Here is a 143,566-nt window from a genome sequence, read left to right on the forward strand (position 1 = left end):
CATTGTCAACACTCTGCACAAACACACACACTTTCACACAAACACCTTCTGTCCCACTGTCATCTCTGATGAAACAGGTTTTTAAGGTTTCAGAAACAGTCAAAATGTGTTTACCAAAGGCAATAGTGATATGAAGATGATGCCTGCTGTATTATGTCTGGTTTTGTAATGATATATCAAATCATAATAAGCCTAATAAGATGTTTACTTGTACTGAACACAGTTTTAGAGACTGTACTTTCAGATAGCAATAGCAATAGCATGTACATTTCTATACCACTTATCAGTGAACACAGCACTCTCTAAGCATTTACAATCTGTAAGCTAATTGCCCCCAACAAGCTTGGTATTTATTTTACCGACCTACAAAAAGATGGAAGGCTGAGTCAACCTTGGAGCCCCTGGGATTGAACTCACAACCTTGTGGCTGCAGTACTGGCATTTAACCACTGCACCACCAGGGCAATATTAGAAGAAAGAACCAGGGATGTAGCCAGGATTTTAGGAAGGGGGGGGGGGGTCCAGACTAAGTGCCACCATTATATTGGCGGGATACATACCGCCATATAGTACGTCTTCTATACGTACTAGGGTTAGGAAGGGGCGGTGCTTCCGCACCCCCCTAACCCTAGTACGTATAGAATACGTACAAGATGGCAGCGCCCCTTCCACATGGGCGCCGCCATCTTTACGTACTGGACGCATAGCGCCAGGCGCCTCGCGACGTCATAAAGGCGCCGCAAGAAGAAGCTCCATTTTGGAGCTTCTTTTTTGCTCCGCGCGGGAGCCGCGCGGTTTGACTGCTGCGGCTCCCTCGCGGAGCAAATGGCGCCGGCGGGAGACCGCCGCAAAGCGGCGGTCTGTATCCCGCCATTGGGGCTTGGGTGCGGTGACGCAGCCGCACGCACCATTCATTTTTCTAATGGAAGGGGGGGTCCGGACCCCAAGAACCCCCCCCCCCTTGGCTACATCCCTGAAAGAACAAAAAATAAAACTGACAATATCTTACTACCACACTTGGAATACTGTGTATTTCAACTGGTCATAACACCTGAAACTGGATGTTGTGGAGCTAGAAAACATGCAGAGAAGCAGATTTAAAAAATGATCAAGAATGAGCTGGAAGCTGAGCTTGATGTGTGTGCATATATGTCTATGATGATGATGATGCCACATGATGGTAGCCAATGTAAATGGAGATTTTTTTTTCTCTAGTTCATACACAGGAAAAATTGTTTTCAACAGGCCCCAGTAAAGGATTGTACTTGATTCACAATCCATACCTTAACAGATGTGTGATTAAGAGCCAAGCTAAAGCTTATGTTAATTTTGTATTTTGAAGTAAAAGCAGCTATGAAGCGCTACTGCAGAACATGTTCCCAGTCCAGATCAGAGTTCTTATCAGTTTCCTGCTGAAAATGACTCTGTTCTTTCAACACACATGATACCTATTCCAGCTTCTGTTTATAGAAGCCATACTTATTCTCCTTCAGCAATACCTGTTCTTCGGTATGCTTATTTATTGTTATCTTTAATCATATTTTCCCCCAGTTTACTCATACTAAGCTAACTGGCCTATAATTTTTTTCACTCAATTCTACTTTACAAATCAGTGTTATATTAGCTGCTTCCCAATTCTCTGGCAAAAAACACCAATGTTAGTGACATCTTTATGTTTTTCTTAGGGAATCTTTAATCCCTATGAGTATTTGCTTTTTCAAAGCAAAATTCCAGTTGTTTGTTTTTGAACTGAATTTTTGGCTGTCTGTGCAGTTCCCAGAGAGTCCCAGGACCTGCTGCAATTGCTCACATTTGTGCATTATTTACTTGGGGTAAATGATAAGGTACAAGAAGCACCCATTAGTGTTTTGCATTAGTGATTTATAATCTGAATTTTTTTGCTTTGGGATAGCTAGCCCCACCCATAATGTTTTACCTTTAAATGATTGTGGGGGTTTTCCCCTTGGCAAATTAAACATAAAACATACCTCGTACATACGTATGTATGTATGTATTTGATCCTCTGAACTTTGTGAAACATTAAGCAGTAAGATTTTGATAATTCTTATTAGTTAATCAGTGCAGGGCTCACAGAGATGTGTGTCATTATATAGGAGGCTCAAAGGTTGTGAGGTACAGACCTTTTCACATATTTTAAGTGTGGAGAAAGAACATGCTCAGCCAGAGAGTAATATTACTACATCAAGCTCCATTCACACCACTAGGCAAACCTGTGGGTTTGCATTTTCAAGGTCTTTGAAATGGACACATGTAGGTCATGTGCAGAGCCTACTCCTGTGCTAGTGCCCTGGCCTAAGCATTCTTTCCCATTCTTCAGAGTGTGAAAAAGTCACATATGATTGTTTGCAAAAGCTGCAGGATTGAATTCAACTAGCTAGGCTACCAATTGATCCAATTGATCCAAAATTAATTGTGTTTGCATACGAAGAGAACTTTGGAGTCTATTTGCATTATACATAATGAAAGAGCTTTCTGAATCTGATAGAAGCTTCAAAGAAATGCTTTGATGTGACAAGAAACATTGTGTAAAAATAATTTTCCTTTCTGTTGAGCAAATGTTTTTGTTATCATCTCGTGCTATTTAAATTTTAAAAGGCTTACAGAGAAGAAAAGGACAGATTTCACAACACTTCTGAAAATGGTTGCAAAGAAACTGTAAGTACAGTAGACCCTCCTTATCCATGGAATTTTTAATCCACGGATTCAAGTATCCACAGCTTAAAAATATTCCAAAAGGGTATTAGTTCCAAATAGCAAACCTTGATTTTCAATTTTATATAAGGGACACCATTTTGCTGTGCCATTATATTTAATGGGACTTCAGCATCCACGGATTTTGTTATCCATGGGAGGTCCCGCAACCAACCCCCAGCAGATAACAAGGGTCCACTGTAGTTTGCAATTAGAGCTGACTTAATACAAAATCTCACCCTTCCAGGTCTACATATAGAAATTGACTGGGACGGTAGTACATTTTTATCTGAATGCATGTGATAGAGTCCTCCACCATACATGAGACAGCAGGATAGTTTTTGGAAGCTCAGCACAGACTGAGTGGCATATGGCTCTGTCTCCCCGAGTGGGAAATGTCTGGGAAGCCTAGGACCCTGGGACTGTTTGCAAGATCAAGACTATGGATTTTGCATCCTTGGCAAAACATTAAACACAGAATAAAGTGCCTAACTATAATAATAATATCACAACTGAACAGTGTGGCATGAAGACAATGACAAGCCAATTAATGAAATATTGTAAAAAAAATTATAGCATAAAATTAATATACCAAAGATCCTGTAGTACTTTTGAGACAAAAGGGTGAAGCAAAAGGACAGGAAGGAGCAGCCAGAAGCAGGATTGCCCTTGGGCTGCAGCAAACACCTCTTCTTTTGACCTGTCTGTTTCCGGCCATATATAACATTTTGGATTCACATTTACAGTCATCAAGGACCAAATATGACTCCCCAAAACCTGACTTTTAGCTAGGCAACCTCCCAATGAAAAGGTTTCTGAGGAGCTGCAGATTGGAGCACTGGGAAATGAAGTCTAGGATGCATTAAGAGAAACAGTAGGGGTTTTTTTGGGGGGGGGGTAGTTATGGGAACATACTTATGAGAACAGAGCTCCATCATCATACTTGTGACTGATGATGCTGGATTTCGGCCATAGTTTGCAAGTATCACAGCCAAAGAAGACCTGCCAGTCTGGAAGCAGTTTAATATCCCATGTTAAAATCTGTTTTATCTGACTAGAATCCCAGCTGAGGTGACAAAGCCCTGCAAGGGCATTGGTTTCAGCAGGTACCCAATGATGCCAACTCTTGCCATCAGCCTTGCTGTCTCCAGTTCAGATCAGTATGACATTCTTTTATTACTCCAAACACAGATTATAATAGTGTTCTGGTCGACCATATGAGAGTTGTGGCTATGCCACACCAACCCAAATTGTATTTAAACAGGCTTCAGTATATGCCATTTGTCTCCAGTTCGAGTAGATAAAACTGAAATAGTACCAGCCATAAAAGCAACTGATCATATCAGCCCTTTTAAATACCACAGTGCTCTGCTTGATTCTGACATAATCCTTCAAATGTCACACTGATGAAAGACAGCCAGTGGCCTTTTTTCTGACAAAGCAGCTAGATTTTGTCTTGAATAAATATTACACTGATTAATACCTCTCGTTGTTCTACGGGGTGGCAAAATGTTTGCTTCATCAATTGAGTTTATGCAGTTAGAAATATTCTTCTTTTTCCTTAGTGACGTTGCTTGCAAAAAGTGACGTTCCTTGCAATGATCAAGCTTCATTATTATATCTCTGTCCCCCAATGCAACCACTCCACAATCCACCTTGGAAGCCAGGTAGTGCCACCAACTTAGGGGATTCTGAGGCACTGGGATGTGGGCAGTGAGTGCAGAAGTGTCCACTTCTTTCCTAGCATTGAAGCACTTTAGACCAGGCAGCCCCAGGGACCCTTGGAAGGTCCTTCTGTAACTGCGTATAAGGTGGGTTGAGAGAGCGCCAGTTTGTGAAATTTTAATACTGAACAGGATGTCAGCCAATATCTTTATTATTTCATTAAATCAAGCATCCTTTTGTTCTTTTGCCCCCCCCCCGACAGACAGACAGACACACACACACACACACACACACACAACAAACATACATGAAATTGAATTGACAATATCTGATATGAAGCCTCATTGGTAAATTCACAAAGTTGATTTTCTATCCACTTTTGAAACAATCTATGGCGGGTTATAAACTGCCATGAAAGTACGGAGTCAGTCCATACTAGGGTTAGGAAGGTTCGGTGCTTCCGCACCCCCCTAACCCTAGTACGGACTAAGTCCGTACAAAATGGCGGCTCCCCTTCCACATGGGGGCCACCATGATGATGTCACAACTGTGCCGACTCTATACGGGGCGGCGCGGATGTGATGTTGTCGGTCCGTGCCAGGGCGCTTAGTGCGCCCTTTGCGTGGACCAGGAAGGAGCTCCGTTTCGGAGCTCCTTCCTGGTTTGCGTCGCCGCTTTGCGTCGCTGGGCACAGCCTTCAGATGGCTGCGCCCAGCGAAGCAAGGGAGAACGGTGCCAAGCGGGCCCTTTCTCCTCCTCCCCGCCGCCGTGGGGTGTCCTTGGGGCTTGAAGCCCCAAGGGCACCCCTTTTCAGGCTGTGGGGAAGGGGCCTTTTGCCGCTTCCCCGCAGCCTGGAAAGCGGCAGATCGGGGCCTCGGAGGCTGCCGGTCTGGCAGCTGAGGCCCCAATACACTGGGGAAAGGGGCGGGTGCAGCCCGCCCCAAACGGGCGGTCTGTAACCCGCCATTAGAATACATTAAACAGAAACATTTAACTACAAGATATCCATAAGCTAAATTTAGCCTTCCATCTGGTTCCAAAAGATGTCAGCCACATGATTAGAGACCTCTCACAAATGGGGGCAACAAGGACACTGCTTGTGAATCTGAAAAATCTTGAATCTTGTCTCTTTGAAGTATTGCAGAGTTTGGGAAGTTACATTTAAAGTAAAGGAACATTGTTACTTGTTGAAGCAATCCATATCTGCACAGATTAGCATCTTCTTACCATTGCTTGGTTATGAGTGGCTTCAGTTTGATATTTTATTCATCTTAGTAAAAGGTGAAAGATTTATTCGTTCTGAATTAAAAACAGAATATTAAATGTCCAGGCTCAATAATATGAAGTAATCTCCTTCCTCACAATAAGAATCAATATTCTATTTTCTCCAGGAGAAAGTGATGGAGGTGGCTTGGGGGAACACAGTAATCTATCATGGCTTTATGCATTCTAGCAGCCTGAGAATATTATTGTTTTATTATTAATATGTTTAACGAATATCAACATGGCACAATCATTTTAAAAAACACATAACATTGCATTATGAGAACACAAATTTACAAGAACATTTCCTATATAATAAAACAAACACATAACATATGTACTTGCTATATACTTCAAATACCTCAAGGGCTGTCATAGAGAGGAGGGGAGGCAGGACTATTCTCTGCTGCCCCAGAAGGTGGGACCAAATGGTGTGAAGCTGAAGGAGAATAGATTTTGATTAAACATCAGAAGGAACCACTTGACACTAAAAGCAATTCGACAGTGGAACCAACAGCCTAGAAAAGCCTGTTACAGACAGCCAAAATAAAGCTGCTTCGAGTCACAGTGGAGGTATGGTGTTTCAATGATACATGCGTCCTAAGAGTCCAGAAGCCACACCAAAGCCACGCTCCAGTCCTTAGTGCGACTTCTGGACTCTTTAGTGCGACTTCTGGACTCTTAGGACGCATGCATCATTGAAACACCATACCTCTACTGTGACTCGAAGCAGCTTTATTTTGGCTGTCTGTAACAGGCCTCCTTCTCTGGATGTCTTCAAAAAGGGGTTGTACAGCTATCAGCTGGAGGCTTCTTTCAACTCCATCACTCTTTGACTCAGGATAACGTCAGCACTCATCACTGAAGTATGTCAATGGACAGCAGTTAGTTTCCATGGCAAGTGAGTCACTTTGCTGTAATCTCATTTAGAAAATACAGTTTTCATCCAGTTTAGAAAGTTTCTTTTATAAAGAAATAAGTGACAGTTACAGTGTACTGACAAGACTGCCGCATTTGTTTGTTACAATATAGCCCATCATTGTTGAACAGTAACATTTGCACAGGGTGACCAGATGTCATAACCTCGAAGGAGGACAAAGCACCATAAAACGTAAGACATTCAAAAAATGTAGGACATTACAAAATAAAAGCATGAATTTACATATAAATGTAAATTCATGCTTTTCAGACATGCTCAAAATGAAGGACATTTTGGAATTCCTTCTGGACAGAGGTTTGAAATGTAGGACATGTCCTGCAAAAGGAGGGTGTCTGGTCACCCTGATTTTACAATTTCTCAAAAATAACTAAAAGTGTTGTTTTTGTTATTTTAAAAATATGGGTGCAACAACATGAGCCTCCATCGTTTATTCACTACTGCTTTTGATTTTGCCTGTCTTTTTCACTTTCAAAAGAGTTGCAGATTGTGGGAGGAATTGGGCCAAACTGCCATCTTTGGGCAACAATTGTGGTGATTTTCATTTTAAAGAAAAGCATTTAGCATTCTCACCCAAAGACCTCTAACGCCTCACTACGCTTTTTCTTTTTCTTTCATGGGTGCATTTTCAAAAAATATGTGTATGTAGAGATATATACCATGGCCTACATCCAGCATCCCCTCACATGTGGATCCATGCTATGCTGAGCCATATATCCCCACCGCTTTACTTTAAAACCATTAAAGCAGCCCCGCACAACCATTTCATGCGTCACAGCAAGCAAGCAAGATCAGAGAAGTATATGGCTATGTCTCATAAACCAGGAACACCATGACTACAGCAGTGCGGAGGCCCCTAGCAGATCTCAACGTTAATGTTGTCCTTCTGCATCTGCCTATGGAAATGTAGTCAAGTGCTCTCCAATCCTGCCTGCTCAATACAAAACACTAAATGCCCACACAAGTCAGTTTCATGGGCTTTCAAGTAAGTCAAGGGGGAGCTTTGGGTGCTAGGAAGGGAATACCAACCCACACAGCATCCCAAAAAAGACATCATTTACATGCCTAAGGGACACTTAAACATGTGTATCTCTCTAACAGAATTCCAGCCTAGAAATTTTCCTGCATAAACAGATCCTTCAGGAGAGATTATCTGTCCATTTTAGGAGGTACAGAGCATTTTGTCACATCATATTTGCCATGCAGGACCTCCTGGATGCCATTAACCTCATATTTCATATTCCAAGTACATGAGCAGGTGTTGGTTTTGAAGTTCTCTAGGGTATCCCCTAACCAAGCTAGCCGCAGCAGAAAAATCTGTGTCCCTCTGATAGGTGAATGACAATTCTCCATCAATCAGTGATGGGACTGGAATAAACAATGGTGCTTAACAGCACTCCTGTGCCTAATGATAAGCAATTATAGGGAGCCAAATTAAGGCATCTTTTTGTGGGCCTTGTGAAACTGCTTAAGCAAAAAGAATGAGCACACCATTTTTTCTATTCATTCTGCTGTTCATTTTCAGTTTGAGCATTATCACAGTTAACTGATGCAATTAATATGAAAATGAGGAAATCATTGTATAAAAGATGAGGGGGTAGAGAAGTGGCATTAATGCAGCAGTGGCAAAGAATGAGAGACACCATGATGGAAATTTGCATAGGTCAATGGTAATGTAATGCGTACCGCACATGTTCAAAGCTTTCCTTGCAGAATAATATATGTCCATTAAATTATCATTACACTGACCCATGTCTGACACAATTCAATTTTTTCAAATTCTTAATGATAAAAAGTTAATTAGGCTAAGGTGAAACCCATTTCTACATAGCCCAAAGAGGGCATGCCAAAAGGGCACACTGCCTACCTTTCTGATAAGACAAGGCAACTTCACTTCAGCTTAATTCAGTCTCTCATTAAGCATGGCAGGGTTTTGTAGTTTGCCTTCTGTGTGAATTGTGATTTATAACACTGTCACTAGCAATAAATACTCTTTTGACTCTGCAGTTACCATTTAATGCTAGCAATAGTCAATCTGGAAAGTTTAGGACCAATTTGCATTGCTAATGTGAAGGCTGTTTTTACTCCCAATTTTTTATAGCCAGAAGCTTGAACCACTGAAGATATCTGCATTCCTAATGTTGCTGTGACTATCCACCTTAAATAGCTAATTACCTTCAACCAGGTATACAATGAATCTCCTTGCTTTTGAGTGTTCTCACCCAAAGCCTTTGTTTTCTGCAAATAGTAAGAGATGGAAAATAAGTTGCACTGTACATTACTTTTGCCCATTTGTGGTTTTATTTGTATACAGCTACCTATTTTTTGTTGACTGTGACTTATGGCAACTCTGTCCTAGGGTCTTTTTAGCAAGACTTATTCAGAGGAGCTTTGCCAGAGCCTTCCTCTTAGAATGAATGAGTGGGACTTGCCCTAGGTCACCCAGTAGGTTTCTATAATTGAATGGGGATTTGAACCCTGGTCTCCCACTCAAACCACTATACAACTGCCTCCCCTCTTTTACCAGGCAGAATATCCCATGCTTCAATCACTGTGCCTTGTCCAACTGCCTGTTCTTGGTGCTGAGTTGACAACAAAGTGGATGAAAAAAGAGTTGTTTTGTGCTATGATCCAGGAGCTTATAGCACTCAGACCTTTGTAAAAGCAAAAGAAACTAACTTATTTTAATCATTTCTAAGAAACAAGATAGCAAAAAGTTATCATTGGAGACTCCTTCAGAAGTGTAACTGTAAGTAATTATGTTTTGAAGTAATTTCCCAAGCTCTGAGCATACTTCTACCTGATCCACTAGTAAGTGTCAGAGGGTGCATCTGCCCTGCAGAAATAAACTGGCTTGACACCACTTTAACTGCCATGGCTCAGTGCTGTGAAATTCTGGAAATTGTAGTTTGTTGTGGCACCAGAGCTTTCCCAGAATTCCATAGCACTGAGCCATGGCTATTAAAGTGTTGTAAAACCTGATTATTTCTGCAGTGCGGATGCAGCCACATTAGGCAACCAGAGATATTCAGAGTGGAAGGTCTTATCCAGCACTGCTACTCTTGCGATATATAGCAACTTGGCATGAAAGAATCACCATTATCTCTTTGTTCTTGTCCTGAGAAGCATGCCCTTCCTTGCATGCTAAAGCAAACTTTCTTAAGAAACATATAGGCCTGTTACAGACAGCCAAAATAAAGCTGCTTCAAGTCACAGTGGAGGTATGGTGTTTCAATGATGCATGACTCCTAAGAGTCCAGAAGCCATACCAAAGCCAGGTTCCAGTCCTTAGGGCTGGAGCGTGGCTTTGGTGCGACTTCTGGACTCTTAGGATGCATGCATCATTGAAACACCATACCTCCACTGTGACTCGAAGCAGCTTTATTTTGGCTGTCTGTAACAGGCCATAGTGTACTTTTCTACCTCATCTTCTTTGCAACATGAAGTTAGATCTGTGTGTATCTTCATGCACATTATTTTGTAAGTACACTTTATTTTCACTCTAACTAAAAGACTCTGTTTTAATTGGGAGACATGTGGGGCTGGGAGATAAAACTGGACCTAGTTTTCCTGCTCACCTATATTCTGCTGAGTTTGCTTTGCTGGTGAGATTAAACAATCTCTCCTATTTCCTGAATTCATTTTTAATGAATCTCAAGAAAGAAAATTCCAACAGGTTATGGGCCCAGTAGGAGTGGCCCTTCCCTGGCCTTGCCTCCTAGCAGAGAAATTTGACTCATTCCATCTCTCATTCTGGAAGAAAGAACTTCCTATTCGCTCTGTACATTCCTCTTTAAGTATACTCAAGACTTGATTAAAAGGCATGTCTGGAAGAACATTGATCACAGTTTAAAATGCATCAAATGGTTTTCCTAATGTTCCCATGAGATATGCACCCTTAGGATTATCACATGGTTTAAAATCACAAAGCAACATTCTTTCAAACAACTCATTTACTTTTGCAATATGTTTTTGACAGTGCTGCTTGGAATTCAGCTTCAAATTCATCAATTACTTCATTATACAACAAAGAGTCTTATTTGTCTTCTTTCCAAAATTCTCCTCAAGTCTCAAAAGCATGTCTTTCACAGTATCACAGTCCTGAACTAAGTTAATCAATTCACTTGAAAGGGATTCCTGAATGATGTGCCTAGCTGTGGCATCTTCTTTAATCCATTTATATTTATTTTCTCCTTCAGCTGGCATCTTTGTTTCTAAGCACTGATAAACTCCAGGTGCCAGCAAAAATACATTCAGTCTCTGCCTCCATTCTGAATAATTATGAGAAGTTAATTTTAATTTTTTTTAATTTTAATTTTAATTTTGAGGACTGCAAGGACATGGTTAGCAGCTCAAAAATAATCAATCAAAATTTTAAAATCAAACAAATCAAAATGAAAACTTAGCATCAAAACATCAGCAGCTCAAAAGCAAAACTAAAACTCTCGGGTAGACATGGGTTAATTACAGAAGGTAAAGTGGAGAAAAAACCACAACAAACAATAATAACAATAACAAAAGCCTGAACAATCTAGTTTTAAATTGTTCTCCTCTGCTCACAGCATCTGGGCACATAACCTGTTGGAATTTTCTCTGAGGCCAAAGGCTGCACCACACAAGGCACGCACTCTAATACGGATTGAGGGACTCTCCCTGACAGTTGAGGTATAGGACTGATCTTGCTGGTTTCCCCCATCCAATCACCACTTCTAATAGAAACAAGGACAAAAATGGGTTGGGAGAGAACCACAGTAAGTCCTACTCATGAAAAGTGTTCACATATGCAATTGCTCATACTGTATATACACACGTTGAGATGTGAAAATCCAGCCGTAGAATTTGCCTGAACATATGCAGGGCTAAACCGAGGGTGAAGGTACGAATGCATATACTTACAAGCCCTGTCTCCTATCCTTTACCTGGAGTAAGTTATAGTACAAATCTCTGAAGGGAGTTGTATAATCTATTGATTGCAGTTACAAAACTCTCATCAGTGGAAACCCTATTTTAACAGTGTATTTAAGTGAATGTCTGAACAGAGAATGCCTTCTCTGCAGAGTCATGTGGGTCATGCAGAAGGGCAGGAAAAACTGGTAGGAGACTATTCTCCAAAGGCACAGTGAAGAAGCCATCCAGCCTAGATTGTCTAGGGCATGGCTTCACTTGCCATGCCGGCTGTGGTATTGTCAACAGTAATGCCTGGGCACTCCCCCTTCTTGTCCCTGGATCTGTCTTTCTACCTCCTTGTATGGATGCTTGTGCCCCATTTGCTTCTTTCTGGGACAACCCCACACTCTTCCAGAGGACTTCAGTCAACCATCAGATGGATGGTAACATGTTCTAGAATCACCACCAGATTCCCACTATCTGCAATATCTCTAAGGAGATCGTTGTTTTCCTTCCATCCCTCTGCAGGCCATTGAATCCTGATGGATTACCACTTTGTGTCACATCTCGGGCATTTTTTGCATCCTGACAGCAAAAGATAAAGAGTCTAAACACAACAATAAATACTGAACAATATTTGAAATGTCTTTGTTTTTTAAATCTAATTTTGGATTGCTTGAAGACATGGTAATTTATCATTTAAGGAAGCTATACTGAACAGTGAGCAATCACATTCATCCTCATCTTTCAGACTTCAAATTGATGTAACCTCTCCAAAAAAAAACCCAGAAATTGATGCATCTCTACTGGGTGTTTCCATGTTATAAAGCTTGAAAGAAAGGCTAGGTAGCTCCATTGACTTAACTAAATGCATCTACTGGTAGAAATTTGTAGGTGTTTCAAATGTTAAAGGCTGATATCTGCTTCTTCCATGGCAGTGAAAAAGGTTCTAATTAGTGTAACTGACATGCAAGTAGAGGAGACAAAATCCTGGAGTTGCTGTACAGCTGCTGGAGAACGTAAATGCAGTGATGACATTAGACTGATTAATTCATTTAGGAGGCAGAATTTACAATGGTAATGAGGATTGTCTGGAGACTATTATCATATCATTCATCAATTCTTTCAGAATCAAGGCAAGTGATTGTGCTGTTATTCTGTTAACCATTTTAGTATCATTTCTCTAACTGAGATCCCATTTCTACCATTTACTGTGGCCAACTTTACACATTCAAGTTGTGTTCTGTGGAACATTTTACTGGTCCAGCCAATAAAACAGGTTTGTTGGGGAAGCAAAACTGACAATAACAGCCAAATTCCTTCACAGTATTAGTTACTCTGCTAACCCCAATTTTCTAAGCAGTGTGATATTCCAGAGGGAACACTACAATTATCACTAAATGAGAGAAAAAAGAAAACTTGTAGCTTTGTTTTTATTTATAAATCAGCAGAAGATCCCAGCTTTTCTGGGCACAGAAATCTCTTAAATTCCATCCCCACCTTTTCCCCCTCTTTCCCCCTTTTCTTCTTCCTTTTTCATCCTCCTCTAGTTTTTCCTGTCTTTCTCTCTCTCTAATCCATGGTGGTAATTTTTCTCTTTTCTCTTGTCTTCCCCCCTCCTCATCTTTCTCTTTCTCACTGGTTATTCTTTGCCTCCATCCCACTGCTTGTTCAGCTTTTCTCTCTGCTCACTCTCCTTACCTCTCTGTTACCTCCTTTTCCTCTCATAGAGTTTCAGTGCCTTTAACAACTGCAGAGATGCAGATATTCACCAGCTATAGCTTCCTCAAGAAGGTTTCCACAAAGCTTGAGATCCTGATTGGAGCAATGAAAATTGCCTAACTGCAGCTATGATGAATCTTATGCCTGCATCTCAGGCACAAAATACATCAGCCTAATTCCTAGTTAAGATTGCTATAAGGATTACTGAGGGTCATTCCACTGGCAGAATAACCCACGTGTTAGATTTAGGCTCTGCCCTTCTATATTAATCGATTCCAAAAGGCTCCTCATTCCCACTATGAAAAGGGGGCCTGTTTGGAATCGATTTCTTTGGAGGGGCACGCTTTTCGTTCCCATTGGAGCTGGGGAAGACAAGCAGCCCTTCACCCCTTCAACCAGTCACACACATCCTGGAACCCTTGGTAAGGTCTTTCTCTCTTTTCTCTGCCTTTCTCTCTTGCTTCCCTCCCCACTCCTCCCTCCCTTCTCTCTCTTCCCCTTCTTTTCCTTCCTTCCTGCTTTCCTTTCCCTCTTTCCTTCTGTGCCTCCGCAACTTCTCCTGGGGCTGGCGGGGCTTCTAGTGCTTTTTTTTACATGTCACATTTTATTGTTAATAATGGTAAAATATAATAGTTTGTCATCACTGCATGCCTTCAAATAGTTTCTTACTTATGATGACCCTAAGACTTTCCTGGCAAGTTTTTTCAGAGGGGAATTTCCATTTCCATCCTCTGAGGCTGAGAGAGTATGACGTACACTGCAGAATTAATGCTGCTTGACACCACTTTAAATGCCACAGCTCATTGCCATGGAATTCTGGGATTTGTTGTTTTATGAGATATTTAGCCTTCTTTGTCAGAGAGCTGTGATGCTGGAACAAACTTCAAATCCCAGGATTCCATAGGATGCAGCCATGACAGTTAAAGCAGTATCAAATTGCATTAATTCTGAAGTGAGTTAGGATCAAGTAGTTTTCACCAGGAAGGAGGGGGGGTTGTATCTACACATAGAAACTTCCAAGAGAGACTATTCCATATTTAAATAGGTTGCAGGTTGACCTGTATTGTTTAACATTAAAAAATGGCAGTTTTTCAAACTAAGAAGTGGAACTCTTCTTGATAGAGTTAGGAGTGGATTGGGGGGCCTTTTTCGGCCATCTGTGCAAACCTCAGAGGACATCCGGGCAGAATATTATTATCTGGTGCTCACTGCAATTGCCCACCAATGTTATAGATATTTGGCAACAAATAGACATTTTTATACAAGTCTAACTGCTTCATCACACTAGCAGGCAAACAGGATTTAAACGAGAGTTAAACTAGAGAAAAGTAGGAAACGTTGTGTGATAAACTTCAGGCATTTCCTGGTTTTCTCTAGTTTAACTCCTGTTTAAATCCTGTTTGCCCGCTAGTGTAATAAAGAAGATACAGCTGTTAAACTGATTCCATATTCTCAGAGAACAACTCATGAATCTCTCGCCACCAGCATGTCTGTACCACAATTTCAGCTAACTCCAGCAAGAAACTTCAATAGCATTCTCTGTTTCAAAGTTAAAGCTGACTGCAAATTTTTTCTCTTCCCCTTACCATTAGCTGGAGGTATTGCATTCTCATACTGTCACAATTATTCCATTACAAAGACTGGAAAGATGCCGAAGCATGTCTCCTGTCATTAGCATCAGCTAATACACAATATTACAAGTCTACAGCTGAGCAATACCATTAATAAGGTATTGCTCAGCTGTAGACCTGTAATATTGTGAGAAAGAATCTCCGGAAACAGAATCCTACCATGTGTGTAAAAGAAAGGCCAAAAAATAAACTCCTCTGCTACTTGAACTAGCAGTAGAAAGCTATTCAACCTGACAAATCTGTACAGAGTAGGGTGATTTACAGTACCAGCAAACTATCCAAGTCTAAAGAAACTTACAGACTAGTTAGACTCAGGAAGAGAACAGAAGCAGAAGAGGAGTGAGAGAAGGAACATTTTCAAAGGCTGAATGGGAGCAATTGTATGTTGTTAATTGCTATCAAGTTGATTCCAACTTATGGCGGCCCTATAAATAAGAAATCTCCTAGTCATTCTATCCTCAACCGCTCTGCTCAGGTCTTGCAGACTTGGGGCCATGGTTTCCTTGACTGAGCTTCTCCATCAGGAATGCAGTCTTCCTCTTTTCCTACTGTCTTAGCAAGCATTCTAGTTTTTCTAGTGAGTGTTCTCATGATATGTCCAAAGTACAACAGTCTCAGTTTAGTCATCTTGGGTTTAGCGAGAGTTCAGGCATGAGTTGATCTAGAATCCATTTATTTATCCTTTTGACAGTCCAGGATATCTGCAGAACTGTCCTCCATCACCATATCTTAAATGGGCTGATGTTCTTCCTAACCACTTTCTTCACTGTCCATCTTTCACAACCGTACATAGAAATTGGAAGTACCATGGTATGGACAACCCTAACTTCACTATTCAATTATATAATTCCTTCATAGCTGCCTTCTTCTTCTGATTTTTTGACTGCACTCTTCACTCTGATTAACAACTGAGCCAACAAGCTTAGGCTTAGAAGGAGGAGTGAAGACAGGAAGAAGGAACATCAGCAATCTAACATATGCAGATGATACCGTGTTACTAGTAGATAACATCATAGACTGGGAGCAGTTATTATGGAAGGTCAAAGAATAAAGTGTAAAGGCAGGATTACTGCTGAATAATAATAATAATAATAATAATAATAATAATAATAATAATAATATATCCTGCCTCTCCCTATGGATCAAGGCGGGATTACAGTAAAAAATACAAATACAAATACAAAATCAGCAATATAACACAATCCTCCAAACTCTCCACCATGCATAAATTAAAAATCAATTACTGTTTAAAATAATAAATCCCAAAAGCAATTTAAAAACATGCAGAATGAGAATAGAGCATCTAGGGGTAGATGGGGTTATCCTTTATGGGAAGTCAGTCCAGGAAGGCCCACTAGAAGAGATCCGTCTTGACAGCCTTCTTAAAGGCGTCCAGGGTGGTAATATGACAGATCTCCTCCGGCAGGTCATTCCACACTTTGGAGTGGCAGAAGAAAACATCCTCTGGGAAACTGTAGCCAGCCTGGTCTTATGTGGCTGCAATAAGTGTGCAGGGTGGATTATATGAAAACAGAAATAATTATCATGGAAGATCCACAACATTCAATCTAGACAATGAGGAAATTGAAATAGTTAAAGATTTCCCATACCTTGGATCAAACATTGATCAGAGAGGAGACTGCAGTCAAGAAATCAGCAGACCATGACTGGGAAGGGCAGCAAAGAAAGAACTAGCAAGATCCTAAAGAGAAAAGATATACAACTGAGCACTAAAATGAGACTCATGCAAGCCATTGTATTCCCCATCATCATGAATGGATGTTTGAACTGGATAGTGAAGAAAGCTGAAAAGAAGAAAATTAACTCATTTGAGATGTGGTGCTAGAAAAGAGTGCTGAGGATACCATGCACAGCCAAAAAGATACACAAATGGGTCCTTGAAAAGATCAAGCCTGAACTCTCTCTGGAAGCCAAGATGGTCAACTGAGGCTGTCATACTTTGGCCACTTCATGAGAAGGCTCCTTAGATTCATTAGACTCATTAGAAAAGACAATAATGCTAGGAAAAGTAGAAGGAAGTAGAAAAAGAGGAAGACTGCACACCAGATGGATAGTTTCAATCAGAAAAGTCATGTTCCTGAATCTACAGAACATAAGCAGAACAGAATAGAATAGAACAGAATAGAATTTTTATTGCGATCATAGATCAGCACAGATAAAAAGAGATACAGAATAAAAGAAGGTAAAAACACAGTTAAAAACAGTATTTAAAGCATTATTTCAGATTCCAGTATAACAATACATGATTGGTACTAGTCTACTGAGAAGGTCATTGCCTGACAAATTTTTACCTCTGCTGCACAGTATCTGGCAACATTATATGTTCTATCAGCATTGATGTCTGAAAGCAGCAGAGAAGTGTAAAATTCACTGGTATGTCCTTGGTATTTATGCAATAGGGGTGAAATAAAGCTGAGGTGGATGTCCCTGTAGTATGAGCACTGGAGTAATACATGCTCTGTTGTGTCTATTTGGCCAGAGTCACAGGGGCACAGTCTGTCTGAGAAGAGGGTCTAAGTTCTTATATTGATCATCAAGGACCAAAGCCATGACATCATGCCAAAGTAAAGGCTCTCTAGTGTTTAGGTACTTCCATTTTTCCTAAGTATACCATAGGTTATGCCAAATTTCTCTTGGAATCACTAGCAATAAAAGTTGGGATGCTAGCTAGATCCAATTGTCACTCTATGTCGACTAGGACATAAGCAGAGCAGTGAATGACATCCACAGAGTCACCAAGAGTCAGGGCTGACATGATGGCAGTTAAGAACAACAACAACAACAACCAATTATTCCTTTCTATTGGTGATGCCCTATTGCTTCTGGTCTGCTGCTTCTGAGCAGTATTTGGGATATCCTGCTCTTCTGTCTCATTATCTCCCCAAAGCTGACCCTTATTTCTGTAAGTAGCATAAGCATAATAATGAGATAATTAAACCTCACTCATTGAATCACAAAGGTGTACAAATTCAGTGACTGTTTCATATTTATTTTCCAGTTGGGGGCATTTAATTATTTTGCTTTCACTTTAACCACACTTGACTGCCCAAAGCCATTCCTAGTGGCTGCCATTTATCTCTACCAGCATACTATTGTTTCACTTCACATATTCATATGCACTCTCTTTCTGGGGCCACTGCTAAGTTCAGTTAGATATGGGAGATGCTTTCTGCAAGCATTTCTTTTGTTGACTCTGAAAACCATCTCTGTCATTTATTAAACACCTACTGTTAGCCTGATCATTTAAAGGAAGGGAAGATATGGTGGTGGCACTCGGTTTGGGATGTAAATTTAAGGAATAAATATGTGTATTGTTGTGAGGAGCCCTGGTGGCACAGTGGTTAAATGCCTGTACTGCAGCCACTCACTCAAAACCATAAGGGTGCGAGTTCAACACCAGCAAAAGGGCTCAAGCTCAACTCAGGCTTGCATCCTTCCGAGGTTGCTAAAATGAGTAGCCAGATTGTTGGAGGCAATTAGCTTACAGTTGTAAACTGCTTAGACACTGTTAGTTCAGTATGAAGTGGTATATAAATGAAGCTGTTTTGTTTTTGTTTTTGTTTGAGTATCCAGAGAGCAAAACCACACCATTTCAGGCTCTCTGGTGCTCCAAAAGAGCCACACTGGGCCACTGCTTTTGCAGTGTTCCTTGCTCCAGCTGCAAGGCATAATGGCAGGTGGAGGGATGTTCTGCTCATAGCTCCATCCCCTGGTTGCTGCATGGATGTGCATTCTGCCTCACATACTCACAGGAGAAGCAGTAGCCTTGAGCCTGAGTCGAGTTTCCTCCATCTTCCCTGAGTATACAAGGGCAACCAGAATTCTCCCAGGTGTATCACTGTAGCCAAGCAATAGCTGTGGGATTGAACTGTGACCGGAAACCTCTGGCTGCTGTTGTGGGATCAGGGAGAAAGTGGGTACAAAACAACAGCTGTCCTCTCCCACCTGACAAAGGTATAAGTACTCTGGCAGAGATTGAACTCTGCCAGTGTGCTTATAGGGTCTCAGACAATGTTAGTGTGGTGCTCAGAAGACCAGGGAACATAGCACAGTCTGAAAGTGAGCACAACACAACAGTCTCTGGAAGGGGGGCAAGGAGCCAAATTCCAAAAGTAATATTTCTCATGGCCATTCTCCAGATTTTGGCCAGAAGGGGGATGCTCAAGACAGGCCTAAATAAATAATAAAAAACCCTTTTATTTGTATCTCGCTTTTCTGTGACGAGACAATCAAAGCGGCTCACAACACATTAAAATCCACATTTACAACATTGTGTCCCAAATTCCCCTCCAGGCCTCCACTGATGATACAAAGTATGCCCACAGAAATCCACTGTGTTCCTCATATTTTGGCTTTAAATAGCCATACACATCTTTATGAGATGAGAAGTCCCTTCCTTTTATAGGCCTGAATTTGTGGTAGTCTTCAAATACAGTCTCAAATACAATATGAATTAATGTATCAAAATGGGAGGGTATCAGAGCATGGACAACCGATACTAGTTTATCCACATCCAGACTGTGCTAAAATAACAGACTATGATGTAGCAATGAGGCTACTTGGGTCTTCTGTGATTACAGGGGATTCAAGATTAATGCCAAAACAAAGCTTGGAAGTAAAATATTACAGGCAGAATGTCATCTGTATTGTGTTACTTTGGGGGTAGGAACTTTACCAACACTGCAATTCCCTGAAACCATCTGCAAGGCAATAACAAAAAAGGAGCCCGTCTGCTTGCTTTGGTTGCTAGTAGCAGCTTTGAATCAGTATCTGCATCCAAAGTGCTTGGAATCTAAGGAAAATGTAAGACACCCAAAGGGAAACTATGGAATTTTTCACATGGGAGGCAAGCATCATTAAAACCAGATTAAATCGTGGTAATAGCGCAATCTTGGGGAAGATTATCACCCCCCCCCCCCCCATGCTTCTCTCATTTATGTCCCATGCGTAAACTGTAATGGACACATCTTTGGGTAATCGTTATTACCCAATGAAGCATCCATTACAGTTTATGCATGGGAAATGAATGGGAGAAGCGCACGGGATGTGATAATCTTCCCCCTGATTGCGCTATTATCACGATGTAATTACGTTCTAATCATGCTTGCCTCCTCTGTGTGAAAGAGACCTATGTGTTTCATATGTATTCAGTCATTTGGCCACAGCTTGAAATGCATTATTTTTTTTAATAACAGTTCCCAGAATCTGCTAGACAACAGAAGTCCTTGCTGTACTGTAAGTGTGTGTGTGTGTGTGTGTGAGAGAGAGAGAGAGAGAGAGAGAAAGAGAGAGAGAATTTTGGTTCCCAAAAGTAACATTCCAACTACTACGTTTGTCCCTATGTCAGAGTCTAGGTTGCTACTTCAAACTAGGGTCATGAAGTGTCAGCCAGCTATGAGAAGCTATAAAATTGCTATACAATGGACCCTTGTTATACGCTGGGGTTTGGTTCCAAGATCCCCCGTGTATAACAAAATCCATGGATGCTCAAGTCCCATTAAATATAATGACATAGCAAAATGGTGTCCCTTATAAAAAATGAATAATCAAGGTAAATTTAGACTTTTTTGGAACATTTTCAAACCGTGTATGCTTAAATCCGTGTATAAAAAATCCGTGTATAAGAAGGGCTGACTGTAAAACAAGCAACTGAAGGTCATTCAATATCAAAAGTGGTAGCTCAGTATAAGGGAATTCAGGAGAATTTTCAGATTGTATACAAGCATTCAGAAGATACCTGGAGAATACTTCCCACAGATGTAAAGAGATCTTGTAGCACCTTTGAGACTAACTGAAAGAAAGATGTTGACCAGTCTACTTCTTCAGATGCATTTGGATGCAATTGAGGAAGTAGACTGAAGTCCCTGAAAGCTCATGCTGTCAATTTCTTTCTTTCAGTTATTCTCAAAGGTGATACAAGATCTCATTACATACCGATTTTACAGACTGACATGGCTATATCTTTGAATTTCTCACCAAGCTTGCTAAGGAGAATTTTGAGGTGGTAGGAAGCAAATGGACTTCAGGTCTTGTAAAAATGCAATGGAGATTTGGGGAAAGGTACAGTGGCAAGGATGAAAAAGAGTGTGTGACAAAATGCATATGGGGACAAAGGCTTTTAAATGAGGAATTTGGAGAAGGAAACAGAGAAATGAGACAAAGAAAAGAGATGCTTGTAGAGCATTCTGTTCACTAAATGAAGATAGATAATTTTTGAGGGTCCAATAGACATTTTCCCCTCACATATCCCTCTCCCTCCACCCCACCCTAAGTTGTAGTCCTCTAAAAAGCAAATCATGTCCTCCGCAATGCCTCTGGGTTGTGCAATTTGCCAGTTACATGTAATTTTGCCCACCTACATCTGTTTTAGGCTGCAGGAAAGCATTTCTGAAAAAATGGCTTTTCTGCTTTCAGATCTCCAATGGGATCTTGCTTTAGGGGAGAGTAATTAGAATTCTAAGCCATTGTGGTGTAATAGTTTGTGCAGGGTATGAATCCTTGCTCCTTAGATGTCTTTGGCCAAATCACACTCTCTCAGCCTCAGAGAAAAGCAAACCCTCTCTGAACAAATCTTGCCAGGAAAATCCCATAATAGACTCACTTTAGGGTCACCATTAGTTGGAAATGGCTCGAAGAAATGCAACAACAAAAATGTAGAATTCTTATCCAGAGAGCTCTAGTGTCTCACCAAACTACAAGCTCCAGGGTTCCATAGGACAAAACCATGGCAGTTAAAGTGGCATCATAATTGTGTAGTGTGAATGGGCTCTAGAACTAGAGAGCTGAATGTCATGCACAGCCCACACCTTACCCAACTCTGCATTAGACACACTAGTGGGACCTTTAAGATAGATTTCCCTTTGCTGCATTGTTTTAAATGATTTGTGTTTAAATATACATATATATTAAAATAGTTCATTATCAAAGCATTATTTTCTATGAAATTTGAGCCATTCTCCATTACCTATTTAGGCAAATAGATGATTGTCAGAAAAAACTCACTGGCTGTCTCAAAGCAATATTAGCTCGCAGCCTGGTTTTTGTCACGATCTAAGAGGCCATCAAGATTAACTAGTCACCAGGGAACTAGAAAAGTCTAATGTCAGCTCAGCACTATCTTTTATCACAGCTGAAAAGGCAAGTGACATTAGCTAAAATATTGATTAGAATGTCTTGGGATGTCAAAATATCTTGGTGATTTCTGTACCAGAGAAGGAATGCAAAGACTGTAAGGGGAGATCCACAATAAAGGTCACATTTTATGTCAGAATAGAAAAAAAAAGTTCGAACATGGATCTGGGGATAGAGAAGAAACTATTTTCCCAGAATATCTCCTTAGCGGCCTTGGGTGCCACATGAATAGAAAGATGGGATATAAACAAATTATTTACTTTTTGTAATTTTTAAAATTAATTGTCTTTGTTTTAAATTTGTATGTAACCTTGACTCCTAATCTTGGAGAAAATGTAGGATATAAGTATGTGGAAGAGGAGGAGGAGGAGGAGACAGCACCAGCAGAAGGACATTTGGCCATGGCATCCTTCTGAACCACCTGATAAAACAAGAGAGGGAAGTAAGAATTTCTTTCAGTTCCAGTTCAGTTTGGATAAGAATGTGACTAAAGTTCTTTAACGTCTTCATAACTGGGTGGAAACAACTTGTGATTTTAAGCAATTACAGTTTAGGAGAAACCAAAGATGGCATATTTGCCTATAGCAATAGCAATAGCATTTATATTTCTATACCACTTAATAGTGAACTCAGCACACCTTAAGTGGTTTACAATCTGTAAGCCGATTGCCCCCAGCATTTTACCAACCTATGAAAGGATGGAAGGCTGAGTGGACCTTGGAGCCCTAGGACCGAACTCACAATCTTGTGGCTGCAGTACCAGCATGTAACCACTTCGCCACCAGGGCTTCTTGGTGGCCCTTGCACCATCAAGCCAAGAACTTTGAATGGTTCACACATCAAAGTCTGGTTTTGACTCTCCTTGTATTTCCGCCGTATTTGGTGCTTAATCTGCATTGGTCTTTTCTTATCTGTAACCCTTTTATTGCAGACAAGTGCAGCATGGTTCTTCCTTCTGCCAGGAACATTACTTGAATGTATCTTTTGGATTCTATAGGTGAACATTTGTTGTTGAATAATTTACTAAATTCTGAAAATCTCATTGTATTCCAGACAGAAGGAAATTAAAGTTTAAACTTGAGACAATGATGGTGATAGAGTTTCCCATCCATAGTTGGAAGTCAAAGGCACTATTCCTTATTTATAGGAGAGTTCTGGAAGGTGTGGCTCAGAGAGTGTTCTCTGCTTCATAGGGGCTCTCAGAAGGTGCTGCCCCCCCCTTTGGTTTCATAGCCACATGAAGCAGCTAGAAGAGGATCTGGGTCACCTCAACAAGTGAGTATTTGCACAAGAAATTTGCATCACCTAAGGAGAGTCACTCTTCATTCTTGCTTTGCTGCCAGAGTGGTTGCAGGAGAAAGTATGCTACCTTTAAAAGTTTTCTTCTGAAAAATATATGAAGTTTTGATACATCACTAATGTATCATATCCAAACAACTGCTTATTCATAAATAATGCATTGGTTACAATGTAAAGCTCTAAAAAGCTTCAGAAATAGGCATGGCAAAATGAATCACAAATATTAAACTTTATCCATATTTTTAAAAATTGTTTTGAATGACTTCTGGTGCAGTTTTTTTTACCCCCATGGGACTTCTAGTGTATTTTATAGGATTAAAATGTCCCCCGCTGGCTGGGAAATTCTGAAGTTTTAGTTTGAAAGAGTAACTCTGCCAGAAAGTGCATAGGTACAGCAAATATTAAATGTCAAATCAATATATCTTAATAGATGTAGCCAAGAGTCTGTAGCCTGGGATGCTAAAACTCCAGTTTTTGGTTCCGGCACACCAGATGAGAAAGTACGAATGTACTACAGGGATTCTTTGTAGTACTGTCATGGGGGAGGAAGGACTGAAGGCAAAAATTGCAATGAAGTATGCCACTAGAAGCTCTAATGAGTTACAGAATGTTGTTTTGGCCATCATCACCATCCTCATCAGCTTCATAATTTATCTGTACCACACCAATAATGTGTGTGTCATGCCTCTCCCCAATATCCTCACAAAGATGTGGTAAGGTACATTGGGCTGAAAGCCCAAGAAAATCCAGTACAAACTTTGTGACTGGGCAAGGATTTGAACTTTTGTCTCCCTGCTCCAAACTCTCTCAGAGCAATCTGCTATTCAAGTGGATTCCAACCTACACTGACCTTATCATACAGCTTTCTTGTCAAGATTTACTTAGAGAAACTTTGTCATTGTTTTCCTCTAAGGCTAAGAGATTATGGCTTGCTCAAGGTCACCCAGTGGGTTTTCATGGCTTAGTGAGGATTCAAATCCTGGTCTGCAGAAGTCCTGGTCTAACAGCCAAACCAATACATCAAACTGGCTCTTCTTAGATCAGGACTTACTGTAAAAATGGTGTAAAGGCTAAATGCACCATGTAGTGAAAGAAAACAATGCAGCTATTCATTTGCTTATTTTGCGTATTATGCGCATTTCTATTTTAAACATATTTATATGGTATACAAAACTGCATAATATTGGTATCCAAGTGCTTAGTTCTTCAGCAACAAATTCTGCCTCTGGAAAAAGAAATATATTTCTATGAGGAAAAACTAGAACATATTCTGAGCCATCTGTTATTTGGTCCTGTTGTTCACTTTGCTCTTTTATATCAAGGCATTATCAGTTTTCTGAAGCAGTCAAGAATAATTTAGCATGTACAAAATCAAGGACACACCCACTGTGATAACTATATTCTGCTTTAGTTAAGTTCTCCTATTGGTAACAATGGAAAACCATTAAAATAAAGTAATATGCCTATCTTTTGAATTGTTACCTTTCATTTTTTTTAATCACTGATATTTCAGAACTGGAAAAAGTAATGTAATAATATAGCTTATATCCCATTACGTAAGTCATAAAATAGTTAATACTAAGTTCATGCAAGAGAAGGAAGATACACACACATACACACTTCAGTCTTTTGCTCACAAGGGAACCTGTACTTTTAGGAACCTATAGCACTACAGTGGGGGTTGGATTTTAGGCTTTTACTAATTTAGCCAGAATCGAAATAAGGTTTTTATAGGTCACCACATACTTTGCTGAAATGACAAAGACCACAAACAGAGACTACATGTGCCAGCAGTGGAGAATCTGCCCCCCTAGCACATGTTAAACCAGTGGCATAACTGTGGGATGCAGGGGGCGCAGATTGTATCAGATGATGCCGCAAAGAAGGGGTGATGCCCAGTTGGGCCCTCCTTACCCTTCAGTGCAAGAGGGCCAAATGTGCATCCTTCCTGGCTGCTCCATTGTCAGACTGCCTTCCTGGGGAGGAAGTCCAGCAAAGCAGGAGCGGTGAATGTGTGGCTTTTCCAGGTGACACCCTCCGCACCAGGTGACACCCGCCTAGTTAGTGACACCACTATGTTAAAAATGCCACCACCCATGCCCATACACCATGATTCAAGCTAGCTTTCAATCAGATAACTTTCAAGCTATCTTTCAAACAAAGCGAAAAGTAATACATAATGTAATATAGAGAATGCTATGCCATTCAATGAAAAAGTCAATGAGTGTCTGGATTGAACGACACCAGATGAACTCCCCCAAAAGTTTGTGATCCAAGACTGCAAACCTGCTCTCTGCTTCTGCCTACAAAGCCTGGGGGAGCTCTTCATAGGATTCCACACTAACTCTCCCCTTCCCAACATTGCTTCCCATCTCATGGTCCTGAGATGGAATTTGCTTCTAAGTGGGGTTTGCTGCAAATATCCAGGACAGTCTAAGTAAGCTACATCCTCGCTGAATAATGCTATAACACATCTAGTCAGTTTTTCAGGGGCACTTGGTGCTCCATCAGAACTATTCCTGTAAACAGAACGCCTCTCATTGGGAATGCTTTGGGGATTTTCTCCAGTTTGGAACATTCCAGATTATCCAAGTAACACTAATGACTTGTCATTTTTCCAGTTTCATTTCAGGATCGCTGCATGGGTTTAGCTTTCTGCAGTTTTCTTATTTGTGTCCCAGTGCTCACCAGCACACAGGCACACTAGTGCCAGATTTCCTCACCCAGCCCATACAAAGTTAGTTTTTCTATTTGCCCACACAAGAAAAATATTACATTTTTGGAGAGACCTATCTCTGAACCAAGCCATAAGAATTTAGATGCTCCTGCTGGCTTGAGTACTTTTATACACTGAAAGGTGACAAAAGAAGGGGAAATAGTGTTCCATCTAACCATGAGAACAACCATATTTTGGGCTTAACAGCTCTTCTAGTAGAGAGCTGATATATTTTATAGAACTGCAAGACAGAGCTATAAAGGAATGTGCAGTGTCTTTTCCTGAAAAATGGTATATCAATGAATAAGATGAGTTGAGGAATCAGTATGTAGAGGCAGATATTATATATAAAACTTGTAAAAGGTTGGAAGAAGGCCAGAAAATAAAGTTCACTAGGAACAGGGAGAAGGAACATAATTTGGAATCCATCCACACAGAGATGAATCCAAAAGAGTTCTCCCTCAGGGTTTTACTGCTCTCCTTGAAAGTGAGTTTTCTCCTTGGTTGTAAAGTTTTCAAGCCATGTTAAAGTGCTCAAATGACTATTCCAAAGATAACTAATAGCCTTGGCACAATTCACTAGCAAGCCTCCTGGAATGAATGAGAGTCTCACAAGAACACATTAACACTGCCTCTGAGGTCTGCAGGAAGCACAGAAAGCCTCTTCTGCTCAGTCTTTGTGCTTCTTTCCTATTCTATGCATAAAGTAGACAAGGGTAGTATTTGTTTCCATCCAACCTATATCTACATATCAGCCTGTGAGCAGATTTTATATACAGTTGCCCCTCCAGGTCCGTGGACTTGAAATCTGAAGACTTGATGATCTGCAGAGGAGGGGCAACCTGCCATTGAAGTGAATGGGGCGCACTCCTGTGGTGTATGCCCTATGCTTGGGTGCCCCATTCATTTCAATGGGGTGTGATTATCTGCAAGTCTCCTAACTCACAGAGGGTCCAGAACGGACCCCCCCATGAGTTAGGAGGGGCGATTGTACATACAGGGCTCAGTTCGTGTAGGGTACTAGCAGCAAGGCAAGTGTGGATGCTGTCATTGCACAATATTCCTGCTGAGGCATGTTAAACACAGCCTGGAAAAATCCTTTTTCCATACTACAAAAAAAGACCAAGGTGACAGTTATAGTCCAAGAAAAGTGCCCTGTACAAATTCAAATACTGCCCCTACCCTTCTATGTAACCAAGGACAAGGGGAATTTTAATTAGCTCAATTATTTGGGCTGGGTTACTATAGTCCGAAATACTTCCCAACTTTTACAGAGGGTGCAGGGATAGAGAGTAGACAGAGGCAAAATTCTCACATTGAATGTATTTTATTAAAGGGTAAAATCACTCAGCAGTGCAAGCATAAACTAGGACAAGCATACATTCACACATGCACACAAGAGCTATGGAATAATGGGAAAGACTTCACTGATGGAATAATTACCAAAAATGTGGTTGCTCCTTTGAAGATGCAGTCTCATGGCTAGAACTGGGACTCAATAGCAACAGCAATAGCAAGTACATTTCTATACTGCTTATCAGTGCACTTAAGCACTCCCTAAGCGGTTTACAAAGTGTAAGCTAATTGCCCCCAACCATCTGGGTACTCATTTTAGCGACCCCAGAAGGATGAAAGCCTGAGTCAAACTTGAGCCCTTTTGCTGGTATTGAACTCGCAACCTTACGGTTCGTGAGTGAGTGGCTGCAGTACAGGCATTTAACCACTGCGCCACCGGGGCTCCTCTAACTGCAGGAAGCGCATGGGAGTGGGAACTAGTACAGTCAGAGAGACATGGGGTCCCCCTGCACTCCATACTAGCGCAATGAACAGGAATTTGGGGATCATTTATAAGGCAAAATCTAGCCTGCGGCAAAGAGTGTTTGACCATTATCACATGTGGGGGGGTTTGCAGCTCAGATCCGCAGTCACTCCTGTCCTAGCAATGCGAAACATCATGTTTTTTCACACCAGATCCAGAGTCACTCCTGTCTAGCAATGCGAATTCAGGTTAAAACCTGGTTGCCTTTCTGTTGTCCTTCCAAATTGAGGGGGAAGCAAAGTCAGTTCCATTCCAAGCAAGTCACGTGATGTGGATTCAAGCAAAGGGAAGTGAGTGCACATTGGATTACTACACCAGAGGGTTCAACGATTCGAATCGGCACCCTTGGGCATGCTCAGTGGGGCTCTGAATGCTGCCCTCCTTCTCTGCCCCCTCCTTAGTTGTCATCTTTCTTTTTTTTTTTTTTTTTTTTTATTTTTTTAAATTTTATTATTAAAATCAAATACAATTATTTACAACACAAAACACTTAGTTGTCATCTTTCATCGGGGTCTAGGAGAAGGCAGGGGATGATGGAATCAGTGGCAGGCTGAAGGAGGGGAGATCAGGGTCTAGGAGGATGCAGGGGATGATGGGACAGGCGGTAGGGTGAAGGAGGGGAGCAGATTGGGGTCTAGGAGGACGCAGGAGATGATGGGATGGGTGGCAGAGGGGGGTAGATGGGGTGAAGGAGGAGTAGGGGAATGACGGAGCAGGACACAGGGGCCCAAGGGGGGTGACATTGGAGTGGTTTTCCACACCAGACCAATTCAAAGTGAAATCAAAGTGAGCTTGAATGCGAATTCTGTGAATTCCTTTTTTTGTGGAATTCATCAAAATGAGGAGTCACTTTGGAATCACTGTGGAAGCCCCACGGAAGGAGCTCCCATAGAAAGGGGGAAACACATTCACATTATGACGTGAATTCGCATAGTTGCACTCATGTCGGAACTGAGCTGCAAAAGCTCTAAAAACCTCCGTGTGATAAACCTCTTTGTCATACATCGAAGGGCCCAATCTGCATGGGAAAAAGATCACTCAATATAAAAGTCTGGAAGTGGGAGTTTGGGCTGTAAATGGGCACTCTCTGGTTTGGAGTGCAAAACATCCTGGCTATAAATCACCTAGCCTTCCTGTCTTGGAAGTGTGAATTATTTCCTGGCAGTTCCCAAACTATTTGTTTGATATGTTTATTTGAGCACCCTGGGTACGTGATCTGTATCTTTTGGGCTCATGGCTGACAGAGTCTATTCGGGGCCATAGAAGGGAAACACACACCAAAATTGGAAGACATCCAGTATTTGAAACAACCTCTCCATCCAGTGATGTGGTCCCACCATTCTCCATTTGTTGGTGGATAAAGGACAGCAGCTGAAGTATATGTACTCTTCATTATAAGCCAAAACAAGAAAAGAAGACACATTATTATATTTTATTTTGTTTATTTGTGAAGCTCAGTGGCTTGTATAGGGCAACTTAGGGGTTTATCACACAGGATGAATCCTGTGCAGAACCTAAATTTAAACTTGAAAACAACCCACATTTGCGGGTTGTTTTTCAAATGACTTTCAGGGTTATCCCAAACAGAAAGTTTAAAAAAAACCCCGCATTTGCAGGATGTTTTTCAGGCAATGTTTGGGTGAAAGAGAAATAATACAAAAATAACCCAAATGCAAAGTTGTCAAAACCAGCTCCTTTTTACTTTCGCTAAATTCAGAAAGTACAAAGGAGCTTTTCATTTGGATTATTTTTACGTTATTTCTCTTTCACGCCAATGCATTTGACAAACAACACCTGGATTTTAAAATTCTGTTTCTGCATGGGATTTTACCAATTTGTCCTCCATGTGATAAACACCTTAGAAAAGCGAAGCTGTGATCCATAAAGCCCTGGATCTACAAGTGAGCAGTTGTAATCCAGAATTTCATTACCACAGCAGTGAGCAGACCATGGGCTTCGAGGATTTATTTTAGTTTTCCCTTGCCATGAAAACTAAATTTGTAGAAGTTATTTAAATAAATGTAAGAAAAGGTTTATTCCTTGTTCATGGCACATTTTCTGCTCCAGATATGGATTTACAAATGCCTATGAGGAAAGTAACTGTGCAAACAGAAAAAACACTGTTGGTGGGGTGAGATAGTTTGGTTCAAGCTGGTCTGAAAACTGCCTCCTCATCCCTTTTTCTTCTCTGCCTTCTATTCTTGAAATAGCTCTTTTATGACATTATATATGGTAACACATTTAACATGTAAGTTGCTTATAAGACACGGGCTTTCCCACATTTGATGGGGAAAAAGTCAAGGGTAAAAAAAATGTAGGTTATGTCTTCTGACTCCTCTGCTAACAAATGCTAAATGATCTTTCCCATGGGTAGACACTAGGAAAATGATACCATGCATGAGGTGGGTTGGAAAATAAACAAACTCTCCCAAAAACAGCCTAGCACATTCCTGCCTCTCACTGTATGATATAAGCTTGTGGTGTATGGATAAGATTATGGCAGATCTTATGCATAAACTCATGGCAGAGCAACCCAAAATCAAATGCCTTACTCTTGCCCACGAGGGGAATTTTACCTTTCAACTTTCCCTTTTTCTTCCATGTAGAAGGTGGTGCCCAGCCTGCATGGCCAAGCACCAAAGACCCTTCAGTTCCAGTCTGACCCTACCTGCTACTGACTGATTTACGTTGGCCTTAATTTTCACTGCCCACAGCTGTGCCCTGCAAAAAACAAAACAAAACACTCCTTGCTCTGTAGACTCTGGAGTCTGGGCAGTACATCTCCTGAATAACTATATGGTTCTATTAGAGCATCTATTAGTTCCTTGCACTCTGTGTCACTGCCTTTGTAATGACAGTCTAAAAATAAAAGGCAGCAGTTTCTAACTGGTTGCTGCAACCAGCACTGAACTGTATTTGTGCACTGTATAGCTTGAGATGCTTGTAATAATACAGATAAGTATTCCATGCATGCCCGTCCTTGAGCCATAAATGCAGAGTCGTTAAGTCTTGACAATAGATCCCAAGAGCTGTACAACATTACAACCTGCTCTTTGTTATTCCTGATGCAATATCTGCAGAGATACTGCAGAAACAATGGCAAACTCACATTAATCCACAAATTTAGCAAACTTAGTAGTTACGCTAATATGCTATTTAGCTCTAAGTTGAGGTAAAAAATAAGTGCCAAGACCTAAATATCCTAATGGCACCAGATCCCATCTGGACTTGGAAGATGAGCTGGGTCAGCCATGGTTAGTAGAACCAGAGAGTTGAAACAGATCACAAGGGTCATCCAGTCCAACCCCTTGCCATGCAAGAAGACACAATCAAAGTACTCCCAATAGATGGCCATCCAGCCTATGTTTAAAAGCCTTCAAAGAAGGAGGCTCCACCATTCACCAAGGATCCACTGTTGAAACTTCGTTTCTCTAGGCTAAACATACCCAGCACCCCAAGCCACTCCTCATAAGGTATAGTTTCCATACCTTTCATCATTTTGGTTGCTCTCCTCTGGACACACTCCAGCTTGTTAACATCCTTTTTGAATTATGGTGCCCAGAATTGGACACAGTATTCTATGTGAGGCCTGAACAAAGTGGAATAGAGTGGTTCTATTACTTCCCTCAATCTAGACACTACACTCCTATTGATGCAACCTAGAATTTCATTAGCTTTCTTAGCTGCTGCATCACTTTGCTGACTTGGATTCAGCCTGAAGTCCACTAAGACTCCTAGATCCCTTTTGCAAGTACTGCTGTCAGCCATCCTATAACCATACATTTCATTTTTACTGCCCAAGTGAAGATTTCTCATTTTAGTTATGGCCCAGTTTTCTAATCTGTTATAGTCATTTTGAATTCTGATCCTATCCTCTAGGGTATTAGCAACCCGTCCTAATTTAGTGTCATCTTCAAATTTGATAAGCATGCCCTCTATTCCTTCATCCAAGTCATTGATAAAGATGTTGAACAGCACAGGGGACAGCATCCTGGGGCACCCCAGTGACCACTTCGCTCCAAGATAAAAAGGAGCCATTCCTGAGTACCCTTTCTGTTTGGCTGGTCAACCAGTTACAAATACACCTAACATGCACACTGTGTAGCCCACATTTAATTAGCTTTTTTGCAAGGATGTCATGGTGACCTTGTCAAAGGCTTACTAAAATCAAGATATGCCACATCCACAGCATTCCCATTATCTACCAAGCTTACGACTCCATAAAAAAAGAGACAAGATTAGTTGGGCATGATTTGTTTTTGAGAAACCAATGCTGACTTTTAGTAATCACATCATTCCTTTCTACATGCTTACAGACAGTGACTGCACCAGGTAACACCACAGGAAGGGTGACACCTGGTGGGGTCCTCTTCCTACTGTGGTGGAGAGTCGAGTAGCTTTTGCTGCCAGGGAGGGTGCCAGGCCAGTGGCGAAGCCACAAGGAGTGAGCAGTGAGTGGGAAGGGCAGGCCTCTACTGGCATCTCCCCTTTGGCAGCCTCCCCCCACACCAGGTCTCACCAAGCTTGATGATGCCACTGTTTATAGACTGTTGGTATAATGTTCTGCTCCAGAATCTTTCCTGGTATTGATGTCAGGAAGACTGGGCAGTAATTATTTGGGTCCCCCTTTTCCCCTTTTTTGAAGATGGGTACAACATTTGTTCTCCTCCAGTCTGCTGGGATTCCTCCTGATCTCCAGGAAGTCTCAAAGATTATTGACAGTGGCTCTGAGGTTACATTCATCAGTTCTTTTAATACCCTAGAATGTAGTTCATCTGATCCCAGGGACATGAATTAATTTAGATTGACCAGATATTCCTGTACTACCTTTTTACCTATTCTGTGCTTCATTTCCTCTGCTGCATTATCTGCTCCCTTTTCCTCAAGTTCAGCATTGTTCTCCTTTTGGAAAAGACTGAGGGAAATAAGGTATTCTGCCTTTTCTCTGTTCCCTGTTAGCATTTCGCTATCTTCTCTGCACAGCGGCCCTATCATTTCCTTGTATTTCCTGAACCATTGGTCCTCTGTCTTCCTGTTCTCTCAACTTTCTTTGGAAAGCCAGTGAGATAAATATTTATTTTACCTGAACTATTCACTAGCTAAATTAGTATACAGCTTCTATGTAAATACACTCATCCCTCCATATTTGCGGCTTTGATATTTGCGGCTTTGATTATTCACGGATTTGATTAGTATGTTTTCTCTATGTCCTCCAGTGCAACTCTATGGTCAACTTTAACTAAAAGTCTCACTGAAAGACCTAGAGATTTCTAGAGAGAATACTCTACTAGGCATTCGTAGCTCATCCAGTGCAGCTCTATGGCCATCGTCTGTCAGATGTTGACTACAGAGTTGCACTGTAGGACCTAGAGATTCTTAGAGAGGTGTCCTCTCAGGTAAAAACATGGTGTTTTTGTTATTTGCAGTTTTTCCATATTCACAGGGGTCTTGTGCCCCTAACCCTAGCAAATATGGAGGGACAAATGTATAATTAAAGCCATTAGTAAACTTTTGTTTTAAACTATAAACTACATGTTTGTGGTTTTTTGGAATCATTCACAGTTCATAGGAAAGCATAGTTAGACAAAAGCACATTTCTGCTACTCTGCTAATTTAAAGCTTGGCTTTGACATTTTTGATATTTAATATTTTTGTTTCCTTAGCAAAGGCTGAAGCCTTAAGAAACTTAAATTACTTCCCACTTTCAAGATCCCAAGATCTCTTCCCCCCCCCAAAAAAAAAAAAACATGGTCAGTCATCAGCCAGTGAGAGTAGGAGGCTCCAGGCACCATCCCAATGGCAAACAGGAATTGCTGCTGACCTCTGGGAACTCTCATATACTCACTAGAAATCAAGAGGGGCAACAGCTCTTTTTTTCCCCCTAGTTGCAAAGCTGCAGCCAGATAGTGTCAAGGGGCCCTTGCTCCCTACCAGCCATTGGATGGCTATGGAGGTGGTCCCCAAACCTTCAAACTTATGTTGTCTCCCTAGACAGGGTGTTGTTTTGGTGGTATGGATCACACCATCCGTAAGGATCACAAAATGATGTTGGCTGGCATAATGGTAGCTGCATCACCAACAGGATGGCAACCAGAATCTAAGGTACAGCCATCCCTTCATATCTGGGGGAGTGGGGGGTGAAATCCATGCTGGACACACAAATCCTGTTGTTTCCTATGGCTGCACAACACAAAACTGTTAAATACAATGGGGATTGCTAACTGCAGAAGCTCAAATTCGTGGATGGTAAGCCCACAGATAAGAAGAGTCCACTGTACATACAACAAACCCAGAAATGATGCAAACCCAGAAATGGTCCATTCTGCTGACAAGCCTCAACCCCTCCTAGCATCAGTGTCACCCTGTATGAAGCCAAAAGATGCATAGTGGTCCATCTTGGCTAGACTGGGATCCAGGAGATGTTGTGAGTGATAAGGCCTAGTTTCTGCCCTGGCCTGTGTTTGTCTTTCACTTTCAGTGTGAACAGAGAAGAGAGAAGAACAAGGTGGCCAATAAAACTCACTAAGGCGGGTTACAGACCACCAAAAATACGTTTGGAATACGTATTAGGGTTAGGAAGGGGCGGTGCTTCCGCACCCCCCTAACCCTAGTACGTATTCCATACGTACAACATGGCGGCGCCCCTTCCACATGGGGTCCGCCATGTTTACGTATCGGACGCATAGCGTCCAGACGTGTCGCAGCGCCTATGACGTCGCAAATGCGCCAGCGGCGCCTCACGACGTCACAGAGGCGCCGCAAGAAGGAGCTCCATTTTGGAGCTCCTTTTTTGCTCCACGCGGGAGCCGCATGGTGTGGCTGCTGCGGCTCCCGCACGGAGCAAACGGCGGCGGCGGTCTATAACCCGCCTCACTGTCTGCTTGCCTGTGTGGTCTTGTTCCAACCATGCTGAGCAAGCCCAGCAATAGCCAAACTTTAAGGGACAGTAATTTAAAATCGTAGAGAGGAGGATAAATAGAAGCTTTTCTAGATACCCCTAGATGTTGCTCTCTTTCTCACCACCGAGTAACTAATGTAAGCTGAGCTAAGAGATGAAGAACTCTATCAGTTTTCCTTTTGAGAATGTTTATTTTCTTTCAAGGATCAGTTCACTCCATATCATTTCTAGAACAGGCTGGATTTTTTTTAAGTCTGCAAGAACATTTGTATGTATTTTCATTTATATGCATTTTCATACACACTTTCATTTTAATACAAATCAACCTGATTTGCACTTCCCAAACAAGTACTGGAATGGAATTACCCTTCCATTTTTACTCTTCTGCAAATGTGATACAGTTGTCTGACTGATCATTGAACTACAATGCAAAATTCAGAGAAGTGTTAACCACTAAAAAGATAATTTAGTTCCATATGCATATTAGCTTGAGAAGTTCAATTTAAGGAGGTTGATATTAAAATAGAAAGCAAATTAAAGTCCAAAGCACACTGCAGAAATAATCCATCATTTTAACTGCTCTGGCTCAATACTAGGGAATTCTGGGTACTGTAGTTTTGTGAGCTATTTAGTCTTCTCTATCAGAGAGCTCTGGTGCCACAATATACTACAGTTCCTAGGATTCCCTAGCATTGAGCCAGGGCAGTCTCAAACTGGATGATTTCTGCAGTTTGTTTTGGATCAAAAGCTTCCATCTACATGTAATTTGACCATCACATTGCATTTTCTGTGGATCAACATGAAGGGGACATATTTTAGCTTGTAAAATCCATTTGTTTTTACTAGATCCTTGAGACCCACCATCCAGAAACTGAAGAAAGCAACATACACTTAGAATTAAAGAATTTTGCAGCAGCAATTTAGTCTGAGTACCAGAACTAGCAGTGATTAGAGTCCTTCCACACAAAAAACATTTCTTGGTTAATGCTTGCCAACTTTCTTCCTTTCAGCAAGATTAATTAGAGTTAGGAGTTTATCAGACAAGGGGAATTGGAAGTATAATCCGATGGCAATCCGAACGCAATCATGGGGTTTAACGTTATTGCGTGATAACCCACTATATGCAAATTCAGGCAATGGGAAGTCAGTCCGAACGCAATCATGTGGTTTCACGTTATCGCGTGATAGACTGCCACATGCAAATCCAGGCAATGGCATGCTATTTTCGGGCAATGGGGAGCCAGTTCGAATGCAATGCACATTCACGTAATAGCGCTAAACTAGCGACTTTAAGTGAATGCGTTCTGGCCCCACTTTCTTTTCATTCGAATTTAAGAGAAATTCCTCCTGTTTGATAAACTCCTCTGTTATTGTTATTGTAGAACAGTCCAGTCATAAATGCTTGCCAATAGAGTGCTAATCACCAAGAGATTTACCAGTAGGAGTTGTTCTTCTTTCTGCCCATCCATGATTTAGTCTAACTACAGACCCACTAATAAAGAGAATACTGACTATATTGTATCTCCAGAAGTCTATGCCTCGGTGAGCCACAGCAAAGTGAGTCTAACACTAGTCTATCATCAGCTATCTATGGTTTGAATGTTCAAGGACTTGAAATATGCTGAGGATCCAGTGAAACCCAATACTAGTTGACACTGGAATTTCAGTGTTCCAGTAAATCAGAATCTACATGAGGTTGGATGTACTGTACAAGGGCCTGTGGATTCTATAGACAGAATTACCAGTCAGCAAAACTTAAAAAGAAACATTCATAAATGCTGTTGCAAAACATTAGGATGTTTCTGAAAATGTTTATGCCTGACAGCAAAGTCTCCCATTCGTCAGTGCTTTGCCACCAGTGTTGCCAACAAGTCTCGAAGATATTCTCTGGAATATTTTACCAAAATCCCAAATGCCTGGAATTCCCCAATATTTATTATTATTCAGTCAAAATCCCCAGAAAGAAATGAATTAAATTCCCCGGATTCCAGGGAATTCCCCGGAAATTGGCAACACTGTTTGCCACTGAACTAACACCTTGTCATAGAATCATCCTCTGTTCTCTTCTCCCTCTTCCTTTCCACTGAGGCATGCGCACACACAAACATACACACTGACACATAGAGAGAGAGAAGGATACCCCTCCAGAAACCTGTGCACAAGATATAGTTCTGGGGTAAATAGCAAGAGGGAATCATGGCTTAATCTCAATGATGGGGAGGTAAAATGAAAATTCAGGAGAACTATGCACCTTTTAGCATCAGAAGTATTGAGATGGCTTAATACTGGTATGTACAACAATTCAGGGAAGCAAATCCAGGGCCTGATACAGACAGCCAAAATAAAGCTGCTTTGAGTCACTTTGGAGGCATGGTGTTTCAATGATACATGCATCCTAAGAGTCCAGAAGCCACACCAAAGCCACGCTCCAGTCCAAAGGACTTGAATGCAGCTTTGGTGCAGCTTCCAGACTCTTAGGACACATACATCATTGAAACACCAAACCTCCAAAGTGACTCAAAGCGGCTTTATTTTGGCTGTCTGTATAGGGCCCAGGTAAAATATGCAGTTAGAAGAAAAAGGAAAGGAAAGAAGATAAGATCACCTGGCAGAAGGTGTAGTGGATGAGAGTATACATCATCTAGAAGACTCATCTAGAAGACAGCCTGAGGGTAATCCATGCATCTCTAGCTCTAACATACATAGTCTCATGGACCCTGGAACAAGGAGCACAGCATGCCCCAAGACATGTCTAGGCAGACCAAACCTCTTCCTAAAATGATCAGGCAAAATTGAACCACCAAAATACCTATGCAGTTGAGAACCTTCAAGGAACTATCAATCTGAAGTTCATTTAATTCATTATTTTGCCATTGCTTTCATTGTGTTTATTTATTCATTCATTTAATATCTCACTATTCACCTTGTACAGGATCTAGCTACCTTTTACAGGTATAAAGATTGTTACTGTCTTTAATTGCAAGAGGGGGACCAGTTTTGCTTTAATGCAATGTTCTGTGTTTTCATTGTTCTGTAAAGCTTTGCCTGCAAGAAGTCAAAATTAATAATGATTTGACTGCTATTGTTGATCCACCACCAAAATCGGGAGTGTTTCATGATCTACTTTTCAAATAAATTTCTCGAATGGCCAAATGTCCAGACTCTGAAGATGAAATCTAATGTAAGTTTGCAAGTTGTTTGCACTTACTAAACATTGAAGAAGTATCTTTTGATTTTAAAAGAGAGTTTGGGGAGATCTTCAGGCACCACACAATCCTTTCAAAAAGACTAAAAGGAAAAACATTGCCACCTGCTGGCAATACTAATAATAGCAGGTGAAAGGAAGCAAAAATTTACATAAGCAAATAAAGAACAAAGGCTTTATTTGTCTAGCCTAATCTATCCAAGCCAAAGGGTACTATTCAGTGGCTTCAGATGGGGGCTTAATCTTTTATAGAATGTAGCTGTCAGTGAGCAAACACGAAGCAGCTGACACTGGGTTTTGGAAAACAACAGTCTTCTTGACTCTGCAGGAGAGAGGCTCAATCTAATTGTTAGATCAGATGTGGTTTTCCCAAGACAACACTGATCCATACTACAGGGTGTGGGTCACAAAAGCAGCAAAACTGGCTGAAGGAAAATCCCCCAAAACACACAAACACACACACATGCTGATATATATTGCACAGTGAATATTGTGCATTTCAAACCCAGACACCCTAAAGATTAATTTATTGCAATTTAGACTTTTTTGGCCTAGAGCCCATTTCCACAAAACCTGTGCCATAATAAGCATATGGGAATAATAGATTTTGTTGCTTTTACTACACCAGGCTAATGTTCACTGGCGGCTAATGGTACATGTATATGTGTATGCATACACTTCTGACATTTCAGGGAGGTCCCCTACCCCAGTGATGGTGAACCTATGACACGTGTGCCAGAGGTGGCACTCAGAGCCCTCTCTGTGGGCACATGTGCTGTTGCCCCAGCACAGAGTTTGCCAGAGTTTGTTACTAGAAAGCCAGAGGGATATGGCACTTTGCAATAAATAAGTGGGTTTTGGGTTGCAGTTCGGGCACTCGGCCTCGAAAAGGTTCACGATCACTGCCCTACCCTGTTTGGACCCTGCAAAAGCCTTGGAGGTTTTTCTAAAGTTGGTAAATCTCTAACCAAAGGGCCAACAAGGAGGCCAGCCAACAGATGCTCCCTGCCGCCACTGCCCTGTCACCGACAAGTAGAGCAGCTGGAAGGTCAGAGAGGGCCGAAGGGCTGGCAAAGAGGCCAGCCGACATTACGCTCACCAGTGGGAAGAGAGGCTGGCCAGTGCAACATCACCAGCACCACCATTATTGCTGCGATCATTGCCGCAAGTGAGTAAAGGGAGGAAGGGCACAAGGGGAAGAACAATAAGAGAGAAGGGCAAAAGAATGGATGCACTAGTGACAAGGATAGGAGAAAAAAGAAGCCTTTGACTGCATGGATCACAAAAAGTTATGGATTACTCTTAAAGACATGGGAGGGCCAGTACTTTTGATAAGCCTCATAAGAAATCTGTACTTAGGACAAGAAGCTACTGTCAGAACAGAATATGGAGAAACAGAATGGTTCCCAATTGGTAAGAGGGTCAAGCAAGTCTGCATTTTATCACATTACTTGTTCAACTTATAGGCAGAAAATGTCATACGAGGAGCAGGTTTAGACTCAGACGAAGGAGGAGTGAAAATAGGAGGACGGAAGGTCAACAATCTAAGATATGCAGATGACATCTTACTACTAGCAGAAAACATCACAGACTTGGAACAGTTGCTAAGGAAATTAAAAGAAGAAAGTGCAAAGGCAAGATTACTGATTAACATAAAGTAAACAAAAATAATGACCATGAAGGATCTACATTTATTATTATTTATTAGAGTACTTATATTCTGCCCTTCAGCCGTACAGGCTTACAATTATTATTTTTAATTAGATGATTCCCTTCCCTCAAGCTTACAATCTAAAGAAATATATACATAAATTCAGCCTAGGAAATTGAATAGTTAAAAGATTTCCTGTTCCTTGGGTCAAACATCAATCAGAATGGAGACTGCAGTCAAGAAATAAGAAGACGACTAGGAATGGGAAGGGCAGCTATGAAAAAACTAGATAAGATCCTAAAGAGTAAAGATATACATCTGAGCACCTAAGTTAGAATTATCCAAACCATTGTATTCCCCATCACCATGTGAATGCTGGACAGTGAAAAAAGCATATAAAAAAATAACTCATTTGAAATGTGATGCTGGAGAAGAGTGCTGAGATTACCATGGGCAGACAAAAAGATAAACAAATGGGTCAAGCTTGAATACTCCTTGAAAGCCAAGATGATCAAACTGAGGCTGTTGTACTTTGGCCACATCATGAGAAGGCATGACTCATTAGCAAAGACAATAATGCTAGGAAAGGTAAAAGGAAAATCACACGCCAGATGGATAGATCAGGGATGGATAGATCCAGTGATGTCCTGGGGTTTGGTGTCACCCAATGTTTGTGGGGGGGGGGGCTAACAGGCAGGGCAGGGGGGCTTCTGACCCAGAAGGGGTGGGGATTCTGACAGGAAGGGGCAGGTTTCCACATGGAGGCATGCCCTGCCCCTCCTTGTCATGGCTTGTTGGGGTTTTTTTCAGCAAGGAGCCGGACCAGCTGCATGCACCTACCCACCCCTCTTTGCCATGGTCCAGTTCTCCCCTGAGGAAAACTGAGCCGTGGCAAGGAGGAGTGGAGACATGCATGTGCTTGGGCTGGCTCCTTGCTGTGGTGTGCCCCACCCACCCCTCCTTGCTACTACTCAGTTTTCCTCAGGGGAGAACCGAGCAGCAACAAGGAGGAGCAGGGCACGCGCACTCACTCAGCCTGGCTCTTTGCCATGGTCTGGTTCTCCCGAGGGAAACTGAGCCATGGCAAGGAGGGGCCGGAGGCCTGACCGGTTGTCACCCCCTCTGGGATGTCACCCAGTGTAGTGACGCTACTGGATAGATCAGGGATGGATCAATCAGAGAGGTCACAGGGAATCTACAGGACCTGAGCAAATCAGTGATGGATAGTGGGACTTGGAGAGTTCTCATCTACAGGCTTGCCATGAGTCGAGGGCAGTTAACAACAACAACTGACTACTGACAATCTGATACAAACTGATGAATGTCCACAAATTCAGAAACATTCTTGAGCTCTTCCCTCCAAAGTATGGATATAAATTTTGGCAAGCCCTCCCTCCTATTGCGTTAATGCTGGTTCACAAATTTAGGATGAAAACTTGGCTCAAGAGGGTTGGGGGGTTAGAACATGAGCAAGTATGAACTTGGCTAAATTTGCATTCAGCTGATTGGCAAAAACAGTTCCACTGCTATTGTTTCAGAACAGGGGGCAAATCACTCCCCAAATCACTGTAATCTTTGGCACAAAGTTGCCACCTGCAAATTTGGCAAGAGGAATGGAAAGAATATTTGAAAATATTTGAAAAATTGTTGCAAAAACATGTTTTTCACATGTCAAGAAAACACGATAGAAGAATCCTGAACTGACAAGTATCTTCAAAGTCAAATACTTCTTCTGTACAAAATTCACATGTTTTGCACAAAAACAGCATTTTCTATGCAAAGCTTTCTGCATATTCTATATTTTTTCTGTGCAGATAAGGCAGTTTTCTCTGCAGAAAAGGCTATTTTCTGCACAAAACAACCTCATGTGAATTTTATGTAGCATAAGACCCAAATAGCAAATAGGCTTTGAAAACTGTAATTTTTGTAGATTTCCTACAAAAGGAAGTAAAGTGCTAAAATTACTCATAGCTTCCTTTGAGAAGAAACTTAGTAAAGAATTATATCCCAATGTGGCAATAAAACAATATTAGTGAGGCAATTTATAGCTCATAATCCAAGAGGCCTGAAAGTACAACACCATTGGAAAGTCACTGGCTGCTATTTTTAAAATATCCTGAGTCACGCTCAATGTTCAGTAAGGCAATTTGTCACTGAGGTAACCTGTCTCTGTGGATTTCAGTCGTCTGGCCTGCCTCCAGGCCATTTATCTGCCCTCCTGTCTGACACCTGACACAGATTTCCTAATGCAAAAGCGAACATGGCTGAGAAATAGGACACAGCCTGATTAGGGTTTTTAAAGACTAAAAAGGAGCAGTAGTCAGACAGATTTAGTTAAGGAAGCAGCAGTAAATGGGCATAAAGGTTTAGTCCTTCCTCCTCCACCTTCTGAGTTAAATCCATGTTCTTTGCACCTGCGGTGAAGTGGTAAAGGTCATGTTTTGCCTGCACCAGATCTCAACTCCAGTCCCTGAGATCTGCTGGTAAGGCTGGGAATAATTCCTACCCGAAATGCTGAAGTCCAACTGTATGGCAGTGTAGACCATATGGCCCACCAATTGTTGCTGAATGGCATCAGCCCAAGACTGCATAACCAATTGCAAAGGAATGATGAGGCTTGTTGTCCAACAGTATTTGGAGGAACACATGATTCCCATGGTACTAGCCACACCAATGGTCTGATATGGCAGTTGTATGTGGACATTTCCCACTGCAGTTTATAGCAAGTCTGGGAAGTTAAGGAAGTTATTATTGTTGTTGTTGTTGTTGTTGTTGTTAACCTTTATTTATGAAGCGCTGTAAATTTACACAGTTAAATTAAGGAACGAGAGAAAAACCCCTCTTGTCATGATGCCTCATCTAGAATCCAATTTGGCATTATTCTTGCTGAGTAAAAATGAACATTGAACCATGGAGTCTTGGGTTGCCACTTGTACTTTGGCCCTAATTGTGGCTGCCTTCGGATAAAGGTTATGCAGGAGGCTTTATGACAACTCCCCTGCCTCCTTCTGTCGCTCATCCCTACCATATACTGTATTCAGCCCAATCAAAAGCTAAAATTACTGCAACACTACATGGGTTTTCCATGGCAACAGAATCCCTGAAACATGAAAATCTTGTTTGTATGCTAGTAATGTATTGTGTTGATTACAAATGCCTCAGAACAAGTAAGATTTTCTAAGCAGTTCTGCCTTTAATATATTCTCTTATCTAGACACCCCTGCCCTCGGTTAATCAAAATGATAATAATAAGCAGTGTGCATTTTTGTACTCTGTAGGAGAGAAACATCAATGTATTGAATACAATTTCATTATTTCTTCAAAAGCAGGAGGTTTTTTCCCTTACGGTCCATCTCCATGACTAGAAGAAGACTAACCATTTGGGATATAATTCAATTCAAATTAAGGATGGGTAAAGCAAATTCAAGCTTGCCTCAAATGTACACCTGTGCAACAACCTTGCCCATAATGTCCCCATGGGCAAAGGAAATTCTATAGCACTTGTGGGAGAATCTATTTCAACAACAGGAGAAATTTTTCTCATTCCTGCTTGTAAATTTCTTATTTGTTTTCTCTTTATGATATACAGCTAATTATCACAGCAGTTTAGATGACCACTTCAGCCAAGAGCACAGACAGGAAGACAGTTCATATAGACCATGTCCAAAGGAGGGCCACCAAAATGGTGAAAGGCCTGGAAACCATGCCGTGGATGAGGAAAGACTTAGGCAGGTGGGTATGTTTAGCGTAGAAAAGAGACGGTTAAGGGGTGACATGATAGCCTTGTTTAAATATTTAAAGGGATGCCATATTGAGCATGGAGCAAGCTTGTGTTCTGTTGCACCAGAGACTAGAACACCAAACAATAAATGCAAGCTACAGGAAAAGAGATCCCACCTCAACATTAGGAGGAACTTCCTAACAGTAAGAGCTGTTCAACAGTGGGACACACTCCCTCAGAGTGTGGTGGAGTCTCCTTCTTTGGAGGTCTTTAAGCAGAGGCTGGATGGCCATCTGTTGAGGATGCTTTGATTGTGAGTTCCTGCATGGCAGGGGGTTGGACTGGGTGGCCTTTATGGTCTCGTCTAACTCTATGATTTTATGTCTTGGCCTTTGTGTTCCCCACATACATCCAATTTACAATAGATCCAAGTCTAGAATCTTCTGAAGGAGAATCTACTCAAATTAAAATGGGTATAAAATTGTCAGAATTGTCATCCTCATTTTCATCCTCAATCATTTATTTACCTCTACTCTGCTTTTTAAGAGAAATCCTCACAAGACAGATTAAGATTAAAAGATATTAAAAACAATGAACATGTAGCCCAATAAAAACAGAAACAGATGATAAAAAGCAGTAAAAGGCTTAGAAGAAGTTTTAAAGCCTTTAGTATCCATCTAAAGGCCAGAAGATCAGGAGCCAAAAGGAATTATCAAGGGAGGGAAATGCAAGTCTGTCTCTGACCACCTCAGATCACTATTAAAGGATGGGTGGGTAAGGCAATCACTCTCAGCCAGCATTTTCAAGTGTTGTTCTAGCCCTCCATGGTGAAGAAGCAAAGTTTTGAATATCAACACAGGACTTCAGCCCCAAACCCAACATAATAATGTCACTTGGCCCACAAAGGGCTACAGGATATAAAATCTGCCCTCCTCTTGGTAGCCTCCCCTGGCTCCAAAGGGCTCTCGGGTAATCCAGCTGAAATGTCTATGGTCTGAACAGACACCTGAACTGGTATACGCAACAAGAAAGGGTGTGTTGTTGTTTCTAATCATGCAACATTTGGAAATGCAGCACCCAGAGGAGAGAGGACAGATGAGACAAATCCTAGTTCTTGTTTTCAGCTGTTTATTATGCTTTCTCGTTACTAGTTTTATACAAGTGAACTGGTTGTGTTACTGATTCAGTGGTAACACTGAACTCAAGAAAAAGGTTCCATCAATCTGATAGCTTTACAGTTCTTCAAACAAACAAACAAACAAACAAAAAAGGATAAGTGGTGATATGATGAATGTGAAAATCACCATGCAGATGTAGCTGCAGGACAGCCCTTACAACCCAAGCAGAGAGCTTTGGTTTCCCTTATTACTGCTGCTCTTGCCAAGAGGCTGTTCCAGGATTTGTGAATGAACAGAGCCACCATTCATGGAATCATGGTTTGTATTTCACTAAATAGCTGCTTCAGAACATTTCTTTTCCTTTTGCCAGCACCTCTGAAAGACATGTAGGTCCTACTCGGAGTCTGACTGCAACATGACATACAAATCTGATGCAGCTCTTGCTCTTGAAGACTGCAGCATCAAGAGAAGACATGCTTGTGTGAATGATCCATGACAGATATGATACATCAGACAGAATGTTCCCAACACCTCATATGCTATTCATCTAATCCGGGCAGACAAAGTAGCATCACTTGGGGATGAGGGCTGTGTGGACCGCACCAGGTGCCACCCTAAGAGGGAGTGACACCACTGTTCCACAAACATCTGCCTTTTGGCAGAAACAGGCTGTGGCATTCACCTGTGTCCCATTAAAATGTTGAAAAGATGGTTTTAATGAGGTGAGGCTCAGTAGGAGGAGAAAGGAGGCACACCAGATTTTAAAAAAGAAACAAATAAAATTTCAAATTTCAAAAAATTATTTAATTTTAAAAATCTAAATTTTTTTAAGAGATCACATTTTACCATATTTCCACATTAAGCACATTAAACATATGTAAATACATTTAGGCTGTGCATATGATATTGTAACTTAAAAGTATAATTTTAATTGTACCGTTGTTTATGTCACAGCTGTTACCATTGTTAGCTGCCTTCAAGTTGATCTCGACTCATGGCAACACTGTGAATGTGACATCTCCAAGTCCGCCTATTCTCTACCTCTTTGGTCAGGTCCTGCAGGCTCAGGCCCATGGTTTCCCTGGTTGAGTCTATCCAACTAGCATAAGGTCTTCCTCTGTTTCTACTTCCCTCCACCTTCCCCAGCATCATTGTCTTTTCTAATGAGTCGTGCCTTCTCATTATGTGGCCGAAGTATAACAGCCTCAATTTAGTCATCTTGGCTTCTAGGGAGAGTTCAGGCTTCATTTGTTCTAGGACCCATTTGTTTGTCTTTTTGGCCATCCACATCAGCATTTTCTCCAGCACCACATCTCAAATGAATTTATTTTCTTCCTATTTGCTTTCTTCACTGTCCAGCTCTCACAACCTTACACAGTAATAGGGAATACAGTGGCTTCAGTTATTCTAATTTTAAAGTCCAGCTGTATATCTTTACACTTTAGGAAAAAGCAGGATCAAGACGCTTTTTACTGGCCATCTGTTCCAGGCCTTTAAGAGAATTTTATTCAAAATGTATGTGTATGATACAAGAGAAGTTGTCTAGAATGTATTAAGGGTTTTTGAAAGTATGTCAAAAGCCTGAAGAACATGAAAGGACATTTTACCATAGATGGTGAACATGCGAAAGAAAGAACATGAAAGGACATTTTACCATATATGGTGAACATGTGAAAAGGCAAAAATGTTCTGTGTTCAAATACATACTCTGATGCAGAGGATCTTAAAGGTTAACATTCAATTAAAACCAGAACTTTTTCTTTTGGGACATGGATGAACAGTTGCAAAAGAGCCATGTAAGACTATTTTAGTGTATGATCACGGCAGCAAGATTGTTGTATGTGCAAAGATGGAAGGATTCAGTATTGCCTACTAAGGAGGAATGGTTATTAAAACTGAATGAAATAGCAAAAATGGGCAAATTAACTGGTTTGATTAGAAAAACATCGTTAGTGGCATTTCTAAAGAATTAGAAACCCCAATAGACTTTTTGCAAAAGAAAGAAAGAAAGAAAAGAAAACCAAATGGTAATTGCTGCTTTCAAGATGAAGTAAAATTTGGGTTCTTGGGAAAGGTTTACCATGTAGTTTTCATGAGAGAGGTATGACTATTATATACATATAAGCACCATAAATGACGTTACTATCTTCTTGCATTTCTTTTTTATATCTTACTCTTATCATTTATTTATTCTCTTTCTTCCTTCTTTTTTCTCTCTCTTTAAACATCTGTAACTTTTATTGTATAGGGACAGTGGGCCCTTGTTATCCGCTGGGGTTTGGTTCAAGGAACCCCCATGGATACCAAAATCCATAGATGCTCAAGTCCCATTATATACAATGGCATAGTAAAATTGTGTGCCTAATATAAAATGGCAAAATCAATTAATTTCATTATATTTATCTGTATCCCGCTCTTTTCTCAGGACTGGGACTCAGAGCGGCTTCACAGCATTAAAAACAATACAATTAAAAACATAAAATAAATAATAATAATAATAATAATAATAAGTACATTAAAAAGGAATTAAATTAATACAATATTAAAACAGATATGTACCACTGTGACCAGATCTGGTTTCTCAAGGAACAGGCGCAGCTGGTGCACAAGTTTTAAATGTGCGAAAGCACTCCTGGTCACAGCGAGGTTTGCTTTTATGTAACTTATATATATTTGTAATACTGTCAAGTTGTGGATGGTTGAATCTATGGTCTCTCATTCATAGGATCACCATAAGACAAAGCTGACTTGACAGCACTTAACAACAGTGAAGAAACCAGACAAGGAATGGTTTTATTCCCATCATAAGACAAGCCTCATGAATCTCCAAGAGAACTCCTTTTATGTGGTGGGTCTCAAACCTTTTACCATTGTGACCCCCTCTACATCTACATGTGGACATGGCACACATACACCTTGCTCAACCTAGTATATGAATTAAAAATATTGTTTGGTTTAGTGTGCGTATTTTTATAGGTTTTTGTGGGGTTTTGGCCATGTTATAGAAGAGTTTATTCGTGATGTTTCGCCGGCATCTGTGGCTGGCATCTTCAGAGGCCTTTGACTTCAGAATGTGCGCATTTGGTTCGCATAGTCGTGTATATTCACATTTTGACATTTTATAAGGAAACGACACAGTTGAAATTTGAACACTTTTATTTAAATAAATCCAATAATTCACACATGCATGAATTTTACACGCGCTCACACACAGCCACACTCTCATAATCCAATGCGCAGATATGTGCACGCACACGCTAACACACAGCCACACTCTCATAATCCAATGCTCACAGATATGTGCACACACATGCTAACACACAGCCACTCTCATAATCCAATGCACAGATATGTGCACGCACACGCTAACACACAGCCACACTCTCATAATCCAATGCGCAGATATGTGCACGCACACGCTAACACACAGCCACACTCTCATAATCCAATGCTCACAGATATGTGCACGCACACGCTAACACACAGCCACACTCTCATAATCCAATGCTCACAGATATGTGCACGCACACGCTAACACACAGCCACACTCTCATAATCCAATGCTCACAGATATGTGCACGCACACGCTAACACACAGCCACACTCTCATAATCCAATGCTCACAGATATGTGCACGCACACGCTAACACACAGCCACACTCTCATAATCCAATGCGCAGATATGTGCACGCACACGCTAACACACAGCCACACTCTCATAATCCAATGCTCACAGATATGTGCACGCACACGCTAACACACAGCCACACTCTCATAATCCAATGCTCACAGATATGTGCACGCACACGCTAACACACAGCCACACTCTCATAATCCAATGCTCACAGATATGTGCACGCACACGCTAACACACAGCCACACTCTCATAATCCAATGCTCACAGATATGTGCACGCACATGCTAACACACAGCCACACTCTCATAATCCAATGCGCAGATATGTGCACGCACACGCTAACACACAGCCACACTCTCATAATCCAATGCTCACAGATATGTGCACGCACACGCTAACACACAGCCACACACTCATAATCCAATGCGCAGATATGTGCACGCACACGCTAACAAACAGCCACACTCTCATAATCCAATGCTCACAGATATGTGCACGCACACGCTAACACACAGCCACACTCTCATAATCCAATGCTCACAGATATGTGCACGCACACGCTAACACAGCCACACACTCATAATCCAATGCGCAGATATGTGCACGCACACGCTAACAAACAGCCACACTCTCATAATCCAATGCTCACAGATATGTGCACGCACACGCTAACACACAGCCACACTCTCATAATCCAATGCTCACAGATATGTGCACGCACACGCTAACACACAGCCACACTCTCATAATCCAATGCTCACAGATATGTGCACGCACACGCTAACACACAGCCACACTCTCATAATCCAATGCTCACAGATATGTGCACGCACACGCTAACACACAGCCACACTCTCATAATCCAATGCTCACAGATATGTGCACGCACACGCTAACACACAGCCACACTCTCATAATCCAATGCGCAGATATGTGCACGCACACGCTAACACACAGCCACACTCTCATAATCCAATGCTCACAGATATGTGCACGCACACGCTAACACACAGCCACACTCTCATAATCCAATGCTCACAGATATGTGCACGCACACGCTAACACACAGCCACACTCTCATAATCCAATGCGCAGATATGTGCACGCACATGCTAACACACAGCCACACTCTCATAATCCAATGCGCAGATATGTGCACGCACACGCTAACACACAGCCACACTCTCATAATCCAATGCGCAGATATGTGCACGCACACGCTAACACACAGCCACACTCTCATAATCCAATGCGCAGATATGTGCAGCACACGCTAACACACAGCCACACTCTCATAATCCAATGCGCAGATATGTGCACGCACACGCTAACACACAGCCACACTCTCATAATCCAATGCGCAGATATGTGCAGCACACGCTAACACACAGCCACACTCTCATAACCCAATGCGCAGATATGTGCAGCACACGCTAACAAACAGCCACACTCTCATAATCCAATGCGCATGGTTCACCACTCAGTCGTGCTCTTTTACTCCTCCTTTCATTCTCACACACTCATTAACTTCCTCTCACTGTAAGTCACACGGAAACATTCATTCTCATGTTTATGCGCAAAGGGTACACACAAGTGAATATGAAGGGTGTGACTGTGTGTGAAAGAGTGGGAAAGGCCTCAGGGTCGCCATGGAAACCAACTCTAGGGGCGGGGCTTGGAAGAAGAAGTGGGCGGGGCTTCGGAAGCGTGTTGCGCGCATGCGCACTGAGCCAGGGCAAAGGTTCCGCACCAAGTGATGGAGGAGAACTCTCTTCCTGTGGCTTCATCGTCCGCCACTTCCGCCCGCCTTCACTTCCGCTTCCGGTGTCGCGTCCAGCGAGGGGAGGGCGGGGCGTCGCTGCTGCTGCTGCTGCTCAGTAACCAGTCGCCGCGGGAGGCGACGCCGACGCCGCCATCACTACCAGCACCGCCGCCACCGCCATGTCCGGCTGCGGGAGCGCCACCGCCGTCGCCGCCCCTCCGGCCCCCAGCGCCCCGCCGGCCCCCGCCGCCTCTCCGCCCGCGCAGCCCCCTCCTCCTCCGCCGCCTCCGCCGCCGCCTCCCCCGCCCCAGCCACAGCCTCCTCAGCCGCCGCTGCCGGAGCCTTCTTCCCCGGGAGCCACCGCCGCTGCCGCCGCGGAGCCGGAGCTGGTCTCGCTCATCCTCAACCGCCTCAAGAGCCAGGGCCTCTTCGACCAGTTCCGCAGAGACTGCCTCGCCGATGTCGACACCAAGGTGAGGAGAGTCATAGCATTAGGCTGCATCCGGACTGGAGGGATAACACGGTTTGGACCCGCTTTAACTGCTTCTCTGACTCTCTGCTGTGGAATTCTGGGAGTTGGAGGTTGTTGTGGGCCCAGAGCGGAGCAACAAACTCCAACTCCCAGAATTCCATAGCCTTCGGCCAGACAAAGAGTTAAAGCGCTCCCAAACCGGGTTATCCCTCCAGGCTGGATGCAGCCTACAGGAGCGCCCTTCCCGCCTTGTGTCCCTGAAGCTGGGCCCTCCAAAAAGGAAGGGAAGGAGCCTCCTCTGCCTGGAAGTGGAGGGGTTGGGTAACAATAACAACAACAAGAATAATACAGACCGCCTTCTGTACCCGCGGTTCAAGCATTCGGGGCTTGGAAAGGTTGAAGTGTGTGTTTGGGTATTCATGCATGAATGTGTGTGTGTGTGTGTGTGTATATGCGTCTATGTTTATGCATACAGATATGTATGTATGTATGTGTGTGTATATATTTATGTATATATATGTGCGTATATATATATATGTATGTATGTGTGTGTTTGTATTTGTCTAGTTGCATGTGTGTGTCTATATTTGTGTGTGTGTATGTGTGTGTGTATGTGTCTATATGTGTGTGTGTGTATATATATATGTATGTGTGTGTGTATGTGTCTATAAATACATGTGTGTGTGTGTGTCTATGTGTGTGTATATATATATGTGTGTGTGTCTATGTGTGTGTATATATATATGTGTGTGTGTGTGTGTGTCTATATTTGTGTGTGTATAAATATATGTGTGTGTGAGTGTATGTCTATTTGTGTGTGCATATGTGTGTATATATGTGTGTGTGTGTATATGTGTGTATGTGTCTATATGTGTGTGTGTATATATTTCTGTGTGTATATATATGTGTGTCTATATGTGTGTATATATATGTATGTGTGTATGTGTCTATATTTGTGTGTGTGTGTATAAATATATGTGTGTGAGTGAGTGTATGTCTGTTTGTGCGTATGTGTGTGTATATATATGTGTGTGTGTCTATGGGTGTGTGTGTATATATATATGTGTGTGTGTGTGTGTATATTTGTGTCTGTATAAATATATGTGTGTGTGTGAGTGTATGTCTATTTGTGTGTGCATATGTGTGTGTGTGTATGTATGTGTGTATTTGTCTATATTTGTGTGTGTATAAATGTGTGTGTGTGTGAGTGTATGTCTATTTCTGTGTGCGTATGTGTCTATATATATGTGTGTGTGTGTATGTATGTGTGTATGTGTCTATATTTGTGTGTGTATATATATTTGTGTCTATATGTGTGTATATATATGTATGTGTGTATGTGTCTATATTTGTGTGTGTGTATAAATATATGTGTGTGTGTGAGTGTATGTCTATTTGTGTGTGCGTATGTGTGTGTATATATATGTGTCTGTGTGTGTGTGTGTGTGTGTCTATGTGTGTGTGTGTGTGTGTGTGTGTGTGTGTATTTGTGTGTGTCTGTATGGGGATTGGTTCCAGAACACACACCACGGTTACCAACATCCATGGATGCTCAAGTCCCATTAAGTACAATGGATAGTAAGATGGCATCTTATATAAAATGGAAAAATCAAGGTTTGCTTTTTGACCTGCCTATACACTTACACACGTGTATATGTGTGTTTATGTATATGTGTGTGTGACTTGCCCAGGGTCACCCAGTGGTTTTCATGGCCAAGATTTGAACCCAGGTCCCCATAGTCCAGCACTCAAACCACTGTGCCATGCTGGCTCTCTATCATGTCTGGTAAAGATATTGTTATCCTTATAAGCCTATAACTCCTAAACCAGCTCCTAAGACTTGAGGCTGTAGAAGAGAAAGCCCTGCAGTTTTCAGGTACTCCACAAATTTGTGAGCATATAAAGTATATTCTGTCTTTAACTGTATTTATTAACTCTCTGGCTGCTTTTGCAAATTGGCTTCTATCTGTGGTGACCCTATGAGTGAGAGATCTCCAAGGCACCCTGTCATTAACAGACATCCTGTTGAGGGCCCAAGGAGACAGGCCAAAATAAAGCTGCTTCGGGTCACTTTGGAGGTATGCTGTTTAAATGCTGCATGCGTCCTAAGAGGCCGGAAGCCACGCCAAAGCCATGCTCCAGTCCTAAGCTTTGGCACAGCTTCTGGCCTCTTAAGATGCATGTGTCATTTAAACAGCATACCTCCAAAGTGACCTGAAGCAGCTTTATTTTGGCCTGTCTCCTTTGGGCCTTATTCACCTGTAAGGCTGTCTTCCTTTTTTCCTTTGTTGTTGTGTGTCTTTAATTCATTCCCAACTTAAGGTTTGCCATTAAGGCAAACCAATCACAGGGTCTTCTTGGCAATATTTGTTCAGACGTGGTTTGCCTTTGCCTTCCTCTGAGGCAGAGAGAATGGCACTTACCAAGGTCACACAGTGGATTTCTGTGGCTGAGCCATGATTTTCATAGAATCATAGAGTTGGAAGAGACCCTAAGGGCCATCCAGTCCAACCCCCTGCCATGCAGGAACTCTCAATCACAGCATCCGTGACAAATGGCCATCCAGCCTCTGTTTAAAGACCCCCAAAGAAGGAGACTCCATCACTTTCCAAGGCAGTATGTTCCACTGTCGAACAGCCCTTACTGTCAGGAAGTTCCTCCTAATGTTGACATGGAATCTCTTTTCATGCAGCTTGCATCCATTGCTCCAGGTCCTAGTCTCTGGAGCAGCATAAAGCAAGCTTGCTCCATTTTCAGTATGACATCCCTTCAAGTATTTAATCAGGGTTATCATATCACCTCTTAACCTTCTCTTCTCCAGGCTAAACATCCCCAGCTCCCTAAGTCTCTCCTCATAGGGCATTGTTTTCAGACCCTTCACCATTTTGGTCACCCCCGTCTTTACTCGTTCCGGTTTCTCAGTGTCCTTTTTGAATTGTGGTGCCAAACCTGGACACAGTATTTCAGGTGAGACCTGACCAAAGCAGTCTAGAATGGCACTATTATCTCCCTTGATCTAGACACTATACCTCTATTGATGCAGCCTAGAATCACATTGGCCTTTTTATCTGCCTCATCACACTGTTGACTCATATTCAACTTGTGGTCTACTTGGACTTCTAGATCCTTTTCACATGTAGTTGTGTTAAGCCAGGTGTCCCCCATCCTATATCTATGAATTTCATTTTTTCTGCCTAAGTGCAATACCTTACATTTCTCCCTGTTGAAGTTCATTTTGTTAGCCTTGGCCCAACTTTCTGATCTGTTCAGGTCATTCTGAATTTTGATCCTCTCCTCTGGGGTATTAACTGCTATTCCTAATTTGGTGTCATCTGCAAGTTTAATAAGCATGCCCTCTATTCTTTTGTCCAAATTGATAAAGATGTTGAATAGCGCTAGGCCCAGGACAAACCCTGTGGCACCCCACTAGTCACTTCTTTCCAGGATGTAGAGGAGCCATTGCTGAGCACCCTTTGGTTTTGAAGCCTGGTCTCCAGAGTCCTCATCAAGTGCTCAAGCCACTATACCCACTGCTTCCCATTAGTTTGGTCATTCAGGCAGGTAGGAAGCGTTCAGGTTTCATTTGCTCTCAGACTCATTGTCTTTTTGGCAGTCCCTGGTACCCGCAGAGCTCTCCTCTAACACCACATTAAAGGGACTTGATTCTCTTCATGTTAGCTTTCTTCACTGTCTAGCCTTACATAGAAGTCAGTAGTTGTCTGGCATGGATAATCCCGACTTTGGTATTCAGTTATGCATCTTCACACTACAGGATCTTACCTAGATCCTTCATAGTTGCCTTTCAAGATTTCTTGATAACAGTCTCCATTTTGATTTATAACTGAGCTAAGGTATAGAAAGCCCTTGGATTATTCCAATGTCTTCACCATCTACTTTACAATTATGTAACATTTGTACTCACCTGTGATCCTGCTTTCTTCCTTGACTTTCTTCAAATATTTATTCCAAGTCTTTGGTGCTAATTTTCTGCTAGTAGTATGATATAATACATGTCTCTTAAACTATTGGTGTTTCTTCCTCCAATTTTCATTCCTTATTCTACCAGGTCTTAATCCACTTTACCTTGCAATGTGTTCTGCCTACAAATTAAACATGATGATAAAGTGCAGCCCCTTGCTTACCTACGGGTAAAGTTACTTTGGTTTCTTAAACCTGAGTGCTCACAAATATTCTTTGCCACCTCTCTAGAGCAGAAGTTGGCAACTGTGGTCCAAAACACACTACAGAAATAATTCAGTTTGAGACCCCTTTAACTGCCCTGGCTCAGCACTAGGGAATCCTGGGAACCATAGTGTATTGTGGTACCAGAGCGCTCTAACAGAGAATTACAGTTCCCAGGATTCCCTAGCATTGAGCCAGGACAGTTAAAGTGGTCTCAAACTGGATTATTTCTGCAGTGTGTTTTGGGCCTGGCTCCCAACAGTCTCAGGCATCATAACTAATTGTAAGAATTTATAGGAGTTGCGGTCCTAAAACATATGGATAATCCCAGTAGCCCAGTCCTGTTTTAGAGCCTGAGGAGCTGAGGATAGTGAAACAGTTTGGAAGAAAACTACCGTATATACTCGACTATAAGTCGACCTCATGTATAAGTCGATGGCAGATTTAAGAGCCAAAATTATGGATTTTGATAGGACCCATGGATAAGTCAAGGGTAAAACCTAGGGGCACGTAACAAAGGATGTAAGGGATGATGCAAAGGAAAATGATGCTAAAGAACTTAGAACATTCTGGCAGGCATAACTGTTTGTGCTCATCCTAAAGGCTGGATGGATGAGAGAGTAGACGGGATCCATGCTTCCTTTTGGTGTTCCCAAGTTGAACTAAGCTCTTGCCTTTTACCACTCTATTTAGAGAAAGGGGATGGCCTATATATAGAGTTAAAATACACTATGTACATTGACCCATGAATAAGTCGACCCAGTTTTTTTGGGTCAACTTTTTGACTAAAATTTCTAGACTTATACATGAGTATATACAGTACAGTCGGCCCTTCTTATACACTAATTTTTTATACACGGATTCAAGCATACACGGTTTGAAAATGTTCCAAAACAGTATAAATTTACCTTGATTTTCCATTTTTATAAGGGACACCATTTTGCTATGTCATTATATTTAATGGGACTTGAGCATACACGGATTTTGTTATACACGGGGGATCTTGGAACCAAACCCCAGCGTATAACAAGGGTCCACTGTACTGTTCAAGTGCCAAACCTCCAGATTTTAGCCTGAAAACCCCACAAAAAACTCCAGATTTTAGTTAGAAATAAGTAAGTTCATTATTGACCTAATTCTGTGGCTGGGTGGACTTGATCCCCTTCCTCACTGCCATTCCCTTCTCCTTTTGTGGCATGTCTTTGTTAGATTGTAAGCCTGAGGGAAGGGAACTGTCTAATTAACTGTAAGACACAGTGAGTATATATGTTATGAATGAATGAAAAATGAATGATTTTTTAAATAAAAAAAATTAAATGAAGTTTTTCAAACAATACATTTTATTATTTTTCAGATTATATCATATTAACAGTCAAACTGGCCTTCTACAAAGTATGTTGATTTGAAGGAAGCCGTAATTAAGATTTTCAATTTCATTTAGTTTTTCACAGAGTGTTTATACTCTGTCTATGAAACATAATTATCTCACTTTCATCTGATGAAAATAAACAGATCTAGTATTCTTATCAAGTGTCAGATCCTGTTTAACTATCAGTTGTGAGTTTTTCTTTTCTCTTTGCTGTTTTGTTTTTGTGAGGGCTGAAAGCAAAATAAAATTGGAAGGAGTAATACTTATTCTAGACAGAGGGCAGTATTGTATACTGTGCTATTTTTCCATAGACTGAGAATTAATCTTAAAAGTTGCCATGGCTATTGGTCATAAATGAGACTTTGTATGGCAGTACAGGTTGAATCTCCCTTATTTGGAATTCCAAAATCCAAAATACTCTGATATCCCTGATATAGGAACACTTTTGCTTTCTGATCATTCAGTGTACACAAACTTTGTTTCATGCACAAAAATATTTTAAAATATGTATAAAATTACCGCCAGGCTATGTTTTGTTTTGTTTTTTGTTTTTGTTTTATTTATATACCGCTATTCCAAAGATCATAGCGGTGAACAGCAATTAAGCTAATTAGCAAGTAAGCTAATTTGCCCCCAACAGTCTGGGTACTCATTTTAGCTCCCTCCTCGGAAGGATGCAAGCCTGAGTCGAGCTTGGGCCCTTTTGCTGGTCTTGAACTCGCAACCTTGTGGTTTCGAGTGAATGGCTGCAGTACAGGCATTTAACCACTGCGCCACCAGTGCTTATATGTGTATAAGATGAATATGAATCATAAATTAATTTCATGTTTAGACATGGGTCCCATCTACAAGATGTATATGCAAATATTCCCAAGCCAAAAAAAAACCAAACCCAAAACACTTGTGGTCCCAAGCATTTTGGATAAGGGACTCAACATGTAATTAAAGAAATTCTTTCTGAAAGTTGTTTTTTAAAAAGGAAAGTGTGGAGAACATGCAGAGAAAGTGACAAATGCTGCAGTCTTTTTGTAAGATTGAAAATTAAATATTTCAGGTAATTATAAAGTAGCATGGTACAGTGTCAAGAGTTATACTGTTGTTTAGGAAACATGCGAAATCTCAATGGGAGCATAATTTAAATTCCTTTTCTGTTCGTTCTAATTTGAATTTATTTTCTCAATTCACCAGTAAGCAATATTTCTTGTCAGTGCTGCATTCTTGGAGAACTGTCCTACAGAGCTTTTTTAGATGGTTTAAGCCCACTTCAGCTGGACTTCACATGAGATATAAGGGAATTTGTTCATCGTTTTTTCACTGTGTTTATATCTCACCTTTCTCACCAAAAGGTGACTTGAGAAAGACTGAACATAGCTCATAGTGATATTGAATTAAAATTACAATCAAAATTAAATTATATCACATATTAAAATATAATTAAATTAAATGTACAATTAAATACAATTAAAAAGTTAACTTTAAAACATTAGTATGGAAAATACAGCACCCATCTGGTACCAAGCCCTTTGCTCAGCATCTGGTCAGTTGTCAAAAGTCTTCCTGCCTCCAACTAGTTTGCTAAGCACTTTGAGAACAATATTGCTTGCATTCACCTTGACCCAGATACCACTTTTCATTCAATTAATCCAGGGAAGTGTCTGCTGTTCCATGTTGTCTAGTTTGTTTCAGCTGTTGAGGCTTGAAAGTACATATAGTGTACGTGAGTGGTCTTGCTACTGAACAAGTTGCCTTGCATCTTGCCAGGAGTAACTGTCTCCAGAAAGGTATAACTTCCCTTTTTGGCAGAGGTTGCAGTCCTTGAAAAATTTGAAAAAGCAGTTGAAGGACTACTTTTGAAGATACTTGCCTTGAACTCTGAGAACTGTAGTAACTACTAGTCAGTTGAAAATGAACATTTCTTGAGTATGCTGTTGGAGCAGGTGGTTGGCTGTTAACACTTAAGCACTATTGGAGAAAACTGGTTATCTGAGTCCAGTTTATTCAAAATTCTAGCTTGGATTTGAAATTGCAATTGCATTGATCGCCTGGATGGATGACCTATAGCACAAGCCTTTTGATTCTGCTGGATCCCTTGGCAGCATATGTTGGTATCATTGAGGACAACGATGTCATTCTGAATAGGCTTTTTGGATGGGGAACTACAGACACCATTTCTCAGTAGCTCCTGAAGGGCTGATTCCAAAAGATTTTTGTTTGAAGAATTGGCCAGAAGGTCTCTTTCCCCATGCTTTCAGTAGATTATGAAATACTCTCATTGCTGTACAAAATCTTGCTGGCCCATGACTTACTGTGTATTTAAAAAGGTGAGTTTTGCTTGCTTTTGCTGTTGCATAGTTTTATTTCAGTAATTTCTGCATTTTATTCCTTTATATTTCCATTTCATTTAAAAGCTGCCTTAAATGTCTTCCAGTGGAGCTTAGTGCCTTCCATGTCAGTGGTGTGGTGAATCCTCTCCAGGTTTTAAGGTTCTAACTGAGGTGCTGAACCCTCGCTCTTTTAGCACCTTTGATGGCTCCACTGAAGTGGGTTTATGATCCAGCTTACATGGGAGTCCCCAACTGCCCCAGATTTCCCCCCTAAAATGACTAGTAGACATACCCTAAATAAAAGTAAAATTACATAGACACGGGTGTGTATATACTGTATATAATTATTTTCATTGCTTAAATATGGGTGCCACATTGTGTCCAGTTTTGTGAATGTCAAATGTAGGAAGCTTCACAAGGGATCTCTTATGTTCACTTTCAGCCTGCATATCAGAACTTAAGGCAGCGGGTGGACAACTTTGTTTCCAACCATCTAGCAACTCATACCTGGAGTCCTCACCTGAACAAGAACCAGCTAAGAAACAATATTAGGCAACAAGTTCTCAAGTAAGTTTCAGCTTTACAAGTCTGCCACTGTATAAATAAAGGCTGATAGTTATTTGGGAGAAATTTGATAGCAGTGGGGTAGCAGATATCCTGTTAAACAACCAGCAAAAGCATCCTTAAAAGCAGTTTGAAGTAGGGTAAGAGGGAGGGTGCTGCTGTTTGAAAAATACCTGTGACAATATATTGTGCTCATGCTGTAGTCGGAAGCCCACAGTGACTGTAAAAGGGGGGGGGGGGCTGGCAGAAATGATATTCCCATCATTTCTTCCATTGAGTACCCTCTGCTTAATCCTGGTTCTTTCAAAGAAGAGACAAGTCTAGATCCATCCCCTCTACCCAGAAACATACCTTACTGTCATAAGCTCTTCGTTGCCATACTGAAAGAAAGGTAGGATATAAACTAGGAGCCTGAACAGACAAGCCAAAATAAAGCTGCTTCAGGTCACTTTGGAGGTATGCTGTTTAAATGACACATGCATCTTAAGAGGCCCAAAGCTGCACACAGTCCTTAGGACTAGAGCGTGGCTTTGGCGTGACATCTGACCTCTTAGAACACATGCATCATTTAAACAGCATACCTCCAAAGTGACCCGAAGCAGCTTTATTTTGGCCTGTCTTTTCAGGACCTAAGTAACCAACTAAATGAAGCTTGTGCCTCTACATAATGAGGCCATTGGCAATACATTTCTACTTTCTTGGTGGCTGCAGTGGTTAAATCCTGGAACTACAGCCACTCACAGCCATATGGTTGTGAGCTCAATCCTACAGGGTTCCAGGGTCCACTCAGCCTTTCATCCTTTCATTGGTTGGTAAAATGAGTACCCAGCTTGTTAGGGGCAATTGGCTTACACATTGTAAACCGCTTAGGGAGTGCTAGTTCACTGATAAGCAGTCTAGAAATGTACTTGCTATTGCATCTGCACTGCAGAAATAATCTACTTTGACATCACTTTAATTACCATGGCTCAATGCTATGAAATTCTGGGAACTGTAGTTTTGTGAGACATTGTGAACCTTCTCTGTGAGAGAGCTCTGGTGCCACATCAAACTACAATTCCCAGAATTCTACTGGATTGAGCCATGGCAGTTAAATCAAACGGGATTATTTCTGTAGTGTGGTTGCAGCTGGCGTATTTTAACTTCCAATACGCCTGACTTACAGGGCAGGTTTTATGAAAAGGGCCATACTTTTTCTTCTTTGAGTGAGCAATTCAAAATACACTTGCTCTCTTTTAATACGGCCTGTTTTCTGCTGCCCTAGAGGGTTGAACCAGATTTAATGGGTTTAAGTTACAGGAGGGTAGATAGATTTTGATTGAACATTGGAAGGAATGTCTTGACAGTAAGAGTGGATTGGCAATAGAACCAATTGCCTGGAGCAATGGTGTGGTCTCTCTGGATGTCTTCAAAAAGAGACTGGACATCTACCTGCTGATGATGCTTTAACTGGATGTCCTGCACTGAACAGGAGGTTGAACTCCATGGCCCTTCCAACCTTATGATTCTAGAACTTCCTCTCATGAACCCCTGCAACATACAAGTGATAATTCTGGCTTACCTTAAAAAGTTATAGCTAGGATTACCGAAAAATGTATATAATGAGACCTGCCTCTTGAGTTGCAATATTTTATTGTTATTATATATGGAGTCTCCTGTTTAGAGCAGTTGAATTATTGGGAAAACTTCCTAAACAAGAAGAGGTACTTCTCTGTTGCCCTTATGTTTCAGATCTGGAATGCTGGAATCGGGGATTGACAGAATTATTTCTCAAGTTGTGGATCCAAAGATCAACCATATCTTCAGACCGCAGGTGGAAAAAGCTGTCCATGAGTTTTTAGCCACATTGAATCACAAAGAAGAGGCCAGTCCCAGCACAGCACCACCTGAAGAAAAGCCAGATGCTTCTGTTTTGATGCAAGGTATTTCTTTTCATTGTCCCTGGTAAAACTGATATACAGTACTGTTAAGAGGGTTGCTGATATTTATTTGGGTAGGTGTATAAATGTTTTTAGAGATTAAAGAAAGGGATTTTAGCTTCCTGATCCTGAACATGCTTATTTGGAAAAAAATTCAAATAATTTCAGTAAAACCAGTTTCCAAGTAAGCGTGTGTAAAATTGCACTTTCATTACCCTTCAAAACAGAAAATGATATGAAATTGGTTTAAGCCTTGTTTAACTGATACTTTTTTTACTAAAGATCTTCATAAAATATAGGTGCTGAAAATTGTACAATCCCTAACTCTCATAGAATCGCTTTAACAGACTAAAAGTTGCATCCAAGCAAGGAAGAGCACATAACTGCTTTATAGTCAGGGACATAAACCTATCTAGTTGGGATCCCACTATTTGAAGATAAACAGCTTCTTGCTTTTCAGGTGCTTTGGGGTATAGCTCTGTTTCTTCATACATATATTTTGGCTCTGACTAGGAGTACACATTATATCCAGTACATGAATGTACTTGTTGCTAGAGAACAGAGATGTCTATGTCCCAGTAACTTTCGATTGTTACTATTTCTAATGTCCTGTACATTGACCTCCAAAAAGTTTTGCAAATTAGTGTAAAATACAATATCTGCTTCTTACTGAAATTAAAAGTAGGATATGTTTGCTGGTCTGTACTGATTTCCTCTTAATTTTTAGCACAACCCTAAGTAATAGTTAGTATGTTATTTATTAACTGTGTTTTTCAGGATCAGAGCAACAAATAGTTGAATTTTATGAGCATTTTATAAAATTGAATTAAATGTAATCAGTTAATAATGCTAAAATTAGCCAAAAATACAATGTTAATAATCCAGCAGCAACTTTTGTAAAACTTTATCAATTATATTAACAAGAAAACAAATCTATCTTAAAACTCTCTCAGAAGCAGTCACAGAAGGAACAAGCATATATTTCAGAAGAGAATTCTGTCATTAGTGGTCAGATTCAGGGATATAGCCATGTTAGTCTGGAATATCAGTATGCAAAGAAATCTTGTAGCACTTTTAAGACCGAGTGAAAAAGGTTGTAGCATAAGCTTTCATAGACTTGGTCTGCATCCTAAAATGCATAGACCAAATCTACAAAAGCTTATGCTACAACTTCTTTAAATCATTCTCAAAGGTGCTACAAATCATTTTGCATCTAGGCAGAGGTCATTACATAGCAGTCCTGTCTCTACTTTCTGCCAGGCATAGCACCTTAATAGCAGGTCAACCAGTAGGATCTTAGAAGATGATATTAAGACACAAGGAGGCTCATATGGGTAAATGTAATCTGAATAAAATGTTGTCAAACTGTTCAGGGCTATAATTTTTTAGATTGTAAGCCTGAGGGCAGGGAAATGTTTAATTAACAATTTGTAAGCGACTCTGATAGCCTTTTGGCTAAAGAGCGGGGTATAAACAAACAAATAAATAAAGATTTAAAAAAATATAAAAGACAAAAATAGCACTTTAAACCAGTGCATCTGGTACAGATTTGTCAGTATAACCCCAGCCAGGACTTGAGCAACTATGTTTGTAAGCATTGAACTTTCCAAGCTGTCTTCAAAAGCAGTTCTTCCTACAGTACGGTAGAGGAGATGGTTTGAATATAACATGAGCAAGATGGATTCAGCAGCTATGGAGCAGAACAGACATTCCCCTGAACATTTTCTGAGGGCCCCTGGCTAGCTTGGGCCAGGGCTACTTTAGTACCATGCCACCTAAATCCTACTCAGCAGGACAGTCCGGAAGGATACCATGGTCATGAACACTAAAGTCACTGAATGGTCTGAGAGTAAAGTCTTGCTGTTCATGTCCATTTCCCAATATAAGTGATTCATTTTTGGAAGACACGACTTTTATGTCCCAAAATCAGGTTTGAAACCTGATTGGAAAGGCTTCCAATAAACTACCTAAACTATCTGAAAACTACCTAATTCGTTTAGAATCTACAACATATTCCAAAGCCTTGCTTGGAAATGAGTGGTGTAATCTCAATTTGATTTCCCCCAAAAAACAGACCTACTTTGAATGGAAGGCATGATTCCCTCTTTCAAATAAAATTTTATTGCTTCCAAAATTCAAGGTCTCAACCCTACCCCAACAGAATATAAAAGCAAGGATGAACAAAAATCTAAACATAGTCTGGTAGGTCTCAGTCTTTCAAGAAGTTTATCCATAGCCTCGGGTTATAGACTGTTAAATATTCTGACAGTGGCCTCTCTATATCCATTTCTGTTTCTGTCAAAATTTTAGTTTCCAGCTTTGTGTGGAAGACAGTGACTTTCTTTTCAAAATGTGCCAAAGATTGGTCACAGCAAGCCTTTAGGCTTTCTCCATTACGAACACTAAGATATACACTCAGCCAGGACCTTTGTCATTTAGAATAACTGGTCCAGTTGTTATTGTTTGAATGTAATGACAATGGTGATGTACAATTTCTGTGCTGCAGAGTTGTTTCAAGTGATAGTGTGTTAAATCTCCTTAGCAAGAACGTTATGGAAATAAGATGGACATTTACTAAAAAAACACTAGGACATATCAGAATTTCTTGGTGTTTTAGGAGGACAGTAGGGAGAAGAGCTGCCAGGAAATAACATCATTTCCTAGCTTTTAGCTCTGTGTCACAACACAAGTTAACATTTCACAACCTGTATGTCGAGCTCTCTCTTCAGGAAATAAAACATTTGTTTTTATTCTAGCATCAGAAAAACATACATGCAAGAGAAAATTTTAATACATTTTCTTTCCTTTCTTCCTTGAAGGTGTTTCTTCTGCCATTCCAAATGCAAGTGTAGCTAATGATGCAATGTCAATTTTGGAAACAATAACTTCTCTAAATCAAGAAGCAAATGCAGCTAGGGCTTCCACAGAAGTAGGGAATGTAAAGCCTAATGACAGAGTTCCAAAAAGAATAATGTCACAGCAGAGTGTGGATGGCAATATCGAGAAAGATCGGAATGCTGAAGATCTGGTAGATGAAGAGAAGCCTCCATGTAATTCTGTGGAAGAAAGCTCTGAACCAGTAGCAAACCGTGAAGATATAAATAATTTGTTTTCGTCCAGTGAAGAAGGGAAAACTGTGTCAAAAGAAATTAACAATGTGGTTAATCCAAGCAAGGAAATTGTACAGGAAAGTGATGAACAGAAAAGTAAACCTATGGACAAAGGTGATAAAAAACCTGAAAATGTAGAGAAAGGAGAGAGGAGAAAAGAGAAAAAAGAAAAACCTGAGAAAAAGGTGGACCTCTTCAAAAAGACCAGTGATGACCTAAAAGGAAGGGAAGAGAAGGCAGCAAAAGACAAAGAGGCAGAATCAACAAAATGCTCAGTTGTGGAAAAAAGCAGCAGTAAGCACAAAGCAAATGGAAGTACAAAAGAAGGTAGAAATATAATAAATGTTTATATATTATGGGCGTGAGGGACTGATAGGTAGCTTTTATTTCTTTAGAAAACTGTGACGAGTAACCAAATGCTGGAAATGGCATTTTGTTGTATAGAATAGTGACACATTTCTTTGATCTGCAAACAGATAGCAAATTGTTAAGATACTGAGTACTTGACATACACAGTACCTGAGAATTTGGGCCAATGTATATGTTGTGATAAGTTGGATAAACAATGAACACTGAATATTCTAAATGCTGTTTATTTGTTCATGCGTGTTATCTAACCATATTTGCTTTTAGTGTGTCTTCTAGCTGTATGTCATTAATCTGACAGAATCTCTTAAGAGTTTTGTATCAAGGGGACTGGTTTGTTTGTTTTAGTTTTTATCTGTTACTTCATGAACCCTCTATACTTTGGTCTATCTAGACATTTTTGGATCCTTGTCTTCACTTGCTTACTCTTCAGCTTGCCTTGTTACATTGCTGTTGGTTGGAGGGGTTGGATGGCCTCTTATTTTCTGAAGTTGCATTTTGAGTTGCTTATTTGTTTATTCTTTTAGAAGTTGCTTCAGTTTGTTTTATTTCCCTCTTCATGATGCTTGTTTTTCTATTGCATATGTAGGAAACACTTATTATTATTATTATTAACCTTTATTTATAAAGCGCTGTAAATGTTGTGTTGCTTCTGATGCTTTTTTGATACATTCAAGCTGATTTATAACCTCTGTTAATACTTCTAAAGATATTCATTTTTCCTTGAAGATAATTCTAAAATTCTTCTTTCTTTATCTTACTTTGACTATTTATAATAGTCTGTTTGCTGTTTTCCTTCTCCTATCTAGATCAACTGCCAGCTTTTCTCCATTTAATCTCCTTTCTTGTCTCTAAACCTTGCCTAGTTCCTGCTCTTCTGTTACCCTTGCTTTGATTTATTTAATTATATTCATTTGAACATCTTACAGCTTTTATCAACTTTCACTCTGCCACTACTGTATACGCTTCTGTTTTCATCCTTTCATATTTTAATGTCCTGCTTTCCTTTGATGAACATTTTAGTGCAACCAAAGGCCACCATAAATGTTCTTTAGCAGTAAGTTGTTTGGGAGAACATAGTTTTGAAGATGTTTGTAGAATTCAGTATTCCCACTCTGCTTTTTACCTGAATTATAAGGAACCTTAGTTCACTGTCTCTCTGTAGCCTTCTGGTCCTTTCTTTCCCTTATAGATTTGGGTTTACTGTCTAGCCCTGCAAGCAAGTTTACTGCAGATTTAGTCTCCCTCATCGAAATTCTAAAATTATCCACATGGGTGGCTGAGATAGGAATACTTTTATGATGGTTCACTGTATGCAGACTTTGTGTATAAAATTACTTTCAGGTTATATGTATAAGTTGTATACAATATTGTGTACAAAATTATTTTCAGGTTATATGTATAAGTTGTATACAAAATATAAATGCATTTCATGTTTAAACTTGAGTCGCATCTCCAAGATACCTTGTTATGTATATGCAAGTATACCAAAATCCAAAAAAATCTGAAATCCCAAATACATCTTGTCCAAAATCTTTCAGATAAGGGAAACTCAAGCTGTATTTAATTCTTTTCTTTAAAATGCCATAGCTGGGATTCAAAATACTATTCACAGTATTACTGCTTGTCGGCTGTGGCTGTTTCACATACATGCACACTTCTTTGCACCCCCTGTAGAAAGACTCCTGAAGAGCAGGCTCTGGAGCAGCATTCCTTCTGTTCTATGGAATGCAAACTGCTTTCACACATGCATGGAAGCTTTTTCTGCTTATATATAAGGCTCTTTGGTTTCCAGACCATGTTTTAAGAAATCTTTATCTTTCTTTTTCAACTAGCTTTGGAAGATTCTGACATAGATATACTCAGCGATATTACTGTTAGCTCTGTACACACCAGTGACCTTTCTTCCTTTGAAGAAGAGAGTGAAGAAGAAGTTGCACTTTCTGACAGCACAGAAGAAGGAGAGATTGTTTCTGATGGTAAGGAAACAATACAAAACCTACACTGGGAATCCTTGCCTGGGTAGAAGAAACCAAGATGCATTTTCCTTTAATATAGATGAGTTATTTAGATGAGTAATTGTGTATATATATAGCCCCAGTACAAATGTACAACTTAACCAGAACAGAGGTCAAATGCATAAATTACTTCCAGTTCTCTTTAGTAGTTTTTAGCATTCCATTGTGCTGTCACTAATGTGAGTTAAAAAGGAAAGTAATTATACGCTAACATAGTTTGGGAACCTGTTAAACAGTTTTTCAGAGTGAGTTCGGTCAGCGGTTGTTTGGACATAATGTCAGAGCAGAAATTGTTGAGACTAATTTGCACATGAAAAGAGAAAACACAAAGTATTGCCATATTTTTTTTATTGTCTCTGCAGGGTCTTGATAACTTTCCAGCTGTTTTGATAGCAATAGGAAAACAGAAATCGGAGGGTATTTTATGGTTCACAATACAGACTTACTTATTTAGTTTTACATTAAATCTTTTAATTTAAATATGGAAAGTATGTGTTCAAAGCTTAAGTAAACCTGGACTCTCTGTTATGTTTAATTTAAGTGGGATGCTCATCAGGCCATATAGTTAAATACTAAAAATATATTATCTTTCCTATTTCTGGATGTTCCTATACAGCATCACAAATAAACCAAGAAATTTTGGTTGAGAATGTAGGAGATTCTGTTTTTAAAAAAACATCTTGCAATATTACAGTTCCCAGAGTCCTCTGCAGTGTATTTATTTTAGACTTAAAGTGCACTTTGGGTTTATAGAGGGAAGAACAAAGTTAGAATCCCAAGATGTCTGTTATGCACAAAATGTGTGTGTATAATCTGTGTGTGTGTATGAGAGAGAGAGAGAGAGTTCTGGTTTCCCATCCATTTGCAGCCCTTCTGACCATTGGTAGCAGCTTTTGGATGGGAGGCACAAGTGGCTACATTTTGGAGGGGATGTGGGAAAGCTCAATAGCCTGCATAAGATACTGCCTGGCCAATTGGCTCTCCATCTAAATTAAACAATTATCTTTCTTTTAAGCTGCTTTCTTGTTACTTTTCTCTAGATGAAGAAAAGGAACAGAATCAGGCTAAAATGAAGCCTGAGGCTGGTGGGTCTAATGATAAAAAGGCAAAGCCTGGACGCCATGCTTATGTCCACAAGCCTTACCTTTACTCCAAGTATTATAGTGATTCTGATGACGAACGGACTGTGGAGCAGCGTCGCCAGTCAGTAGTGAGTTTGATTAGAATCGAATTGCTGTTTACTCTGCCTTCTTAACCAAGAAATACTGTGGCAGGCTTTTTTCTCAGGATCAGCACCTTTTTATATAAACTTTTTTTTACCCAACATGAGTTTATTTGAGGTCATCTAGTGGCCGTGTTCCCTACATTGGTATTTGTGGGCTCTCAGCTCACAGAACTGTATACTTGTTTTTCATAGAAATATAATCCCTTTCTAGGGATCTTCCCACTGCTGTATTCCCCCAGTCCCTTTCTTCCTCTGCCTTATTCCAGGGGTGGGGAATCTTTTGCCATCTAGATGTTCTGGATTATGGCCCCCCTTGCTATAAGCCTTGCTGATTGAGGCTTCTAGAACTTGAGGTCCAAAACAACTGGATAACCAAATGTTCACCATAACACCATCCATAATATGTTACAGCTAACTCCTTGATGTTTACTTTTTAAGAAGTAGAGAAGAACTAGGGATTTTTTCAGTACCTGATACCTCTCCTACTATTTCATTGAGAAGATGATTATGTTGCATCATCATACAAGCCCTTCTATTTATCCTTGGGACTGAATTCAGTTCCCTCCTTGTTGTACTTGATTGGATGTATGTTGAAGAGACCTTTCAGAAAGGATTTGTTTTCATATCCTAGTGTCTCTTTCCTTAGAATGGGGGCACTCTGTTTTTTCAAAAGAGATTAGATTCATTGGACTATGAACCTGTTTTCCAAAGTAGTAAGTATGTAGGGCTGTGTGCATTAAAAACATCTAAAATTCTGCACCAAGGTATCCTGTGTTTTATGCTGCTAAATTGTGGATTCTGAGATGAGTATACTACGTGCTGACTGGCTAATACATACTACACTCACCCCTCCACATTTATGGATTTGACTTTTGCGGATGATTATTCACAGATTTTATTAAAATGTTCTCTCTAGGACTATCTAGGACCTCCAGCGCTGTGGTCAACTTTAACCAAAAGTTGCACTGAAGGTCCTAAAGAGGACACTCCACTAGGCATTTGTAGCTCCTCCAGCACAATTCTGTGGTCAGTGTCTGGCAGATATTGGCCACAGAGTTGCACTGGAAGACATAGAGAGGTGTTATCTCAGGTAAAAACATAGTGTTTTTGTTATTTGCTGTTTTTCCACATTCACAGCACTCTTGTGCCCCTAACCCCGGCAAATGTGGAGGGACAAGTGTATACTTTTCCCTTGCATAATTTTTTTAAATTTTTCTTTTAAAAAATCTAATAATAATAGTTACAAGATACAAGAAAGGAAGGTATTGTTTAGTAGTAAATATGTTTGATGTAGAATAGAAATATTTATTAGTCAATAAACATGAATTATCTATTGAGAGATTTAAAAAGCAGATTTGAACCAATCCATCCTATTTTTAAGTGAAAGACAAATTTTGTCGCCAACCAACACTCTTGTTTTTTTCTTTGCAACTGTAGAATTGCAACACATGTACAATCCTTACAAAGCTCTTATTTGAGTAAAAAATGAAAATTGGCACTTTTTTGACTCAATTGCCATCACATACACATGCAAGTTAAATAGCAAATGTCTGGTTGTCATATTTTTCTGATCTTAAAATGGAGATGTGGTTTCTTTGTAGGATTTAAAGCTGCTCTTTGAGTTTACTCTTTGAAAACATAGGTTGCAACAGATAATGTTGCTGTTAACATTTAGTACAACAGTATAGTGCTACTCTCCATCTTCCTGTTATTCTTTAGAATAAGATTTACTGTAAATTTATGGAATAATCGGAGAAAGTTGAGCTATTTTTATTCCATTATTTATTAAAGCTATATCCAATGTGAATTAGTTAACTTCATAACAATATAAATCTACTATTAATATCTATAATATAAATTTATTATTTTGTATATTCTAGTGTTTGCTATCTTGAGTGTTATTTTTAGTAGAAAGGTAGAATGTAAGTTTAATAAATGTTTTTGCCTGACCCCAAAAAAGAAATATAGGTCTGTTACAGACTGCCAAAATAAAGCTGCTTCGGGTCTCTTTGGAGGTGTGCTATTTAAATGATGCATGGGTCCTAAGAGTCCAGAGGTCGCACCAAAGCCACACTCTATTCCTAAGCACTGGAGTGCAGCTTTTAGTGCAGCTTCCGGATTCTTATCATTTAAATAGCATACCTCCAAAGAGACCCGAAGCAGCTTTATTTTGGCAGTCTGTAACAGGCCATAGAGAAATACTAGGGGAATTTCTCTGAGGATGGGGTCTTTCAGGTCAGCCACTCTACCTAGTCATTCAGTGCTTTAAACATTTCACTAATACTTAGCTATTTGTTTATTTAATACTAATAAAAAATAACACTGCATTGTGAATACGCTTATGCATGAAGGGACAAAGGTGTTATAGTTGTCTTTCTGGCAGTATCCCTTGGCACCTAATTGACTGCTATTTCAGTGTGATCCCCTGAACTTCAGGAGAGTTTCTGTGCAATGTGAAGAAGAAAGATACAAGAATACTGCTCAAAGGAGAAGCTGAAAACATGTATGCACAATCTTTTGATCCCATCCTCTGAGTACTTTCCTACTTTTTATCTTTAGGCTAGAGAAAAAGAAGAAAGACTCCTGAGGAGACGTCTTAACAGAGAAAAACTTGAAGAAAAGCGGAAACAGAAAGCTGCAGAAAAGACAAAAATGTTGAAAACTGGAAATCAAGGTGATAACTCTTTTTGAACATTTCTTATCCTGTTTTCTGATGTAATTACCTGTTTTGGCAAAACAGTAATAATCTAGTTTGGTAATGATTAGGCACCTTATTTTAATATGCAACCAAATTAGTAAAATAAAGTGTGTATGCCTTAAAACTTTACTGTGTTGTTTTAGGTAAAACCATTCAGAACTTAGAAGAATCTTCAAGCAAAGGTCGTGAACAGAAAACAAGCAGTGCCAGCATTAAGGATGTGCTTAAGGAACAACGATTTTTAGAAAAGAAAGTAGCCCTAAGCAGGAAAAGAAAGAGAGAGTCAAGGTATTTCAATTTTCTATACAGGAATTAGGTTTGTCTTAACATTGCAAAGTTTACTTGCTCTTTTTCAGGAAGTTAGATGTGAAATGAAATTTATTACGGGCGATGACCAGCATAAAACAATATAAAAAGTACAATATTATACAATGCCCAATAGGGAAAAAAATGCAAACGGTATAGTACAAATACAATAGGAATACAACTTGGATGCTATAGTTTCAGATAACTATATAGAGTGAAATCCCTTCAAATACAAATACTAGATGAAATCAATAGAGTAAAAATTAAAAATTAAGACACCATTTTTCGTCTACAAACTATTGCAGCAACGCAAAAACTTGCCATCTTGGTTGTAATCCCTGGCTGCTGATCAGCCAGAAGGTAATCAATGTAAAATGCATCAGGTTTACCTGGGTTTTTTTGTAAAATTGGTACTATAAAACAACGCTGCAGATCCCGGTAAAAGGTGCAATACAATAAAACATGCCCCACTGTTTCTACCTCCCCAGACCCACAAGGACATTCACAGAATGGTTTGTTGTTATATCTTCCTGCAAGTAAGGCCGATGGAAGTACATTAAATTTGGCCAGGGTAAAGGCTTTCCTATACTTTGGATTTGTTAGATTTTTCAAATATGCAGCAAGGACAAAGTTAGATGTGATTTTAACAGGTATGGAAACACATCCAGAGAAATCCAGAGGAAAAATGGATGGTATTCAAAACAGCCTCATTAAGATCAGCGTTCACTTTAAAAATGGAGGGTGCAACATGAATTAAACTGATTGGCTGAAGTTCTGTAGCCCAGCTTAATTAAATCACTCCAAATGCATCTTCTAAGCAGTTTTTTTTAACGAGCTTAGCTACCTTTCCAGTTCTCCTGGGTGCTTAGAGAAGGGAATGTAGTATGAAAGAGCAGTTTGCTATTCTATTAATGGTCTTTGCAGCAATTCGTCACTCGACATAATTGCAGTGAGGCTTAGTTTTTATAAAGTTTAGGCTGCTTCTCATTCACTCTCCAGACATACTTTTAAGCCTTGATGTGGCATCAGCATTCCAGGTTCTCCAAGTAGCATACCTTGCCAATCAGCAAGGTGAAGAATTCACTATTACCTTCTTGGAAAACTAAGCACTGTTGTTATGTTGGGTAGCAGTGTGAACAGATTCACACCTGTACCCAGATGTAAGAATTTTAGACCTTTCAGCAATTTCCCTCCAAACCAAAAGAAGTAAATTTAATTTAATATACTAAAATTATATAATACTTGTGTAGCACTATCCAGTGTTGAAAGCACTTCACTTACTTTGTTTGGTTGAAATCTTTACAGCAACCATGTAAGTCTGTATTTTGGCAACTTTGTTATTTGCCTCCAAGTCACTTCTGTCCTATAGTGACCCTAAGACAAATCTGTCATAGGTTTTTCTTGGCAAGTTTCTTCAGAGAGGGTTTGCCATTGCCATTCTCTGTGGCTGAGAAAGTGTGACTTATCAAGAGTCACCCAATGGGTTTTAATGCTCGAGCAAAGGCTCAAACCCTGATCTCCAGCTATTGGAGCTGAAAGAGTAGCTTGCCTAAAGCCACTTAGTGAGTTCACTTAGTGAGCAGTAAGATTAAAATGAAAGGCTTTCAGATTCATAGCTCAAGTTTGTTTGGGGGTCAAAGAGCACATTCTGGGAAAGATTTTGCTTCTGAGGACTTGGTTCTACAAACATAAATTTTGTACTGGTCTATAACTGTAATAAATGTTTGACTGATACAGGCATAAACATTGGCATATTAGGATAATCCATTTCAGTCAGGTTGTATACTACAAATCTCTGCAGTGCAGGCTGACCAACAAAAGGACCCTATAGCCAAATACTGCTGCTAAAGTGTAAGTATCAATATTGTAGTTCTAGGTCCCACATAAATAGACTTGGAAGAATCTAATCCTATCAGTTTCTGTCCATACTTTCATTAAGCACTACAATATTGATCATTATGCTTTAGCAGAAGCTGTATTTGGTCATGATGTTCTTAGTCACTATCCAAGTTTTTGCCAGTCTTACTACTACTTCTCCTTATCTTGGCAAGGAAAGTTCTGTCCATGAGGGAAGAAACTATTTTTTTCTTGAACTTGATCCTTGACAGGAAAAATATTTTGCACTTACCATTGCAGTATTTTGCATCCTCACTCTGAGGTCTATTACTTCATGCTAGATTATTTTCTTTGGCAAACAAGGTCAAATTCTGTCTGCTGTACTGTGTGACACTGGTCTGCATGTACTTCAGGTGGCACTTGTTTAACTACTTGTATTTTTGTATTTTTAACAGTCATTTTTTTTATTTAACCATCATGGATAGTGATGGTAGTTCTGCTTTCCAGGGTGTAGCTTTTAACTTGACCATCCTGTTCCCACGGTCAGAGCCTTTTAACCTACAAATAGGAATGTTCTGTTATGCACAAGCAAGAACTTCTGTTGCTTTGTCATATAGAGGGACTGTATATATAGGTACTGTACTTCTCATTTTTGTTCTAGCTTTATTATTATGTTGTAGTGGAAGAGCAGCTTAATCAGTAAATGTATCAGATGCCATCTTAATTCCTAAGTTGAATCCATATGCTTTCTGCAAATTATGACAATGTATTTTAAAAAGTTATTAGTAGATTATGTTAAGAGTTATTGTTGATATACTCCAGACCTCTAAAGTAAAAACAGGCAAATGTTGTTGTTACCAAGGTTACATTTTTGGATATACAGTCATCCCTCTGCACTATTTGCAGATTACTGTATTTTCCACTGCCTCCACTGCAGTTCTATGCCATTTTTAACAGGGACGTTGATAACACTGGTGTCACTGGGAGGAAATAAAAATGTCAGGGTGGCTGGGCTTGGCCATGCATGTGTTCCCTTATGTGTCACATGCACAGTTGAGGGGATGGGACTCTCGTATATGAGGATGAAGAGTGTGTGTTTGTTCACTTGAGAAGGCAGGGGGAGGAGGGCAAGCGCACATGTTCCCTTGCTCACTCCCACCAGTGGGTAGGTGGAAGGAGATGGAATGGTTGCCTTCCTTCTCCCCACCCCCAGAAGTCACCAGATGTTAATAAATCAGAATCAGTGAACTCTAAAACTAAGTATTAGAGAATCTTCCACAGGAAAGAAGTTAACAGGAATTTTGGTACTTAAGCATAGGGAGAATTCAGAGACATACTGTAACACAACTATAACAGCCACCAGGTTTCATTGCTCTTGGCCGCTTCTGCTGTAAAGACTAAGCTGCAGATATATTTTGCCTTGTCTTGCTGCATTGCTAGAATAATTTCTTATATAAAGATAAATTTATATACATACATTTCTTATATGCTTGATAAAAACCGGGTAAGAGTTAGGACAAAAAGAAAATAATGTCTGTTTGCTGAAATGCATAATGTGCTAAAATTAAAGTATTGTACTGCATTGAGAAAGATACATACCTTATAATAATAAGTATATGTTGTGCTGTTAATTGTCTACCTGTCAACTTTTCTATGGAATATAAAATATTGAATATAAAAGTGCTTGAAGATGTCCTGAATATAAATACATATCTTGAATAGCCCAGTGCTCAAGGTGCAAAATAGTTAATATTGACATGACTATCAGGCTGTATTGTGATCCGCAGCCTCAGAAGCCCAGATGACCATAAAAGTGGACCATAGGGAACTCTTGAGTAGACAAGTGAACTAATAAAAGCCAAAAATCTTTGATCTTCTATGTTAAAAGAATGATGAGGGCATCGTGCCTATTTCAAATTCAATTTTATTTAATGGTAGTAAATTGTTGAAAATCATTAGCCTTAATTGCTACAATCTTGAAATGTTTCAGATACGATGAAGAAAGCAGGAAGAAAAAACATGAACAACCAGAGGAAGATCTTGGAGAGTCTCAGAAGATAAATGAAGTAAGTCCAGTTTTGAAAGATATTAATAACTGTAGCAGTATGCTAATGTTAGATTGGCTTGCATTTTGTCAGTTGCAAAGACCCTTGACCAGCAATGTAGTTCCATACTTTATAATTATTTTTCTGGATTGCTCTGTTTATTTATTTATCATATTTAGCAGTATTATGTAACAGGTTTTTTTAAAAAAATAAAACTATTATAGGAAAGAAAATGCTAACAACTGACAGATGCAGTTATGAAATTTTCTTATTAAAGTAGGAATTTATTCTGCTTACTTGCACTTAGAATCCATCATGAAACAGGCAGTTTAAGTCAAACTCATCTGGGTGAAATAAAGCATCTTAGGCAAAGTAGATCAGGTTCAATCATTTAGATCCAGACAATTAACTAATGTAGAAGTCAGGTCCAACACACACTGCAGAAATAATCCAGTTCAAGACCGCTTTAACTGCTCTGGCTCAATGCTAGGGAATTCTGGGAACTGTAGTTTTGTGAGCTGTTTAGCCTTCTCCGTCTGGTGCCACAATAAACTACAATTCCCAGAATTCCCTAGCACTTAGCGAGAACAGCTCAAGCGGTCTCAAACTGGATTATTGCTGCAGTGTGTTTTGGACCTCAATCAAGTTACTGATGATCAGTCTGGTCAAGGCAAGCCAATTAGCAGCTAGTTTAGGCCTGGCAGATTGAAACAGTCAGAACCAAAGACAACTCCCAAGCTTTTTTACCAAAAATATAGAAAGATCTTGTTTCAGCCAAGGACTGAGGTCATATTTGGCCTTTAAAAGGCTCGAAAAATTTGATCTCTTGGTCAATTCCCTTTTGGGTTGTACTCTGTGACTTCATTCACATGTTCCTGTGTGGCTGAGGAAGAGGAGGAGTTGCAGGGGAGTCATTTCACAATTGTATATCAGTGATGTCCAAACTCTGACCTTCCAGGTGTTTTGGACTTCATCTCCCAGGAAGCCCCAGCCACCTTGGCCAATAGTCCAGGATTCTGGGAGATGAAGTCCAAAACACCTGGAGGTGTGTTAGATTAAGACAAACTCCACTGCAAAGACTTCTTCTCTTTGAAGAGGGAACTGTAACTCTGCAGAGGCTCTCCCTTAGGACAGGGGTAAGAATTCTCTGGCCCATGGGGCACTTTTGTGCAGTTCCTGGAGCCCCAGATGATCCTGACTGCAAAATTTTATCCTCAGAAAATCAGAGAATTGCAGTTATCAAACTGCATTAGGGGTACAATTCTTAGGTTTAAAAAAAAAAAGGAAAATAGCTGTTCTTACCTTGTTAAGTCTGCAAATCCCTTTCCACAAAATCAAAAGTGCAATCTACAAGGATCCAGATGGTAGTGGAAACAATGCAGTCCCCAGACCCATGTGGCTGTGTTGGGGCAATGATTTCCTCTGATTCAGTTTTGTCTTTGTGGGCTGCTGTTTCAGCAGGCCATCTAGCCCTCAGGAACAGTATTGCAAGTGGAATTGGTGGCTGCAGCAGCAGCAATCAGAGGAAATCACTCCCTTCCACTAGCAATGACAGAACTCTATTGAGCAGAACTCACAACTCTGAATCCATCTCAGGGTATAGATAGAATGTGCAGAATTTGCACAAAGACATCACTTAACAATCAGTTTCATTTTTCTTGCAGAGCAGTGAAAAGTCAAAAGAAGTGAAGGCCAGCCAAGGGAAAAATGAAGGAAGTAAACTTGTTAGAAGACTTCCTGAGTCAGTGCATTCAGCTGATGAAAATAGAAGTGATTCCAAAATAGAAAAAGAACACAAAAGAAAATCATCTAACACTCTCCAAATGGAGGGAGTACAGCAAGATGGTGAACTCCGGGATACCAAATCTCAGTCTGACAGGGCAGAGTCTAACCAGGAAGAAACTCAGAAACAGAAAAATGTACTTAAAAATGAAAAACATATTAAAAAGGATGATTCTGAAACTCAGAATGTTAAATGTGTACCCAAGAAAGAGGCTAGATCATCAAAAGACAAAAATGAAAAAGACAGAAGCATTTCTGAAGATAAATCTTTAATAAAGCATAAATATAAAGGAGATGGTGTTCATAAAACAGCTGAAGAAATAGAATATTTGCCATCTGAGAGAGGCCTAAAAAGTGAAGAGAATGCCCAGAAACATAATCAGCTGTTGAAAACTTTGTCAGATGATAAAGCTGAAAGGAAGAACAAGCACAGAAGTGAAAGGAAAACATCAGCAAACAGCAAAGATGTGAAAAGTATTTCTGAACATGTTTCCAAAACTGATGAGAATTCACGCAAGGAGAATAGCAGAAAAGACAGACAAATTTCCACAGATAAATTGAGAGGAGAACACAAATCCAAAAGATTGTCAAGTGATTCTAGGCCACAAAAAGAATCTCAAAGTATATCAAAGCAGCATGGTTCTGCAACATCAAGGAAGAGTGAAAGTTACTCTGAAGATAAGCATGATACAGAATCAAGTAATGTAGATAACAGTTCAAAGCAAAGTGACAGTATACACAAAGACAGGCGAAAATCAAAGAGTGGCTTGGAAGAAAGGTTCTCATTAAAATCCAAGTCCAAGAGTCATAGCAAAGTAATCAAAGTACCTGAAAATGAACAGCAAGACAATTCCCCTAAGCAGGAATCCGGCCAGAAATTGGACAAAGATAAGAATACAGAAGAGAGTGACCTAGATAAGCAGTGGAAAGCCAAAACTGAAATTAAAATCTTAGATGAAAATTCGGTAGAATTGGAAGTTGAAAGTGGAGCACATTCTGTTAGTAGTTCCCAGAAAGATTCTAGTCATAGAGTTAAGTTACAGTCAGGAGAAAAATCATGTGTAAAAGAGAAAACGAAGAGTGATAAAGATTTGGGCAGTGTCAAGCTAGAAAGGAAATTATCAACAGAAAGTCACAAAAGCAGAGGTCTGAAGCACAGTTGTAAGGAGACAAAAAAGAGGGAAGATGAAGACAAACCAGATGACAGAAGTGTTAAGCAAACAGACACTCATACAAAGATGCAAGAAAATAGTCTGCTCCCTGATAAAAGGCCTACTAAAAGAATATCTAGTGAAAACAGAAAGGGAAGTGTATCAGCCCATGATATAAATATCGGAGGGGAAAAACTCGTCTCTTCTTTCTCAGCCCTTCAAAAAACTGGTTCGACTGGTGGACACTCATTACATTCAAAACAAGGTCAAGAGCCAGTGGAGGTTAAGTCAGAACAAAGACATGGTAATGTACATCATCAAATTGAAGGAGAAAATAACAACTCTCTACAAGCAACTAAATTTAAAAGTACAGCCAAAGACCAAATGCATCATAATTTGACATATGAGCTGAATAAAACTTTGCATACTAAAGAACTATCTAAGTCTTCTCTTTCAAGTGTCAGTAATCCCAAACAAAAGGAACTTTTTTCTACAAAAGAAATCAATACACCCAACGATGCCTTCAAACAAACTTCAAAGAATGCTGGATCCAGTGAACAGCAGGAGAATCATGCGATGGCTAAGAATGAAACAAGTAATAACGTTTTGCTTGATGTATCTCCTGAGGATGATGCCAAGCTACAGTTCCCAAAAATAACTGAGGATGTTCACACTCCAAAGAATGTTAAAAATACTATTAGTCTAAGTGAAGGAAGCAGTCTTCCAACAAAGACATCCCCTAGAGAAGATGATGTCCATCAGAAATCTATAGATAAAGATCTTGGAGATGTCACAGTGCCTTTGACCAGTACATCTAAAGAGGAATCTTTTAATTTTGATAGCCCCTGTATTAAAGATACAACTAAAGACCATCAAATAGATACTATTAAAATGGAACAGAAGGATAACATTGGACCCAGTAGTAACACAAAATATGGTGATAGCGCTAACATGGATATTATAAACAGAGATGACAAGATTCGCCTAAGTTGCATACAAGCACCTGGAGAGAATGTATGTCTTCTAACAAGCATTCAAGAAGCTGTTGTACAAGAAAGAATTGAAAGTTCATTGGCTCATACTATACAGAATGACAGTCTTACTGAACCAGCTATTCAGGTTGCACATGTAAGTGCAGACAAAGTTGCCAAAACCAGGCTGGAGGAAGGCAAGAAAAATTCAGATGAAGGTCCTTCTGCAAGAAACAGTGATGGTGCTACAGAAGGGAAAGGTGAAACAAAGGAAAATCATAGTATTGGTGCTGTGATAGAATTATCTTCAGGGTCAATACCTGAATATGTTCCTGAAAATATAAATAAAGTTTCTGCAATAATGAGTGAAGCAGAAGGAAGAGGTGATGATATAAGATCACAAGGTGAAAACAATATAGTAGGGAGCAGTGTAGGAGGTGGCAGTTGCATTAGTACCTGCAGCAGCATGGAGACTGATTCACTTGTTATAGGAACAAGCACAGAGAGAGCTGTTGGAAGTGCAGTGAATGCCACTAGCACTGAAGGAAGGCTAGGAGAAGAAGCTATTTCAAATTTGCAAAGAGAAGGTGATGCCACCATTACTTGTTCAGAAGAAAAGAGTAAGACTACTTTGGGCTCTACAAGTATAGAAGCAGATGAAGGTTTGACTTGGGCCAAAAATACGGAAGATGTCCATTTTGAATCAGAAAAGTGCTTTGGTGAATGTACTGTCACAGCAGCTGAAGAAAGCAGCAGTGTTACTGAAAGTCTTCCAGTGTGTGAAAGTTCCTCCACCATTACAAAAGAGGAAGAGAGTGCTGAATGCATTGTGAATTATGTAGAAGAAGGTACTAAACAATTGATCAATGAAAGTGGAATTGAACTTGATCAGAGTATGAATAGTTTTACATCCGAAGAGAAAGATGATGCTGTAACCAGTGCTGGCTCTGAAGAAAGATGTATGGCTTCTGTCAGTGGCGGGACAAGCACTTTTGACAATGCTGCTACCTGCACTGGTGAAAGTGATGGTGCTGTAACCAGTGCAGGTACTGAAGCTCGGGATGGATCTATGTTAAGTGAAAATCCAGGTGAATGTCAAAATAATGCAACAGGAACTGAGCAAGTTAAAGGAGCAGAGGGTGCTGTGACATGTACAGGTACAGAAAGACCAAGTGTTTGTTCTGCTGTGTGTTCAGTGACTGGTACAGACTCACAGGAAGAGAGTGTTGTAACTGGAGTATTTGCTGAAAGCAACAACCATGTGGCAGCTGGCCCACATGCTGACAAAAGTGAAGACATCATTAATGGTGAGAGTGCTGTCACCAGTACAGGCATAACAGCTGAGGATGACCCTGAAACTGTGTCTGCTTGCACTGGCTTGGAAGACAGCAATGAAGGTTTTGCAGCAGCTTCAGACACAGAAGAAAAATATAAACGTCTTACATTCAGTACAGAAGCTAGAGCTGAAAAAAGTGTCCTTGAGTTTAGTCGAGGCTCTTATGATGATGAACGTTGTGTGACCAGCACAGGTGCAAAAGAAGATGATGAAGAAGGAGAAAATTTTGTTACTAGTACAGGAAGAGGCAATGAGGAAACAGAACATACTTTGACATGTACAGGAACAGATGAAAATGAAAGGGTGCTTGTTTGTGTTGAAGCTACAGCCTCTGTCTGCCAAGCTGCAAGCCAGGCTGGAGCAGGGTTGGGTGAGCTTACCTCAAATGCAGATAAAGTTCCTGCTGGCAGCATGACAGGTTTAGAGAGAAAAATTAGGATTAATGACATCAGCAACAGTACAAAGGGGGTGGTTGAGAGTAGTACCACCAGCGCTGGTACAGACAATGAAAATATTATGGCCTCTGTCACAGAAAAAGAAGAGTCTCTACTTAATGAGAAATTTGAATGTGATGCAATCAGTGCAACGTCAAACACTGAAAGTGTAGGTGAACTGTCAGCTGGAGAAGAAAACAGTGAGAGTTCCACATCTTATTTAGATGGTGGGAAATGTGAAAGCCTGTTTGAGATTGTCTCTAAGAAAGTAACCACTCTTCCAACATCTGCTAAGCAAGATGATAAAGATGAAGGTGAGACAATCTCAACAAGTGTGGTCAAAGTATGCCCATCTCCTGTGCACTGTTCCACTGAACATTGCAGTGAGCAGACATCATCACATGAATTTGAAAACACTGAGAAAACCACATGCCTGATAGATGCAGAAGATTTCAGCACTCCCATGCCTAGTACAGCTGTTGAATGTATGAGTCATGGACCTGCTGTTAAATCAAATAAGGGCCCTACAAGTATTTTGGAAGAGTTTGAAGCTCCTATGCCAAGCTTAACAACGGGAGATGGCACGAATCTCCTTGTTACTATTAGATCTTCAGAAACGACCACAAGTGGGGAAGTAAATACCATTTCCAAGCCCATAGTGTCTACTGGAGCATCTAGTGAAAGCCATGCAGTTGATGGCAGAGAAGAAAGAGATGAGTGTTCTGTAATTTCCACAAGCATTATTGAAGAGACAGAGATTCCCATTTCCCAAGAAGGCACTGAAGTTGATGTTCAACATTTTGCCTTAAGATTAGAACAATCTTCTGATGCAGCTGTGATCTCAACAAGTTCAACAGAACATTATGAGACTTCTGTGTTTGCTACAAAAACAGATGATGTAAATCAGGTGCCTAGTGAAGATGGAAAGCTTGAGATTTCCACCATTACTACAACAGAAGGATGTGACCAAGCCATTAATGTTAGTTTAGTACAGTTTGAAGCTAAAGAGAGAAATGAAGGTATTGTGGATGGAACAAAAGAATGCAAGGCTGTTCAGGAAGTAGGAACCCAAAAGTCTGAGTTACTTGTTCAAAGCACAGAGAAAACCAACCAAAATGCAACAACTTTGTCTGTAGAGAAAACAAAATGTGAAACCCATGATTTCATGAGTGATAACACTAAACCTGATCAGCACTTGGCTACCTTGAGTACAGAAAATCCAGGAAACAGTGCAAAGGTCTTGGTCAGAACAATGGCAGAATGCGACAGTGTATCCACCATTGCTACCTCAGAGGAATCTATACTTGCTCCCTCAGAAGAAACTCCACTTTCCTTTGCAAGCATAGAAATAGAGAGTGATAGGAAAATTGCCATGTGTGCCAAAGAATCTGAATACAGCATGTTGTCAACTCCAGAAAACAGTGAGATCTCTTCAGCTGTGCTTCACAGAGAAACCCAAAAGTTACATAAAATGGAGCCTGATGGTGCTTTGGAAGAATCAGCCCCATCTAAGAGCAGTAACACAGAAAGCCTAGAAATGCCTGCAGATACAGTGAAATCTATTAGTGTTGGGGCAGATCTTTGTTTGGACTCCTTGGTCAGTGATGAATCATCCCTGGAAGCCTGCATGCATGAAAATGGAACCCAAGAAAGCAATCAACTCCTTGAAGGACCTTCAAGTCCATCTCATACCCCACAGGAAAAAGAAAAAGGAAATGAGAATGTAGTAATAGATGATGTTAATCTGAAGCCAACATTAAAAACTGACCTTGCTGAAACAAGGGAGTCATCCAGCAAGAAATTTTCAGTGTCATTACTTTCTGAACTGGGACAAACTTCTGAGGACAGAAGAGTGCTTGATAGCAGTCAATATAGTTTGGCCAACAAAAATGCTGAAGTGGATGAGCATCATGAGCCAAAAGCATTTTCTCAAAGGACTACAGGGGATAATAACGGTATGATTCCTTTCCTTTTCTTAGTGGGTTGCCATGAGATATCAGAAATTTATGACATGCGTCTGAAATTTAGACTTTGGAAATAGTTAATAAGATCAAGTGTCTTGGAGCCCATCAGCTATATCAAGGTGGACAACTTTGCTGGATCTTGGGTAAATTCCCACTCCTGAAACAGTCTGGACCCCCTGCTGCCTGGTTACTGAATTTCAGGAGGCAGTGAATCTTCACAACAATTTCTAGTAGTAGGGTGGTTAGGAAATGCTTGTTTCAAACAGGGTTTGTTTTTGTTTGTTTTGTTGTTTTTGTTTTACGGTTGCTGGGGGGAAAACTCTTTTAAAATGAACATTTCCTCCTTGTTTTGAAGTAGAATTTGCTGTATGGGTGGGCCGTGTGTTGTCCACCCTTGAAATATATAGAACGGGTGATATATAAAGATACATTAAGTGGAAAACTCAGCTGAAATAAACAACTAAGTTATTAAAGGTAGCGGTTCACACAGTAGGCAGCATGAAAACCCTCATTTTTCTCCTTTAAAATGCTTCTATGCCATCCTTCAGTTGAAAATTTTAGGGTAATTGGTAGTAGCCAATAAAATACAGAGATTAAAGACATCAGCAAAGTAGAAATACAGCAGAGATTAAAAACCCAAGAAAATACAAAAGTCTGTTCTCTGAAAGATGGTTGTAGATGTTAGGTGAATCTCCCTGGTGAAGAGCTCCCAAGATGAAGTGCACAGTCAAAAGGCCCTCCTGCACAGCTGCCTTTCTCGGATACTAGAGGCAACCAGAGGAATATCTCTGTGCAAGATCTTTTTCTATAGATAGTTGATTTTTAAAAAATCTTCAGATGTCTAGATCCGAAATTATAAAAATCTTTAAAGGAACACGCTAGCTAGCATTTTTAAATTTGAACTGCAGCAGCATAAAGTAGTAGAGGGTATTGTTATTGCATGCCTTCAAGTCATTTCTGATTTATCATAACCCTATGGCACACCTATCATGGGGTATTCTTGGCATGTTCCTTCAGAGGAGGTTTGCCAAATCCATTGTCTGAGGGTGAGAGAGTATGATTTGCCCAGTGGGTTTGCATGGCTAAGCCAGGATGCAAACCCTGGTCTCCAGAGTTGTAGTCCAACACTCAAACCACTATGCCATGCTTGCTCTCACTCTAAGGGTATTGTAGCCTTAAGAAAATGGAGAATTGCTTGTCAGACTGTTCACAGTAAACAAACATGGGTTGGATTTTTTGTTTTGTTTTGTTTTTGGTTTGTAATCTGTGTATCTGAAAATGAGGCTCATAAAGTCCAGTGGGCCTCCCTTCCTCTTCTGTGGCAAAGAGGACTGGCTAACGGGGGTTTTATTCTGTTTGTGTGTAATTGTTTTTAACCCTGATGTATATGTTGTTTGATATTTTGCTGTCAACCGCCCTGATCTATGGAAGGGCAGTATAAAAATAAAAATTTTATTTATTTATTATTATAAGAAGGGAAAGCACTTCTAACTCAGATAAATCCATATTGCTTAATATGTTCACATTCCAGAACAACTTGACAAGTACAGTCATCCCTCTCAATTCATGGTCTTGCCATTTGCATCCCTTGGTCTTTCGCGGATGGCAAGCCGCGAGGGACATAATAGCGTGCGTGCCGGAGGCCTCCCCCATTGATTACAATGGGGCTCAAATAGTAACGATTTTCCCGATTCATGGGGGGGGGGGGAGCGGAACGAATCCGTCGTGAATCAGAAGGTGCAACTGTATTAAGTTAATATTGCAATTTAAGATTCACAGGCAGTAAAAAAAAATAAGAGAGGTTAAAGGAGAGTAATACAGATCAAGTCCTCAGTTGTGTAATATTCGAATTTTAATTTGAGAGTTTAAATCAAATTAATTAAATTTCATTAAATCAACTAGGAGAGTTTGGGAAGGGAAAATCGAGGCGAATGCAGGTGAACAAAAGCAGGTTTGAAAGAAATGATGCATCCCTTAATCCTCATGCACCAGGGAATAATATTACAATCTACCACAATTACATTCTGCACCTGAACAATTTCCTCACTTTTCCCTCCCATCTTGAAACAGTTTGTCCAAACTTCAGCCACTTGTCATATGTAGGGTTTTTGCAGATAAAAGAAAAATTATCCCAACAAATGTCATTGTTTTGTCAATGGAGTGCTTTCTTTGCTAGCAAATGCAGTGTTTTTGATACCAAGTGTTCCATGCCACTTCAGTGTGGTGGAGCAAAAGTGCTGAGCTCTTAAAATCAGTAGATAAACCTCATCTGAGGTAAAGGGGATACTGGAATTCACATTGGGAGGGGGTAACAAAATGCATCATGTTCTTATGGCACTAACCAATTTCCATTGGGGTTAAATACCCCATAGATTCTACTGAATTTTGACGGACAGTTAACTGCATTTTTTAATAAAAAGGGAACGGCAAGCAGTCTGGAATATTAAAATTATTGTGTGAATTGTGACAATAAATAATGAATCAGTTATGTAAAATTTTGTTTATATGTTCTCTTACTAATCAAGGTAATGATGCTCAAAGTATTGTAAGCAAATGGCATAAATTTACAGAGAACTAGCCAGTTAAACATCATATTCCTTCATAATGCATATTTCACACTCAAATCTTGATGAAGAGTTAGAGACAGGATGAGACGAGATCAGATGGATTAGTTTATAACATTCTGAAAATCCAACTCTGCTACTTAGACATAAATGAGTATAATCAAGCTTGCAGCTTGAATCCTGGGATTTGGTTACTCAGAAGTCTCATTGAAAATAATAGGCTGAATATATATTACTAGGACATGCTGTGTAATCCTAACTCCATTTAGTCAGCCTCTTGTCTAAGTAAGCATGTGCAGGATTAATCTGCAAGCATGCTTAAATCCAGACTCTTCTTCCTAAGCAAACTGAAGTTTTGTTTTTATTTAACACCAAAGTTTAGAAAAAGTCTGTGTTTGACTTTTGATTTACTTTTCATTAATTCATAAAATTTGAGTGCTGAAACAGATGGCCCAGTAAAGTTACCTTTCAGGTGGCTTGCAAGTGTGGCTGCATGCCCCCAAGATGTCCAGAAGCTGCCCTGGCTGATTATAAGGAAGAGGCTTCAAAACACTCCAGGTGTTTTGCACGGTGCCAGTGTGCCCAGAAGTCATCCCTTTACCAGCCCAAATAGTAGTGAATCTTTTCCGCTCCTATTTGGGCTGGCGTCAGGGTGGATTTGGGCCATGGCATGTGGTTGCCACAGCCCCAAGGTGACCTGCTCCAGGGCGGCCCCAATCCGCCCTTTTCGGGCCAGCTGTTTCAGACCTGAGTCACTTCAGCTTTTCTTTTCTATGTGATCAAAGTATTATTCAAAAGGAAAGAGGAAAGATAGATTTGTGTTAGTTTCTCCAAAAAAAGGTATTAATCTAGTCTGATGGTGGCTTTTCCAGTTGCACAAGCAATACAGTTGTTCAGATGTCCCCTAGGTGTGCATCTGTTTGAGCTACTGGAAACAGCATTGTAGACCTATCTGATGAAACATACAGAACTAGCTGGCAATGACGTCAACATCATTTGCACTAGTAGAATGACAGTCTTGAATATTGATCAAGAATTCAAAGAATTCAATTTAATAAAACTGATATATTCAGTGAAGTCTATAGTATGAAACTGCAAGATGGAACATATGTGATCATTATATGTTTTAATTACTCATTAGACAAGGAGATGCTTCCAGTTGCAGCCGAAGAGCGGGAAGAAATGAAAAAGGAGAAAATTGATGAGGAGGTATTCACATGTTTTGAAATATTTTATTCATCACAATTTTGAAATACTTTGATATATATTGTTGGACTTATTCAGGGAAAAACAGTTGTGTAAATGTTATAGAAGATGTTGCATGAAGGATTTAACACGGAAGTTTTGAAAGTGGAACTTTTAAAATGTACCAAGATCACTGTTACACTCATATTAACTCAGTCTGTTTGTGAAGTATAGCTATTGGTTGTAGCCATTGAGATGTAATTTAGTGTAGACAGATTTGCTGGGGGAGGGTTTGGCTTCTAGTTTGCACATGACTGGACGATTTTTGAAGACGTGATTCTGTGTGTTAATATCTCTCTTGTCTACTAGAAGGATACTTAAATTATGCTGACTGTCTCTTGGGAAGGTCTTCTATCTAGGCCTCATTGTGAAATGAATGAGCTGCCTAGTAATGTTCTTGCTCAGTTCCTGCTTACTTAATGAAACTTGCTTTAGGGAACCTTCTACTAGAATCTAGATTGTATCTTGTGGGTCTCCTGCCTTGCTTATAACTTTTAGTGTGGGGAAGCTGTTAGGATTTTTCACCCTTAGACAACAAAATATGTTAGACTGGCCCGGAGGGCAAGGGTGGGGAAAATACATTGTATCCCACCTTTTCCACTGAATTTTTATGTGCTTGCAAAGACGTTGTACAGATGTCATTAGAGTAACTATGATGGCTATGTCAGAATCATGATAGCATAGCTTTGAGGGGAAAAGTCAAGCCTACTTAGCTCCCCAGCCTGGCCCTGGGGCCTTTCTCTAGAGAAAAGTGTCCCTGAATTTCTAATCCACTTGTAGTTACCGTTTCAGTGCCACTTTTGACAATGTAATGTGCACATTAGGATGCAGATTCATGGCAACTCAAAACATTCATTTTACATATCCTTGAGTCCTAAATAATGACAGGAGAAGTGTCAGAAACTGAAAATTAAAACACGGTGACTGGACAAAAATGGCCATAAACAGCTGGAAAAAAGTTGAATAGTCCACGTTCTTGAAAATAATTATCTGAAGTTAGGTGAGAATATGGAATTTTCTTGTCTGCACCAAATTTCAAACAGTTCAGGCAAATGTTAATGTATTGAAACTGTTTGTAGGGGCATTGCTATGCCTGTATAATAATCATGATTTTTAGCACATACAGCTACACACTGGATTGTTTACCAAACTGAACATGCCCTAGCAATTTTTGAGGGATATATCCAACTAGTGTCTGCCTTTGAAATCCCCCAGCAATGTCTGTCAAAGGTTCCTGTCCCTGAAATCTGTTCCATGTGGTTGTACAGAGCACATTTGGGGTGAAGAGAGTTGAAAGGGCTTGGGAAAGGAGGAAAAAAATTACTGCTTCTTCAAAAAATCTGCTTCGACTGTGTTGGATATGATGCAGAAAAAGTTTTACTTAACTGATACTAGTTTCATTTATAGAAATTAAGTTATTGGATCTCTCTTACACTGTGGTAATTCATTTATTTAGAAACAGGCATTCATTAAGCTGCCATTCAGCAACAATTCATTTCTCTGGTGTTAGTATTGATACAGTCCCTTTTATTTTGCAATATAGTTCCACGATTCTAGTAGGAAGCAAGCTGTCCACAGTCCCGGATACTGATAGTCCTGAAAGTATTTTTTCCCCTTTACTTCATAGGACCTAAGATGTAGAAATCACATAAAGGAACATATCTGTGCCAAGAGTCAGACAGAAGAGATTCCTAAAGGTAAGTTCATTATTCTGATTGCAGTAATTCACTGTTCTAGGACCTTAGGTATAATTAAAGGTATAATAATTTAATATATAACTATATTAAATATATGATCCACAATGTCCATTATTCTGTAACATTTAGTGTATTAAGAAATCTCAAAAGCTAAACACATTTTAGAAATACAGACAGAAATCCTAATCTGCATTTGGACTATATATGACTTTTTAGACAGCAATGAAAAAATGCTAGCTGATCTCCCTCTGCTGACCTGAGTGGAGAGGTTGTTGTGAACAGCAGCCAAGCTTCTTTTAAACCTAACTGCCATACTGATGCTGTGGGTTGCTACCAGACCCATAAGCCAAGTGTGGCTGAATCAGAGTTTGGAAAAGTTATTCTTCGGACTACAGTTTCCAGAATCCCCCACCAACATTTACCCCAACGACGTAACTTTTCTAAGCTCTGAGCTATGTGAGCAAGCAGATATGGAAACAGAAGCTACCTCTTCCCCTTGATTCCAGCAGCATCTCTCTTCTGCCACAGCATCTCCGATAGCTACCACCAAATATTTGGGCTACTCTAAACACGCTATTCCTTTTTATCCTATGAATTTGCTACACTTAATTGCATTTTAAATAAGTGATTTTGGGCCCCAATTTGATGGGTTTTCTCTCAAAAAGAATTTTTATAATAACTTTCACAATGCCACATATTTACAAGGAACTCTTTCTATAATAATACATACTAGTGTCAAATCTGTATTTCTTTTTCCATTAGATGTTTTTTAGAACAATCCCTCTTTGTTTTTTGTTTTTTATATGATTCAGGCTAGGTAAAGGAAGTTGTTTAAGAGAGAATAATGTCTTCTGTCATAGCTGAGAGTTCACAGCAGACGGGGAGTTTCATAGTCCAAGACTGAAAGGAATGTAAACACCCTCTTGCTGTTTGAGCAACTAACATCTAACACTGTGCCTGACAGTGTATTTAAAAAGTGAAAGATTCTCTCTTGTATCCTAAAGTAGTCACAATAAAAGAAAGCATGTACACAGTTTAAATGGTTTTTAATGAACATTTTCTTCACAAGGATGAATTGGAATAATACCAGTAGCTAGTTAGATTCCAAGTTTACAATAGGAAGTTCCAGTAAATAGGAATTTTAAACATTTAAAGTTGAAATAAGCAGCTGGGAGCCACAGGCTTCCTGCCTGGTGCTAAGCATGAACCTTCCACCCCAAGGGCCTCTTTGCATGTCTATATCTGGGAGTGAGCAACTGTTGTTCCTTCCAGATCCTGTGCTGTTATATATGCTGAGCAGAAGAAAGCTGAAAAGCTCTGTGCTGTTTCTGTTCCTAGAGGGAATGTTGTTGTAGTGATATGTGGGGCCAGTGTTGTCAAGAACAATGGTGGTAAGAAAGGAAGTAAGCTTGTGATCTTTCTTTCTCACAACCCACATAACCACTACTCAGTCTGCTCACAGCTTTTTCCTTAGCAATTTTTTTTCTACAAGATATATGTAAAAGAAGGGGAAACAGCAGACATTGCTGACGTGTGTCTTGCCATCTGTGTTATGTCACAGGCGTTTCCTCTGAAATAATAGGGATAGTGAACAAATAGTGTAGTTTATTTTTCAATTTTTAAGTGAGAGCATTTCAGTTCTGCTTGAATGAAATTTCTTTCTGTATATAAAAGGATGAATAAATAATTTCTCAACTGTTCTTACACATATATACACACACCTCACACAGACACTGTTCCACATTCAGTTACTTGGAGTTCAGAGGTGCCATGCCTACCGGCTCCCTCTGCACGTATGTTTGTGCAGTTTGTTTCACCTTTGGGTGAAGCTACAGATATTTTCTACCACTCTTCATTATCAAAACATAGCATATGATATACCCAGAATAATAAAGGCTTGTGTGTGTGCACGTAAACTAGACACTTGAAATGCATCATATATCCTAAAAGGCCATACATATATGTACGTAGGGGCTATTTTGTTTTTTAAATGCATTTATAAATTTATAATGCAATTAAATATACTTAATTTATAACCCAATTAAATTATATTTCAGTCTGCAGTGTCACCTTCAGTCGCTAGGTGGCAACTGAAATCACAATTACAATGTTTCCTATTAAAAGAAGGGATTCTTTAAAAAGACAGCTCATTATAAAGGATTAGGAAAAGCTGCTGCAAGAGTCTTTGAGATCACCAAACAGCAGGAAGAGTGGAAAAAGTTGTATCCAGAGATGCTGACACTGCAAAGCACCAACTTTGGGAGGAGGGGGGAGGCAAAAATTCTGTATATTCCTAATCTGAAGCCTTGCTTTATAGTTCTAGTACCTTAATTCCAATTGATTCAGTGTCAGCCTTTTGCATCCAGTGCCTTGCAGTCAGATGGCATATCTCTAGAGACATGGTGCACCTTATCAACAACTGCACCTGCTATGAGGAACACCTTATGAGAGAGCTAGTGTGTGCTTATGAGTGTCAGAGTGCATGGCTTTGCCCATAATTGACAAACAGAGTGTGTCCAACTTTTAACATTGTGAAGCAGATTGTTTTATGGGGATAGTGTCCAGAGAGAAAAATGGGAGAGAGGGAATGGACAGGGAAAGAGAGGCCTATATAGGTGGGATAAAGGCCTAAACTCCTGGCACAGTCTGGAGAAAAATCACCCAGCTACAGCCACAACGAAAACAAGAACCCACAGCCATTGTTATTGGCAGTGCACTGACCATTTTTCACACTTAAAAAAGAAAAACTCACAGACAGTTGATTCATCTAGAGTTCTGGAGGCTTTTATCTTCAGGTTGCAAAGTGTACAATATTATACATCTATACGTTCCTCTCTGACTTCCATTTAACTCCCATCATTTCCTCTCCAGCTCCAAACTGATCCACACTAGCTCACAACAACAGCTCACAACTGACAACAGAAAATGTGACTGATCTCCTTGTCCATTTATATAGAGTATTGGCTGTGAGTCATCGTTCAGTGCCACATAACATGATGCAATCCTATAGCAACCTTGCATAATGCCATGAGCTCATGACTCAGCAGTCAGTGACTGTCTCACAGAATACGTATCATCTGTCAATCAAAATATTTAAAGACATATTACACTAACACAAAGGGGCAGGGCAATTGGAGAACCTCAGGAGGACAAGGTTGAACTCAAGCGCCTGAGGTTTCTCAGCCTGGCAGAAAAAATGATAGGAACATTGTACAAATTAAGATAATGTATGAGTAACTTTGAGCATGAAAGTAATAGGTTTTTCTTTCTTGTGTTTCTACTTTTGTGTATTAGCCACTGAAATTTCAGATACTTTGGTCATAACAGAAACAGGAGAAGACAAGGTTCTTAAAGAAAAGTCATTACAGGTTTGTATCTCTTTGCTTTGCTTCTTTTATATTCAACTTTACTGAAAGAGGATACAACTTTTAAAACAAACCCTGTCTTACAACAGCAATAGTGTTTTTAACTCAGCAGATGAAAATCAAATGAAAGATTTTCAGCTACACTACAAATTGTAACCAGATAGTCTTAAGAAATGTTCATATTAGATTGGTCTGTCAAAGACTTGATACTATATGAAGCTTCCAAAGTTAGCGGCATTATACCTCTGAAGACCAGACAATGAGGGACAGCCAACAGTGGAGAGCTGTCAATTTCATGCTCTGCTTCAGTTCATCCCTGAAGCCTGTGGCTGTTCAGTTGCTGTTCAGAATGCAGTGCTGGATTTGTTGGACATTAACCTGGTCCAGAAAAAAAATCTTACATTCTTTGCTGTGCTCTCCACCTCAAGCCACAGGCAGAAATCTCTGATCAGAAAGAAGAATGCTTCATGCCAGAAACAGCCAAACATCCTGCTGTGGAGGAAAGTGAATCAGGTAGTTCACATTATTAGATGCTCTTATTTCATTCAGTAGTTACAATTTTAGTAGATTTGGATTTTAGACGAATCTGATTCAGAGAAGGTTTTGTGTGTGATTTTAATACATTTATTACTTCTGAAAAATGGTTCAGGAAAATATTTAAAATATTTTGCAGATCATGATCCCACATGTCAAGGTCTGGAAGGGGAAAATGAACCGAGGAAGAATTTTGAAGCCAAACCAAACATTAATACGGTATTTGTTCATCTATTTTCAATTATGTGATTTACTGAAGTACTTTCTAATGGGTGGGATGTGTAAATGGCAGCTGTACTTCATAAAAAATGAGAAGAGTCAAGTTGTTGTGGTCCAGTTTGGTGCACTTGTCAAATCGGACAGTCTAGAAAGGTTGCCTTCCTGGCCACTGCAGCAATCTGGCTTTCCAAGAACAGCAATGGGTCCAAGAGCACCCCCAAGCTACAAACCTGATCTAGAACAAGCTGTGATCTCAGCCTCAGGTTGGTTTTCCTACTGACCAGTAGCACTTCTATTTTGTCTGGATTAAGCATCAGTGTGTTCATCCACATCCTTCACTACAATCAGACAATGATTCAGTGCCACCACAACCTTTTTAGCATCAGTTGTAAATATATAATCAGCACACTGATGACATTCAACCCCAGATGACACCAAACATCCAGATGACCTTGTTCTTGTAGATAACTGATTCCCAGACTCTGGCCTTCCAGATGTCATAGACTTCAGCTCCCAGACCATTCCAGACCATTGGCCAAATTGGCTGAGGCTTCTGGGAGCTGAAGTCCAAGACACCTAGAGGACCAGAGTTTGGGAATCACTGATGTAGATGTTGAAAAGCATAGGGGACAGTATTAACTCCTGTGGAAATCCATGGGATGATGGTCAAAAGGCTAAATAACAGTTCCCCTATCAGCTAAACAACCCAGAAGGTTATCATGGTTAATGTTATTAAATGCCACTGAAATATATAGGAGGACCAATAGGGCCTCATTCACCCTGTCCAACTCCTGGTGTAGGTCATACACCAAGATGACCTGTTTCTGTCCCACAACCAGTCCTGAACCAAGATTGGAATGGGTCCAGATAATCTCACTGCATCAAATAAACCCTGGAGTTCTGTTGACACTACTCACTCTAGGGGGAGATTAGAGACCGAACGATAGTTACCTAGGGAAATGGGGTCCAATAAAGGCTTTTTCAATCAAGATTTTATAAATACTTCTTTAAGAGAGGTTGGAACATAGCTCTCTTTCAAATAAGCATTTACAACCTGCACCATCCAATTGGCCAGGATGGAAAAAAAAATTTAAGTGATGGATTTTAAATGAGGATTGTTTTAATATGTGTATATCTTGTCATTTTAAATTGTATGCATATCCTTTAACTGATGTGGTGTGTCAGTTAATTGTTGTTGTTTTCTGCCTCAATCCATGGGGAGAGGCAGGTGAGAAATTATTATTATTGGAACAGCTATGCTGATGAGATTGATCTGGCGTAATAGAGGCATCAAATAATAATCTTTCTGCAACCCTCACTGCTGCAAAATAAATTCTAGAATCATAGAGTTGGAAGAGACCGCAAGGGCCATCCAGTCCAACCCCCTGCCATGCAGGAAATCCAGATCAAAGCATCCCCGACAGATGGCCATCCAGCCTCCGTTTGAAGACCTCCAAGGAGGGAGACTCCACTACACTCCTAGGAAGTGTGTTCCACTGTCGAACAGCCCTTACTGTCAGGAAATTCCTCCTAATGTTGAGGTGGAATCTCTTTTCCTGCAGCTTGCATCCGTTGCTCCGGGTCCTGTTCTCTGGAGCAGCAGAAAACAAGCTTGCTCCCTCCTCAATATGACATCCCTTCAAATATTTAAATAGGGCTATCATATCACCTCTTAACCTTCTTTTCTCCAGGCTAAACATCCCCAGCTCCCTAAGGCGTTCCTCATAGGGCATGGTTTCCAGACCTTTCACCATTTTAGTCGCCCTCCTTTGGACACGCTCCAGTTTTTCAATGTCCTTTTTGAACTGTGGCACCCAGAACTGGACACAATATTCCAGGTGGGGCCTGACCAGAGCAGAATATAGTGTTGACTCATGTTCAACTTGTGGTCTACTTGGACTCCTAGATTCTAAAATGGGATTTAACCCATGCTTGGTCAGGTTCATCCTGAGTCTTTCTTAACTGTTGCTCTAGTAATCTATCCCTGCCTGTCATTTCCCTGAGCTCCTCAGGACAAATGATTTTATCCTGTTTTAGAGTTATGTATTTTAATATGGCAATTTTTCTTTTACTTTTTTTATAATTAGGCTTTTCTCCTAGTCTGTTTTATTCCATGTTATGATCTTCCTTGAGTCCTATGACAGCAGAAAGGCAAGATAAAAAATAAATAAAGTAAAGATGGTGGCCTGGGTTTGAAGTAGAATTAATACAGTCTGCTAGCTTTCTACACCTTAAAATTTTGCATTTGCTTGGGTGCCCATATTAGTACACTAGTTTAATTTTTTAAAATAATTGCCACACATTTTTGTGGCTAAGTTGTGGCATTTTAGTTAAGGGTACTTCACGTGTTCCATGTGATTGGCCATTTTTATTGCTAATGCATGCAAGATGACAAATCAGGTATGTGTTGCCTCATTCTATAGAACTTCTTCCTCTGAGATACCCTTTTTCCCTGGTGGTTTTCAGCTATTATAAATTCCAAAAGTTCTTTGTGCACTTGCCATGGAGAGAAAAGGATAACAACCAGGCACACTTCTATCATGCCTAGGCCCCAGGAGCTGATGAGAGCCCTTTCTTCATATTCCATCTGCCACTGCTGAATGGCAACCAGGCACAGCTCCATCATTCCTGGGTCCCAGTCACTGGTGAGGGCCCCGTCTCTCCATGTTCCAGTTGCCATTGCTGCAGCCTTCGAGTGGAAAGATCAATCAGGAACCACTGAATTTAATTCTTTTCCCACCATCCCCTTTTGCTTGTGTGTGGTGTTTTATTTAGATTGTGAGCCTGATGGTAGGGAACTGAGAAATTAACTAATTGCTAGCTGCTCTGGGAACCTTCATGGTTGAAGAGCAGGGTATAATAAATAAATAAATAAATAGCTTTTTTATTTCAAGGGCATGCTTTTATTTTTATCCTGCTTTTCAGTCAGGCTCCCAGAGTGGCTTTTAAAGGTTAGTAACAAAACTGGCACAAATAGTCTTATGTTTTCCTGTTTGTGTTATGCAGAGTGCACACAATTAATCTTGAATTTAAATGTGCATAGTAAACCTTTTAGTTTCAGTTTTCCACATTCCTCACTGACATCAGAAGAAAATTAGAGCAGGAGACTACTGAGTTACAGTTTCGTGGGACATTTCAATTTTACTACCAGAGGTTTCAATCAAAATAATGGAACACACTGCACATGTTAATTGGCTTACCTAGTGCCGAAATGTATTTCAGTGGCAACAGTTCTGTGAATGATTTGTCTTAATAATAGAATTTATTAATATAATAAAATAGCTGCCTTGAATCTTATTGTGGGGAAAAGGCAGAATATAAATCCATTAAATAAATAAATAAATAAATAATTTTCTGAAGGATAGCCATGTTAGTCTATAGCAAAATAACAAAGAGTTGTGTGGTAACCTAGCATATGTAAGATTGGCAAACGTAGTATAGCATAGGCTTTTAGTAGATGAGAATTCATGATATAATCTAAGTCTTAAAGATGCCATACAATTCTTTGCAATAATAATGTAATTGTCCCTGTCAGTACTTTCTGCATTTAATTTCCCTCAGACCTCACTGTCTGCAGCATACTCAGATGTGTACTCTGTGTATACCTGAAATCTTGATAATGCTTAATGTACCCATGACAGTTCATGCTGTAACAAATTTGTTAGTGATTAGTTGATCTTTGTTGTTCTGTCAGTATTTATGGTGTCAGTTTTAAAGTCGTATTAGATGCCAACACCCTTCTCTCAGTATGACCGATTTGTATATTTTTAATCTTTTAAATCCTTTCCTAGGAGTCAGAAGAAAAACCTGAAGTTGGTACTAACTCTCAGGAACCTTCACTGGATGATGTAAATGAAAAAGGTAATGTCAATTCTCTATTCTGAATTTTCCAGAAAGGCTTGTAGCCCACCAGCATTTTCTTTTGTACATGTTTGATTGATAAGTATGAGCATTTGTTGGCTTTATATTTCTTTTTTTAAAAAATTGAAGATTAAAATGCAATATTAAACCAGAAAGGAGATAAAAATCAAATTATTCCTATGTTTAATTATCTCATAACAGCAAAACTCCACCACTGCAAACCTGTGTCTTAAATAGCTTCCAAAAATGCTTATACTTCACTTAAGGATAATTCTTGAGCAAGATGTGCACAGATGGCATGCTATTTCTATTCTGCCAAGAATACTGAAATTGGTACATGAAACCCTGACTTCATCTCTTTATAGGTTTCTTATGTCTCTGTTACCATCTTTAAATGTTTTACCTTACTTTCTCTGGCTAGTGAACCAGACACTTAGTAGTGTTCTCAGTCCACAGGGTATAAGATTCTTAGAAAGAAAAACTTGGCTAGGTGTTCAGAATAGGATGCACCTCCTACTCTCTTTGGTCAGTTACTTTTGGCACAGCTCTGTGGCTAATTGCTATTACAAGCAGAAAGCACCCTGGAAAATGGAGTGTGACTTCTTGTGTTGCCTGTGGCAAAGCCATTCTTCTAAAGAGATTGCCCTCTGGTGAACAGATCACTTAGTATTCTGGGACACAGTCTAATTAATTACTAGAAAAGCAAATATATTATTGTTGTACTTTTTTAAGAACAGGTGGGCAGCATATGGGCCATATTCTCCTGTTTTCAGGGCCTCATTTGCTATCTGCTATGCAAGCATGCCACTGAAATTCTGTAGCACAGCAAAAAGTTCCTTTTTCTCTCCTCCTCTTCTTTTGCAGAAGGGAAGGATGCAGTGCCCTTCTATCTATTAGGCTCTGTATGCAAGATATGTGCTGGCGCCCTCCTACAACCATGCTACAAAAGTATAAGGAATCTTGGTGAGATGGCTTTTAGTCAACAGCTGCAGTTCAGTGCTTCCCCCTCAGCTGGAAAGTTGGCACCTTGCTGTAGCAGCACAGTGACAGCTGACTGACTATTCAAATTTTGATTACTGAACAAAACTAGTGCCTCATTATAGAAACTCCATGACCAAGATACAGCAAAGGATGAAACAAGCTCTAGCAGCAGTATATTCATTAATGTTTATCTAGATTGTCATAGAAGTTAAAGTGATGTAGTGTACTGAAAGTGAAAACTCGAGTTTATACAATTCAGAGGAAGTTGCCAGTTTATGCGCTTGCTCAAAAATTATGATAGGGATTAAACATTTTTTAATTTTTAAAATGTTTTTCCTGCAGATGAGAAGATTGCCAAAGTGGATAGCTTTGACAAGTCAGATCTGGAGTCCAAGTTAAATCCTGCTGAGGCAAGTAGCCTGGTCTGTAGCTTTCATATAGACGTGATTACTGTTTGTTTGTGGTTTTCTGACTGCAATTTTCTGACTGACTGCAAAAGAAATTATTTCACCAAACTAGTAAGTGCAAGAAAAGCAACACTGTAGAGCTTACTGAAATAATCTTTAAATTCACATCTCAAATTCTGCTCAAGGATGTAAATTTTAACAGTTTGTCCCTATCTGAAAGTTTAAAGAAGAAAAGAAGAAGAAATCATAACTGTTGTACAAGCTTGTTTAATATGCTTGTTTATGTATGTTTGTGGCAAATATAATGTGTTACTTTTTGTCTGTCTATATTTGTAGCTTTTTACCTCTGCCATAATAATATTGTTATTAAACATAATTTATCAATCTAGCAAGATCTATTTTAGGTTCTTACATTTAGAACATGCTTAACTCTAAATTATTGAAACAGAAAAGCTATAAATGTTCTTAATTTTGATTTTGCTAAACCAATTTTATGGATATAAACAAGGAAAAAAGATAGATTTCTCCCCACTATAAAGAATTTTCATCTAAATTTCAACCACAGGGAAACTGGAAAGAGAAATATGGGGGTGGACAACTATTTTTGTTTTTTAACTTTTTAACTTAACTATGGCCCCACAGATGTTTTTGGACTGCAATAATAACTCTCCAACTCCTGGCTGCAAGGTTGGGAGTCTCAGGGAACATGTTCAGGGCTACAGTTGTGTTGTAATCCTGTGTTGACAGCAGCCAAGCCCAATTGTACTTGCATACTGGGAATAAGGACTTAAGTGACTAACACAGAGACTCTGTTTAGAGCCTGTGTGTTAATTACTTAATACTTAATTACTTAATACACTTAACACTTGGGGCTAGTTTTGAGACTAAGTCTGCAGAAAAGTTGGGGCCAGTTTTGAGACTAGCAACTTTACCACATTAAAGTTGGAGCAGTCCTGCAGTGTTGCAAACCGGACCGTTCTGGGGATGGGAGGCAACAGGGAACACATTTTACTGCACAGCGGGAATGCCGCCACCAAGCGTCCCCATCCTGTTCTGGAAGTGTTCCCCTTGCCAATTTTCGGGAACGCTTCTCAAGTCGGTCCCTCTGGAACACTTCCGGAATGGGCTGAGAACACTTGGCGGTGGCGGTAAAGTTCTAGGTCTGCAGAAAAACAGGTGGAACTGCATGGATATTTTGGAGGGATCTCTTTGATTAAGAAGCAGTTAAATAGAAGGTTTGAGGTGGCTTAAATGAACTTGCTTTGAGTGATGGAAGGGCCATGGCAGGCCCCAAAGAAAATGCTCTTTTTGCCAGTTGCCAAACACAGTTAGATGTTTCAGTCTGGGATGGACTTCCCATTTAGGCTTATGATTGGATGTTCACCTTCACTGGTCTCTTCCATGCAACAGAATAAATGTATTCAGTGAGGTACCTCTGGTCACAGCAGGATTGTTGGGGAAACTGGTTGTTTTTTTTAAACCAGGAATTTCGCATTAATATTCCAATGAAAAGAAATTGAATCTTGCTTATTATATTAATACTATGAAATATTTTATGTATTAGAAAGCTTGATCAACCATGCTTAATGCTTTCTAACACTAACAATCCCAAGTTATTAGGCTTTGATATGATTTACATCTTTCAATACAGCATGGGGAAATATATTGACAAATTAGTAGCCCATACATAGGAGTATAGGACTATACCAGTATAGGACCAGATGAGAAAATCTAGTACCAAAATGCAGTTCGGATGCTGTGGCTGCTAGGTTAAATAATAATTGTTCTTTAAAAAGTGCTCCTTGGAAGCAAGCTGTTTTGGTTGTCCTTATGTTCTGAATTGCATTTCTTACACTATAAAATAAAGGGATTAAAAGAAAGTAATTGATGCTGGATACTGGTGTAACAGGTAACAACTGCCAATAAACTGTTAACATTAAAATGTTTAAATTCAGATAGTCATTGTTGTTCCAGTAAGATGGTTGGAAAATAGTAGTAATAGCCAGACTTCTTAAAAAAATATGACTAATCAGTTTTTTAAAAAACAAAACAGGAGTGTTGTTTTAAGTAAGTCATTTGGTTTAAACAATTCACTTGCCTCCCCCCACCGTCTAACTGCTGCTGCAAGTATCAGTGTTTGTTCTCCAATAGAAGAAATCTAATTCTTTTAAAATGTGTGTTTACATAAACAAGCCTGCTCCTTCCATTATTACTCATTACCCAGACACAGATTTTGGACTTCTTGTACATCCCCTAAAATCTGGGTAGGTAATAAGTAAACAGTCCCATTTCCGATTACTCTTTCTTGTTCTGATGTGTATATGCTTATTGCAAGGTGATGGCAAGAATTACTGTGACAGAATTGTTCAGTAATGCTAGCCTAGTCATTAGTAACAGTCGCTTAAGACACAGCTAAAAGATAAATAAATTGAACTGTGACTTTCTTGTCTACCTGCACGTCTCATTTCAGTGAACAAAAGATAAACATATTCTTAACTTACTAGTGAAACTTAGAAGTGATCATCTTGGGTATGAGAGACAGAGAAAATGGGAAAGACTCTTCTCAGTACAGTTCCTTTTGGGGACAACTTTGTTTAAAAACACATCTTACTCTTTCATCCTTCACTTAGGTGAACCAGCAAGTGCCAGTGAAAAGAAAAAGAGGGAGACCTCGTAAATATCCCATTGAGATAAAGGTAGTACAAGGTAAGAAAAATGTTATGCCTGTATTGAAAACATTCTTGAATATTTCATGAAACTCAGTGATTCATTTTATTTTATTTTCCATTTCAGGTCAAGAATCAGAAGCTGGCACAAGCACTGGGGATGTAAGCATTTGGTTGGATTTTCTATTTAGATACGTGAATGCATGCATGTGGGTATTTTGGCTTCCTGCAGAACACTATTTTCAAGTTTGCAATAACAAAGATTGGCAGGATCCAATCTTAAGCTAATTCCTTGAATCTAAAAGGGTTCACACTTATTTTCCTTTTGTACAGTCGTCTGCAATTGCTACATACCAAATGGTTTTGGGAAGCGTTTCAGGCAGAGTTGCTAAATTCAGGAAAACTAAAACCACCTAAGCAGTATTAATACCTCAGTTCTAGGGAGCAGCCATTTGACATTACTCTATATCACATGTAAACAGCATGTATCCTATAGCAGTTTTCCTTGCAACCTATCAAGCTTGCATTTTTCCAAGTTTATCAGCCATCAACTGGACAGTGAGAAAAAGATCACTGTTCCACTGTGGAGACAGTGATTGTGAACTGTCAGAGATCCTGATGCAACCACTTGGTTTCAGGGTTGTTTGGGAAAGAGGCAAACTTGGGAGCCAAGTAAGAGGGCTGCATCTGTGGTTGTTTAAGGGGGGTGTACATCTGTGTGAGTGATATGGTGAAGTGTGATGGACATGTGCATGGAAGAGGTGTGGAAAGTTTCGGCAGGATCATAACCCACTGCATGCTACTCCTGATGTCAAAAAAGTTCCCACTTTTGTGTCAGTGCTTTCATCAGTCTCCACTGCCTTAAAAATACCTTAATCTGTTTTTGTCTTATTGTGAAAGGTCTGGAGGTCAGGCTGGAAGGAACATTCTAAATAACCCCCTTTCATGAATCCAAGTCATTCTGTAGATCCAGTCATTAACTTTTCTCATTCAACACACTTAGATCACATCTCTGTGTTGTTCATACCAATTATGTCAACCAACTCTATTTAAAATCTTCTTAATATAGTTGCCTTTTTATCATAGGAGAAACTATTAGTGCCTGTGGAGAAAATTTGAGGAGATTATTGCACAGGTTGAGTCTACCTTATCTAAAGTGCTTGGGATCAAACGTATCTTAAATTCTGGATATTTTTTGGATTTCAGAATACCTCTATTTGCATATTGCAGGTGGGACCCAAGTCTAAACGCAAAATTACTTTGTTTCATATACAAGTTACATACATAGCATGAAGGTAATTTTATAACCAATATTTTAAATATTTTTGTGCATGAAACAAAGTTTATGTGCACTGAACGATCAGAAAGAAAAAGTGTCAATATCTCAGCCACCCATGGGAAAAAAATGATTTTTAGAAAATATTAGATTTCAGAATTCTGGATAAGGGGGACTCAACCTGTACAAAGATATTAATACATCTGTATGAATTAGCCTGTATATATTTCCTTTATCAGATTGTTGCTAGCACTTAATGGGTGAAACCTGAATATGTGAACTGAGTCCCTTGAAAATCACTTTTTCCGTGTAAATAGGGAAGTTCTGTTTGTACTATGCTGTGTTTCTTCAGATATGCAAAACATCTCTTGATGTTGACGTTATTAAGTAATGGTGTTACATGTGTGAATGAGTTCACATTTAATTGACATGTATTTTATCACTGTACAAAGTAAGATAAAAATGACAGGCCTGCATAAATGCAGCTTTATAACCTAAGACTAGTTTGACTTAATTGAGTTGAGAGAAAATATGTATCACATAGTTGAAATAATAATAATAATAATATCACACGCTTGATTGATTCATGCTACTTTACATTAATAATTCCAAGGAATGTTCATGAAAAAACCTATAATGTAGTCCAGTATTATCTCCATATTATAGATACCATATATTGATTGGTTTGTAGTACTTGATATATAGGCCTGTTACAGACTGCCAAAATAAAGCTGCTTCGGGTCTCTTTGGAGGTATTCTATTTAAATGATGCATGCATCCTAAGAATCCAGAAGCTGCACCAAAGCTGCACTCCAGTGTTTAGGAATGGATTGTGGCTTTGGCGCGACCTCCGGACTCTTAGGACCCATGCATCATTTAAAGAGCATACCTCCAAAGAGACCCGAAGCAGCTTTATTTTGGCAGTCCGTAACAGGCCATAGTGAGTTTGTGTGTCTGGGGTGAGAATTGAAAGAGGTTTTTCATCCTTAATTCTTAGGCACTATATTTCACTTTATTATGCCTCATATTTAAAGCTATCTAAAAGCATATACAGTTCGTTTCCTGACTCTGAATATATGCCATGATCCATATGTCACTTCTCACATCTTCCAAATATAATACTATGTCTAAAAATATAAGCTGTGAAAAAGCAGAGAGTCTTTTCTACTGATGCAGCGTAAAGTAAGTTCCTTGAGCCTTTCAGTGTAAAACCAGGATTCCATGTTGTTCTAGGAGCTTATTCCCAGCTTCATAAACTGTCCCTCCAGTTTATAGACCACAAGAGGGATTGGGGATGGGGACACAGCTAGTATTCCCATCATCATTCAGCCCCCTCATGTGGTGTTTAAATACAGAAGAATGGATTCAACATCACTTTTATGTATTTCGTTTTTCTAGATTTCTATTAAAGATATTGCTATTTTTTGTTTTTAATTAGACAATGAAGACTTCAGGTCCTAGCAGTAAACAGAAGATTACTCCAAAAGGTAATGATTCTAATAGTTGCAAAGGAGGATAGAGATGAAATGCTGATAATCTGAGATGAAGTACATCTGCAATTTAGCCATTTTTCTTTGGTTATATCCTTCTACATATTTTTTTCCCTGATGCTTCAACTAGCCTGATGTCAAATCTTATATAGTATTAAATATTAAATCCAGGACAATGAGTTGGACCTAAAAGCAGAATGGCAGGCAATGCAAATGGCAAAGTATTAACAAAATATGATCATATTGCTTCATCTTAGCTAATAGTCTAGCCACCCTGCTTTGAAATCACTAAATTTCTGAAATATGTTAGAAGATAGACCTGGGTAAAATAATCCAAACAGGGTTACCAGAACATGAATAACTTTCAAAGGCTATCTGTGTCTAACCAAGTTATAGTTGATACTTTAGCCTGAGTGTCCAGTTAAAAAGAATCTTCCCCGATACCAGTAAACATGATCTATCCAATAGCAACCGCAAACAATGAGCCTTAACCTTTAATTCAGTTGTACTCAACTAAGGAGCTGACCTCTATATGTTGTTCAACTTCCAGAAGTCCAGCTAACCTCACCAGTTGTGAGGGATTCTGCAGCTTTGAAGTACAACAACAGTTTGAGACTTCCTGTGTTAGAACCACTATGTGCCTCCCCAGAAAAATATGAACACTACTACTTATCTAGAAAGAGGAGTTGCTTACAATCAGTATCTCCCTTTTGTCTGGACTGGATCTTAGTTTCTACTCCCTTATCCAATCCATTACCCTTTCCAAGTACCAGTTCCACTATTGTTTTGACTGTTTGCATGATTAGTTCTGTTTGTCTGCTTGATGCTGTGCATGAGTTAATCACAAGGATCACACTCCACTTCCTCATGAGGTGGACTGCAATCCTCGGTAGAATAGGAGGTGGGAAGAATCACACATGCACCCTCTGCACCCACCAAGTTCAATGTTTCAATTTAAAAATCACACTCAGTTTTCTTGCTATGGGCAGTAGAGTACCCGTGGATACTGATTGCTTGTTTCTTTCCCCCGACATTAGGGGGTCTTCCTCAAAGCAACCTTTTTGCCCATGGAAACAATTCATGCTGTGGCAACATAAATAATCTTTCTGCCACCGCGATCACAACATCTTGATCCAAAGCACTAATCAGAGCCAGTACTGATGGACAAAGAAATGGAGGGGAGATCTTCTCAATTTAAAATATGTTAATAGAAAATATTTTATTTTGGCCTTTCACATCACTCCCCCTTCCCATTTAACTGCTTCTTTTATAAATAGTAACATTCACAACTCACATTAAGTATTAAAATTCCTAACTTTGAAGAAGGATATTAGTCATTTCAGTTTACTCTTTGTTGATGATACCTTGACAACAAGAAACTTAAATTTTGCTTTGGTATGCTGTGATAAGATTTAGGTTTAGAGGAGAACCCTTTTTTAAGTTGAATTTTTTTTATTACAATAAACAGTTTGTGCTTAAAATTGCATTTTAATTAAAGTTAACATTGCCTTACACATATTTTTTTCTTCGTAGGCAAAGATACAATTGAAAAAAATCAGAGACACAATGTAAGTACACAACTAGCAGGGTTTGTCTATCCTTGTAGGTCCTTTCTAACCTGATAATTAGAAGTATTTATTAGAAGTAAGATCCTTTTGTTTCTTGGAGTATTCCAAGGATCATTGCCAGTGCAACCTTTAATGAAAATTGTTTCACTAGGATTGGCTTGCTGGATCAAAGAAACATCCATTATATTTTCCAGTAGTGAATGTCTTATGCCTCCAAGGATTCACAAGTACAGCATAAAAGAGACAGACCTTCTCAGTACAACATATTGCACCCATGGGTATTATATTGCTCCTGAGCTCATAATTGTTAAACTGGTAGCACTGGCAAAAATCTTGGTGGCCAAAACCACTGCCACCGTAAAAGAAAATAGATTTAGCAATTGTAACCTGGGTTTTTCATCATTGTTTCTGTACATTGCACACATGAGTTTACAGTGCCTACAGTTTGGCCAGCAGCCCTATCTATTCTCCTTTATGCACATGCATAAGGCATTAAGTTGCTCATCATCTATTCTACAATATAGACTTTTCTTAAGGTTTTTTAAGCAAATGTCCTATTCTTTTTCCTATGGCTTTCAGGTTTCCTCACCTTCCTTTTGCTTCTTTGTACTTCTTCAGAAAGAAACCAGATCACAGGCCTAAGTTTTGCAAGCTCTCTTCAGATACTGTGTTAAGTGAAGAAAAGGGTTTATCATTCATCTGCATCATTACAAGCTTCTGTGCTTCACTTAACTTCATTCTTCAAGACATCTGTTCCAGTTCTGGCTCTTTCATTTTGAGCTGGCAGCTTCATCTCAAATTAGTCATTCCTATGGCCTGCAAATCTAGGGTGTGTAGTCTCACAAGAAGGCCACCTTGCATATGAGTTCACTTTGAATTTCTGCAATCAATACCACTATCATTTTGAAACTTGAACAGACAGAGAAACTCAGTCCATGATGCTTTTTCTATCAGTTATTTCTTATTGCTATATATCTGGCCAGGGAAAACAAGGTGTTGGCAGACCAGGTTGAACAAGCAATCAGAAATTAATATTCAGCTGTATTCTTTGAAACTTGACTCTTCAGAAGATGAGAGCTCTGTCTCTTCGTCTCTTCCCAAGACCAGACAGCTGAAATTATATTAAAGAGCAGGAGCAGGAGCCAGGTGGTTAGGGAATGCATTCATTATTCACTGAAATAGCTCATGCTTATACATTCTTCCATCCTTTTTGCTTCTTACCAAGGGTGTCATCAAGATTAGGTGGGATACCACCGCTTCTGCATATCGCTGCTACCTGAGGGCCCAAGCAGTCCTGGCTTCCCATCTTCATGTAACTCTCTAAAGTGTAATATTACAGATACCTCTTGTGGAGATGTGATTTTCCAAGACAGTGCTTAACTACTGCAACCTTATTTGTTCTTCAAATGACACTTTCCACTTGCCCTTCCCTCAGTGGCATGTTGCTAGTTTTGCATGTGTTGCCATTCTGTCATCTAGTCTTGGGCTAAAGAACCTTGAACATAATGCACATAATGGGGGAGAGGCAGAGCTACTGCCAAAATATCAGCTGTCTGGGAGGTATCTGTATATGTGTATATACACACACACATATATCCAAAAAATAAACCTTGGTTTTGTCATTTTATATAAGGAACAGCATTTCTGTGCCATTGTATTTAATGGGATTTCAGCATCTCTACAGGAAAACAGATTCCACCTAAACATTAAGAGGAACTTCCTGACAGTAAAAGCTGTTCAACAGTGGAACACACTCCTTGGAGTGTGGTGGAGTCTTCTTCTTTGGAGGTCTTTAAGCAGAGGCTGGATGACAATCTGTCGTGGGTGCTTTTATTGTGAGTTCATGCATGGCAGGGGGTTGGACTGGATGGCCCTTGTGGTTTCTTCCAACTCTATGGTTGTATGATCCATGAATTTTGGTATCCTTGTGGGTTCCTGGAACCACACTCCAGCAGATTCCACGGGTCCACTATACTTCTCTGCACAGGAGCAGACCTATTCATGTGACTGCACAGGTGACCAGTCACAGCACATCTTTCACAGAAAAGCATCCTACCTTTGCTACAGGAATCAGGACGCAGTCTTTTCGGCTCTAGCTTTTACATAATCTTGCTGACTCATGGGTTTCCAAAACTGATTGCACTCTGGATCACAGCTCTCAATCTTGGATAGCCCTATCTGTATTTTCAATTGTGTGACTATATTTTAATTATTATTCTGTATTTTATTATTGCTAGCTAAGTTTAGCACTGTTTGTTTTTTAAAAGATAGATGAAATATCTGTGCTGTGAAATCTTTTTTAAAGGATTATTGCAAGGATCTTTTTTAAAGCCATCTAAGATAGTACCATTCATACTTTGGAGATAATTAGGCATGTTTTCCCATATATAAAGTGTGTCTACGGCGTGAAATGCTTATGTTCCTCCACTCCATACTGTTTGTAATACTGTAATCCTCTGTCATGTCTTCTCCTTGTTCTTTTTTTTCTAAACAGACATCCCTAAATGCTTTCAACTTCATTACTGTTTTTTAAAATGTATTTTCAACTGTTAGGAAGCTGAAGAAGGGAAAACAGAGGTGGTTGTGCGTCGAAGAGGAAGGAAACCCAAGCGGCCTCTTACTCAATCAGAGGAAACAGGTAAAACACAGAAACTCTGCTTCTCCTAAATTTTTATTGTCCAAGGTGTACATTAGCTTATAGCAAAATCAGTTTTATTATCTTTATTCATTGGGGGAAAATCATTGTATTATGGCTAAAGTAAATATTATCAAAAAATGTGCAAATTGCTGTAATCTCATGTCAGGATTGGTATATCCCAGCTGCTTCCCTAAACCCACTTGAGTTTCTGAGAACTCTGGCTGTGAACTGAAGAAGTAAACTATTGCAAATGTGTTTGGAGAGATTTAAACAAGTATGAATTAAAACCCAAGGAAATGGAAAATTACTTATTCCACTCACAGGGTCCATTTAGAATTCCACTTCTAAAACAAGTATCCATATCCTTTCTGGAGGCTTGGGTGGAAATTTGAGTGTGTGAATAAAATTTTGCAGGCATGGATACACCTGAGCCAGCAAGAAAACGTCAAAAAGTAGCACCTGCAGTTGAAGAGGAAACAAAAGAGCAAGATGGAAGCAAGGAGAATGGCAGTAATGGAGAAGATGATGATGGCAGTGGTAGTGATGCTGATGGGATGCATTCTGGAGCCATAACTCGATTAGCTTCAAAATTGGAAGCACAAAGGTAACACCAGCTTAGTTATGACTTTGAACTCTGGACTGCTTGCCTTGCTTTATCCAAGGCCCTCTTTAGGTTAACTTGCTTAGGGCACAGAGGGCTTCTGTGGGAAAGGAGAAGATCCAAGGTGTGTGAGCAGGAAGAACAGTGTGGTTCTTTAAATCCAGACCACTGACACCATTATTGATGTGTGAAACCAAATCCAGTGCAGATGCTAAACTTACCATCCTGTTTCGCCATCCCATTTCTTTCATCCACAAATCAGATAGTTCCATCTCATGCCATACAAAAATATCTGAAAAGGCTAATGCCTTTTGATGTAGACAGTATTAAGCCAAATGCACCAATGTCTGAACTGGTTTAAGGCAGCTTCGTGTGTCCATATGACAACTATTCAGATGCAGTAGGTGGTTCTCTGCTCTTCATCTGTCTACCACTCTTCATCTCTAGTCTGCTGTAACACCTGCTGTTTTTCTGCATCACGTACACATGCCTGACTAGACATGGTACCTTTGAAATGCAGTTGAGTCTTAACAAATTCAGACACCAAAATAGTACCCCAATCAAAGTACAGGTGGAGTGTTCCTTATCTGGAATTTGGAAATCCAGAATATTTCCAGAAACCAACACTTTTTTCATGGTTGGCTGTGACAGTGACACTTTGCTTTCTAATGGTTCAGTGTACACAAACTTTGCTTCAGGCACAAAATTATTAAAAGCATTGTATATAATTATGTTCAGTCTGCATATAGAAGGGGTATATGCAACATACATTAATTTTGTTGATTAACAAAAGACATCGTATTATGTACAGATATGCAAATAAAGATATTCCAAAATCCAGAACACTTCTGATTCTAAGCATTTCGGTTAAGGGATATTTAACCTGTGTATTAGATTGTGTTGGGTTGCTACTTTATGATGAATAACCTGTATAAAAATATTTCTGAAAACACTGAATGAATGTGTAATGTAATTGGTGCTTATTGTTTTCAGAAAGCTACCCAGCAAGCCAACTACCCGAGCAGCATCTAAAAATCAAAGTCCAGATTCAGTTTCTCCTAGAAACCGTCAAAGGGTAGCAGGAAAAAAATCACCAGTCAATGCAAAATCTAGTAAATCTCCTATCTCAGCACAGTAAGTATGGAAGTTAAAGCCACTGCTATCTTGGATATCTCCACATTGCTCCTCTGTTTTTGTCCTCTCACTCTATCTTTTCTTGACTGGCCACTATTGCAAACTGACTTTGATCCATCAGGACTCTTCTCCATATCTCAGTAGATCAACATACCAAAAAGCCTACAAATATTTGGAGAGTTAATACTGAAAATCTTTCTTTGTGCTTTATCCTGATTTGAATGGTTTATTATGAACAGCCACATTGTTTGCAGATATCTTTGCCAACAGCCCTACATATGAGACCAAGGTCAAGATGGTCCATCCTGTTGACAGCTGGGAGCCAAAAGATTCATTTATTTATTTTATATCCTGCTTTTCTCCTGGTGTGGAACCCAAAACTGCATACAGCAACTTAAAAACAATACAATAAAAAAGCCTCTTTAATATAAAATTTAAAAAATAATTAAACTAATTTTAAAAACACAAGTTAAAATATTAAAAGGCATTTAAAACATATGCAATAAAAAGCACCCCCTCCTCATTAAATGTTCTGTCTGTTGTCACTAACTAAATGCCTCTTTAGATAAAAATGTCTTCACCTGCCAGCGGAAAGAGAGTAGGGAGGGGCCAACCAGACTGCAATGGAAAGGGAGTTTCAAAGCTTGTGAGCAGCCACAGAAAAGTTTCTCTCCCAAGCCATCACAAACTGCATCAGTGATACAGTCTTTCAGATAGTCTGGACCCAAGCTGTGTAGGTCTTTAAAGGTCAAAACCAGCACTTTGAATTCTGCCAGAAACAAACTGGTAGCCAATGAAACTATTTCAACAGGAGGAGAGGGACATGATCTCTGTGCCCAGCCCTAGTCAACAGCCTGTTTTCAGCATTTCGGACCCACTGAAGTTTCCAAAGGCAGCCCCAGGTAGAGTATGTTTTTTATTATTGTGTACCCTCAAGTACTTTCTGACTTCCGGCAACCCATAGGTTTCTCTTGGCACGATTTTTTCAGAAGAGGTTTTTCATTCCCTTCCCCTAAGTCTGCAAGCATGTGACTTGCTTAAGGTCACTCAGTGGGTTTCACGGTTGAAGGAGAATCAAACCCTGGTCTCCAGAGTTATAGTCCAATACTCGAACCACTACTCAGAGGCAGACCCAGCTCCATCAGGGATAGCCTGAAGGAAGAGGCTCCCCTCCTTAACTGTCAGCTTGGCCTGAGAGGGAGCGATCAGGCAGACCCAGCTCCACAGGGATAGCCTGAAGGAAGAGGCTCCTCACTCCTTAACTGTCATCTTCTGGCCTCCTATTCCCCTCCAGCTATGCTCTGACTGTGTGAGGGAGAGGCTTGCGTACCCTAATGAAGTTCTGAGCTATGCTGGCGGTGGTATAATAGCCACCAGCAGGGCCCCCCATGCCAGACAGGTCACAGCCGAAGGGTCTGATCAAGAGCACCAAAGGGCAGAATGGGCTCTCTAGCCTTATGGCAACCATCCTAGGAGTAGGAAAACTCTAATCCCAAACCCGGGCAGATGGTGCTCGTCTAACCCTGTAAGGTCAACCATCTAAGAGAAGGGAACTAACCAAACCTACGACCCAAGGACCTCACTGCCACGGTCCATGCTTCTCGAGGCCTCAGCCAACGAAACTCTGGTTTAAAGGGTGAGGCCAGTTCTGTGCACGCTGCGCTCCACCAGAAAAATCCATTGCACAGGCTGGAAGGATACATCCAATGTCATCAATGCACTTGTAGAAAGCACGGATGGGTCCTTCCTGAATCTTCGTTTGAACAACAACAGCTTGTGTCATCAGCTTCCTATGACTAAGAGCTCTTCAAATGCTGATTCATGATGGCTGCCACTTGAACTCTGGTAACCCTGTCCCCTTTGTCCCAGTTCCTCCTGTGGCCACATCCATGACATTTTCAGGATCAGAATACTTTGTCCTCTGACACTTCCATCATCTCTGATTATCCTCCATGACAATATGATTTGTTTGTTGCTGTTAACTGCTCTTGAGTTGACCCCGATTCATGGCAACCTTGTGGATGAGACATCCCCAAGACCCCCCTGCCCTCCACTGCTCTTTTTCAGTCTTGTAAATGCAGGCCTGTGCCCTCCCTATTCATTTGGCATGTGGTCTTCCTCTCTTTCTACTACCTTCTACCTTCCCCAGCATTATTGCCTTTTTAAATAAGTCATGCCTTCTCATAATGCAACCAAAGTACGACTGCTTTGGTTTGATTATCTTGGCTTTCAGGGATATTTCTGGCTTTATCTGCTTTGTTTGTCTTTCTGGCTGTGATGACACAAGCACAGGCAGTGAAACCAGCAGGCTTCAATTCTGCAGAGTCACCGCTGCCATGTGATAGGAAACTGGGTGATGTCCCAGAAGGAGGAAGGGCTCAAAATTCAAAGAGGGAAAAGGTATATAAGGGACAGGGATGAATGCTCCATGTGGTGGTTTCTATATTGGGGTCTGGCGGAGCAGTTTGATTGTACGATTTGTAAATATCTGGGCCTGAAGAATAAAAGCCTCTTCATGAGTAACCAGCTGTCTAGCAGTGTCTTTATCAAGACAGAAGCAGCCTTTGTGTGGGAGGAATTTTCCTGTGCAGCCTGGAGCCGAGCTTCACAACAGAGCCTTCTGTTGACGTTCCTGAGCTACAAGCATATCATCTGCATGTTTGCATGTTAGATTCTTGTGTCTACATGCCCCAACAGGAAGTTCTCCATAACTACTAGGGAGTATCAGGTTGCCTACTCCTTGGCTGGGAGAGGTGAATGATGTTGCTAGTAATGATAGGGTGACTAAAATGAGGGAGCACCATGGAGAGTTCCAATATAAATTGTTACTGATCCTTTCCTGTGAACTGCTATTTAACCTGTTGAGAAGTTGTTCTGTTCCTCTCTCTACCCCCAGAGATAGACAGCTGCAGCAATGCCAATTTTCATCCACAATCACCCTTTGCAGTCTGCACCCCTGGGTTTTCAGCCCAAGATAAGTCTTGGAAGTGACTACTACTCATTTTCGTTGTCAAGATTTTGGGGCAAAATGCCAATGGTATTTGAGCACATTTGTGGGCAATTTTTTATCAAGCAAATTTGTTTAAAAATTGAGGACCCGGGGGTTTGGAAGACATAAAAAAAAGTTGGTGTCACACTTTGCTCACACTTTATCTCGTATGACAACTGAATATATGGGATTCACAAACAGTTGCTTCTTTGCCTAGGCAGCATTTGGACAGTGAAATAACCCCTCACTCACCCCTCTCCATGAAGGACGTTTCTATACTTGTAGTGGCTTGACTATGGTGGAATCACTTTAGGTAATTTAAAAACAAAATCTTTTTTTTTTTCCAGTTCAAAGTTGCAGTCCACTGGGTGTAAAAGGAAAATCGGTTCCCTGGTGTCACCCAAGAAAGGTCATCAAAGAGCAGATGAGCCTGAGGTGAAGAAGTCAAAACGGTAGTTAAACCCCCTACCAGGCAAGTGTGGGAGAAAAAGGAAACTCTTCTGTACTTCTGTTGAAAACAAACAACAAAGCCAAGAGGTTTGCATGCGCTTGTTTCCCAGGTATGGCGTATGTAACATATAGAAACATTGATAAACTGCTTGTTCATGCAGAAGTCTATATATATATATGCGTTGCAGAAGTTTACTCTACATCTCAAGCATAGATTGTCAAGAGTGACTTCAAATGCTGATGCTTCCAATCCATTCATCACCAGTGGCCTCTAATGACACCTTTTGTAAATAAGCCACGTATTTTAAAAAGATTGTATTTTACTGTGTATGAACTTAATCAATGGGAACACTTTATTTAATAGCAAAGACTCGTCTGTGAACTGTTACATTATCTTATGTTAGTCATTTTAACTGGATTTTTAAATGTTGTGCAGCCATTAGCATTGTGTAGGATGGGAGGGGAGAAGGAGGGTGGCGTCTTTCAACAAAATCAACAGAACTCCAGCAGTTGGCAGAGAATTTTTCCGCATGTGTTCAAGTCACATAGAGTAGTGTAAAGGCGAGACCTTGGTTCTTTTCCTTGTCACATTTGTGCTTTTCTGTATGGTAAGAATTAAAGTTGCATTTACAGTGTTCAGTAGATGCACCTACTTTGAAGTATATTCGCATCTGTAAATTTTCTCCCAGCATCAAAGTAGCTAGAGCTTATTGAGGTAAAATTAGAACCTATCAGATGAAACTGTTCTGAAGTCAGAATTGTCTCACTCTGCAGCTTTTAATTGTTCTCTCAGTATTTCTTTTTTTCAGTTGAAACACTGAAATCAAAAGTACTTAATAGGTGTTCACCGTTTTACCTTCCACCATTTCTCTCACACTTTGTATACTGCTATTCAGTGAGAGTGTAGAGCCTGGTCTAGTTTCCAGAATCTTTAGCAAACTTGTATTTTACTCTCACAAGAACAAGTCTTCAAGTTCTGTTCTATGTAAAGCTTTTTTATTATCAAAATTTGTCTCTTGCAAAGATGTAAGTTGCCAAATAACTGAGATTATTTTAAAATGTTCATATTCATGTTTTATAACTAAAATCAGCATTATGTATTAATTTGTTTTGCTTTTTCGTTTGGGGACTTTTATTGTTGTAATGTGGATTTTTCTGTCAAATATTCCACTTTGTTTCTTACTGAACTTTTATATATAAATTATGAAATGTTTCCCAAAACTGGAGTCTCAGTATTTGAATGGCAAAATTATCTAAGAATTTTTGATTGGTCACTTCTGATTTCATTAGATATGAAACCAACCTTACAGTGCCCACATTGAAGCTAGTGAGACCCATTGCCATTAGGCATGGCTGGTTATATTTTTAATGTATAAACCAGAGCTAGCCAAAATGAATCCCTTAAGTGACAAGAGTCCCTATGGCCATTTTTGTGGCCATCATTCATACCAGACTCACTAGAAAACCCATTTTCTGGCCAAAAAAGGGATGAATTGCCTTTCCCAGAAATCATCTGAGTGTGGCCATAGGTTTAAATAGGTTGTAGGTGACCCCGGCACTGTTTAACCTTAAATATACTTGATTTTCAAAACTGAGAATGGACTTCTGGCCACTAATTTTCTCTGGTTTTGGCAGTCCCAAGAGCATACCAGGAAAGAAAAGTGGGGCCCTCAACCTTCCACACTTGCTGTCCCCAGTGGAAACAAAAGAAGATGCACTGAACCAGCATGTTTCCAAGCATTGCCTCCTGGTTGAGTTACGAACTAGAACTGAAATGGATTTAATTGGCATTATTACCAGCTATTGTACACAAGATATTGGAGCGCAAATGTTATGTAAATAAAAACAAACTTGGTAGCAAAAGTTTCCACTCCTTTGCTGTGACTTGCAAAAATAAATTCTGGTGCTCTACAGTGCCTACTGAAATCACATAAGTAATTGAATGGTATCTGGCTGTGTGCAGTTCCAATGTCACATGACCTAAGATTAAAAATACCTTTTTCTGGAAGGTTGCAGAGTTTGTTAGAGAGCGTATCTAGACAAACACCATTATGAAGGCCAAGGAGCTATAAAACAAGTCTGGAAGAAAGTTACACAGATGTATATGAAACTAGAAACCTCCCACAGAGCAACATTCAATCCATTATTACAAAAGAGAAAGAATCCATTATTACAAAAGAGAAAGAATATGGCTCAACCATGACTTTAAGCAAAAAGGACTGGTAATACCCAACAGAAGGGATGTAGAGAAGCGACAAACTCTCAGGATGCTGAAAACAATGTTTTTATTCTTACATACAACCCAGTCCGTTTCAACCTAGAAATATTCAATGGCCTTCTTCAGAGGAGTGCAACTTCAAAACCACTTGCAGGGATTCCAAAGAGAGTGTCTCAAAAGTTTATGTTTCAGTTGCCAGGCATAAGCTTTTGAGAAATTCTTTGGAATCCGTGCAGGACTTTTTAAAACAGCACTCCCCCTGAAGAAGGCCACTAAATATTTCTAGACTGAAATGCATTGGGCTGTTTGTAAGAATAAAATCATCTTTTCCAGTACCCTGAGACCGTCTCTTCTCTACATCCCCTCAATCAAGACTTTGCCTACATAAGGTGTCCACCAACACCCATTAACCACATAAGGAAGACATTAGTCGGATAAGCAGCCAGAAGGCCAATGATAACTAAGGGCCCAAACAGACAGGCCAAAATAAAGCTGCTTTGGGTCACTTTGGAGGTATGCTGTTTAAATGCTGCATGCATCCTAGGAGGCCAGAAGCTGCCAAAGCCATGCTCCAGTCCTAAGGACTCGAGCTCAACTTTGGTGCAGCTTCTGGCCTCTTAAGATGTGTGTGTCATTTAAAAAGCATACCTCCAAAGTGACCCGAAGCAGCTTTATTTTGGCCTGTCTGTTCAGGCCCTAAATAAGCAGAACGGATTCAGAGATAGGAGAGACTGCCCATTGGACAACTTATATATAGATGCGCCACAAAGGTGAGTTTGGCGGAAAGTGGGAAGAGAAAGCCACTGCTGAAACAAACTCATTTTAAAGCTCTTTTGGAGTTTGCAGAAAGTCATGTAAGAGACATAGCAAACATGTAGGTGATGGTTCCTTGGTCTAATGAACACTGAATTTTTGACCTTACAGTAAAACTCTTGTGTGGCACAAAGCCAGCACTATTAATTTCCTTGAAAACATTCCCTTAGTGAAGCATGGTGGATAAGTTTGGGGGTATATTTGTCCTCAGCTGGGACTGGAGAACCAATTAAGATTGAGTGAGCCAAAGATTGGGCAATTGAAAAGGTAAAGGTTTCATTCTGCAAGAGGCCTGACACTCGGGCAAGGGCTTTCCTTCCAGCAAGATGGTGACTCTTAAACCCAAAGCCAAAGTATCACCAATGTGGTTTAAAAACAAGAACCAGAATATCTGAAAATAGCCACATCAAATCATAGTCCTCACCGTTGAGAATCTGTGGCAGGACATGTTCAACAAAGGTCATCATCCAGCCTAGCATGGTTGCTGGCATGGAATTTTGCCAAAAAGAATACACAAAAATTACAGTATCCTTATGTGCAAATCTGACACAGACATTGTGGAGACAACAGGTGGATTTGAACCTGGGCACTACCCAAAGGTGGGGGCTGCTCCCGAGAGTGAGTATATAGGAGGGAGGATCAGATTTGAAAGGGGTTGTTGATGTTTAGTATGCCCTGAGGGGTGGACACCATCCACTAGAAGAGATACTGTATTCAGCCTGACTTGTAAATAAATTTCTTACCTTGTTTCAACAAGCCGCTGTCTGGAGTGATTGCAGAAATCAACCAAAAACGCTACCAACACTGAGAAATGTCTTTTAGGTTTGGGACATTAGATAGTGGGTGTGTGACTGTCAAAGAATAGTTGGTATCATGCTGTTAGGGGGGGGGATTATAAACCAGAAGACTGGCATCTAAAGAGAGTTATAGTGCAGGAGATACTTAAAAAGAGTCCCGAGTTTAGGTCTCGCAATGAAGAATTGGTGGGATTGTGGCCATCCATATCCAAGAAGATACCCAAGATGATATGCACACACATCCAAGAAGACTTGCAGCTATAATTGATGTTAAAGATGTTTCTACAAAGTATTCACTTAACGGGGTGAATACTTATGCAAACTGCAAGTGTCATGCTAAATATTACAGTTCTGGGCTTTTTTTTAGTTATTATTGTAATACAATAAAATATGGAAAAGTTAAAGGCACTTTACAAACGGGGGGGAGAGAGAGAGCAAGAACCCATTACATGCCACATAAAGTGGCACTTTAAAGGCTCGGGCATTACTTTTACCACAAACTGCATTGCATGCGGAATTTTTTTCAGCATACGAACCTTTTTGTCCAAAAATGGCATCATGAAATTTACAGTTTAGTCTAACTCCCTGGATAAAACAGCTTAACCATCTGGAAAATGGAAAGAAATTACTCTGTCTTCATCGTCATTCCTTCATGGCAGGGTTGGGTAGGTGTGACTTCCACATGTTGGACTGAAATTCCAAGTAGTTTGGCCACAATCGTGAGAGGTCATAGTGTTTGCAGTCTCATCTTTTTATTATTTCAACCTGCAGTCATCAAAAAGGTAGATAACTGTACAAGCATCGATCTGTACAAGCATCGATCTGTACTTGCACATAAATATACATACATGCATACACAACATCAATCACCTTTCATATAATCTTTTATATTTGCCATTGGCGGACATAATTAAAGAAAAGTGGAAGTGTGGTGGCTAAGGAAAAGTAGACGGAAATGGGACAGAAATGGACCTATTGGACTGACTAGATTTAAATAGGCAGAAGGAAAAAAAACCTACTCAGATTGTTTCACAAGAGCTTATAAAAGACATTATGGAGGGTAATAATAAGTTTCTATAACACTTAAGGCCATGCCAAGTAGACATCTTTCATTCAAATGAATTGCTTTCAACCTGTTTTGTGTTGGGTTTTTTAATGGCCAGAGTAACTGATTTTAATGTCTGATAGCTCAGCCCCAGTGATTGTACACAGTATTCTGTTTGGTTTCAGTCAAGCTGAAATGATTTCTGAATTTCACCTACACAAGAAAGTAGGAAACACCATGTTGGATTAGGCAAAAGGCCTATCTGGTTCAACATTCTGTCCATATGGTGACCAGTCATTTTTCCATGGGAACTCAGTCAAAAAGACACTGGATCCCTCCATCTTATACTGCCTGGCAACTGAAAAAAAGAGACAGACTGCCTCTGATTTTTTCCTTTAGTCCCTACATTTCTACCATTGCATTTAGTTGAGCATTTAGAAATGCAGCATAGGGATCCAAACAAAAGGGGCAGGCAATGTAACCAAAGGAATGCAAACAAATACATGCAAATAGAAACATATAAATATATGCAAATGTAAAGAGTTCTAGGTGTGGATGATTTTCAGGGTCTCATTCTTTGCAATACTAGAAATTTGGAGACGGATGGAAAATTTCATTGGGAGGGGGCAGAGTTCTTATTTGGAGACCAATTTTGCCCCCCTCACTGCTGGAAGACATACTTGACATTCAGAAGAATGAACTGTTGGGAGTAAAGAATGGCCGGCACAGCACCTGTTCAGTGCCCATTTCTTTATCTCTTGAGCGCAGGTGCAGGAATACTGGAGACAGCTTTAGAATCTAGTTTGTAAGGGAAAGCAGACCTGAGTCAGGCTTCATTGGCTCCCAAGCAGCTCTTTGCCTATGTACAGCCTATGTACAGTGTGTCTTTGGGATCTTGCGGAGGAGCCAATTTTAGCCCAAAATGTTGCCATTCTCCATCACAGCTGAGTCATGAGTAAACAATACAATATCTGTTTTCTCTGTGTTGTTTTTTTTTAAGCTTGCAGTCAAGCTGATTAAAGTATTACTTAAGAGTCACTGAATAACAGAAAATACTAAGCAGGGTAGTCCCTTTTTCTTCATTAATAACAGAATGGTGGAGTTGAGCCTTGCAAAGTGGAGCACCTCACCCTGACAGAGCCGCCAGCACTGATGTGATGTATTCTCACCTTCATTGTAGGGCATAGAATTGTGGTCTTTAAACACATCATTCAAAGGATAGAAGCACTTGAAACCTAGATTTATTGCAGGAAGCCAAGAATTTCATGGGTGACTGATCAAAAAAGATAACCAACCAATAATAATAATAACAAAACAAATGGGTAAAGACCTAGAAATCATAAAACGTGTGAGATGTAGATAACATGAATATCTTGGTCATGTAATGAGAAATGAAAAAAATATAAATTGTTAGAGCAAATTATTCTGAGAGCTAAAGGATGCTAATTGACTGAGGTTTGTATCTCCAGGAAAGGTAAAGTGTTCTGAATTTGGCTATTTTTACTTATCACAGCACCTCAGCTTATCTCCAGACCTAACATTGCAAAGGCTTCTTGAGAGGCATACTGTACTCTACCTAAAAAGAGCTCCCAGGCTTTCAGAAGAGTTGGGCCTGTTACAGACTGCCAAAATAAAGCTGCTTCGGGTCTCTTTGGAGGTATGCTATTTAAATGATGCATGGGTCCTAAGAGTCTGGAGGTTGTGCCAAAGCCACACTCCATTCCTAAGCACTGGAGTGCAGCTTTGGTGCGGTTTCCAGATTCTTAGGATGCATGCATCATTTAAACAGCATACCTCCAAAGAGACCCGAAGCAGCTTTATTTTGGCAGTCTGTAACAGGCCGTAGCCTAGATTTCAAATTTTCATCTATGTGCTTGAACCATGCTGAGGTTCAAAATAGCTGGAAAACTAGGAAGAGCTCTCTGAAGGTACTGTCTGCACTCATTACCTACTAACTGCTACCAGTAGGATTGTCAGCTACCTTGGTAGAAAGTTAGATATTACAGTATATACACGCACATCTTGACATTGCCTTCACACTGTATGGCCTTAGTTTAGATGACTAACAATATTTGCCTTGCTTCCAGCTCAACTCTCAGAATTCATTTTTTAAATCCTGACAAATGCAGAACTGCTGCAGGATTCTCTTTATCGCTCCCATTCCAATATACATGATACCTCTTGTAATCACCGGCTTTCAATAATTTTATTAAATTATTAATTAAACCTCAGTTTATAATATCCTTATGGGATCCAGGTTCCAAAAACAGTGCTGTTACTGGGGTTTTTTCAACTAATAGCTGTCCTAATAACTGTGCCAAAAGTACCAGGCCATGTTGACCAAAAGATCATCTTATTACCCCATTTTGTATGTAAATCTTTATCAATTTAATTAATTAAAAGTCAAGTGATGAACAGACTATAAAAACCTTAGAGATGTTTTAACAACTGCTTCTTCAATCCTTCTTATACCATCTGACTGTCTCATAAAGGAAACCACTTATGTGGATAGAAGCCACATGTAGCACCACAGAGAATATTATTTTAAAGGCACATCCAAGATCAGCTATATTGCTTAAATGGCACAGGCGGCCTACATTTCTGTCTCTTTTTTTCTGCCTCAGGTGCCAGGAAGCAATTGAGTATTACAGGGGAATGCCAGATCAATTAGGTTTAGGGTTTAATTGGGACTTGTCACATATGCGCGGCAATAATTTCGCTCTAAATGTCAAAGCTCATTAATGTGAGAGGCAGAAGAAATTCAGGAAACGGGTAATGGCTTACAACCACAGGCATAATAGCCTACCGCCATTTCACAACTCTAACATGAGAGGGGAACTTGCTGGTTCAGTACCAAAAGAAAGCAGAGAGGTAGAGGATTTTCTTCTCAGACAATAACGGATTGTGCGCTTCTATTTTAATATTAGCAGAAGCCTACAATGGTGGAGCAGAGGGCAACTGTGGAAGAGTAGAGAGATGCATTGGACTTCCAAGAGACCTTGGAAGAGCCACATGCACACCCAAAAATCCAACCCCCCCAAAAATCCCTTTTTTTCAAGATTTCATTTTGACTCCTCAAAGATTCAGTGGGGCTTCAAATGTGGTAGAATTGCCCTCTATGTCCTCTACTGACTGGGGGATGACATTTGGGGACAAAAACCTTTTTTGAGCCTTGTGATCCACGGAGGCCACAAAAGCAGCTGTTGTGGACCACATGCAGCCCATGAGCCAAACTTTGCCCACCTCTGAACTAATGGAATTTTCACGGGGTTCCAATATTTTAAGTTTTGTTTTGTTTTTATAAAGAAACTGAGGCTGCCATCTCAAACACACTTATACATCCCATCAAACTCTGTCAGACCTGCTCCTGAACAGTTGTTGTTGTTGTTGTGTGCCCTCAAGTTGTTTCCAACTTATGGAGTTTTCCTGGCAAGATTTGTTCAGAGAAGGTTTGCCATTGCCCTCCCCTGAGGCTGACTTGAACCCTATCCTCCAAACAGGTTCAGTACCCTAGACAGCTCCTTTGAAGTTCAGACTAAAGCCCAGAGTGGAGTCATCCCCAATTGACATGAAAGATACCAGCTGCCACTGCTTCAAAGTAGACATACAGAGTTTTTTGCGGTAAACTGGTGATGCTGAATACCTCGTTATGTTTCCTTGAAAATATAAAACATGAACCTTTCTTTCTTTCTTTCTTTCTTTCTTTCTTTCTTTCTTTCTTTCTTTCTTTCCAGTCTCTCCCAGTCTTTCCTTCTTTCTTTTCCCTCCCTTTTTACTCTTCATTTCTCTGTAAAATCTATTCTGAGTCTCCCATTTGCTAGCTGTCTGCACTCCTCTGGTTCACGTGGCCTGCAGCCCTCTTTGGTTTCATCTCAGTCTCACTTTGTCTGGGCCTTTCTACCTCCCCAACCACTCCATTTTATCCTCCAGAAGTAAGAAATTCTCACATGTGCCCCCCACCTCCATGACATTAGAGTAGCCAAGCAAATTATTGTACCACCACAGAACACCATCATTCAGTCTCCACTAACCTGCAGCCTTCCAGATGTTTTGGACTGCATCTCCCATCAAGCTGACCAATTTTGCTTGTTGGGCACAATGATGGTAGCCCAACACATTTGGAGGGGAGAAGTTTGGAGAATGTTGCGATGGTACACTACCCTTTTGAGTGCTTGCTTCATATATGAAGGTGAGACCAAAGAGGTCAACAGAAAAGTAGCTGAAGGAAGCTTCCTAGCCCAATGGTTCTCAAACTGTGGGGTGGGACACCCAAGGAGTGTGTGTGCAAGATTTGCTCCGGGTGGCAGATCCCTCCTCCTCCTTCCTCTTCCCAAACTGTTTTATGTGTAAAATCTACACATGCATTGAATTAACTATTGAATTTACTTTAATAAAACTGTTCTAATTTGAATGACTATTTCCTTATATTTTCTTATAAAATGTTAAAATATAAAGATAGATTAATGTGCAAAAGAAAAATATCCATAGGTGCGTTACAGACCGCTGAAAAGCGGCGGCCTGCACCCGCCCCTTTCCCCGCCTGCACCCGCCCCTTTCCCCGCCTGATCGGGGCTTCAGTGGCTTCAAGTCCCAAGGACACCCTGCGGCGGCGGGGAGGAGAAGAAATGGGCCGCTTGGCCCCTTTCTCCTCTGCATCGCTGGGCGCAGCCATCTAAAGGCTGCTCCAGCGACACAAGACCAGGAAGGAGCTCCGTTTTGGAGCTCCGTCCTGCACCCACGAAAGGGCACACTAAGCACCTTCGCGTCACGTCCGCGCCACCTCATTTGGAAGTGGCGCGTTCGTGATGCCATCATGGCAGTCTCAACGTAGATGGGGTGCCGCCATCTTGTATGTCATCAGGACGTATTAGGCTTGGGGGTGTCAAGAAGTGACGCCCCTTTTTAAACCTAGGACGTCCTGAGGACATCCCTTATGGCGGTCTGTAACGCGCCAAAATAAGCAAATAAAGTACTTTCATTCATATACTAACTATATCAAGGTGGGGCATCATGTCCACATATAGATGTAAAGGGGTGTCCCAAGTTTGAGTACCACTGTTTTGACCTAAGAGGTTGCATTGCAATAGTCCTTTCATGATAGCTAGACTGAGTGAGAGTTTATCAGCTTTTGTGCATTCAAGACTTTCTTGGTTAGCCCTGGTTTTGATGAATATATGACAGGATGGAGTATTAAAATACATGTTCTGCTCATCCTTCAGAAAGGGCCCAGTCATTTATATTTGGCTTATATTTGATCCCTGTTTGTATTAGCGTAATGTCCACAGCATCGGGTGCTCCCATACCATTCATTGTATACACATTGCCTAACGGATGTCTCTACTGCATATGTAACCACAGTCTCCAAACAGGAGTGGTTTTGCCATTAGGTCAGGAAAGAGCTGCATTTCCCTACAGATTTGGAAGAAATTGCAGGGTTTTTAATAGTAGGAAAATAATATTTGGAGCAGGGAGCCCTTTTGTGCTGCACAGTTATGGCACCATGCTTTAACTGCCATGGCAGTATCCTATGGAATCCTGGGATCTATCACTTAGGGTGCTGCTTTTAGAATTCTCAGCCAGAGAGTTGTAGTGCCTCACAAAACTGCATATCCTCCCAGGATTCCACAGTATGCAACCATGTCAATTAAAGCAGAATCATAGTGCTCAGAAACAGTTTCTTGAGGGGGAGGGAAACAACATTAACTCAAGAAACACTTCAAATGGTTGGTAAGATTGGCATATTAGAATGTTCCCTGTGATGCAATGGGGGCGGGAAGAATCTTTATATATCTTTATAGAGAGGAAGGTTGCATACCAGAGATATATCAAGCTAGGTCTTGACATACTAACTTTTTGTCTCCAGCGGAGTTTATTATATTTTCTGCAGAACACAACGCAGCCTTAGGATTAACCCAGTTGTAGTCTCAAGTGTTAAAGTCCAGGGACTATTTTTCCACTTTGTGTGTAAATGATGACTGATCGACCAACTGCTAAACTTTCCCACTGGTATGCATCTGTTGTTCCCTTTCCAGTATCTGTTTCTGAGCAGTGGAAAGAACAACAGATACGCAATTTCAACACATACACAAAAACACAAAACTACTTTTTTGTTTTGCTTCAAGGTTTACTGTGCCTTATCAAACTACAGCAGCTGCTATAAGATGGTGGAGTACTAACTACTGCGTTGCAAATCTCTGTGTCCTTCCCAAAGACCACCATGAATATGGAGCAGACATATGGGATTTGTTACCCACACAAGATTGCCTAGTAGTTCCAAGAGTCTGAGCTAGCTTGGCTGTAAAACCAAATCTTTTTGCCTGAAACTGTGGAAAGGCACTGCCAGAATAGACCAAAAATGCTGAGTGAGGATAATGAAAGTTATAATAATATTAGACAATCTTAGTAGGAACAAGGTTGAGGAAAGCTGGGGTAGATAATATCTGGCTTAATTGACCACCTGCCTTAATATTAAGCAGCTTCATCAGAAAAACGGGCTCAAGGCCATATTAGCAGTCTTCCCAAAGCCACCACCCTTCAGATGTGTTGGACTCCAGTGCCATCATACCCAGCCAGTATGGCACACAAAGGGGGGGTAGACTGGAGTGTTCAACACATCTGGAAAGTCCCAGGTTGGAGAGGACAACATCACAGCCAAGATGCAGTTAGCTCACTTATGGCAATGGGTTCATCTGACAGTCATAGGGTACATCTATGCTGTAGAAATAGTGCAGTTTGACACCACTTTGGGATGGAACAGACATCCCTTAAAAGATGCCTTTAGGATGTCATCAGAATGTGACGTTTACACACCACATGCTCTGATGATGCCCTGAAGCCTCCCAGAAGCCAGGCGGCCACCCAAATATGGCTGGCTTCAAGACACTCTGGTGGCAAGTTGTTTAGACGCTACATGCCACCGGAGTTTTTTGAAGCTGTCTGTGGCACAAAGCTCCAGGTGGCTTTTCCATGACCCAAAAAGGAGCTAAGAGGTGATATGATAGTCCTGTTTAAATATTTGAAGGGATGTCATATTGAGGAGGGAGCAAGCTTGTTTTCTGCTGCTCCAGAGAACAGGACCCAGAGCAATGGATGCAAACTGCAGGAAAAGAGATTCCACCTCAACATTAGGAAGAACTTCCTGACAGTAAGGGCTGTTCGACAGTGGAACACACTCCCATGGAGTGTAGTGGAGTCTCCTTCCTTGGAGGTCTTCAAGCAGAGGCTGGATGGCCATCTGTCGGGGATGCTTTGATTGTGATTTCCTGCATGGCAGGGGGTTAGACTGGATGGCCCCTGTGGTCTCTTCCAACTCTATGATTCTATGATTCTATGATCTTTGCCACTCTTTTTTGGACTGGGTTCAAGGCAGATTGGGGCTGCAGTGTGTGATTGCCATGGCCCCAATCCGTTTTTGGAAGGGGCAGATTCAAGCCATCCCTTCCTCCCCATCTGTTTCCCTGACTTAAATCAGTGCTGTAGTTCCATCCTATGGAATCCTGAAAGAGAAGATTCCATTTAGCCTTCTCTGCCAAGGAGTGCTGGTATCTCACAAACATCCCAGGATCCTTTCGGATGGAGCATAGTGCCAAACTGCATAAAAGCACCAAATGGTAATCAACAGTGAGCTTGTTTCAGCTGGGATTCACTACTGGATGTATAACAAAGCAAGTAGAATAGGATGAGGTTGGAAAGAGTGTTAAAATAAGTTGATGGGGCTGCTGGCTGGAACTTTTTCAGTCTTCTAAATGCCAGAAATCAATTTTAGCTTCAGAGATGAGGTTACAGAAATGCCTTTTATTTTGCTTTTCAGCAATTGTGGCTTTAAGTCTTTTAAAGATGACAAAACAGGGTTGTTGTTTTTTTCTCTCCCTTTAGCACAGTCAGCAAGAATCAGACATTTATTTCAGTGAGGTTGTAAACTTCTATAAGGAATGTTTGTATTTGAGTCTCCTGGTCTTAAAAGAACATGGATTTTTTCCCTTATAAGGAATATAAGAGGAGAGACATTAAAATCTTTCTATTTTAACCTTTCAAAACTGACAAGAACGCCAGCAAAAGTTATGTCTCATTGGTGTTAATGGCAGTAATTAGAGGGATGAGTATTGCACGCATCTACTCCTTTCATGCACGATGCAAGTTGCAGTATCTAAGCAAACCAGGAGAACTCAGTCACTGGTTTAAGTCCCAGCCTCACATGAACCTGCTTTGATCCATGATTGGTTAAGTCCTGTTTGTCTTAAGGCACTTCCTAACTGTTTTATGTCCGATTAGTGCGTTGACACAGAGTAAGTGTGCACAGATATGGATAAGCCACAATGGAGCTATACTTTCTTTGCATGGGTCAGGATTCTGCTCTAAAGAAATCCACCCTGCCAGTTTCTAGCAGAAGTCCATTACCTTCTCTATTGATTGACTGGCCCTTGTTGTTGTTAGAATCATAGAATCATAGAGTTGGAAGACACCACAAGGGCCCTCCAGTCCAGTCCCCTGCCATGTAGGAACTCAAAGCATTCCTGACAAATGGCCATCCAGCCTCTGTTTAAAGACCTCCAAGGAAGGAGACTCCACCACTCTCCAAGGGAGTGTGTTCCACTGTCAAACAGCTGGCACTAGCAGCAAGTTCCTCCTAGGGGTCATTCCCACTGCAGTTTGCTCTGAAGCGGTATTCGGGGCAAACAACACTTGTTCCCATTTGAAACCGCTTCCGATCCTCATTGGATCGATTCCAGGAGGAAAGAAGCCGGGCAAACAGAAATAATCTGAGGTTTTCTGACACTAGTTTGTAAGTGGTTTTTCTGAGAAGAATTGATTGTCCCAATGAGTAGGAACGCCAGATCAGAATTGATACTTCTTTTTTTGCAATAGAAATAATCGAAAAATCAATATATTGCTAAAGCAATATTTTTCTATTATGTCTACTTTAAAAAAAATGTCTCTCGCCCTCCTCATCCTCCCTCCTCCCAGGTCCCCTGGCCTTGCCTTGCTTCCTCTTCTACAGTGCCTCCCCTCCCCTCTCCTCTCCTCCGTCTCCCCCTTTTTTCCTTCCTTCCTTCCTTCCTTCCTTCCTTCCTTCCTGCTTACCTTCCCTCTTTCCTTCCTGCTGCCACCACTTTCCCACATTTAGCAATGAATGGAGCCTTGCAGGAACAGCAGCAGCTCTTGGGCAAACATAATGAAAATGTTAAGTTACTCACTTAATTGCTTTCCTCTTTCAGAAAAATGACACTATCCAGTGGTGTCACTAACAGGGGGTGCGAGGCATGTGGATCAGACCAGGAGATACCCTAAGTGGGGGTGACACCCCTGACTGAAATGGTGAAGGGTCTGGAAACCATTCCCTATGTGGAATGACTTAGGGAGCTGGGGATGTTTAGCCTGCAGAAGAGAAGGTTAAGAGGTGATATGATAGCCCTGTTTAAATATTTGAAGGGATGTCATATTGAGGAGAGAACAAGCTTGTTTTCTACTGCTCCAGAGAACAGGACCTGGAAAAATGGATGCAAGCTACAGGAAAAGAGATTCCACCTCAACATTAGGAGGAACTTTCTAACAGTAAGGGCTGTTCGACAGTGGAACACTCTTCTTCAGAGTGTAGTGGAGTCTCCTTCCCTGGAGGTCTTTAAGCAGAGGCTGGATGGCCATCTGTCGAGTATACTTTGATTGAGAATTCCTGCATGGCAGGGGGTTGGACTGGATGGCCCTTGTGGTCTCTTCCAACTCTATGATTCTATGGCCTGTTACAAACTGCCAAAATAAAGCTGCTTCGGGTCTCTTTGGAGGTATGCTATTGAAATGATGCATGGGTCCTAAGAGTCCGGAGGTCACGCCAAAGCCACACTCCATTCCTAAGCACTGGAGTGCAGCTTTGGTGCAGCTTCCAGAGTCTTGGGACCCATGCATCATTTAAACAGCATACCTCCAAAGAGACCCGAAGCAGCTTTATTTTGGCAGTCTGTAACAGGCCAATGATTCTCAAACACCTGCCTTTTGGCAGAAAAAGGCTGTGGCATTCACCTGTCTCCCATTAAAATGCTGAAGAGATGGGGTAAGTGGGATGAGGCTCAATGGGAGGAGAAAGGAGAAGTCCCAGGGTTTTTTAAAAATCAAATTTCCAAAAACTTTTTTTGATTTTATATATATATATATATATATATATATATATATATATATAAATCTTTTAATTTTTAAATGTTATTTTCTTAACAAACATGGCATAAAACGATGTAAATGTAAATATGTTTAGGCTGCGCCTATTGTAATTTCAAAGTATAATTTCAATTTTGCTACTTGTTTGTGTCACAACTATTACCGTGACATTCAGTGATATATAATGGGATTACGATTAACGAGTAACATTAGTACAAAAAACATGGCTAAGGATTCTGTATGGAGTGGTCTGGCAGGAGGTCAGTGGTGGGGTGACACCATGAGTTACCGCATCGGGTGACACCAACCCTAGTGACCCTATCCCTAACAGCACAAAATGCTTTCTTGGCCTTGAAAAGGGCCTGATCCATTGAAGGTGCCAGATCCTCTCACTCTCTCCCTTGCCTCGCCTGGCAGGGACAGAATTTGCAGTGGCACCTCATTGCCTGCAGGTGGCACACAATATCTATGAGCTGGGTCTATTTCCAAATTCAGCCATCCCACCCCACTCCTTTCTGATCTTACAAGCCTATAGGGGAGCTTAATATTTTGGTGGTCTCTTCCCATTAAAAAGTGGGGCCAAGCACTCCAGCAGCCCCTTTCAGTCTGATCTGTTTTAGCCTGAGCTTTCGTGGCTCTTGGGATGCAGATCCTTTGGACTGAAAGGTGGCATCTAAGAAGAAGTCCACCTGCAACCTGTGGGGTTTGTAGTCTCCCAAGCATTTCACAGATCAAACTGTCAAGACGACTATGGACACTACAGAATTATAGACTGTGATAAGGTCTGTTGCCACCTAGATGATGGTGGTGGTGGTGCTTCCTATAGGGCTGCATCCACATGCAGAAATAATGTGTTTTGACACCGCTTCAACTGCCATGGCTCAAGGCTAGGGAATTCTGGGAACTGTAGTTTGGTGGGGAGACACCAGAGGTACCCAGGGGACAGAGGCAAAACCTCTCTGCCGAAGAACATCAGAAGCGTACTAGTCAGTTATATACTACTATGATTGCACTTTTACTGCCATAGCAACATCCTATGGAAACCTGGGACTGTAATTTGAGTGTTGGACAAGGACTCTGGGGAGCAGGGTTCCAATCCTGGCTTTGGACCTTGGAGAAGTCAAACTCTCTCAGCCTCAAAGGATGGCAATGGCAAACCCCCCTCTGAAGAAACCTTGCCAAGAACTACCTCTTTGGCCTTTCCAGTGGTAGCCCCTTTTCTTCAGCTGTGGGAAGCCTGACACCTACCATATTACTGCACTACTCTCTTATAGTGCTGCTATTCTGCTTTTACTGCTCTGGCTGCCTCCTGTTGCATTTTGGGTTTGTAGTTCAGCCTAAACATTACATGTTTTTGATGTTGTAACCCACATTGATTCCTTGTGAAAAGGCAGGCTATAAATAAATATTACTATTATTATTATTATTATTATTAAAAGCTTTCATTCTAAATGTTCCTCCTTAAACTGCAAATCCCAGAATGGAACAGGAGGCAGCCAGAGCAGTAAAAGTGGAATAGCACCACTATAAGAATGTAGTGCAGTCATCTAGGTACTTTATTGATGAATTACTATGCTTGACCTCTATCTCCGTCATGTTTTCCTTCCAATATTCTTCTCTGTATTTTTCCTTCCTCTGTAACATCCTTTGTGAGGCCCAGTAACCAGAAATGGAAACATGACAGAGGTGTGTAAAAGTATATACAGAGAAAGCAGACAGGAAGGCTTTCTTGCAACTCTAGAGCCTGAAGCTGAAAGGTAGGAAGCCCAGGACCAGTTAAGGCCAGGAAGGCCAGATGTCCTAACAATAAGGGAAGACAAGGCATTGCAAAATGTAGGGCATTCAAAGAAATGTAAGACGTTGCAAAATAAAACCTAAAAAAAAAAACCCTAATATAAATATATATTTATTTCATATGGTTTATTTATATCTATATTACATACGCTGTACTATTTCTTGAAGGGAACTGCAAACATGGTGTTACCCAATGGGCTTTTTAGGCATGCTTAAAATGGAGGACATTTTGGAATTCCTCTGGCACAGAAGGTTGAAATGTAGGACACGTCCTGGAAAAGGAAGGGGTCTGGTCACTCTGAGTTAAAGGAAGTACTGTACTTCTTTGCACAGCACCTGCGGAGCTTACTGCCACTCAGTGTAGTGACAGCTGTCAATCTGGGGAGCTTCAAAAAGTGATTACAACACTTCATGGGATTTATGGCCATTGGTGGCCCTAATTCACATGAGTTTATTTAATTCTCTTTTAAAGCTGCTCCAATTGGCAACTGTCACTATATCTTGCATGGCTGGGTATCACATCCCATTTCAGAAGCAGTATGCTTTGTAAATCAGGTGCTGGGACACAGAGGCAGAGGGTGAAATTGCACCGATCTCCACACATATTTTTATTATTATTAAAATATTAATATCCCACCCTGTAGGCAAAAACCTCAGGGGAGCTTACAATACATCAATTTAAAGCAATAAATAATAACAATAACTGTTAAATACCCAAAAAATGTATTCAATCATTTGTTTATTTAAAACCAGACAATTTAGAAGGAGTTTAAATTATATGCAAGTTAAACATGTGGGCAGCCTACATAAAATCAAACAGGTCCAAAGGCTTTAATGAGAAGCAAAGTTTTTGACATGGCATGAAATAGTACCAACGTTGGTGCCAGTCAGGCCAAGCAAGGAGGCATTTCATAACGCAAAGAAGGCCCTTTATGTCCTCCCACTTTGAATTTTCCCTACTAGTGGGATGCAAGGGAGGACCCCTCCAACACACCTCAGTTCTTTAGGGCTGTCAATATTATGACCTGCACTTTAAGTTCATCTCGGAAGCCAACTGGAAGCCAATACAGTGCCTTCAAAATTCGGTTTCTTGATGGTGCTCAGGTTTAGCTGCTCCATTTTGCCCCAGGTCTTGTTTCTGAGCCACCTTCATGGGCAGCCCCACAGAGAGTTTATTGCAGCAGTCTAATTGAGGAAGCTGTCAGTGCATAGGCTTCTTCTCCCGCCCTTTCCCCAGCCCCAGCTGTCTCTGACAGACAGCTGTGGGTCAGCAAAGGCCCAGGGGGGCAGAGCCATGGGCATGGGCCTAGTCCTCCTCTTCCTGGTCCTTTCCTGATCCCCAGCAGGCTCTTTGGGGGTCAGGTGAAGAAAGGCTGGAAGAGGAGGACTGGGCATGCGCCCGTCCCTCTTCCCCATGGACCTTTTCCTGCCACCAACTGTTTCTCTGGAGACAGTTGGACACTGGCAAAGGTCCCTGGGGAGGATCCACTGGCACACGACAATCATTCCTCCTCCCCTTGCGCTTTTCCCAGACTTAAGCTCTCTTGGAGAGGTAGCTGAAGGCCAGGAGGAGGAGCCTGAGGCATACACCTCTGGCTCCTTCTTCCCAGCACCATTTTCTGGCTTCCATCTGTCTCAGAGAGATAGCTGGAGGCCAAGAAAAGGCAGGGAGGAGGAGGAGGAGGAATGGGCACGCGCATGCCTTTTTCTTCTTTCTCCCAGCCCGTGCCTGGTGAAATGGCATCATGTGCCACCTGTGGCACACGTGCCATAGGTTCAGGATATAGCCTTTTATGTATATATAGACTAAAGCCATCAGTAAACTTTTGTTTGAACTACAAGCTCCCTGCATTGTTTTTGAGTCAGTCTCAGTTCTTAAGGAAGCATAGTTAGACAAAGCCACATTTCTGCTTCTCTGCTGATTTAAAGCTAGGCCCCAACAGGCTTAGCTTTGACATTTTTGACATTTTAATATTTTTGTTTCCTTACCAAAGGGAGAAGCGGGAGAAATGATATCAGGATATTAAATAAAACCACCTCCATTTTTCCTGGTGGCTTTCAATTTCTGGAGAAGGAAAGATGGAGGGGTCAAGATTCAAGAGTCGGGTTCAGAAGACCATCCCAGAATAAAAACCAAATGCAGAACATGGAGGCGGTCAAATCTGCTTCAACTTCAGGTGGCCGTGGGAGTGAGAGACCTCCAGGACAGCCTGACATCCAGTGCATCCCCACTGCAGAAATAATCCAGGTTGACACCACTTTCAGTGCTGTGCCTCCATGCTGTGGAATTCTGGGAATGGCAATTTGAAACTACCATTGCCAGATTTGCACAGCATTCCACAGCATTGAGCCATCCAGTGAAAGTGGTGTCAACCCGGATTATTTCTGCAGTGGGGATGCAGCCCGAATCATCTGGAATATACACACATATATTGCTAGATAGACAACCAGATAGGGATTGATTGATTGATTGATTGATTGATTGATTGATGATAGATAGAGATAGACAAAGACATGGATGGATGGATGGATGGATGGATGGATGGATGGATGGATGGATGGATGGAGAGAGACAGACAGACAGACAGACAGACAAACAAGGATAGATAGATAGATAGATAGATAGATAGATAGATAGATAGATAGATAGACAGACAGACAGACAGACAGACAGACAGACAGACAGACAGACAGATTCCAGCTGATTCGGGCTGCATCCACACTGCAGAAATAACCCGGGTTGACACTTTGGCTCCATGGTATGGAAATCTGGGAATGATAGGTTCAAATATCTATTGTTTCCTGGGCAATTTTTATTAAGGTGGGTCCAAACAAGCATATCAAAGCCAATACTGAGCTCGACGACTTGACTTTGACCCCCAACTCCCCTTGAGAATTAAAACTTAAGGTCCATAAAAAAAGAAGAAGGAACCAAGTTGCTTTTGGAAATGGCTTTCATCAGCCAGCAAACAACGACGTGGTGCCCTGAAGGCTAATAAAATATAAGAGGTGATCCCTTTTCCAGAAGGAAAGGAGAGAAGGCCTTTGGGGCCACTGTGATGGGATTGTACCCCAAGGCAAGCAAGGCATTTGGGGGTTTGCCTTTTGCTGCAAAGCAAGATCCCAAGCAAATGTGTTTAAAAAGTGGAGTTATGATGGCGATTCTCTTCCAGACTCTGGAAGGGGTCTGGCCCCTCAGGCCAAGAGAGGACAGGGCCTGGCCACTGGGAAGGAAGGGGGACATACTGAAATAAATGACAGCACTTGCCCATAGGGAAACCATCCTTGCTCATAGAGATAGAGTTCAAAGATATAACCGTGTTAGTAGTTTGTTGAATCAATACATAGAGAGATCTTGTAGCACCTTTGAGACCAACTGGAAGAAAGAAGTTGGCAGCAGGAGCTTTCCTAGACTCCAGTCTACTTCCTCAGATGCATTTGGTGGCGTGGAAAGCCAGGGACAGACCTATATGTGCCATTGGTGTGCGAGGATGTCCATTCAAATTCCAAATCCCTTATGTATGGAAATGAAGTTGCAGGTACAGTGTTAAAGATGGTCGTTAGCGCACAAAGGCATAGGAAACTGGTCTTTGTGCCTGGAGATGAAGTGGCAGATGGAGTCTTGCAATGGAACTAGCCTGTGGTGAGGGGATAGATTAATGCAGGGCTCCCCCATGAGAATGGGGTCAGATTGTGTTGACATGTGTCAGGAAGCCATTGTCTTTGTTCAATCCAGTGCTGAGGGACTGCAGTTTGTGGACAAATTCCAGTTCAGCTGTTTCTCTATATCCGCTCTGGGCCCACAACAAACTGCAACTCCCAGAATTCCATAGCAAAGAGCCAGACCAAGAGTTAAAGCAGTGCCAAACCGGGTTATTTCTCCAGTGTGGATGCAGCCCCAGTAACTAGGCTGGGAAAGAGTTAAGCTCCCTTCCTCTCCCTTCCCTCCCTCCCTTTGGTCTGAGGCTGAGCCTGGAAAAGCTGAGCCACTTCTCCGGGGCCTCGACGTGAGCCAATCGGGAGCCTCCCCGGAGCGGAGCCCTGCCCAATGAGGGGAGAAAGGGCTGCCGCTCAGCAGCGGAGAGGCCTGACAGCTGGCTTGGGCGAGCCAAAGGGAAGGGAGGCAGCGACGGGGAGGGCAGCGCCGGGGAAAGAAAGAAGGAAGGCAAGGAGGCCAGAGAGGAGGCCAGAAGGCCAGCCGAGGGGGGCATCGGGGGCCGGAGCCATCCCTTGAGCCTGGCCTGCCCTCCTAAGGTCTTTATGGGAGGACTGGGCAGGACTGGAGGGATCCCCGACGGCGCCGCGGAGCTGGGAGAAGGCGGCATGCGGTGGCCCAGCTGAAGGGAGCCCAATGGCCGTCCGGAGCGGGAGCCACAGCAGCCACAGCAGCAGCAGCAGTCCTTCCCCGACGCCCTTCTCCATCCAGGCCATCCTCAACAAGAAGGACGATCGCGGAGGCCTTGGACGGGGCTTCCCTTCGGGCCGGCTCCAACCCCTGCCTCCTCCTCTTCCTATTCCTCCTCCTCCTCTTCCTCTTCCTTCCCCCGACGGAGCGCCCGCCTGCTGCTGGAGGCTCTTCGGCGACGAAGCCAAAGCCCTGGCGGCCGCCCTCCAACAGCATCATCACCACAAATCCCAGCATCCCCAGCCCCGCCCGGGCCTCCCCGCGCCGTCTAGGCCCTTCTGGGACTCCGATTCGGTCCTGAGTGAAGAAAAAGAGGAAGAAGAGGAGGAGGAAGAGGAGGAGGAGGAGGAGGAAGAGGAGGAGGAAGGCCAAGCCTTGAAGCCCCAAGAAGGCCTTCCTTGCAGGATCGTTAGGGATCCCCCCGAGGAGGAGAGCCAAGGGCCGCCCTCGACGGACTTCAGCGACGGAGAACGAACGGCCCCAGCCTCAGGTAAGCAGGAGTTGCGGGGTCGCCTTTTCATCCTTTTTGAGACACACTGAATCATAGAATTATAGAGTGGGAAGAGACTCCAAGGGCCATCCAGTCTGACCCCATTCTGCCATGCAGGAACTCTCAATCAAAGCATCCCCATTGACAGATGGCCATCCAGCCTCTGTTTAAAGACCTCCAAGGAGGGAGACTCCACTATACTCCAAGGGAGATTGTTCCACTGTCGAACAGCCCTTAATGTCAGGAGGTTCCTCCTAATGTTGAGGTGGAATCTCTTTTCCTGGAGCTTGCACTGCTGTTTGAACCCGGCCATCGTTTCCGACGTCGGGCCACCCGAAGGAGAACCTGTCCTAAGGTGTTTCTTGGCCCGATTTCTTCCGAAGAGGGGTTTGAAACATTGCCATCCTCTGAGGCTGAGAGAGTGTGGCTTGCCCGAAGATCGCGGCCGGGATTCAAACCCTGGTCTCCCAGTGTCCGGCCTTTTAGTCCACCGCTTTAACCACTACACCTCCGGTTATTTCTCCGGTGTTGATGCAGCCAAAAGAACTGAGGTCCACACTGCAGAAATAACCCAGTTTGCGACCTCTTCAACTGCCCTGGCTCGGTGTTCTGGAATTCGGGGATTGGTAGTTTTATTCTTGCCTTAGCAGAGTAGTGGAAGTCCCCGCTTCTCTGCATTCTTAGGAGTCGGGAATGGAAAGGAACAGTAACCATGGCTGCACCCGCACCACAGAAATAACCCGGTTTGATCCCACTTTAACTGCCATGGCTCAAGGCGATGGAGTTCTAGGAATGGTCGTTTGTTGCGGCATCAGAGCTCCACTCCGGTTATTTCTGCGGTGTGGTTGCAGCCTAAAGGACTGAGGTCCACACTGCAGAAATAATCCAGTTTGAGACCTCTTCCACTGCCCTGGCTCGGTGCTATAGAATTCTGGGATGTGTAGTTTTATGGGACATTTATCTGTCGGAGAGCTCTTGTGCCGAAAACAGACCACAGTTCCCAGGATTCCCTAGCTCTGAGCCAGGGCGGTTAAAGCGGTCTCAAACTGGGTTCCATGCAGAATCCCGTCAATTTGAAAGAGAAGAGACCGACTTTAAAATGTTACTACATACTTAAAAGTTTCAGTTGGAGATCTGAGAGTATGCCGTAACCGAGGAGGAAAACAACTACTATGTGATTGCCTTGCCACCAGGTTTGAGGGTTGTGCTAGGACTCTGGGGACCAGGGTTCGAATCCCGACTTGGTCACATAAACCCACTGCGGCCACCTTAGGCAAGTCACATACTCTCAGCCTCAGGGGAAGGCAGTGGCACATCTCTTCTGAAGAAACCTTGCCATGAAAACCCCACCATAGGTTTCCCTTTAAGCGTTGGTGCAAAAACACACTCCAGAAATCATCCAGTTTGAGACCACTTTAAATTCCCAGTGCTAGGGAATTCTGGGAAGTGTCGTGTTGTGGGACCTTTGCCCTTCCCTGTCAGAGAGCTCTGGTGCCACAACAAACTACAATTCCCAGGACAGTTCAAGCGGTCTCAAACTGGGTTGTGTGTTTTGGATTGACGGGGCCTTTCTCTACTAAACCGAGCTACCAAAGAATACTTACACCGAATAAATAGGCTGCTATCTTTTGGGCTTCAAAGCTTGCTTGCTTTAATCTGGACTCCAGCAAGTTTCTGGTCCTGAATTATGCCAATGTGCATAAAGGCAGCAACTCACAAAAGGTCCAGGTCTGCAATTCTATGAATTATAGTGACCCCAAGGACTACTAGGGGCCCATCTTGTTGGACCCACTTGTCATTCCTAAATGCCATTACAACAGATAGGCTCAATGCGGCCCACTTTCAAGGTAAAGGGACGGAGGGATGTAGTGGTTTGAGTGTTAGGTTGTGACTCTGGAGGCCAGGGTTCAAATCCCCTCTCGGTCTCGAAAACCCACTGAGTGACCTTGGTCAAGTCACATGCTCTCAGCCTCAAGGCAAAGGCGAACACATCTTGCCAAGAACATCGGTTGTGTGCCATAAACACACAAGGCCCACAACCGCTTTCAAACAAGGGCTGCAGTAGTAAGAAAAAGGTAATCCCTGAAACGAACCAGAATACACTGGTTTCAGTGGGACTTATAGTGGGCCCTTCTGGGGTTTGCTTCCAGTGGATACCAAAATCCATGGATGCTCAAGTACAACAGCATAGTATTGTGGTGTCCCTTCTATATACTGTAATGGCAAAATCAAGCCTTGCTATTTGGGATTTATACTTTGGGGGCATAATATTCTCAAGCTTGGATGGATGTTTGAATCTGTGGATAAAGAATCCTTGGAGATGGAGGGCTGGCTCTATTCTCCTGCAAGATGTATGAAGGGTTACAGCTTTCTGAGACAACCCTAAACTTATTTACGGGGCAATCAATCCCTATCAGTTTTAGGTGAAGTCTATTTAGAGTTGGAAGGGGCCGCAAGTGCTTTGCAGAAATCCGCCCTTAGATCAATCCCGAAAGATGCCCATCTCCAACCTCTGTTTAAAGTCCTCCAAAGGAGGAAGAGCCACCACCTCCCAGGGTCTCTTTCACTTCAGTGGCCTTTTCACATCATCCCCGGATCATCTTTTTGTGGGCAATGAGTCCTGGAAATGGAAAATCTGTTGCCCATTTGGCTGGAATCCTTTAGGTTTACTCTTGCGCCTGGAAACGTTTGACTCCCATTTTAACCCTCCTTGGCTGGGTTGAAAAGCCAGGCTGGCCAGGCGTCCTCCTTTTCCCGGACCCGTCCTCCATGTCTACCTCCTGTCCAGGCGGGATTCCAGCACGTCAAAAAAATGTCCTCCATTTCTGAGCATGCTTAGGAAGCATGAATTTATGTTTTGAGGTTAAGACATCTGTGGAAAGCCTGCTGGGACATAGAGTTAAATTCCAATGGAAGCTGGTCAGGGGAAGAGAGAGATCAGATTGGGGCGTCTTTGTGCCAGGAAATATTATTATTATTATTATTATTATTATTATTGATTAGGAAAGGGCTAATTTGGGGGGACTTGATCGGGATCGTTGGGGGGAGCAGAGATCGTTTGGGGGATCTTTTCCCCTGGCTGTTGCAGAATCTAGTGGGATGCTTTCCTTCAGAGAGCTTTAAGGCTTTAAAGCCTAATTCCTTTCTGGAGCTGAGTAACTTCTATGCCTTGCAGCAACAAGGGAAAAGTCCCAGAGAGGAAAAGATGGCCCAAGGCTGAAGGCAGAAGATCCTGGGAATAGAGAGGCAAAGGCTCATAAAGAGGCAGCCTTCATAACCAAATCCAGATCGAGTTCAGGTTGTGCTGCACTTTCCAGACTTTCATTCTGAAGCCCCCGATCGTAACGTTTGCACAGAGTTTGCACAAAGTCTTGTTTCTGCTCCTTCCAAGAACGCCTGGCCTTTTTTCCTTTTGCAAGGGCGATCTTCTTTCTCCTTTGATCTATGATGATCTACTCAGGATCCTGGGCTGGGAAGGGTTTTAGTCTGCTTGCTAAAATCCTAAAATCTTCAGATTTTCTTTGAGAGCCAAAGGGCGATCGGAGCAATCTGCCGACGGCAACCAAACTCCGACTGGATCCGATTCGGCCCTTCTCTTTCTATTCCCGACAAAAGTCTTTTTTTTGGGGGGGTTCTGTGCTTTTAAAGCAGAAAAGCCCCCCTCCCATTTCCAAACGTGAAGGCCTTTCTGTTGTTGTTGTTGTTGTTGTTGTTGTTGGGTGTCTTCAAGTCCTTCTCGACTTGGGGTTTTCTTGGCAAGTTCCTTCAGAGGCGCTTTGCCAGGTCCGTCCTCTGAGGCTGAGAGAGTGTGACCATGACCGAGCCGGGATTTGAACCCTGGTCTCTAGAGTGTTCAAACCACTCCACCACTTAAGTACCTAGAGAGATCTTTCTTGTGGCACCTTTGAGACTAACTGAAAGAAGTTGGCAGCGTGAGCTTTCCTAGACTTCAGTCTGCTTCCTCAGATACAGTTGGAGAAAATAATAATGATGGTAATGTAGAGAGATCTTGTAGCACCCTTTTGAGACTAATTGAAAGAAAGAAATAGGCAGCCTGAGCTTTGGTAGACTTCAGTCTATTTCTACCACTTAAGGAAGAAAGAAAGAAAGAAAGAAAGAAAGAAAGAAAGAAAGAAAGGGAAACCTGACCGAGATCGCTTTTCTGGGCCACTTCTCTTGGATCGTAGTCTCACAAAGGGGCCGACATTTGGTTCTTGGCGGTCTCTGAATCATACAGTCATAGAGTTGAAAGAGACCACAAGGGCCTTCCAGTCCAACCCCATTCTGCCATGCAGGAACTCTCAATCAAAGCATCCCCATTGACAGATGGACATCCAGTCTCTGTTTAAAGACCTCCAAGGAGGGAGACTCCACCACACTCCGAGTCAAGCAGATGCTTTTGTATAGCTGTTTTGTCTGTCTCTCACTCCTGTCTGTGTGTGTGTGTGTGTGTGTGTCTACCTCGCCTCCTTTCGTTCCCTTTCCTCTTCTTTTTGGGCAGGGACCCGTTTTGCCTTGTTCCCTCCTTTTTGCGTTGTTCCTTTCAACCAGTTGTTGTGCTCTTTAAGGGAATTTTGGACTTCAGCTCCCAGAATCCCAGACTATTGGCCAACATGGCTGAGGCTTCTGGGAGCTGAAGTCCAACGTCTCTTCAAGGGCACAGTTTGGGGACCACTGCTGGATCTGTGTGTCTGTGTGTGCTTTGATTGTGAGTTCCTGCATGGACTGGACGGCCCTTGATGTTTCTTTCAATTCTAGGATGCTATGATTCGCTAAAAGAGGCCTCCTTTCTTTTTTCTTTCCCTTCTTCTGCTTCTTCTCATCTCTCTGATGGAGGCTAGGCCTGGGGTCCCTACGGTGGGTCTCTAGCCTGTCCTTTCCCTTCTTCGGCCCCTTTGCTTCCATTTCAGATTCCGTGTCGGCCTCCCTCTTCTTCTTTTTAAACCTAAACTACAATACTCGGGTTTGAGTATTGAACTGAGTGCTTTGAGTACTGAATTCGGGAAGGCCAGAGTTCGAATCCCCCGCTCTGGGCCACGAAGCCACACTCTCTCAGCCTCAAAGGAAAGCAAAGGCAACCCCCCTCTGAACAAAGCTTGCCAAGAAAAGAAGACGAAATCAAATCTTTTTAACAAAAAATCCGTCCTGGGCCCACAACAAACTCCAGCTCCCAGAATTCCATAGCCAGGGCAGTTAAAGCGGTGCCAAACCGGGTTATTTCTCCATTGTGAATGCAGCCCCAAGTCTGCTTCACTATTCAACCGTTGCGCTAGTGGTTCTGCTCCAAACGTCGCTTCCAATTGACGGCCGCCCAGAGGTTTTCTATCCTGGGCAAGGTTTGTTCCGAGGAGGTTTGCCTTTGCCTTCTTCTGAGGCTGAGAGAGTGTGACTTGTTTCCACTCTGGGGTCGACTCTGCCCCAGAGGATGCAGAAAGACCCCCAAAACCATGCGAAAGGCCTTTCGGGCAAAGCAGCAGCAGCAGCAGCAAAGCAAAACCAGGCTCCAAAGACTTCCAGCAATAAAAAGGCTGCAGGAGTAAACCCGGTTTGAGCCCTAACTGCCAGGGCTCAGTGCTATGGAATTCTGGGAAGGGTCGTTCGTTGCGACACAGTCACCCAGAAACGGAGGACGAGGCGAGGAGAGGACTAGGATCCTCCATTTGAACCTTCTGGCCAGGCCTTCCTTTGGAGCAGGACTAAGAAACCTGTATTTAGATTTCTAGGAATCTTTTGAGGGTTTTTTCCTCTCGCTTCTCCATGTTTTCTGGAATGTCCTCCATTTTGAGCAGGACCAAGAAGCCTGCGTTTACATTTCTAGCAGATTTCTGAACTTTCCCCCCCTCTTTCCTCCATGTTTTCTGGAATGCCCTCCATTTTGAGCAAGACTAAGGCGCCCGTATTTATATTTCTAGGAGCCTTTTGAACTTTTTCTCTCTTTCCTCCATGTTTTCTGGAACGCCTCCATTTTGAGCAGGACCAAGAAGCCTGCCTTTAACATTTCTAGGCGTCTTTTGAACTATTTTTTTCTTTTTTCCTCTATGTTTTTTTTTGGAATGCCCTTCATTTTGAGCAAAACTAAGGCGATTGTATTTACATTTCTAGGAGTCTTTTGAACTCCAGCCCCCCCCCCTTTTTTTTTCTTCTTCAATATTTGCTGGAATGCCCTCCATTTTGAGCAAGACCAAGAAGGCCGCGCTTACATTTCTAGAAGTCTTTCGAGCTTTTTTTCGTTTTCCTCCAAGTTTTTTTGAAATGTCCTCCATTTTGAGCATGTACATTTCTAGGAGTCTTCTGAACTTCTTTCCTTTTGCCTCCAGGTTTTTTGGAATGCCTTCCATTTTAAGCAGAAACAAGACGCCCGTATTTACAACCTTCTAAACCTTTTCTCTCTTTCCTCCATGTTTTTGGGAATGCCTCCATTTTGAGCAGGACAAAGACGCCCGTATTTACATTTCTAGGAGTCTTTTGAACTTTCTCTCTCTTGTTTTCCGAAATGCCTCCATTTTAAGCAGAACCAAGACGCCCGTATTTACATTCCTAGGAGTCTTCTAAACCTTTTCTCTCTTTCCTCCATGTTTTTGGGAATGCCTCCATTTTGAGCAGGACTCAGACGCCCGTATTTACATTTCTAGGAGTCTTTTGAACTTGTTCTCTCTTGTTTTCCGGAATGCCTCCATTTTGAGCAGGACAAAGACGCCCGTATTTACATTTCTAGGAGTCTTTTGAACTTTCTCTCTCTTGTTTTCCCAAATGCCTCCATTTTGAGCAGGACTAAGATGCCTGCCTTGACATTTCTAGGACTCTTTTGAGTTGTTATTCTTTTTCCTCCAAGTTTTCCGGAATGCCTCCATTTTGAGCGGGACCAAGGAAGCCTGCGTTTAATATTTCTAGGAGCTTTTCTTTCTTTCTTGTTTCTTGAATCACGTCTTTGGGTTTTCTAGTTGGGGGGTGGCTAGTCATTTAAATGTCTGGGCTACCCTCCCTTTTGGGGGGGGGGGTCTGGTCCTCCTTTGGGGCCGAGGACACAACCGGGAGGACTATTGGGGAGAGACACAAAGTTTCCCCGTCCCTCCTTTTAATGCTTGACTTTTTCCTGCGCAGGGGACCGCATCCACCCGGAGGAGCTCGACGGGGAGGACGAGGAGGAGGAAGAGGAGGAGGAAGAGGAGGAAGAGGAGACCCTGAGCCCTAAGGGCCCCCGACCGGGTGGTAAGTACGCCAAGGAACAATCGGAGGCATCGGAGCCGGAGGTCAAGGCCCCGACGGGGCTTCCCTCGACGACGGCGGGTCCAGCCAAGCCCCGCAAGAAGCGCTCCCGGGCGGCCTTCTCCCACGCCCAGGTCTTCGAGCTGGAGCGGCGCTTCAACCACCAGCGCTACCTCTCGGGGCCCGAGCGGGCCGACCTGGCCGCCTCCCTCAAACTGACCGAGACCCAGGTCAAGATCTGGTTCCAGAACCGGCGCTACAAGACCAAGCGGCGGCAGATGGCCGCCGATCTCCTCGCTTCAGCTCCGGCCGCGGTAGCCGCCGCCAAGAAAGTAGCCGTCAAAATCCTGGTCCGCGACGATCAGAGGCAGTACCACCCGGGAGAGGTCCTCCGGCCTCCGCCGCCGCCTCCTCCACCCCTTTTCTCCCTACAACCGCCTTACTACTACCCTTACTACTGCCTCCCCGGTTGGGCCCTCTCCGCCTGCGCCGCCGCTGCGGCTTCTTCCCAGTGACCGCCTCGACGGGGCGGACGCAAAGCCAAAGAAACCAGCCTCTGGACTGAGACTGAGACCAAGAACCGGGTTGGAAGCTTTTCTTAAACCTCTAAAGAAAGCCCTGTTTAGGGATCTTCGACGGGGCGGGAGGGACCCGACTCTCAGCCATAAGACTGACTGCACCGCTTTCAAAGGGGGTTTTAGTCACATTTTCCTCCTTCTCAGACATGTTTCTCCTCCAGAAGTGAATCGGAGCGACCCCGTTTTCACTTCGAGGGGACTTTCGACGGGCAGCGAACAAGAACTCCCTCCCCGCGCTAATACGCATCCTTCCGACTTTGGGTTTTTGCCGACTTTTAGCACTTTGTATTGAAGTCCTTGTTGTTGTCGTCGTTGGGCTATAAGAATTGTTATTTTTTATATTCAATGTGAATATTTTAGCCAGGCCTTCGAGGGCAATGGTTTTAATTTTCCTTTCTTTGACTAGCCACCCAAGTGCCTTTCTTTATCTCCCGGTACGAAACCTCTGCGCCCTTCTCTTCGAGGGACGCCTGCACTCCAGTTATCTCTCTCTCTCCTTCTCTGTCGCCCTTGAATTGTGAATATTTGTTTGTTCATCCCTGCCTTTGTACGTTTTCTTTTTTTAATTTATAAAATTCAGTTATATAACTCTTGGGGCTGCCCTTTCTGTCCTCAGCTTTTTTTGCGCAGACATCCATTCATTCATTCTCTTTGACTCTCTGAAATCTTAAACACAGATTTATTGCGAACTGGGGAATGTGAAAATATGGTGAGGAGTTTAATAATAATAATAATAATAATAATAATAATAATAATGCAGTAGGAAGGCAGTTTGACTTTCCAAACCCATTCCCTTGAGCCGCTTTCTAAATACTATGAAAGCGAACCATCAAAGACAAACCGGCTATAAGCTTTAGGTCCCAAACATACCGCAGAAATAATCCAGTTCGAGACCGCTTTAATGGCCCTGGCTCAGTGCTGGAGAATCCTGGGAATCATCGTTTCTTGTGGCACCGGAGATGGCTAAAGGTTTCACAAAAGTACAATTGTTATTGCCTTGGGTAGTTAAAGCGGCCTCAAGTTGGATTATTTCTGCGGTGTGTCTTGGACCTTCGTCGGTCTTTGTTTTTGGGCGCCTGCCTTCGACTCCTTTCCGATCTATGGGCGATCCTAAAGTGAACCTATCACTTTAGGGGTTTTCTGGGCAAGATTTATCCCGCGGAGATTTGCCTTTGCCCTCCTCTGAGGCTGAGAGAGTGTGACTTGCCCAAGGAGTTTCCTTGTAAGCAAAGGATGCCAGAGTCCGACAGGGAGTGGATAACTTTCAATGGGTGCCACCTGATCCTGCCTAGGTTTATTTGGAAGGAATCTTACCGGGCTCAGCGAGTTTAGACCCAAAGAAATGCTTTGGGATTCCTTTCTAAGGTTTTTGCTCCGCTGCCTCCAGCTCAACTGTTGGGGGCCAGCCATTTAAATTCCACAAAGATCCGATTTCGTTGCCCCTGCCAAGCTTTTAAATTAGTAATACAAAAAGTCTAAAGCCAAGATCAGCCCCAGTTGTTCCAACGGAACACTTTCGGGGGGCAGCGCAGGGGACTCTGGCTGAGCCCGCATTGCAGCAACGATCCGCTTTGACACCGCATTTATCTTCCCTGGCTCAATGCTTAGGGGATTCTGGGAACTGGGGGTTTGTTGTGGGTCCTGTGGATGCAACTAGTTGGAAGGAACAGCTCTGGAACGAATTCATCCAGGTACAGAAAATGTACCGCAGACATTGCCACGGATGAGTCCAGACGCATTTCCCCAAGTTCTTCAGAACGATGTACTGTTACAAACACTTCCAGAATGAAAAATGCCATATTGATCTTAGTGCCGATAGGTGCAGATCCAGCATTTTCTCCATGAAGCTAAAGCTAGAGTTTCGGATAAGGCAGGAGGACTAGGCTTCTCCACCATTTATTCTGGGAATCTGCAAATTCATGAATCTCTGGACCATATATTTGTATAACAATTTTATCAATCATAATAATAATAATAATAAATGTTATTTATATAAGAAATATAAGAAAACCCTCAAGAACTGGGTGACCTTCCAATATCGAACAAATTCCAGTTAATTATTATTATTATTATTATTATTATTATTTATACCCTGCTCTTCAGCCAAAAAGCTGACAAATCGTTAATTAGACATTTCCCTGCCCTCAGGCTTACAATCTAAAAAAGACAAGACACGCAAGAAGAAAAAGAAGGGGATCAAATCCAGCAGATCTCCTCTCCATCGGAAGCCTAGAACTCCCAGTTCCCAGAATCCCCTAGCATTGAGCCCCCCCCCCCGCAGTTAATGCGCTGTCAGATCGGATCGCTGCTGCAATGCGGACTAAGCCAATCTTAGAAAAACTCCGACTAGTTTCTGTGATCAAAGACTCGATGGAGAACGCAGTCTTTAAATCCCATTGAAGCAAGATCCTTAGGGATGGGCAAAGCGAGGACCCGGTAGATACTGTTGGAAGCCCTCTCTTAAAAGCATAGCCAATGCTGAGGAGTGCTGGGAGTTGCGATCCAACATCTGGAGAGCTAAA

The 143,566-nt window shown here is 41.1% G+C and overlaps 2 protein-coding genes and 1 long non-coding RNA gene across 5 annotated transcripts; all 3 read left to right on the top strand.

Moving 5' to 3' along the window:
* The first annotated feature begins 38,841 nt into the window (after positions 1-38,841).
* Positions 38,842-47,316, top strand: LOC149312514 (uncharacterized). The gene is made up of 3 exons (XR_016281413.1): positions 38,842-39,074; positions 43,147-43,289; positions 47,122-47,316. It is a non-coding gene; the product is annotated as an uncharacterized LOC149312514 (long non-coding RNA).
* Positions 47,317-49,925: 2,609 nt separating this feature from the next.
* BOD1L1 (biorientation of chromosomes in cell division 1 like 1) lies at positions 49,926-113,415 on the top strand. Of its 3 annotated transcripts, none has more exons than XR_016281262.1 (26): positions 49,926-50,268; positions 58,585-58,709; positions 60,438-60,628; positions 63,445-64,062; positions 65,937-66,080; positions 67,160-67,329; positions 69,904-70,018; positions 70,186-70,330; positions 74,175-74,250; positions 75,894-81,858; positions 85,573-85,640; positions 87,304-87,373; positions 90,668-90,741; positions 91,167-91,251; positions 91,412-91,491; positions 95,283-95,352; positions 96,676-96,743; positions 99,371-99,446; positions 99,534-99,568; positions 102,121-102,169; positions 103,706-103,740; positions 106,294-106,378; positions 106,793-106,982; positions 107,973-108,113; positions 111,450-111,662; positions 113,188-113,415. XR_016281262.1 is itself a non-coding variant. In XM_089524787.1 (26 exons), the coding sequence occupies exons 1-25, from the start codon at positions 49,975-49,977 to the stop codon at positions 111,556-111,558; spliced, it is 9,078 nt and encodes a 3,025-aa protein (XP_089380913.1). In that variant the 5' UTR covers positions 49,926-49,974; the 3' UTR covers positions 111,559-111,574; positions 113,188-113,415. The 3 variants fall into 3 exon arrangements, 2 of the variants coding, with proteins under 2 accessions (XP_089380913.1, XP_089380914.1); XM_089524787.1 differs by having other exon boundaries at positions 111,450-111,574; XM_089524788.1 differs by lacking the exons at positions 91,167-91,251; positions 99,371-99,446; positions 99,534-99,568; ... (5 more) ...; positions 111,450-111,662; positions 113,188-113,415 and having other exon boundaries at positions 96,676-96,744.
* An 18,441-nt stretch (positions 113,416-131,856) lies between these two features.
* LOC149312516 (uncharacterized) lies at positions 131,857-140,981 on the top strand. Its single transcript, XM_089527207.1, has 4 exons — positions 131,857-131,904; positions 133,014-133,260; positions 136,436-136,506; positions 140,475-140,981. The coding sequence occupies exons 1-4, from the start codon at positions 131,857-131,859 to the stop codon at positions 140,979-140,981; spliced, it is 873 nt and encodes a 290-aa protein (XP_089383333.1).
* Positions 140,982-143,566: the final 2,585 nt, after the last annotated feature.

This window comes from Sceloporus occidentalis, unplaced genomic scaffold (genome assembly GCF_023333645.1).
Source record: "Sceloporus occidentalis isolate IW3139 unplaced genomic scaffold, rSceOcc1.0.p SCAF_5, whole genome shotgun sequence".
NCBI lineage: Eukaryota > Metazoa > Chordata > Lepidosauria > Squamata > Phrynosomatidae > Sceloporus > Sceloporus occidentalis.

Excerpts from the sequence above, each read along its gene's own strand:
- BOD1L1 (XM_089524787.1), top strand. The coding sequence starts at position 49,975 with ATGTCCGGCTGCGGGAGCGCCACCGCCGTCGCCGCCCCTCCGGCCCCC. Across the intron at positions 66,081-67,159 it reads AGGAGAGATTGTTTCTGATG|ATGAAGAAAAGGAACAGAAT; the intron begins GTAAGGAAACAA and ends ACTTTTCTCTAG. Across the intron at positions 87,374-90,667 it reads GACAGAAGAGATTCCTAAAG|CCACTGAAATTTCAGATACT; the intron begins GTAAGTTCATTA and ends TTTGTGTATTAG.
- LOC149312516 (XM_089527207.1), top strand. The coding sequence starts at position 131,857 with ATGTCCATTCAAATTCCAAATCCCTTATGTATGGAAATGAAGTTGCAG. Across the intron at positions 131,905-133,013 it reads GTATGGAAATGAAGTTGCAG|CCCCGCCCGGGCCTCCCCGC; the intron begins GTACAGTGTTAA and ends CAGCATCCCCAG. Across the intron at positions 133,261-136,435 it reads ACGAACGGCCCCAGCCTCAG|CAACAAGGGAAAAGTCCCAG; the intron begins GTAAGCAGGAGT and ends TATGCCTTGCAG.